Source organism: Lissotriton helveticus, chromosome 9, assembly GCF_964261635.1.
Source record: "Lissotriton helveticus chromosome 9, aLisHel1.1, whole genome shotgun sequence".
NCBI lineage: Eukaryota > Metazoa > Chordata > Amphibia > Caudata > Salamandridae > Lissotriton > Lissotriton helveticus.
The window spans coordinates 697,103,261-697,247,439 of NC_136070.1; the positions used below are offsets into that span (position 1 = coordinate 697,103,261).

Below are 144,179 nucleotides of genomic sequence, written 5' to 3' on the forward strand. Positions count from 1 at the left end.
GCTTGTAGGCCCACTCCTTTTTTGCGACAAAGTTCAAGTTATGTGTGGCATTTCGCAATCCCAGTGTGCAATATTTTTGCTACTGTCAAGCCCACAGGAAAACAGGGTTGAGGACAGTGTTTTCCTCTCCGTCCCTGCCTCCAACTTGTCTGCAGGAACAAAAGTCATCCTGCTCGGGTGTGTTGTCACCCTTTAAAGGGGGCATTTCCTTTGAGCCTGCCTTTTGGGCTAACACCTCAGTTGGCCTTTCTGGGAGAGGAGGTGACACCTCACTCTGCGGCAACTGCCTTTGTGCTTAAGCCTTGGAGTTGTTCACATGTCTCCCCAGGTGGGCAGAAAGCTGTCTGTTGGCCCGGGCCTGCACAAAGCCACTGGACTAGCTAGGGCACAGAGTGTCAACTTTTTAAAAGCTGCCTAACTTTAACAGTGACATTAATTTCGATTTGGCGCATCAAGTTGAATTTGATGTAAGGTAGTCCCATTCAGAAGTTAGCCGGACTAACTTTCCTCATCAAAACAACAACTTTAAGGGTTTTGCTGCTAAGGCTATATAAACTTATATGTCTTGCTTAACAATATACAGCTCCCTGCCATAGGGGTCTATATGGCTTCCTTGGGGGTGAATTACATATATCATTAAGGGAACGGGCGGCTTTGCCATTAATGGCAATGCCATAGTCAAACTAGCATTGTGAACACTACCCTTCTAGTCTGCAGTGGGAGGCTGGTAGCCTTCTTGTCTTTTGTCACACTCTGCACCATATACTAGGGATTCACAAGTAAGTTAGTGCTTGCAAATTGGGGTCATCCAATTCAAGAAATCTTTTATAATGGGTCAGTACACTGGCACTGGGGTCAGGTTAACAGGCCTAAGTGCACTGAGTCGAAAAAACAGCAACTAGTACTCAAATAGGGTCAAGAACTGGGATGGGAACATGCAAAAAGCCCGTTTCCTGACAGTGTAGGGTTGTAGTGTGATGTTTTTGGGCCCTAGGGTACTGCAAAGGACTATGTGGTGTGAAGTAGAGTTGTATAAGGTTAGGTTGTCTTGGCTTGTAGTCCAATGCTTTGCTATAGTGTACAGAATAAGTAAGTTAGTGTGGTGTTGCAGTGTTATATCATATTTGTGTGCAGTGTACTATAGTCTTGTGTAGTTTGTCAGTGTCATGCTGTGCTGTAGTGCAGCTATGTGTGTTTTGTGGTGTTATGTTGTAGTATGATGCAGAGATGTATTGTAATGAATTACATCGCTGTGTTGTGTTGCAAGTGCCTGGAATGACAGATTTTCATCTAAAGCATCCATTAAGTATACATATTGATATTGTACTTCATGGATGAGTCATTAGAGAAAACAGTATTGTAACCTTTGTTTGAACATTTCAACTCTGTTCGGTCAGAGACTGTGGGAGAAAATGGCAGACACTAACCTCTCACCGAAACATGTCATGGCAAATTCTTTCTTGGAGTGAAGAAAGAACAGTTACACTGCTAGTTTGCTGTAAAAATACTTCAGATCTTGGGGTCTACAACCTAGAACCAGAAAGACTGGATCATGCCAGGTATTCAAGATATCCCTGTAAAACAAATGTACATAACCTCATCGAAATGAAGATCATTTAAACACTCTGGTTAATCCAGAAATGTAACCAGAATCCTGCTTTGAGGGACTTATTGTGAAATATCCTGATCCTGATTACAGCAAATCTGTGAATGGAAAGCTCTCATGTCAGCTACATTTGTCCTTAACAATATTATGTTGAGTGTCATCTAAAGGAGCCGTTTGTGAGACGTAAGAATGCATGGCTAGTTTCTACTCTGGAGAGGGATAATTGAGAAAAATGTGGCACAAGGAAAAGGTCAATAATTACAGGTCAAAAAAGACTATCATCCCTATTCACAAAAGTTGAAATACCTGTAAACGTGCACATTTACTCTTAGACTTTGTAGTAACTTTACTGATTTTGGCTATTCACCATTTTCATATGTAATGTTACAACACAGTGGAAATGTGCATATCCTCGATCCCTGAAACTAGAGGGTGGAGGCAAATTTATAAGTGACTAGTTGCCACTGGTAACGTTTCACACTTATTTCACCAGGGCAGAGTTCTCCCTATGGTGTAGTATTGGGGATTTTTAATCTTTAAAATAAGTTAATGAAAATATTTTAATGTATTTTATATTTTTTTAAACCTAAAAGAAATTGAAAATAAATTCCTCGGCAATACTATCTTGAAAGTATGTTAAAATATTTCCTGTAAATATAATAAGCTAATACAACATTATTTATTTAAATATTTATTTAAAAAATCAACCAGAAAGTAAAATATATATTTTTATTTAATCTGAATTAAAAATTACTAATTGTTTGTTGTTAAATGTATTTAAATTATAATAACTGTAATTCGTTTATATATATATATATATATATATATATATATATATATATATATATATATATATATATATATATATATATATATATATCCATACACGTTTCCCACCAGTTCCTCCGAACTCACAACTGGTGTCTCCAATTAGCGGGGGGGTGACCCATTTCATTCAACAACCAAAAAAGGCAACTGGAACACTCCCCGGGCTTTCACCATAACGTTATTGGCCACATACGCGTTTCAGCAATCAGCCTTCATCAGTGTGGCAAAAGTAAATGTTCGACATGGGCAGAACCATGAGAATGTAAGCAATTTAATGTCACAATTGACTATTTTCTATCCAATCGGGAGACAGTAGTTGAGCCAGTAGGCAGATGGTGAACAGACATCTCCGTTTGTTATTTTAAGGACTGTGTGACTTGTATGCCCAATGGAAAATTTGAGATGTCATCAGTGATGTCACTGAGCATGTCATGAGTGATGTAATATGTGACGTCATCAGCAGTGCATTGCATGGGCACGAGTTAAAGTTAGGTCTACTGACTATTTCTAAGGTTTTGTACGAGTGAAATCTCCAACTAACTATAACGTCCCTGAAGCCTATGGTATTTTCAGTGTGGGGTCCAACTAGCCCACTCGGTACATCCAGTAAGTGCCACAGTGGAGCTTGCCTCTGATTGGCTGCCAACACTTGTGTTGACAGCCATCTTGTCACTTGGTATGAGGAGGAAGAAAAAACTATTAAAAAAGAAGAAAAGGTGGCAGGGTAAAAGCACCCTGACCGCATAGGCCTGATCAGAGGGTCCCACAGGGCCAAAAGAGCATTTTTTTGGGGGGCTGGATTTTCACACCCAGCGTGACTCTGGCCGAAAATATTTTAAAAAATGAAGCGCGGGAGCCTCATGTATGTGGTGCTCCAGAAGTTGGCAGACCAAAGGGTCCATTAAGGGAATGTAGAGGAGAGGAGATAAAGGGCAGCCTTGCCTAGTCCCCCACAATATAGGGAACAAATCCATGAGGGAGCCATTGACTCCCATGCGTGCCACAGGATTAGGATATAAGAGCATGACCAAGGAGATGAGCGCAGTGGGGATTCCCAGTTTGATCAGAGCTTCTTTCAAGAAGGGCCACTCCAAGGGGTCAAATGTCTTTTCGGCATCCAATAGGGTAACTACAGCAGGTGTTTGGCAGGAGATCCTGTTGACCACTGCAAAGAGATGTGGGTGACTTGTTGTTTGAAAGCTTTATAGAAAGCTCTCATAAGGCCATCAAGGCCAGGGCCATTGGACCTGTCTAAAGAGTCGATCACCTGGGTGACCTCCTCGCAAAAAATCAACTTGCTAAAAAATTGTCATTGGCCATCAGTGGGCCAGACCTATGGCGATCTCCACCAAGTATGATGGGATCTCTGGTGCATTGTCAGGCATGCAGGATGTATAAAGGAGTTCATAATAGCATTGGGACTCTGCCAGAACATCTTCGCCAACAAAAACAGAGGACTCAGAGACGGTGCGCAATTCATCGACATAACTACCTAGGCGATTAGGGTGGATTATCCGCACAAGAGTGCTGTCGGGCGCGCCCTCTCACCATAGCACAGAGCCCTAATGTGTTTCCCTAGATATGCGATTTCCCTATCAGCCAGATCGCGAAATTCAGTCAACAATACTAAACGAAGAGGAGGACTTGAAAGCAAAGTGTTTGCAAAAGTCGTTTGCCTCTGCTGGGTTGTCAAAGGAGTGAGGCTTCCCATTGACCTCAACTCATAGCCAGGCAGAGTAGAGCATATCATATTTAAAGCCCAACTTGCGGAGAGAGTTCTTAACCTCGTTGAATTTCCACCACTTTCAAAACCTTCAAGGTGGGGAGTCATGCCCTGGGTAAGGTCCCAGCTTTCTCTTACCTGCTGGTGCTATTTGATGCTAATATGAGTTTTAAACCCCTAGTTGAGGGTAAGACTTGTGATTTGGTCAAGACCACGGGGACTGTAGTTAGCATTGCACAGAGGTTGGGCTCATGGTGACTGGACCCTTTAGTTACGTTTTTTAGTCCAAGTGCATCTCCAAGGAGCTATATGACAGTGATGTATGGGGTTACATGATGGTCGATAAAATTGAACTCACAGAAAATACATTTTAAGGTGTATTCTGCGGATCCACAAAGTACCCCAGCTTTTTTTGTTCGTCAGGAACTTTGTTTTAGATACATTGGTGAAATTGTTGCTCTCAGACCCTTGCTGTGCTGGATCAAGATATAGACTGGGGAGGGATGCCAACTAAATAGACTGATTTTGTCTGATTGTCTGACCCTTGACAACATGCATCAAATCCCTTGGATTGCTTATGCGAAGGCAGCTTTTAACAGCATGGGTTGGGTGAACATATACTGCAATTATTACTCCCCGTACCCCCTGGAACTCAAAAGAGTGAGAGACTTGTTTCACAAAGGTCCCTTATTACAGCATGAACAGATAGAGCTTGTGAAACCCATTGTATAGAGGCATTTATTTTTAAAAACTGTTCAGGGCATGGAGCTTTCCTTTTTCTCCTATCTAATGAAAGGGTAGATTTCTGTTGGTACGATTCAAGGTTAACGTGCTACATCATCTTTTGGCCACATCTAGTGGTCAGTCTCTTTCAGGCACTTAGGGCCCTGTGGATGCAACAATATGTCTCCACAGGCTACCCTACATTTAGTTTTGCAAATATTTGAGCTTGCCTAGGAAGCAGTTCCTTTTCCCGTTACTGAAAGTTCTGAACTTCTCACAAGGATACCTGGCACTTATGTATCTGCAGCTCCTGATGATCAAGCATTATCTTTTTGCTGTTTCATGCTTTCTACATGCTGCTTTGAGATCAAGATAATTTAGACCTGATTAACCTTGATGTGATGCATGAGATTATATAATGTATTGTTACTGTTGACACATTCGTATTTCTTTAAAAAATGTTAAGCCTACTAGTTTTTACTATTTTATAAACATATGATTTTATGTTCTTGTATGGTTGTGATTATAGCCCAATAAATATTTGTATGCTGACAAAATGTATATATGGATGTATGCCATGTTACCTACTGACGGACGCCAGTAGGTAGTTATAGTTTGGACAATTGGACCATGTTTCCATAGGAAAAGGGTTTTGTAACTTGTTTATATCTTTGGCGTAGTTTAACGAATCTTCGCTATGTGGGTGTGTGAGTGGCTTTATTGATGAGTAAGTGGTTGTGTGAGTACTTGTATGGGTCTGTGAGTTAATGTGTGAGTGTGTGAGTGGGTGCATGAGAGGTTATATAGGAGTGTGAGAGGGTGTGTGAGTAGTTCTGTGGATAATGTCATTAGTGATGACCTCAGTGATGTCACTGACCATGTCATGAGTGATGTAATATGTGAGGTAATAAACAGTGCATTGCGGGCCCGTAAGTTATAGTTAGATCAGATTTTGTATAAGTGGAATCTGAGCCTAACTATAACGTCCCTTTACCCTTTGTTTTTATGGTGAATAATAGATCTATCTATAGATCTATCCACTCTCCATATTCAGTTGAGCAACAAAAAATGGCCAGAGACACTGCACGGCTTGAAATCTGAAGAGACAACCATTGCAAGAAGGAGTGAGAGTATAGGGATCCTTTGTTTGTTTATTTACATATATTTTTAAATCACCTACTGGCAGTTGCCATTAGGTAGGAGGACCCAAAACAACTTTTCCTCATGTAATTTCCCATAGGAATTTTGAACGTGACTATAACCCGAACTGCTGAATGGAATTACACCAAATTTGGCAGAAAGCATGCTCTCGTAATTTGGTTTAAATCTGTTCAGCAGTTTTTAAGTAAAACAAATATATATGTATATATAGAGACGCAGAGGGTCTGCAGATCCGACAGTTCTCATAGTGAGATCTAATTGGCTGCCAACACTTCTACTAGAAAGTAGTGGTAGACATCTTGGGACTCAGGACTTGGCCCGACTCACAAAAAAAACGGGAAAATGCAATGGGGCAGGGTAGGAATACTCTGACCCCCTAGGACTGGTTGCAAGGGGGCCCCAGGTAACCGAGTCTGGGCAAAAATGTTTAGATTTACATTTTTCTCTGATTTTCCAGAGGATCTGTGGCCAACTCAAAAAAATAAACAAGTACAGTCTCATGTGCTTGTTTTCTTTAATTCCCTGGGCGGGTAAGGTCCCGTGTTTTTTTTTTTACAGAGTTTTATATAGCGCGAACTTGACCTGTATTACTTGAGGGCATATTCATTTTTGTATATGCATATAGGTCAGGGGCATACGTGGCCCACTTCCCAAGGATGAGCCAACCCTGATGTCCCCATTTCCCGGGGCCCAGCTTTATAAAATATTGAGAGGGCAGCACGTAGGCCCCTTACCGTTTTCAGCCTCGGACCCCATCTTCTCGGGTACAGATATATGTAAGAAGGGTGAGGGGGGCACGCAGACCCCCTCCCCGGGCTGATTTAAGCCCTGGGGACCCCATTTCCCATGGTACGGCCCTGTTACTAATGGGGAGTAACTATACCTTGTGCCCTAAGGCAACTATAACTTGCAAGGTCACCATGCACCTCACATTTTACTTCACTCGTGACATCTTCTGTGACATTATTGATAATAGCAGTGCAACTTTTTCTGTCAAATTGTTGATGAGATAACAGTTCATGGCGGGGTTGAGTTATAGTTACTTGAGATAACTCTAGCTATAACTGCTGAATTTCTATGGTTTTGAGTGTGGAAAATCTGAACCTAACTGCAACCTCCCTATAACCTTTGGTTTTTAATGAATATATATACCCAATCAACCTTTCCCTAAAGCTCTCCCATTTAGTAATAACTATTCCCTGTTTTCAAGCCACTCACTCCCATCCCTCCCACGGGTAGTACAAAATTATATAGTTGTATGTGTGGGGCAAAGATCTCGTAGTAAAGATAAGAGAGGTGGGGGCAGAGGTCTTCAGACAAAGGTTTTGGGATAAGCATTTTGCAGTATGTTGCAGTTTGTGAATACGTTCCTGATTGACTCTGTTAATCACATGTATGAAATGTACTTTTTCTTCCAGTTAACACTCATGCAGGAACTAGCCATTGTACATTGTATGTATACCACCATCACTCAAAGGGAGGTGACAATGAGCAACATGTTGGTGACTGCTGACACTCTGGATAGCATCTTGACGGACTCGGTAAGTAACAGGTTCTCACCGACAGATGGTGATCGTTCACTCAGTCTTGGAAAACCTCAGAACCTTCAGGGCAAAGCAGAATTACTTCTGATCATTCAGTCAGAACTTTGGTATTCCAGATAGTTCCATCATGGTCTGCAGCCGGTATGGAAACTAGCAGTGTTGCGATTGAATGGTTAACAGGGTTATACAGATGGCTCCCTCAGAGAATCTGAAAAAAGTTGCACAGGATGATTAACTTGTCGCCACAATGGATGTGAGTAGAGAGCCTGGCAGAAGTAGTTCATGGGAGACGCAACGGGGCACAAAAAAAACCAAGATATTACTGACATGAAAAAGTCCAATCAGTTACCCAAATGAAATCGAAGGGATTTTGTTGAATTGGGGATATAACTGGAGCTACAAGAAATATAGCAGCTCTTATAACGAGAACACTCTCTTAGTTTTACAGTGGGTGGGAATGTAGAAATCAACAGAACTATATATCAGAATATTACATATAGAATATCATTTGACAGAGTCAAGATGGCGGCCGCCAGCTCAGTCGTGTGAGCTGGTAGCTCCTGCCCTCCTACACCCATGAGGAAGATGTGCTGTGGATAGTGAGAGGACGAGAGGGTGAAAGTGGGTCTGAGCACTTACCGAGGTGTGCGAAGCTTAATCCTGGTACTATTGGCATGTTCAGGTTTGCTGCGACAGCTATTTTTCATTATCTCAGCAAAATCCGATTTGGATACATTGTAGCCACAAGGGGCCGAGCTTAGACGCCGAGCCGAGAAGCAGCAACTGTTGCAGGCAAAACTACTGGAGAGTTGAGAACAGGATATCGCAGAACACCGATAATGCCGCCTAAAGGAGCTAGAGGGAAAGCCCAGGCCTTGGCTGATGGTGATACCACTGCTGCTACAGTGGCAGCCGTTGGAACTGTCTCCGGAACGGTAGGAAAAATCGCGGAGCCGCTGAGCGGTAAGAAAGCCTCTAATGTCAATGGTAAAACAAATAAGGGCGAGAGCTGTGCCCGTGGTAACTCCACGGGCATGGTCAGTCCTGCGAAATGCACTATCCCGCAAATGTTCTCACAAGGCAAAGGTGGGAAGAGTGGGAAAATGGGGATCCAGGGTATTCCGTATCCCCAAACAGACAAGCTCCTAGAAACACTGGGTGTTGAAGCTGTTGTAGGCCCCCCCGGTCATCATGAAGGAGAGTTCAGGTGCTCAGCAGATTTCTCTGTATGACGCTGTTGCCGTGGACAATTTAATATCTGGCAGCAATATGGATCTGGCTAACAGCGCTGGTAAAAAGGATGGGCGCAATCCTGCAGGAGTGAACAACAGTGAGGTGAACCCCTGGAACTGGGTTGCCAAGATACTGAACCAGTTGTACCACAGAAGCTTTGTAATGATAATAACATTGTGGTTAGAAGCGAAAATGTCTCGGTTGGTTTGGCTGGGGCTCTTAATGGGACAGAGTCACTCAGTCTAGATTCACTAATGAAGGAGGCGGAGTTGGTGGATCTTGTGTCATTATCAGATCATTCGGATATATCCAGTGAGGAGATGATGAGAAATGGTAAAACGCCTATGGCTCTACATTGGGATGAGCTGAGTGAGCATAGTACTACACCCCCTGAGGATACGGGAAGGGATTCATCGGAGGGAAGCCCCCAGACAATGCGGAAGAAAAGGGCCTTGACAGAGGAGTCTTGCTACTTTGCCAATTCCTCTTTACCGGTGCAAAAGTCAATGGTTAGAACCCCGGATAAATCTGACCCCTCTGTGGTGCGAAGAACACTAGAGCCATCAGAAGAGGTATCCTTGAGTCTTATATATCAAACGGTAATGACTCACAGGGAGGAAACGCGATTAGAAAGCCAAAGGACACAGAATGTCTGTCGTAAATTACAAAATTCAGTACGGCGCATCGCCAAGACTTGCTCAGAGTTTACTGCAAGAATTACCGAGGCAGAAGCCTGTATTTCGTATTTGGAGGATAAACTAGCTTCACAAAAGACGATGAATGAGACTTTACGTGCAGTGAAGGATGATATGCTATGGAAACTTATTGATTTGGAGAACAGAGCTCGGCGGAACAATCTGCGAGTCTTTCAAATTCCTGAGGGGGTTGAAGGACAGGACCCTCGTAAATGTATTATTGAATTGTTTACTGAGGCGTTTCCAGAATGAACTCAATGGGACTGGCAGACAGAAGATTCAGAGGGCTCACCGTTTTCCCTTTTCTGTCCGGGCCCGGCCAGGTCAGTCGGCAGAAGTGGCTAAACCAAGGCCCATGCTGATTTCATTTAACAACTTTTTGGCATGAGAAGCAGTTTCTGATCAGTCCCGCCCCAACAGGAAAAGAGTTGGCAAGGGGGTTACATTTTTTGTTAGGCCAGATTACGGCCATCAGACGGTAGAGAAACACTGGTAATTACCTCAGCTTATTCTACCATTTCAAACTAAGGGGGCCCAAGCTTTCTTACTACAACCAGCCAAACCTAAAATCATCCATAAAGGGAATACTAGGTTTTTCACCTCTGAAATTTTGGCGAAAGAGTTTCTGCAAACCCTCAAAGAAGGATAAGCAGGGATTAGGTTTATAGAATTATTATCAAATTTGCAGCTTCCTTTTCTGCTCTTATGCTTACTTATTTGCATAACTCTTGTTTATGAAGTTGTATACCCCCCAGCTGTTGCAACAGGTTATGTCATGGGGGAAGAGAATGAGTATGCGTACTGTCTGTGGCCTATTGATCTGTAGGTTAATGTTTTTTTTGTTAGGTTCAATTGTTGGGGGACTTCACAGGTGTGGGAGGCACTTTTGGGTGTAGGGAGCATGTCACCGCTAGGACTAACAGTCCTAAAGCCTCGAGGTAGTGGGCCTGTGGGGTGTGCTGTTGGGGTGGTGTTGGGGGGGAGGGTGGTGGAGAGGGGAAGGAGGAGGGTGGGGGTAAAAGTAAAATAAAAAGGAAGATTCATAGCAGCAAAGAAAAGTACAGAGGGTTAAAAAGATTCGCGTATAGGCCTGTAGGTATGGCAGCCTTGAATTCATGGAAAATTTAGGCCTTCGAATATGCACACTGAATGTGTGCGGGTTAAATAATCATAATAAAAGGCAGAGGGTCTCCAGAGAGCTTCGGGTGATTCAGCCCGATGTGGTGTATCTGCAAGAGACGCATATTCCATGGGCAAGACATAAGGTTTTAGCAGAAATAGGCTACACAGTATTAGTAACCTCAAGGCAGTCAAGCATGATAAGAGGGGTGGTGATTTTAGCAAGACCTTTTATTCAAGCTATTGGGCATATTTTGGCAGATATGTTTGGACGTTGGGCCATTGTGGAATGTAGGACAGGGGGGGTTATATTTACCCTCTGTACAATATACGGCTCTAACCTTGATGAAGCCCCAATATTGGAATATTTGAATGGGGAGCTTACTACATGGCCCATTCTGTTATTCTTGTGTGGGGATCTTAATATAAAGTTGACCTCTGAAGATTTTCAAAATTGGGGGCGAAACTATAAAGATAGGAAACCCCGGATCAAGAAGGCTCTATTTCAATTACTAACTGATCATGGGCTATTGGATGTGTGGAACAGCTTGCATAGGCAAGACCAAGGATATACATTTTATTCACAGCCCTACAACAGGCTTGTACGTCTTGATTATTGTTTTGTACCTACATCAGTGTTTACTGGGATGAAAATCTGTGTATACCCATGGGTGACCTTGGACCATGCACTTGTGGTAGTTGAAATCCCGGCACTTGCTCGGTGGTTAGCACCGAGGACGTTTACATTTGACAGGAAGCATTTGATGGATGAAAAATTTATTGAGCACATGAAGGTGTGGATAAAGGAATGTTTGCAAATTAATAGACACTCCGCGTCCTGAGGGACTGTATGGAATACATCCAAAGCTGGATTTGGAGGGGAAACACAGAGCCTTGGGTATTTAAAATGTAAATTAGCGAAACACGCATTGCAGGTTTTATATGATGAGCTTAAGATTGTCGAAGAGGAATTAGTTAGGGGTTAGCTGCAGGATATAACACCTCACCACTTCAGAATAATCTAGCGAGTTGTAAGGCCAAAATTAATCTTGAATGGAGCAAGGAGAGCGCCATAAAATATCAAACATATAGAAAAGAGTGTCATGAGTATGGCGAGGCCAGGGGCCGATATTTAGCCTAGAAATTGCAAATATAAGAGGAAGAACAAAGAATGGCTGAGGTTATTGTGTCTGATCCCTAGGAAATTCTTAAAGTGTTTCATGATTTTTATACAGAATTATATACAGAGAACGATACAGGGGGCCTTTCTATGCGGATATGGGACTTCCAGCCACTTTATGGGGCCAATTGGCTCAAACGGACGTTGAACCTATTAGGTTGGGGGAATTAGAGCAGGCCTTAAATTCTCTTGCAGTAGGGAAAGCTGCAGGACCAGACAGACCCCCCTTGGAAGTATTTAAGATCTTTTTTCAGGATATAAAAAATGATATGCTTAAAGTTTATCAAACTTCACAAAAAGGGGAGATTCCACGAACCTGGTCCGAGGCTAATATTTGTTTTTTGAAGAAAAAGGGAAAACCATCTGAATTACCGGGGTCTTATCGTCCAATCTCTCTTCTTAATGCCGACGGTAAAATCTATGCAAAAGTCTTGGCCACACGGTAGGCAAAAATTATGCCATCAATAGTATTGTTAAAACAACACAACTTTATACCTGGGAGAGGGACCGTAGACCATGTGCGTAGAGTAATTACTCTCCTCGATATCGCACAGGTAGAATCTCGAGAACTTGGCCTGATCTTACTCAATGCCGAAAAGGCGTTCAACCGGGTTTCGTGGCATTTCCTCTGATGGGGACTGCAACAAATGGGTTTCGGGCAGGGCTATATACGTGTTTTAAACGCCCTTTATCATCTCCCCTCAGTGAAAATGTGCTCAATGGTATATCACTCTGAGACCATCGCGATTTCTAGAGGCACACGACGAGGCTGTCCTTGTTCACCACTTTTATTTGCGCTGTATATTATCCCTTTTATTCTTATGCTAGATTTAAGTAGAAAGATTTTGCCTTGTATAGTACAACAAGAACAGTATCCCTGGCGCAGACTTTTGGGGCAGTTTCTGGGTATAAACTTCATACTGCTAAAACCCAAATTTTATGTACAAGTCAAGCAATGGATGGGGATGCTAGGTGTGTTAAGGAAGCTACCTATCTGTGTATTAAGATCCGTACCTCTGTTAAAGAGATCGTTGAGGTTAATTGGGGCAATATTATTTGGGGAGTAAAACGCTCACTTAAATGGTAGGAGAATCTCCATCTGTCATTAGTGGCAGAGCTAACGTTCTGAAAATGAATGTCTTACCGCGAGTTATGTATTTTTTTAGTGCTGTGCCCCTAGAGGTATCCCATAAACAAATTCAAAATTCACATATTTACAATCTCTCTGTACTAAGTTTATGTGGGTCCCTTGGAAACCTCGTAGGGCTGCTCGATATATGACTCCTTCTCGAGAAAGAGGAGGATGGTCTATCCCTGACTTTGCTTTGTATTACTATTCCTGTATTTTGGTTAATGCATGTATTTTACGTACTGGAGAAGAGATTAGTAATCTGGCCAAAGCCCCCTCAATTTATCAGATGATTCTAGGGTCAAAGGTCAAGCATTGCCTAATCAAAAGAGTGGACAGCAGTTATTTTAAAAGAACGCACTTCAAGGTATTAAATGCTGTGTTTAAAGTCTGGAAGACTGTACGGAAAAGCTTCGAGATTCCAGTACTTTCCATGCATACCCCCACTAATGCCACAGGAGTGCTGCCCCCGATCTTCTGGGACCAGGTGGCCTTAGGCTTGAGAAGGAAGGGGATTACCTGACTTGGCGACTTATATCATGATGATGGGTGATTACACTTATTTGCGGAGTTGGCGTATAAATTCCATCTACCCACAACTCAATTTTTAAATACTTACAAGTAAGGGACTTTAGACAGCAGGGAAACATCGAGCTAATTTATAAAACACTGTTAGAGGGCAGAACGGATGATCTAGAAAATATAATATGAAATGGAGAACTTGGTTGGGGAACCCCGAAATCTCATTGGAAAAATCCATTGATTTGACAGGGAGGATCTTTCCTGCAGCCAGCCTTAAAAGTCAACATTATAAAATGTTATTCAATTTGTATCAGACCCCTCTTAAAATGATGAAGTGGGTGGGTCAGCATGGTGGGAAGTGTTGCCGCTGTGGAAAGGATAGTGCAGACATTGTGCACGTGTTTTTTGCATGTGCGGTATTGGGCTCTCTGATAGAATCTATAGAGAGGTTTTTGTCAGAAATAACTGGGGACTGTGTTAACATTTCTCAGTCTATGATGTTGCTTGGTATTGGGGAAGATTTCCACCAGGGGCAGCTACTATATGAACACCGTTATCCTATTTTTATGGCCACGGTGGTTGCTCAGTTGGCAATGGCCTCACTTTGGCTACGGCAAGAGGCTCCGCCCTTTGAGATGTGGCGGGCCAAGTTTCTCAATGAGTACCACATGGAATACAGTTTATATGCTGTTAAAGGATATAGAAAAGGGAGATTAGGGTTAATGATTTGGGGGGTGGTGAGGGAGTATATGGCGGGGTAATTAAGTCTATTATGTATCATATAGTTTGTACCTCATGTTAACTTTATGTCGAGGGCATTGGTTAGGATTGGGGCTTAAAATGGGCAATGATGGATGTCTTGATGTATGTGTTCAATTATGTATTATTTATTTTGCTGCTATGGAATTCCAATAAAATTAAAAAATAGTCGATCATTTCACATAAATATCATGTCCTAAATGTGGCAATAATGTTTATGAACAATGTCTAGTACAGAGTATTATTTCAGTCAATATTCTGACCATGCTATTCAGGTACAACACCTTCAATAGAATTTGACAAAGGATGACAGATTTAATAAAATAAGGGCTGTTAGCAAGAAATTCAGTAGCGCTCAGACAGGCTGATGTACCGTATGAAAATCCAGTATGTATGGCTACATGTTGACCTTGCACTTGGGGCCGTTCATTGAAGGCAGAGCAGAAAAACTCTATGTACAGTACTGCATTGACACCAGCTGCAACTGTGTCATAACATTATGTCACATGGACCTATATGATAGATTAGGTGCTAGTTCAGCTGTGTCTGCAGCAAGAAGTTATATTTGATTTCACAGAGTTTGAAATTCAGCCATAGTATTTCTATTTCAATTAAACTGCAAACACTTAACGTAACACTGTATCCATACAAATTATTTTTACAATGGCCGTATTAACTAAGTAAGTTTAAGTATGTCAGTTTTATTTGTAAAGTGCATAGTTAATTAAAACCATTGCACAGATAAAAAAGTAATTAACTATAAAATATGGCATGTTCCAAACAGTTTTGTTATGTACACACCGGTTTCTCATGTATTTCCATTAAGAATTCTTTAGGAAGGAGTAAAATGCAATGTGCTGATCATTTTAACTACCATCTCTGATACTATTGTGGGTGCAATATTCAATTATTCCTTTTTAAAAGTTTTAGTAAGGAGTTTCTCTGCTGTTAGCACTCAAAAGACAACAGTTAATTTTTTGTTATCTAGTGTTTGAATGTTATGTTTTTTATCATTCCAGGTCCTTTAGTTTGGTGTAGTGGTACTTTAGAGTTGATAGTGATGAATTATTATATTGATATTAAGGAGTGCCCTGAGGAAGAAAGAAATAGTGTGCCTTAAATGGTCTGCCTGTAGAAAATGAGTGTACTGAACATCATTATGCAATGCACATTAGGGTAAGTTCCAGAAGAAGACCCTGCTGGGCGTCAGGGGTGAACGGATGAGAAACGTCTGTTCCACCTATGGGCGTCTTTCTTCCTGTTTCACCAATCATCCTCGGATGATGGACAATAAGTATGTTTCGATTTGTTGGTTTTCTTATGGTTTTCTTTCTCTTATTTTCAGGGGCTCTGTTGGGGAGGGGGGAGGGTGTGGGGGGGTTGGCAGGTTCCAGGTCCGGGGGACGCTTTTGATGCTGCATTGGGTGACCCCCATTCCTAAAGGTAGGGAACGTGAGTTACGACACTTCCTGCTCAGCAGACAACGTCAAGCAGGGAGGCTTTGGCTAACTAGTGACACAGCAATTAGGGGGGCTCCAGTTCCCCGTAGAATGACCCATGCCCCTGACTGAATTGAGGATCCTCATGCTGAATGTGCGAGGACTTAACAACCCGGTGAAACGGAAGGTGATACTCTCCCTTCTGGAAGCATCCAAAGCAGGCATTTGTCTGCTGCAGGAAACCCACCTTTTACAGAAAGATTGCTCCAGTATGCGGTCTCGCTGCTTTCCGCACCAATTCTACTCCTCATCTCCCACTAAGACGGCCGGTGTGGCGATACTAGTGGCCCAACGATTCAGGGGGAAGGTGCTGCAGAAGGGGGTGGAAATGAAGGGGTGGCTGTTGTCCTATAGATTCTCCCTAGGGGGGACCACTTTTTCGGTATGCTCTATCTATGCCCCGAATGAAGGCCAAGAGAGGTTCTTACATACAGCCCTTGCGGAGGTTGCCGGATTGCCTGACTGCCACGTCCCGGTGGGTGGGGATTTGAATCAGGTAATGGACACTTTGCAGGACAGGTCAGGGCAGCGCTCTTCGCAGGCCGGTACACTCTCTGTAGAGGGGTTCACTAGACTAAGGGACATGGGTATGGTGGATTTGTGGCGCAGCTTTCACCCGGGTGAGAGGGGATATACATACTACTCCAATGGTCACAAGACCTCTGCACACCTCGATCACTTTTTAGTTTCCTCCCCTCTACATGCGCTAGCCACGGAGGTTGAAATCGCGGCTGCGTCCCTGTCTGACCATTCCCCAGTGATGGCGGTGTACGCCCTCCCCCCGATTGCCCGAACAACACGTTCCTGGAAACTGCGCGACACACTACTGCACCGGGCTGAAGTGGTTGATACGCTTAAGGGGACTATTAGAGATTACTTAACACACAACAACACCACAGACACCTCTTTGGACACTCGCTGGGCGGCGCTTAAGACAGTCCTCCGTGGGGAATTGATTGCGGTTTCGGTAGTTGAAAATGCGGAACGAGCATGCAAGCGAGAGGAATTGACACAGAAAATGCGCGAACTTGAGCTCATGCACCAGCGCACGGGGGCGCCAAGAATATGGAGACAGCTACGGCAGACACGGCAGCAACTGGCGGCGCTCGACCAAGATCGGGCTGAGTACGCGGCGGTGAGGGTGCGACATCTATATTACACGGGGGGTGACCGGTGTGGAAGATTGCTGGGGCGTGCACTGAGGGAGGTGCAGCAACGGCATACGGTTCAGGAGATTTCCACACAAGACAGGAAGGTAGTCACCGAAGATGCTGACATAGCTGCGGCCTTTAGCACCTTCTATACATCTCTGTACGCGGGATCCTCCCTGGACCCAGCGGAAGGCGAGAGATTCTTGGAGTCCATTTCCCTCCCATCCCTGACCCCTGAGCAAGCAGAGTCATTAGACCGGCCTATCCGCCCGGAAGAGGTCATTGCGGCTATTTCTCGCCTTAAACTGGCCAAGGCCCCTGGCCCGGACAGTTTTTCCGCCATTTTTTACAAAACGTTTTGTGCGCAGGTCGTGCCGCTGCTGACCGCTCTTTTTAATTCCTTTGCTGACCCGGGATCGATCCCGGGGGATCTTCTAGACGCGACCATCTCCGTCATTCCCAAGCCTGGAAAGGACCGTTAACGTTGTGAGGCCTACCAACCTATTTCCCTACTCAATGTGGACCTTAAGATCTACACTAGTATTCTAGCGATGCGGCTCGCGCCTCTCATGCCAAGCCTGATTGATCCTGACCAGGCAGGTTTCATCCCGGAGCGCCAAACGGTGGACAACACAAAACGGGGGCGCTGTATCTCATAGAAAAGGCCACGAGGACGGCGGGAGAGTATATGTTTCTAGCAATAGACGCCGAGAAGGCATTTGATCGAGTTCATTGGCCTTACCTAGAGCAGGTGCTGGTGAAGGCAGGGCTGGGCGACAAATTTCGTACGTGGGCCCTTCATTGCTACTCTCTTCCCACGGCAACAGTCAGGGTTAATGGACACTCATCGCCTCGCTTTCCCATCGAGCGTGGCACGAGGCAGGGGTGCCCACTGTTGCCCCTGCTCTTCGCCTTGTACATGAACCGCTGGCACAGTCGATTTGGATTAAACCGGAGGTGCATGGCATTAAGATCGGGGCCCTACACACACACCATCAGTCTATATGCCGACAACATCCTTTTGTACCTCTCCTCCCCGGCTACCTCCCTACCTGCATGCGTGGACGGTCTTGACGCCTTCTCTAGGGTATCGGGATTTAAGGTTAATATGGCTAAGTCGGAGGCCCTGGATCTTTCTCTAGAGGCACACACCCGATCCCACCTGCAGAATAGTTTTCCATTTCACTGGACGCAGTCTACTGTCCCTTGCCTGGGAATCCACCTCGGCCCCACACTACAGGACACAGTTCAGGTCAACTATGCGCGGCTGAGCCTTCTTATCCACAGGAAGCTAAATCGGTGGAAGCATTTGCCACTATCCTGGTTAGTTAAGGTGGCCGCCGTCAAAATGACGGTCCTGCCGCAGATTCTTTATTTATTCCAAACTGTCCCTCTCCGCCCACCAGATGGTTGGCTCCGCCAGATGCAAACCGAACTGGCACAATTCATTTGGAACGGCAGGAAGCCTAGGATGAAACTTAGAGTGGCAACGCTACCTCCCGAGAAGGGAGGTGTGGGTCTACCGGACCTCCTCTTGTACTATCAGGCAACCCAACTGAGAACCTTAGTCGAATGGAGCAGATGGGAGTCAGAGAAACACTGGCTTTTCCAAGATCAGGTCATAGCGGCCTGTCCACTCCAAGAAGTGACCTAATCTTTACACTTCCCACATCACGAGGGTACCTCTGGAGGTGTGGGATAGCACCAATTTGAAACATGACCTAACCATCTTCCCATCCCCGCTTACACCTATGTTGGAGAATCCTGATTTCACTCCCGGACGGGACGTTGTTGCTTACGAGAGGTGGCGCCCGGCGGGATGCAGGTCTCTGTTCCACATGTACACGGGTGACGGGATTATTCCCTTCGAATCGCTCAAGCAAGACTATGGGCTGCCGGAGTCGGAACGCCTTAGGTATTTACAAGTGTGGCACTGGGCTCTTACCGGTCAGGTACGGGAGGCAGCGGACAGGCAGTTGCGGCCTTATGAATATTGGTTGATCACGAGGAAAACAGAAAAGCATCTCATCTCTGACCTCTACCGCATGTTGTTGGATCGCTACTCCCACGTCTATAAGTCGGGGAGGGTCCGATGGGAAAAGGAGTTAGGACGCACACTCAGCTCTAAAGAATGGGATGATATATATTATGGCGCGCGACACTCCGCCTACCACATTGGCTTAACAGACACACTCACCAAGATAGCAACATATTGGTACTACACCCCAGAGAGGTTAAATGAGATGGATCGCAGTAGGGACGCAACATGCTGGCGCGGCCGCGGGGAAACGGATTCCTTGGTACATCTTCTCTGGGACTGTGTGCACCTCCGGGGTTATTGGAAGTGAGTCTTGGATGAGGTCGATGCCCACTTCGACACTGAAATCCCGGGATTCCCCTCCTATGTTCTACTAGGCCTCCCAAACCCTGTTACCTACCCGTTACGGTCACGCAGGGGCAGATTGATCACCATCGCTATTGGATCGGCATTGCAAAACATCTTATCCCTCTGGCGCACCACACACACACTCCTTCCCTTCAGGGCTGGCTGTTTCGATTATGGGCAGTGCTGGGCATGGAAAAACTGTCCTTGATCAAAGCGGGGGAGGGTGCGAAATACGTGGACCTGTGGCAACCATTCCTGTCCCTTTTAGCCACGGAATTCAGAGAAGTCACATGCCCTAGGTACTTGCGTATTTTGCGTCTGTCCCAAACTGAGGGATGTTGAGTGGGGAGGAGGCTTACCCTGTACGGGGGACGACTCGGACCTGGACCTGGGGGGGGAGGGAGGGAAAGAGGGGAAGATGTTTGAGTTGGAGTTCGGGCGGGGTGGGGTGTGGGGGGTTCTATTTTTCTTCACTTTTCTGATTTATTAGCTTTCTGTCTCTAAAGACAAGGCCACTTGGACACATTGCTTATTCTGTCATGGCGGTCTGATTTAACAACGCGGCTGGCCCCTCGAGGTTGTAGGCGGCTTGCTGTGTTTAACACTTGTTGTACCACAATAGGCTTTGAATTGCATATACGGAATTACTATGCTGAGCCAGCCCGCTGGGTTGTAGGCGTTTGCTATTTTGTCTATTGTGCTCAAAAGACACCAATAAACAGATTTAATACTAAATCAGGAGTCTCAAACCTTTCCTGAGCTACTGTCCAATATCGGAATTTGATAAATGCACACAGAGGCCAAATAACTTAAACACTGCCCCTAGAGTACCCTTAAGTTCTTCATTCCAGATACAGGGAGCATAAAGTATTAATAGAACAGGAGCTGTAACACAAAGGTTTACAATTGGGGTTACTGAGGATCAGTGTTGTCCCTTTGCGATTGAAACACCTAAAGAGAGAGAAAGAGAGACAAGCAAAAGAGAGGAAGATAAATAAAACTAAAAGAAAGAATGACAGAATAAAGAAAGAAATCAGGAAAGAAAAACAGAAAGAAAGGAAGAAAGGAAGAAAGAAAGAAAGAAAGAAAGAAAGAAAGAAAGAAAGAAAGAAAGGAAGAAAGAAAGAAAGAAAGAGGTAGAGAAATATAGGAAAATAAATAACAAAATAAAGGAAAAAAACAACGAGGACAAAATACCCAGAGAAAAGAGTCAAATGCAAGAAATGAAGGAAGAAAGCAATTAAGAAGACATGAAAGACGAAGAAACAAACTACGAAAGGAATGAATGAAAAGACAGGAAGAAAGAAGGCATAGTAAAAAAGAAGTAGGCGAAAGAATGAAGAGCACAACAGAGAAAGAATAAAGGAAGAAGGTGAGAGAAAGAAAAAGACAGCGAGAAAACAATGAAAGGAAAGAAAGAAAAAAAATTAAGAGAAAGAAAGTAGAAGAAAAAAGAAGGGAGAAGATCAGGTCAGAGGTGGAATTAAGAAAAGATCCTTGTGGATGAAGAAAGGAGAAAAAGAAAGAAAATGAACAATAAGTAATAACACCAAAAGGAGAAATACAGAAAAAGAATAACAGAGGAGGGAAGATGAAGGCAGAGAAAACAGATAAGACTGAACAAAAGAAGGGAGAGAAGGAAACAATCAGAGAAAGAAAGACATTGAGAAAGATCGAGATAGGACAAAAGAAAAGAAGGAGAGAAGGAGGGAAATTAAGTAAGAGTAGAAGAAAGAATAATAAACGAAGAAAAGAGAAAAGCAGAAATTGGAGGAAAAAGAAAAATTGAAACAACAAAGGAAAGAATTACTGAGAGACACAAGATTGAAAAAGAGAAGACAGAAATAGTAAGAAAGAAACAAAGAACGGGAAAATGGTGGAAAAATTGAAAAAAGAGGTTGAAATGAGAAAAAAGAAAGAAAAATATCAAGAAGAATATCAAGCCAATAAGAAAAAAAGAAAGAGAACTGAAAAAGAATGCACAACAAAGGAGGGAAGGAAAGAGATAGTGTAAACAAATAGGGGGAAGCGAGAAAGAGGGAAAAATAAAGAAAGAGGACAGCAAGAAAGAGAGAATAAAATACATTGAGAAATGAAAGAGAGACATAAAAGCAAGGAAAACAGAAAGACATGTAAAAAGAGGCTAGAAAGAAGTAGAAAAAGAAGAAATTATTTTCAGAAAAGGGTAGTCTGCATCATCAAGCACTGTCAGCGTTTGAGTAAATCATAGGAACGGGAGCTGTGTTTTAAATAGCTGTGTTATCAGGTGGGCACCTGTATATTCTCAAGCTTGTTGACAGGCAATTATCATATGCGAGCTACTCAATGGCAGTCTGCGAGCTACTAGTAACATGTGATTGATTAGTTGGAGACCATTGCTTTTAATCCACCAATAGGAAACACGCCACTGCCTTCTCTTTAAGTCTCTCTTACTTCTTAACCTACATTCCTCCTCCTTCGGTGCCCTACATTAACACCTGCACCAGACATCCTATAATTTATACCTACATACTGACTGTAGAGATGTGGGTTGGGCGGGCCGGAATAACAGGCTGGGAGGCCGGAGGTAGTGAGCTATGGTTTAGGATTTTATTCACAGGTAAAGCACACACAGTAGTGTTCCACAGAGATATAGGGGAGGTAGTCCGGAGAGAACGTCGTGGCGGGTGGGTTCTGTTGTAGGGTTGATGTCTTGTTCAGGGTCCTCGGTGGTTTGCTGTCATCAGATGTCGGTCGAGTGATGGGTCTCCTCGGAGATATGTAAGAGAGAGAACAAAGTGGGGTTAGTCCAGTCCGACAAGGACTACCGAGTACTGTCACCTTCACCAGGAGTGAGTGGCCAGGAAAGGAAACGTGTGGGAGGGGGAAGGGCAGAGGGGGGTAAGGTCGACTGAGCAAGCGGGAGGGGTACGGTGCCTGGGGTGTCGGGGTCAGTGCGAGGATGGTGAGATATATATACAAGGTGCTCGTGACACTTCCTTTATCTATGGGGACAGTGCAGGGTGCTCGTGACGCTTTATATACAGGTCTTACAGGTATGTACAGTATAGTTACAAAGGGACACGGAGAAAGGATAGAGGGTACTCACGTGCCCCGCCGCAACTCTCATCCGAGTTGCGGCCGCTCTCCAGCCACCTCCGGAGGTCGCCACCAGTCCTCCGACCACAGGTCCTCTTCGTCCTCCTCCTCTCCGCTTTCCGTCTTCTCTACGATCTCCTCTCGTCTTCCGCTCTCCGTCGGGGGTTCCGCGCCGTTCGCTTTCTCCTGCCACGAGTCCGCTGGGCTGAACCCTGTCTTGACTGCTCTCCCGACATTTCTATGTTCCGGGTGGAGCGTAGTTGACGCACTTCCGCTTCCGGATGGTTCGGGTTCCGGGTCACTAGCAGGGACTTCACTTCCGGTTTCCGGTTTGTCAGTTTCCGGGTCGTCGTCGGTTAGCGGATCCTGTGGGTGAAGAGAGGAAGTCCGATGACCTAGGGATGCTGTTCGTGCCGGCGTGGGGGCGGGAGACCCCTGTCTGCTCCGCCCTTCAGATGAGGTAGGGACCCCTGATTCTCCACACTGACCAACAACTCCTGCACCACCACTGTCACTATCAATACCCGCCAAATCATAAGTCTCACAAACTTTACTCTATACAGCTTATCTCAAACATAAACACAACATCCCACACCGATACCCATACAAAATGCAACAATAAAACTGTTCTGCTTTATCTCTGATTCTATTGCAAAATAATGTAATGGTATACTTGGTTGTTATTTTTGTAACTATTAAATACATTTTTTGCATATTGTGTTCAGAGGTTTTGAATTATGAATACATCTAACACACCTTATACATTAGAAAAACATTAATCTGGTCAAACGGAAAAAAAGTCTAAAATCTCAAATGTTATCCACTCTATTTTTTCTGCACATTCACAGTAAAAGAAAGAGAGGTTTATTTCACAACTAACGGCAAAAGAAAACTGTAAATACATAGATCAATTAAAAAGTAAATGAGCATTCATCAAAGTAAATATTTCTTTGTAACAATATGATGCTCAATATATATCTAGGAGAGAAACCGTTGGATTTCAACGCAGGTCTATCATTGTTTCACCTCTTTATATATTTTGCAGAGCCTTTAATAAGACTATAAAAACATTAAGCCCCTGATTTAGAGGTTGGCGTACAGGTTATACCGTTGCAAATATGACGGAGTACCCTGCCCTCCAAGCTTTTGTCCACCTGTCTTATTTACAGGTGGGCAGACTACAACTTTTCAATCTGTGGATTTCTTGATGGCTAAGTCGACGAAAGCCTAGAATGATTTTCTTTTGTCCATCACTGCAAAAAAACTTGCCTGTGAGGGTCAGGAAAAAACAATAATGACCTCCACACCTTGGGAGAAAACTCCCAGAGTGTGGAGGTCATGAATCTTTTGTTTTTCAGAAACTGCCGCTTCAGGGGTTTCTGAAAAAAAAAGTTAAATAGTTGGTGAACGGCTGTCAAACCGAGGATGGCCATCCACCAAACCTTTTGTACCTTGATGGAAACCGCTGTGACAGTGGTTCCTTTTAAAGTCCCGCGATGATCGCTGGGCAAGAGGTCAGCTTGAAACATAACAACTCAAATACCATTGGGGTGGCGGACGCAATGTCCTCTGACACCCTGGAGGACACTGCTTTGTCTGTCAAATACAAAATCAGGTCCCAAATTCCATATTTCCTCTGAAATATCTTAACAAAGGTAGAAATATTGAAACACAGAGAATCGGATTCTTCTTCACATTCCACATGTAGGTAAGGGCAAGGGCTGAGAACACAAAATAGAGTCAATCTGTATATAACAAACTAATTGATTCAAAGGTAAAGCTCTCTCATAGATCTTGATTTGTATTTTGTAGAATTAGTTGCCTATTTTAGTACCTGATTTGCACACAGAAATGTGTGTGCATGTCTGTACTGGTTTGTGTGTATAGTTGTTTATGTGTGTGAGAAACTGAGAGAAGAGAGAGTAAGAAAGGGGCTGAGAGTTCGGGGCTGACTCATTTAAAATCATGGACTAGATTGGCAAAGACCACAGGAGGTAGGGGGTGTTTGTTTTGCAGCAGATTCTGCCAAGGCATGTGCTGGGCCTTTTGTAACAAGCATTGTACTTGCACCCATTTCACCCCCAAATTGTGTCAAGATGCATTACACCATTTGCTAGGAGGCTAGGGCCCATACAAATGAGAGAACACTTTTGTCCAGGTGTTTCTGTCAGATTACTCAGCACTGGCAAAGGCAAACTGGATCGCAGAAGATGTCTAAGGGAAGCGGTGCAAAGGTAGCACACCTACCGAGGCACACTTTGCGAGGTGCTACGGAGAGTCTCAGAAACCCAGTCATCCACATGAAGATGAAGTTAAGTAATATACCCACCTCCAAATGTGTTCTGATATGCTGGCAGTACAAAACAGAACAGCAGCTTGGAAGTGCCACACATCTTTCACTGTTGCACCCTCTCTGGCCTCTGAGACTTCAGGACTTTACTAGCAAGGTCATGTTTTTATCAAGATATACAAAGAGATGAAACAACTGTAGACCTATTTCGTAATACACCACATTGTTATTAGCATATAGTTCATGTATTATACCATTACAGTACTGTTGATTTATTGACATTGTGTTTTATCATGTATTTCCATGTATTTTTTTATCTAAGACAGTCCATCCTAATTACAGTGTTTAAAATACATTTGTGTTAGTCTTAAAATAGGTAAAATATTTGTAAAAATAATCATTCAGTGTTTTTAAAGCCAGTTTACCTTTTGTTCAGCTCAAAAAGATATTGCAGTCTCTAAGGCCAGTATTGTGTTGAAACGAGGTTAAATATTTCACAAACTCATACCCCTAGTACAGATATTTTATAAGTATAAAACACTAAGGTAATCCAGGTCTAGAGAATAGCCAAATAGAATGAATTATTTCTGATGATATATGCCCCATGCCAATACAGAAAGCGACTAGGTCGAATAGCTCGCACCTCTCAGCCTGTACCAAGCAATACATTTGGTGCACATCCTGAATGGTATCAGTCACTTTTGGATACCTCTACAGTGCAGAAAGACATTCATTTATAAAAAAAGAAGAGCCTTTTTGATGTGAAATTAAGAAAAGACAAGAATTTCTGATATTTTGATGGACTTATTTATTCATTCATTGGGGGTACCAATATATTTATAATTTTATTATGACCCATTTTTATCCTGTAAACTTTCTTGCTGCTAGGGGTCAAGAAATCTCAGACTACAGCCTTATTTTCAATCTGTTTTGGCAACTGCTGGTTCTACTTGGTCTATTTCAAGGAGTGATTACATTGTTGTTATTTGCTCCGCTTCTATCTTATTGATAATTGAGTCTTAGGGCCTGATTAGAAGTTTGGAGGACAGGTTTACTCCATAACAAACGTGAGGGATATCCCGAACTCCGTATTACAATTCCATTATATCCTATAGTTGGAACATATAATATGGCGGACGGGATATCCGTCACGTTTGTGACGGCGTATCCCATCCGCTAAACTCATAATCAAGCCGTTATTGATTTGTTCAAGCATCTCCTGTTTCACAATATTCCCTCTATACCTGATCCATGGTACTTAATACTTGTTTTGGATTTGTTTTTCTCCTCTTGTTCGTCACAAATGTTTCAAATTACCAATATTTCCTATTTCTGCATATTTAGGAGAATTCGCCTGAAGTTGAAAGGATGGCTTTAATGTGTCAAATTTCTCTTACCAAGTGGATACCACAGTCAATATCTTCTAAGATTGTAAATCTGTTTACGGTGCCTTCTATTCCAGAGGAGATTGTTTTTTGGGCCATTCATCAAATGACAATTCAATACGGTAATTTGAAAAAAAGCTATGTTGTTGTCAAACACTGTGCTCTGTGGCAGTCTACGGGATTTTACATTCATTTTAGGTCTGTCTGCAAATAGTTTTATCTGTCTATGGCTCATGTCATCACAACACTCAAATACACAGAGTAGGCTCTGAAGCATGTGGCAACATGTTCTTTCAGTTCCCTTACTCCATTGTTCTTTCAGTTCCCTTACTCCATTGCTTGTTTAAAGTATTTCTACATTTTGTACAAAACCCATAACAGTATGGTGAATTTATCAATTTTACAGTGGTGATTGAGAATGGATCAATCACTAGCATTGCATATACAATGCAAATTGAAAGTGGAAAGAAGCCACTGGGTATATTTAAGTTATTTTCTACATATATTTCAAACTGATTGTGGCATTCAGAATAGAGTCCCATGCCCATGCCTTTGCCATTTCAGCCCGCATAGTTAAAACAATTAATTTTTTAAGGAAGTGACAATTAATTGGAAGGAAATACAACAGCAACACTATGTGTTGCAACCCCATGTCATAATGGTAATTCAAATAAGCTCTAAAACGATTACTTTCTGTACAGTGCTAATTAAAGAAACAAGCATCTCCGTGCTTATGCCATCAGAAGGCTTCAAAATATGGAACTCCAGCAAGAGGCCTTAGAAGTGAATGGTTGCATCTTAAATACAGGTCCACTGACAGCCACTTTTGAAAGATGCAAATGTATTGCTGCTATTTTGGTTATTATGTTCAAATGATACATATTGTTTTAGATTTGTTGAAATTTAGTAATTTCACATTTTAGATTCACATTTTAGCATCACATACCAGTACCAGATGTCCCTTACAGGTTTTGTTTCATTATGTCTCTTGAGGAAAAACTGTTAAAAACTGAAACAGCTCTACACCAACCAGCTACTTAACTATTAAGCCTTTATTTGTACAAGGATTTAGAATTTCTGTAAATGCAGCAACTCTGCTATAATGCCGAACTCCTTCATCACCGTCATAAAAAGGTGCGAGTGAATCCTGGGAAAAGACAATGTGAAACGTTCTTTTCCGCTTATTGCATTACGTTTTATGTTCTGCCGGGTGGAAAATATACAAAGCCATGCATCAAGATTTTTTTACAATATGTTTCATGACCAACACCACCTTTGCAGCACACTCATCATCTTAAGTTGGTATTAGTGTTTAGTTTAATTAATATTGTTTATCCTATTTTCTCTTACAGGACCGGAAATGGAACCATATCTAGATCTGATTCTCAGAACGCTCTTTCCTGTAATGAAGACTGCTTCTACAATCAACCAGAAATATTGGTTTAGCCTTGGTGTGCACCTGCGCTGGTGGAGCGGTCGGGTTCGGTTTGATGGTTGGGAGAGTGTTGGGAGAGGACACCTTTATTAAGTTCACTTTTGTAACATTTCCTGAGAGCACCCTTCATGCAAAGAGATGCAATTTCTTATGTCTGATTGGTGCAGAGAATAACAGTCCCTGTTCATCCCATTGTTTTCAACAACTGATTACTTTTCTGCATTAAACTTTAATTTGTGGCACAAATCAGAACTCAACTGCAACAATGGTCTGCGTAATGTGTAACTCCACTACTTTCTAGTACATTTGCCAATTGGACTGGCATGCTGAGCTGCTGTGTCAAGTTTGCCATGCAATGACTGGACCACATCTCTAGTCTGTATAGTGCAACTCCGGGAAAAACCCTATTCTTTTCAGTAATAAAAAACGAAGGGCTTGATTTAGAGTTCGGTGGACAATCCTATTGTATGTGTAATAAGAGGGACGGGCTATCCCATCACGTTTGTGATGGGATACCCATCTGCCACAGCCTGAATCAGGCCTTATGTTGTGAACTTACCTCCCTAGGAAGTGGAGCATTAAAACCTGTAGAAATTGTACATCATTTCCCAGAGGTAATTGTTCACTTCAATGGCACAGACATCTTGTTGCAACCTAGAGCTCACACAATTGCAAACTAGTCACCGTGTTAAGTAAAGATTTAGACTGGTGCAAATCATGGAGTAAATATATTTTTACCATTTTTGCCTCTTGAAAAATAAAGAATGCAGGAAGCAAGATTTGCTCCCAACTAAACATTTTCAATATTAGGACAGAAAAAGGGGCAATGTGATTTCACACGTGTTGCTATGCTTAATATAGGAAATTGAATGAATCAGTGTTTATTTAGCTGTGAGATTAAAACAGGTGTAGTGTCTTCCTGCCTGATTAGCAGAAGAGTGCAAAATCATTACACCACTTTTTACTCTGGTGATATCTGAACCAGCACTTCTTTGTTAACCACATAAAATGATTCACAAAATTACTGATAAGGAATTCTCGGATGCATCATCTTTTATATTTTTACATACTTTTTTTTATTTTGCCAAGAGGGCAAATATCCTCATACAGTAATAACTTGTGCAAAATCTGATTTCTCCACTCGTATTTCATAAACAACAAAACTGTACAAACTAAATTGCTTTGTTGCTAATTGAATGCAAAAAGTACTCTGGTGAAACATATTCTGCCTTTCCTTCATTTTAGTTCAATACAATGAGTTGCAGTAATGTGGAATTATTACCAAATATTGTCTAGAATGCTTCAAAAGTGCAATAGGCTGCATGATCGAAATGGATACCATTACAGTATCTATGAGAGTCAGAGAATACCTATGTGAATTGAGTCTAATACCTGCTAAAAATCATTTCCTATCAGCAGACGTATTGCACTGTTTTTGCTCAGTATGTCCTATGCACTACCAGACGAGGTGGTACATGTGTAGATTAATGCAACACTTAAGCCTTTGAACTTAACTGTAATTTTTTTATTTTTGTGCAGTCATTGAGATGTTATCAGGCCAGTTTGCTTCCAGTGTAGACACTCCTCTAGTCACACTTTTCTTTGAAGCCTACTCAACCTGTAAGGTATTTCTTCTTGAAACCATCCCCAGTCGCCAGGAGGTGAGTTGGTAAAGTGGGGAAAGAACAGAGTGCAGTGGATGAAGGTTTAGAGCTGTTACGTTTTGTGAGATAACTGATGCATACACATTGACTGCCCCTTCCTCTGCCTTTGCATATATACTTCATTTGATGAAATACAAAAAAATATGAAATTCATTCTCTTGACCCAGACTTGTGATCTCTATTTATGTAGCTGAATAAAATGTGTAAAAACCTTTATTGTACCCGACCAAGTATCAAATTCCTATCAGGTCAGATATATAAAACAAAATCAAAGCTAAACCATGCTATAATACTTAAGTATTAGGGAACAGTAAGTGAAATAAGTATTTTTGAAAAAGAAAGTGACAGAATTAGATTCTAGGGCAATTTAATAAAATCGCAGCTGCAGTAGTGTATTTTCTATGTCTACCACAACCTGTCCATGAATAGGAGGCAGGGGAAATATTTTTTTTTTAAAGAGCTGGGGAGAGGGAGAAAATAGAGAGTGGGTGGGGAACCCTCATCCAAATAAGACAAGAGCGAAACAAATTCATGGATAACATTTCTATTTTAGAGAATCAGTTTTGTCTATTGGAATATTCTGCCAGTGACAGAAACCACTACCTTTGCATGACAGAATCACTTCCTAGTGAACAGATGTCAAGTGCAGCTGCCTCTCCAGGGAACCCTCTACTTCCACATGTGGCTCATCTTTTCTTAGTAGTTAATGTCTAGTGTGTGGAACTGAAAACCTGGTGTAATTTATCTTAACAGGTCTGGGGGCAGGTCATCACCACTCTGGGACATTTGGCCTCCATTCTGCCAGAGGAGCAACTAGATAAGGAGCTTCCTTGGTTGGTCAATGAAGTTGAAAGGCTCCAGCCCCAGCTGCCTGCTGATATGGCATTTCGTTTGCTCACGGTGAGTGTGACCTTTATTTGCTGTCCATGCTTGCCACTTCAACCAATCCCAAATGATTCACTCATAATGAACACTGTATCCCATAATGAGAGATTAGGTGCAATGAAACACTACATTATTGAGAAATGAGGGTTTAATACAGAACTACAGGATTCCATTGGTGAGTTAGTTACACCACAGGTGGAGTTGTGAGATGGTTCAGGCCTCCATCATGTGTACATTGGGCCAACATATTGGCATTCCGCTCCCAACAGTACCAATGTTGTGGGTATCAGAAATTTTGGGATGTAGGAAAAATGTATGATTCCAAGTTTGCCCCTTAGGGAACCCTGAGAAAAAGAACCACCACACCTATTCGGACAGTAATTCCCCACTATTTGACACATTCACGCCTGGTAATTATTTCATTTTTGAGCTGGTGTATTGTTTTGGGAGATGAAGGGATTACAGGGAATATAGTTTTCCAACATTAATTCCAAATACTGAACCAGCTCAATTGTGATTAGTACACAATCCATGAAGGCAGCCAGAGAAGCAAAATGCACATTTGTATTTGTTACATATGAATGAAATCGGGATTAATAAAGGAGAAATGTGGACCGAAGCAATTGTCCTAGATTTTAAATAAACATCAACAGTGCTGAAATTTGCTTCACCTGTTGTTGTGATACTGGGTAAGTAAAATTGGTTATGGAAGGGAAATTGAGCATACTGACGCTCCATCTTGATGCGTTAATCATAACAAAACAGCAGATCTTCAGTCACTAGAGCCCTGACATAGGTCCTAAGCAGTAATTGGGCTTACTAAAGCCCTAGTGACCTCTTATAACAAACAGTGTGCCATTGCATTTTCTCTAGTCTGAGAGGCTGCTTACACCCTGTGAAATACAAGTACATTTACAAATGACCTTCACTAAGGAGCCCCATGACTTTGTATTGCACTCCTGGTGACCGAACATACAGGTAAAACAGTGAAGTCTTAAGAGGAGCACTGGAAATGTATCATGTTGATAATCAATAATGTGTTGGAATTATAGAATACTACTTTTAGTTGCTATAAAAACAAATATTAGCAAAGGAAAGAGTCCGTAGTTAGAGACGTGCAAGCTGTATTAGCTGAAAAAGCAAGAGTGACGTAGACCTTGGTGGACACAATATTAGAATCATTACTTTTCCAATCTGCCAATTTTCATTTCCACAGAACTATTGTTTTTAAGGCTTGCGAATTGTAGATTAATGTTGAGGCTCTAAGTGGAACAGTTTCTGCTAGGTCTGAGCACTTACAGTTAAAAGGACAGGATGTTCAAATTTCCTGACAAGTCCTTCTTTTGACAGTCTCCACTTGTAATAAAAATTTGAATACCAGCTACAAACATAAAAACATGACAGAATTTTGTTGTATGGCATATTGACCATATACATAATTTGAGGTTGTTCCCCCAATGAGTCTTACAAACCTTCATTGCAGGTGATCATTCTCCTCATTAGCATCTGTGTAGCTAAATGTGTTCCTAAAACTGCTTTTAGTCGTCACCCATCTTCTGTGTTGCAGCTCCTGCCTCCACGTTGCCTTTGATTTTCATAAGCAAACACTATCCTTTTAGGCTCCTCTGTACTCCCATGGTTCACAGTGTGCAGGGGTGCAAGAGGGACATTGAGCAATCCTGGTCCACAACTGTTAATAGTGAAACAGATGTAGCGGTGCATACATGGATCCAGGTTTTAGAGGAGCACCCCAATTATGTCTGTATTTTACTATCTAACAGCAAAAAAGGGGAAAATGTATTTCCAATAGTGTTCATCCACCCATGCTACATCTAAGTATGCCCTTTGGCTTGAGGGTGTATTTTGCTGACTTTGGATGAGACTACATGAGTGGGGTGTGGATCACTTGGAGAAGCAGGCAGATAACTAGAGGGCCTGTAGGATGAACAGGGAGAAACAGGAGGGTGAAAGGGAGGTCAAACAGAGGAGGCGGACAAGGGAACAAGACTCTCCAAAAAGTTCACTACAACTGAATGGAGGAGGAGGAGAAGGTGGACCAAGATCACTAGCAGGATTAGGAACACACGGAACTGGATTTCCAAGATAATGAAGAGAAAGCAATAGCAGGAGGACCATGGCAAAAACCTGGAGGATCAGACAGCCAAAAACCACAGTCGACCAGGATGACTGAGACCCCAAGGACATAAGGCCCAGCATGCCCAAGACAAAGAGAAGGATCAGTAAAACCAGGAGAATAAGTAGAATGAAGTAGACCAGAAGGACCAGAACCAGGAGGCCAAAGAGGAGAAGAAGTACAAGTAGCCACTTTATTAAGCGCCATAGAAGCCAGAAACTAGCTGACTCCAAACCCTTTCGGTGGTATAACAATGAAAATAGGCAAGCAAGAATTGCCCTTGGCAATGCTATCAGGGTTGGGGAAATGGGTACTGTCCGTACTGCAAGATATGAATACAAAAAAGCTATCCATAAAGCCAAGTGCCTATGGGATGAGCTTAGATGGCAGGACCTAAAAGAAGCTAGTTTGCAGAATAATACCAAATTAGTCTGGAATATCAATAAGTGAGGCAGAGGGGGTCAACCTGATCAGACCCTAATTCATGACGCTCATGAAGGATGGGTTAATTACTTTAGGCCCCAATATGGGCGTAACCCATTAGATGATCAAATGGAAGAAGTTAGTTATGTTTTTTATACTGATGAGGCTTTTAATGACAAAGAAGTTTTAGCAGCTCTTAGTGCAGTTGCTGGAGGTAGAGCGTCAGGACCCGATGGTGTCCCTGCAGATGTGCTCCTCTACGACAAAATACGGTGGGGTAGATACATCTTGTTGATGGCAAATGCAACGGCCCAGGGTGCCCCGATCCCGGTTTCCTGGAAAGGGGCCATGATAATTCCAGTATATAAAAAAGGAGATAAAACTCAACCGGGGAACTACAGACCTATCAGCTTGATGGATACAATTCAGAAGTTAGTTGGGAGGTTGATCCTGAACAAAATCTTAGATTGGATTGAAGAGAATAGTATATTGCCCCCTTTCCAAGAGGGTTTCCTTAAATACACTAGCACCATTGATCAAGTCATTTATTTTATTCTTTTATAGTGGAAGACTGTTACATTGGGCAAGGGCAGCCTTTATGCTGCCTTTGTCGATCTACGTTCAGCTTTTGACCTTGTCCCCCGTTCCCGGTTATGGGTGACGTTGAGGGAATTAGGCCTTTTGGACAAGATCCTAACCTTCGTAATGAGGCTGCACGAGGGCAATCATGCTAGAATCCGCTGGGGAGGGCAGGGTAGGGTCACCACCCAGTTTCCGGTTGAAAGAGGGCTACGGCAAGGCTGTGCCATGGCACCAACGTTATTCTCTTTGTATATTAATGGAATAGTGGACCGTTTGTTGCCAGTGAATACAGATGCCCCTTCTCTAGCAGGTGTAAAAATTCCGATTTTACTGTTTGCAGATGACACATTAATTATTTCCAAGACTCCTAATGGCCTCCAGTGAGCTCTATCAATTTTTGAAGATTTTTGTGCTGCTCGAGGCCTAGAAGTTAATGTGTCAAAAGCGAAATTCATGGCTTTTAATCCGCATCGAAGTTTTAAGGGGAGGGTTTTTATGAATAAACAACCACTTGAACTGGTCAGGGCCTTTACCTATTTGGGTATACAGTTAGAGAAGAAACTTAAGTGGGACTGCCATATAGATTTAGCAGCCCTGAAACATCAACAAGTTACAGGAGCTTTAAGTCTGGAGCATAAAAGGTCTCTAAAAAACAATTAGACCAGTCCTCCAAGTTTATTAATTTAAAGCTGTTAGCTCCGCTCTTTATGGTGCCGAATTATGGGGGTTTGAGAAAGCAGCACCTTTAACTCTTTCTGAAAATAAGTTCCTCCGTAGCATTACCAATCTCTCAAAAAGCACCGCTCTTAAGCCACTTAGATATGATTTGGGTAGAAAAGCTATTATTGATGTCGCCAAGTTGCGTCCGATTTTATATTGGCGCAGGTTGTGAACAACACATGAAGTCTCATCATATGCCTCAGGTTTTCTGGATGTAATAAAATCTGATGCCTTCCATAAAATCGGTTGGTTAAGAGGTGTTAGGAATAGCCTGATTGGCCTGGGAATGAGAATGCTAAGGGAGAAACCCATTAGAGGCTTCTTTTCCCTCTAAACTTCCTAAAAGAGAAGTATTGGGAGTGGGCTGCTTTTAATGCTTGGAGTAACTCTGACTCATCTTCTATGGTGGGAATCTTCTTAGAAACAAAACTCACACCCAGATTAGAATCCTATTGGGATAATATCACCAAGCCAAGAGATAGGAAGCTTTACTTCCAACTCAGGGCAGGCTCCTTACCTTTAAAGTCCCTTATGTCCAGGTGGACTCCCACAAGTGATAACATCTGTCCTGCCTGTGGGAGTCATAGCGTAACAGTTGCTCACCTGCTTTTTGCCTGTCCCGCCTATGCACTCCCTAGGCGAGTTTGGCTGGCTCCAGTGTGCAAACTACTTTGCACATTTAGGAGTGCCGAAGCGGAAAGGCTTATGCGCACCAGCACTTTACCATTTATCACAATAGCGGTAGCCAAATACCTAGGATGGGCGTGGGCTATAAGGCTGAAACCTAAATCTGGGTAATTCTTTGGTGAGCATTAATTTTAACTTCCCTTGCCTGACCACTGAATGTGATTGATTATTTTAAATTGTTTTTGTCTGCTGTAATGTATTTCATAATGCAAAGAAAATTGTATTAATGTAACTTTTATCTCGTCCATTTGCTCTGAGATCTACGTTTTATCAAACATTTTTAACTATCCAGCCAAGGCATTTTTAACTGTATCTAAATTTTATTTTGATTTGTGCTTTTATGAGTATACTTCGAATAAAGCTACTTTGGAATGGAATGGAATGGAGAAGAAGGATGTGCAAGTGGAAAGGGAGGGTCATCAGGAGGACCAGGATCACCAGAACAAGAAGGAAGAAGATGGGCAGGTCAACACGGAGAACCTACACCACTGTGAAGACCCTACACAGAATGAGGTGGAGGAAGATGGCCACGAGGAAGCGTAGAAGGGGAGGTGGGGCTGCAGGACAGACAAGAAGCTTAGAAACTCCAGGACCACCAGAAGGATTTGGAAAACTTGAACCAACAGGGGACCAATACCATGTCCAAGAACTAGGAAAACGAAGAGGATCAAGACCAGGAAGAACAGGAAAAGGATTTCTAAGAGGACTGGGAGAATAAGGAGGAAAACCAGGAGGAGGGAGACCAGTAAGAGGAAGAAGACCATGAAGAGAAAGCACAGGCTAGGAGGTCCAGAACAGCAGTCACCACCATGACCACCATGAAAAACCTGAGGGCCAACACCAGGATTGCTAGGAGTAACAGCACCAGAGAATCCAGAGGACCAGGAAGAGGATGACCAAGATTAGCTGGACCATGAATATAAGGACAATGAAGATCATGAGGACCAGCAGGACTGGGACCCGAAGAATGAAAAGATTGAAGAACACCAGGGCAAGAGCACCAGAAGAACAACTAGGAAGGACGCAGCAATAAGCACCATGGTAAAGATAATCCTTTTAACCGGAGTAGGATCTCAGGAGGATAAGGGCTACTTATGGCCAATGGCCAATACCTAGAAGACCAGGACCAAAAATATGTAGATGAAGACTAGGAGGATGATTTTGAGGAAAATATGAGTTGACAGAGAGGAAAGAAGAATAAGAGGATGATCAGGAGGAAGAGACCTAGAAAAAGGAGAACATGAAAATCAATACGAAGATTAAGAGAACTATTAAAAGGAAGACCTGGTAAACCAGGAGCATGAAGAGGAAAACCTATAGGTGGAAGACCAGGAAGAGGAGAATGACCAAGAGGAGTAGAGGGACTAGGGCAACCAGGAAGTCCAGGAGCACTAGGATTACCAGGTCCACCAAGAGGACACAACCATCAAGGGAATCACAACGGGACACGGATCAGGAGAACTAGGGACAGGAAAAGCAAAGGCTGTATGATGATATGAAAAAGAAAGAGAGATCACAAAACTGATGGGTACCATTAAGACCAAGACCAGCAGGAAGACCAGGAGCAGGAAGACCAAGGCCAGGAAGGAAAGGACTAAGATGGCCAAGAAGATCTAGACAGTGCCATAAGAAGAAGGAGTATCAGACAGCCAAGAGAACTAGAACCACCAAGAGAACTAGGACAACCAAGGCAAGGGCCATCATCAACAGTGGCTAAGAATACAGGGCCTACGATGACAAGTGAGTCTAGGCTACATGTGTTAGGGCATGCCCCTGTTAAATGCTGAACATGTTCTCTTATGGTTCCTTGATGGACTAAAATCCAACATCTGACTCCAACAGATAACCTCTACAGAAATCACTACGTGGATCTGAGAGATCTTAAGGCACTGTGAGTCAAGAAAACAGAGCAACCAGGAAAGAAAAAATTAGACATAAGCACGGTCATCTGTCAAAATCTACTTGTGGTCATATGTATTTAGAATTAGTACACAAGAGAGCTCATTCGCACACCAACCCACTCTTGCATTCAGACAGAATTTACACTTTGAAGTTTGTAATTCACCACTGACCATCATCATTTGCACAAACTGCCCTTTGGCCTCATCTCAATTTTCTTATCTCCTTGCAGACCCTTGAGTTATGCATCAAGGCAGCTGTTACTAAGAGTTGCAGAGCGCTGAATGGAACTGTGCCAACCGTGCTTGCCGTCCTGCATCACCTGGTAAGTATATACATGAGGACAAACAAAGTATTTCAGTGGGAGGCGACAGACATTTCCTGTGTAACATATTGTAACAAATAAAGTTTCTCCTTAATCCAATTTATAGTAGGAGTGTTTTTAAAGGGCAACATTTGGGAACTCTCTTGCATAAAATATTAAAATATAATCCATAAAAATCCTATATGAACCAATTTGCTTCTAGGATGCTAAGAAAGAAGACAATGGATATAAATCTGCCAGTGTTGAGAGCTCCTCTGCAAGAACCACCCATAAGTCTGCCTCCCGGCAGCTCTGGCTCTGATAATAGGTAACAGAGGAACAGAGTGACAGGGAAAGGGAAGGGACCCAGGTGTGGTAAATAAATAATTAATTACCGGTACTATTTTTCATATAATCAATAAAACAGGTAGCTCAATAAATAAGAGTCAGGATTCGAGGTATCTTGAGTCGACAGGCTTTAATCAGGCATAAGGACAGGAACAGGACAGCCTGCAATAGTACGGGATGGCAGCTGCCGGGGAAATGGGAATCGGGGATTGGCATCGGCTATTCGCAACTTTCATTAACAGTACACAGTATATATATTAAAACAATTGCATTACATTCAATACAGTAGGCGTAGCAGTAGGCGTGACTCGTAGCAGTCGCGAAAGATAAGGGCAAAATGATGTAACAAGAAGGCGTGTACAGGGCGTGTACATAGACATGTGATGTAAACGTAACAGAAGTGTCATAAACGGGGCGGAAACATGGAGGGGGCTACCTGAGCAGCTGGGACCTCTAACCTAGTGGTGCGCGCAAACGGGCAATGACGTGTTACCAGAGAGAACTGGGGGCTATGACTTCTGTGCTAGAAGAGGAGAATAAAGTCTGGAGTGTCAGAGCGACATGTACCCAAGGCATATCTGGTATCTGGTGTTTAGAGTACATGTTGATAGAATCCAAAAGTTATCAGGGCAAAAGCTAATAGACTCTAAGACTGGTGCATGCATAATTCTACATGTATTGCGTGTGCGAGGAATATTCTATGAATATTAATACAGTATTTCTCTTACATGGAGACAGTAAGGCTAGACCATGACGGAAACTATTGATGCGATTCAGTAGCTTAGGAATGCAGAGAAGGAGGGCCGGACTGATAACTAGAATCATAACATACTCTTGGCAGACTGGGAGGCAGAGCCAGGCCGGGCCGGGCACTGCGAGGCATGAAAGTAAGCTAGGGGTCAGGGATGCAGGTGGGGGCTGTATCGCTCCTCGGAGAGGGTTCAGGAGACAGGAGCTGAATCTGAGTCTAGGCCCTTTTGAGGCCTAGAAACGGGGACAATTCAATGAATTAACGTGCACACTGTAAAATGTGGCAACGTAGGTTTACATAGGCTTAATATTCGTTGCTTTCACAAGGACTGGAAACTGGCATACTAGAGATGGACACAACTTGTAATTGCGTCTTTAATCGATCAGAGGGGAATACATGCATATCGATCATGCACATATAGCATAAGATGGGGAACACGTAGGCACATACAACATGGCAAAATTTACTTTTCCACACAGGGGTAACACCAAGGATGGAGACCTGAAAGAAAAAAACTGTACCCAATAACAATGGTTTACAACAGATACATAATACTAACAAAGCTTATCTCGGAGGTTCAATTGTCCAGTTAGACTTTACTATATAACATATACTGGACTCTTCATGACATTCCCAACAACAGTACACCCAATCTTAAATCTATATATTTAATAATAATAAGGCTATATCATATACATTTGATTAATGCCATCAATCAAGGAAATTCAGTATTTATCCCACTAAGGTTCCTAAAGTCAATATGTGCAGAAACTACCCCACAATTTAGTTCATATAATCCAAATACACAACATTTCTGGAATATCCTTACAATCCAAACTTGAAGCATTCAAGACCCCAGTCCACATGTAAGAAGGCCCTCTGAAAACAGGTGCACAACTTGACGGCCATAAGCATGAAATTCCAAATAGCAATTCTGATAGATACATCTGCCGTGTGGGTTCCTCACCTTGTGAATATCCCCCTTGCGTCAGCAACATTCGGAAATTCTTTTCGTAGCCTCGCGCCGACGTGGACTTGGACATCATAGAGACACGGAATCGCACGCGACTCCGCTGATGTCACAGACGCCTATAATAGGCCCACGCCGGCGTGATGACATCAGTTCCCTTTTTTCTGCGTCGTCGACGCTAACGGTTATCGGGAATCTCTGTAGCCAACTGGTACTTTGTTGCCTTTTTGTTGCCATTTTCTGCTTCTCTGTATCCTGTATTTTCGACGATGTCATCTAAGAAGACCGGCTTCAAACCCTGCAGGGAGTGCGGTAAAATGATGTCTATTACCGACCCGCATAATGACTGCATCTGGTGCTTAAGTTCCGACCATGATGTGGATGGTTGTTTCTCATGTCGGAAGATGAACCCGAAGGCCCTGAGGGAAAGAGAGACCAAGCTCCTGGTAGCAAAGCTGAAGGCTGGGAAGGAGAAATCGTCGAGGTCTCGTTCTCGAAGGGCGAGGTCGAGGTCGAGGTCGAGGACGAAGTCGAGGTCTGGATCTCGAGAGGGGTCGTCTTCGAGGTCGGCTTCGGATCATGCTTCGAAGTCGAAGAAGAAGCATAAGAAGAGGAGACATGAGTCCCGACGTCGTTCCGGTAAGGAGTCGGGCTCGAGGTCGAGGTCACCGAAGAAGGTACGTTCTAAGGTGGTTACTCTGGATGTCTCTGAGCTTGAAGGGGGGGCCTCACCTTTGGAGTCGCGTGTGTGGTCTCCGGCTCCGGCTCCAAATCCGTCTCCGGCGTCGTCCCCGGCCCAAGAAGAGGTAGAGGTCCAGGAGGATGTGGATTCCGCACCTGTCGAAGAGCCGAATCTGAACCCTCCTCAAGGCCAGCCTGAGGGTTTTCAGCCGCCCTTTCCAACCCCAGGCCAGGACCCTTCAGCGTTTCTGAACGCTATGTATGACGTTTTCTCAAGGGCGTGGTACCCCTCTGGTGCACCTTTGGGTCCCATGGGTCCTCTGGCTTTCAGTTTAGGAGTTCCTCACTCCTATCCTCCTGGTCCGTTTATGCCTTATAAGCCGGCTCCGACGCCGCCTTGGCAGTTTCCGTCTCCGCCGAGGCCGTCAACGCCGATTCCGGTGTCGCCCACTCCAGATCGTCCTCGAGGGCATCCCACTGAGCCATCGGATTCGATACCGGCGTCGATCCCGAATCCGTCGGAGCCGCTGGTGGATCCGGCTGCGAGGCGTGTGAAGGAGAGGTCCAGAAGGGAGGCTCAACGCCTTTTAGAAGAGCGGAGGTACTTGGATTCACATTCTGATATGGAGGAAGGTGAATTGGAGGAGAGCTGTTTTGAGGAGTTGGCTGATGCAGGAAGCCTGGATTTCTCTCCAGAGTGGGAGTTGCCCTCAGGTTCTGGTACTCCTTCTAAAGATGTCCGACCTTACCATTTGGTTATGAGGAAGGCTGCTGATCTTCTTCAATTAACTTTGTCAACTGTGGAATTTAAATCCAATATCCTCACTGAGGTTTTGCATTCTCCGAATTCCGTGGTAGAGCCTTTGCTTCCATTTAATGATGCCTTGACGGAGCCCATTTTGGAGGTGTGGAAGAAACCATTGTCAGCTCCTGCGGTTTCTAAGAGTGTGGCGATAAGGTACAGGGTTGCACCTGAAGACCCTGCTTTTTTGACTTCTCATCCTTCACCTGAGAGCCTAGTCATTCAAGCAGCCTGTTCTAAAAAGAATGTAAGTGCCTTTCCCCAGGTTCCTTGTGAAAAGGAAGCAAAGAAACAAGATCAGGTTGCTAAAAAGACCTTCTCCTCTGCAAGCATGGCATTGAAGTCGACTAATGCCACTTGTCTGATGGGGAGGTATGTGCATGCCCCTATGGATTCTTTGCGTGTTCTGTTTCCTAAGGTTCCTGATGCTAGCAGGAAGGATTTTGAGGAGGTGATCTCAGATACACAGGCAGCAGCTCGCCAAGTTATACAAAATGGTCGGGACACTGCGGACTCTGTGGCGCGTATCATGGGCACTGCTGTCGCCACTAGAAGGTCAGCTTGGCTGAAATCCACGGACTTTTCGGCGGATGTTCAGGCGACTTTACTGGATCTTCCTTTTGATGGATCTGGTCTCTCTGGGAAGAAAGCTAATACGGCCCTGGAGAGATTTAAGGACAGCAGGGCGACTGCTAAGTCTTTAGGTCTCCAGATCAGGGGCTCTTCGACCAACAAGAGATTCAGAGGCTTTGGTCGCTCTTCCTTTCGGAATTACCGACAAGGTCAGCAGCAGCAGCAACAACAGCAGCAGCAGCAAAATTCCATGTACAGGTCGTACAGGGGAAAGCAAAGAGCGCGTCCTCGTGGACGTCAGGCCTCTTCCTCCTCCACTTCTTCCAACCCCCCTGCCTCAGAAAAGCAGCCCTAGATCCGCCATTCAGGATCATGTGGGTCCGGTGGGGGGTCGACTTACCCATTTTCTACAGGATTGGGAATCGGTTACATCAGATCTTTGGGTTCACAATCTTGTAGAAAATGGGTATGCCCTTCCCTTTCGGGAATTCCCTCCCAATTACCCTCCTTGCCAAGGCTTTTGAACCGAGGAACATCTGTCACTTCTGCAGGAGGAAGTGCTAACTCTGTTACGAAAGGGTGCGATAGAGGTGGTCCCAGAGCAGGAAAGGGGTCAGGGATGCTACTCCCGGTATTTCCTGATTCCCAAGAAGGATGGCAGACTTCGTCGAATCCTGGATCTCAGGATCTTGAATCTCTATCTGAAACAGGAGAAATTCAAGATGCTCACCCTTGCTCAGGTTCTTCAAGCGCTGCTAGAACAAGACTGGATGGTGTCGCTCGACTTGCAGGATGCGTATTTCCACATCCCAATCCTGAAGTCACACAGGAGGTATCTCCGTTTTTCCGTGGGATCGCAGCACTATCAGTTTGCGGTCCTTCCGTTTGGACTTACTACTGCGCCTCGAGTCTTCACCAAGGTGATGGCGGTGGTGGCAGCACATCTCAGAAGGTCGGGGATCCCGGTATTTCCATATTTGGACGACTGGCTGATCAAGGCAGAGTCGTCAGAGAAAGTGCTGCAACATCTGCAAGAGACAACCCAGTTGTTGTTCAGGTTGGGTTTTTCGATAAATGTGCCTAAGTCTCACCTGGTGCCCTCCCAGCGCAACCTGTTCAAAGGTGCTGTACTGGACACAACTGTATGTCGCGCATTCCCTCCACCTCAAAGGATTCGCGACATACAGGAAATGATTCCTTTATTTTGCAATGAAGTGGTCGTTCCAGTCCTAAAGGTCCTTCGCCTGCTCGGTCTGATGGCTTCATGCATTCTGTTGGTCAACCATGCACGCTGGCACATGAGGGCACTCCAGTGGTGCCTCCGCAGGCAGTGGTATCAGCACAACGGAGATCTCAGGGAGTCGGTGAGGATCTCCAGAGAAGCTGCGGCGGATCTGTCTTGGTGGGGCGTGGAAGGCAACCTGTCTCAAGGGAAGCCTTTTCAGCTGCCTCCTCCGGTGGCCACAGTAATAACGGATGCATCCACTCTAGGGTGGGGTGCTCATCTGGGGGATCTGGAGGTCAAGGGTCTTTGGTCTCCAGAGGAAAGGTTGCTTCACATCAACCTTCTAGAATTGCGGGCGATACGTTTGGCGCTCAAGGCCTTCCTCTCTTCCCTTCGCAGTCGGTCGATCCAGGTCCTGACGGACAACATGACCGCGATGTGGTACATTAACAAGCAGGGAGGAGTGGGATCGCAGTGTCTCTGCAGGGAGGCTCTGCGTCTCTGGTCCTGGGTTCGGAACCTTCAGATTTGTCTGATGGCGAATCATCTGGCCCGAGTTCTGAACGTGCGTGTAGACAGTCTCAGTCGGCAGTTCTCAGTCGACCACGAGTGGAGGCTTCACCCGGAGGTGGTTCGTCACGTCTTTTCGGACGTGGGGAACTCCTCAGGTGGACCTGTTCGCCACTCGCGAGAATGCTCACTGCCTGTCATTCTGCAGTCTCCAGTATCCGTTGCAAGGAGCCTTGGGGGACGCGTTTCAGTTGAGTTGGGGAAGACAACTCCTTTACGCGTTTCCTCCCATACCTTTGAGTCCTCGGGTTCTGAGGAAGATTCGCCAAGACCGGGCCCAAGTCATATTGGTCGCCCCGGACTGGCTAAGAAGGTTGTGGTATACAGATCTTCTCCACCTCTCCTCTCGCCCGCCGCTCCGTCTCCCTCTCAGGGCAGACCTCCTCTCTCAGATGGAGGGGCAGGTTCTACACCCCCACCTCCAGACATTGCACCTTCATGCCTGGAGATTGAACGGGGCAACCTGAATTCCTTTTCTCTCCCGCCTGACGTGGTGGATGTCATCTTGTCAGCCAGGCGTGACTCCACTAAGTCCATCTATTCATATGGATGGTCAAAATTTGTCACTTGGTGTGGGGAGAAATCTATTGACCCTTTGAGAGCCCATTTGTCTGATGTTTTCCAGTTTGCCCTTTCTCTGGCGCAGCAAGGTCTTGCTGTTGCCACAGTTAAGGGCTATCTTTCTGCGCTGTCGGCTTTTCTCTGTTTGCCTGACCAGCCATCTCTTTTTAAGTCTCCTGTAGTTTTAAGATTTTTGAAGGGCCTCACAAATAAGTTCCCTCCTACTCCTTTTATTGTGCCTCAGTGGGACTTAAATCTTGTCTTGACCTTTCTGATGGGTGCTCCCTTTGAGCCTCTTCACAAATGTCCTATGAGGCTTTTGACTCTTAAGGCAGTCTTCCTCGTTGCAATAACCTCTGCAAGGAGGGTAAGTGAGCTTCAGGCTCTTAGTTCCATGCCCCCTTTCTTGACCATTCATGCTGATCGAATGGTTCTTAGGACCAGGGCTGCTTTTCTTCCTAAGGTGGTTACTCCTTTCCACCTTGGTCAATCCATTATCCTCCCTACCTTTCATCCTCCCCCACATCCTTCCAAGGAGGAGGAGAGGTTACACCGTCTGGACCCTAAGAGGGAGGTTTCTTTTTACCTGGACAGAACTAAAGACTGTCGTTTGGATGACCAGCTCTTTGTTGGGTTTGCTGGCTGCAAAAGAGGAAGAGCGGTCCATAAGAGAACCTTGTCAAGATGGATCGTACTATGTATAAAGATCTGCTACTCTTTGGCCGGTAAGGAACCTCCAGAGGGTATAAGGGCTCATTCTACAAGAGCTAAATCGTCAACCTCAGCATTGGCTAGAGGTGTTCCTGTAGAGGACATTTGTAGGGCGGCAACTTGGTCTTCCCTCCACACGTTCGCGAAGCATTATTGCTTGGATTCCGAGGTGAGGAGGGACGGACATTTTGCGCGCTCTGTCCTTCAGGATTTCCTGGTTTAGAAGAGTGGACACCCTCCTCCGGGAGTGGGGACTGCTGTGGGACTCTATTCACAAGGTGAGGAATCCACACGGCAGATGTATCTATCAGAAGAACAAGTTACTTACCTTCGGTAACGCTTTTTCTGGTAGATACAATATCTGCCTGTGGATTCCTCACTGACCCACCCGCCTCCCCGTTGTCCACTCTTCTATGCCAGAGTGCTGTAATGTAATGTATATTTATTTTGTTGTCAAAGAAATGTTTCAATTGCTTTCTTGCATTTGCTTTACACTGTGTGTTTTGCCTTGACTATTGTGTACTGTGTATACTTTGTATATATCTACTGTCATTGGTCCGTCCGTGTGCCTCGATGGCACGGAAAAAAGGGCGGAACTGATGTCATCACGCCGGCATGGGCCTATTATAGGCGTCGGTGACGTCAGCGGAGTCGCGTGCGATGCCGTGTCTCTATGATGTCCAAGTCCACGTCGGCGCGAGGCTACGAAAAGAATTTCCGAATGTTGCTGACGCAAGGGGAATATTCACAAGGTGAGGAATCCACAGGCAGATATTGTATCTACCAGAAAAAGCGTTACCGAAGGTAAGTAACTTGTTTTGCTGGCACGTGGAATCTGGAATGAATGGGAAACAAAAGACAAGCATCTCTGATGAGGACCAAAGTGCGAGAACTGAATGCCGGTAAAGAAAAAAAAATGAAGTGGTACAGCAGAAACAGCAAGTGGCGGGGAGAACAGAAAAAGGCCCTAATGAAGCCACTGACAGAAACACTCGCTCCCCCCTCTGCTGACTAGAGACCTGGGACGCAAAATGGGCAAAAAGTGAAGCAAAAAAGGCCTGCTCTGCAAAGCATGCAACCCACTATGCTGGCCAGACACCGTAGGACGCAAAAGGGGAACAGCTTTACCGTCCCCAGAGATAAACCAAGATGAAGTGTAACAACAGCCGTCGTCTTGATTACGTTGAATAGCCGCCACTAGTGCCAGCTTTGTTAAAAGCATTAAGTACCACTACCTTCTGCAATCTCGCCAGACTTCTGAGTCTACAAACTATCCTAAAACCATAGGAAACTAAGGCATCCATCTTAGAGTGGTATCTGAGAATTTGCACTTCCACCAATATCGGGCACGCTGAATATGCTGTATTCCACACAATTAATTTTATGGTAGCGTGGTATGGATCATGGCCCCACAAGTCCTGACAAACTCCTATGCTATAATTCCCCCACTGGAAGTTATTTGCTGTCTGGATGTATGGGATTGGCTTTCAGATAGCCTAGCTTCCATTATTATTTATTATGGCTTTGTTATTGGCAGATCTGCACACCCTCAAGTGGGGTTTCCGATGAAACAGAAGAGCCACTCAAGTTGTCCACGGCTATTATCCTGTCACTGGGTGAGTTGGTCATAAATGTATGTATGTATATATTTGTGATTCTGCAAGTATATATTGGCCTTTACTGGGGATCAGGTCCTCTGTAACATTAATTTCTGTACACTGCGCTGCACGTAACTTGATCGTCTTAAAAGCTACTATTGCTTCAGTATTTATCTCCCCACCCAGTACATTGGTTGGCTTGCTACTAGAATATGGTGCCCAGTTTACTATATACAGCTATAGTAGTCACATGAGTACCATGTGCTCGTAAGATCATAATTAAATGTTGCAGACCATTAATAACATACCTCCTGGACATGCGTTGAAGAATGGCCTTGATGGGCTGCTCCCCGGCGTTGAGTTCCTTCTTGCATAATTTTATGTTGTGTTATTTTTCAATTATGTCTATTTTTTCTTTTCACTTTACTCTTGCAGCCCATTCTCACTCTAGTGAGGTCCATAAATATTTCGAAAGTAGCTTGATGCAGATAGGTGCAGAGTCCCGTGCCACAACATTACAGCTGCTCTGCAAGCTCCTTTCGGAAACTGGTAAGACTGTCAGTGGGTGGGTGGCAGTGTGTGATTTAGGCAGGGAAAATAGTTAAAGGGATAAAATGCTTGTCATAGAATCCGGAGCCCTACGTTGTATTCCCAACTTACTCCCTTACTTGTCCAACATGGTGCAGCTATAAGCAAAATACTTCAATTTTATATTCTTCAGCTACATTAACTGCCAACTTTTCCTGGTAGAGCACTGCAATTTACGAATAAAGTCTTGCTTACATCAACTTCAATTATGTGAATCATGGTGAAGAAATAAAGGAGTGCCACTGTTTTCTTTTCGGTAAATTGTTCCCATTGTGAGCCATTAATGGGACAGGGACACTGTGAAAACCGATCCTGACATAGACACTGGACAGGAACAAAAAGGGAAATAAAATATGGAGCAGGTCGACACAGACACGCTCAGTGGTACATGATGACACAGACATGCACGGCGAAACAGGAAGGCATTGATAGCCCTATGGGGCTCACAGTCACAGACTCACAAACCAAAACTGAAAGACAGGACCCTCAGGCTGGTAATCACAGTTGATATTGGAAACTTCACTACTTATGTATTAATCTTGATCTTAATAGACAAAGTCAATATCTATGTGTTATGAACATTTGGTGTATGGTTTTATTTAATAGATTCAGAAGGTGCCTTTTATCTGGATGCTGTCCGTCACGTGCTTGAGGATGACAATCGCAAGGTACCATCAAGCTATTATACGTGTGTTAAAGCACTTTCATAATTAGCAACTCAATCTAATTAAGTTATGCAGTTTTTGCATAGTGCAGTAGTCCTACTTACATGGACTCAGAGCTGTGGTTTGCACACCACAATCTGTTGACTTTCTCCAAGGCAAGTCTTCAGTGGAGGTGTTGGGTCATGCAACCTCCAGCCATTTCTGTCAGTTCAGTGTGTCTTGTGTTCCATTGTCTCCCTGTCCAAGTGGACATATCCCAGTTTTCCTGCCCTAGTTTGTGTCAATGCATTATTTTCAGACCCAATCCCAGAGGTTGCTGATCCCTAATTGTTTAATAAATGTGTGTTAAAAGAAAGTTTGTGTATGCTGTTAAGATATTTGGTCTGTATTTCACATTGAGTTGATCTGTAATACCCCTCACTGAGGAGGAGAATGTTGATGATCAAATAAGGGGTTTTGAAGTTCAGAATATTAATATCTCCTCAAATCTTAACAACCGTGGTGTAAGGTATTTCAAATGTCTCTACCAAGAATAATATTTGGGTATGTCTCAGCGAAATCTCACCAAACGTGGATCGATAATACAGGATAATATTCAATGTGCACATTTGAAAAGTCTGATTGTGATATAAAAGATTAATTTTATGTAGAAATTGGAATATATGTGACTTTCTAGAAGCCATGTATGTCCACAATGTGCCTGAATTCAGTGCCATGGAGAAAGCAAGTAACTCAGTATCAGAATCACCATGTTCAGCATGTTAGCAAGCACAGGACATAGGCACAAAGGAAAATCAACAAAGCTGTTTTCATTTGATAACGAACAAAAGGCTGTATTGCCATAACTTTGTCTCTATTGGATTCTCTTTGAGAGGTGTATTGGGTTTGTCATTTTTAACCTCAGGGCACGATATAAACCAAGTTATCCTTAGATATTTTTCAGATTAAACCAGGAACATGAGAGACAGGACTCTGCTAGGAATGTTAGAATCACAGAAATCAAGCATGGATGTATTCTTTGGCAGTTGAAGCCATTGTGGCCAGATTGTGCAAATATATAGCGTACAGAACCATGTTAGGGATGTGAATTTTAACTCAATATGGATACAGGAGACTGTGACTATTTACGGTCTTGAGCCAAAACTAATTCTTGAAAGTGATATGGATCAAACAAGCAACAAGGTGTGGGACAATGAACTCTAAGTACTGCAACCCATTTGTTATCTGCTGTCCGTGTTGGGATGTCTGCTCAATCTTACAGGTGGAGTTAGACAGCGGCCATCATTCTTCCCACAGACGACTCTAGTTTTCTTTTAATTCCCTCAACAGTGGAATCCACAGCCTATTGAATTCTCATTTGCATTTTTGTAATCAATATCAGGTCCTGAGAGCTCTTTTGTTGGTTTTAACCTACCTAAGGCATATTTTGCAATGTTTTTTTTAAATCTTTTATCAAATCTCAGGCACCTATAGAAGGTGTAGCCCACCTGAAATATTTGAATATTCCCTCTTTCACACTTCAGTCAGACACTCTATAAGAACAGTTTAATTAAATTGACTCTAGTATCATTCTCAGAGTGTCATAATAGCCCTTTTGCAACATACTTTAAAAGGTTGTATCCAGGTACTGGCTTTCCACACATAAAAATGTATACTGTCTACTCTGTGGACAACAGGAAGGAGAGAATGCATGGTTTTCTCACACTCCCTTGCTACTTTCTCACTGGAATGTGTGATTTTCTCCTATTAATACACCAAAAGGGTTTCTCACTAACCATGCTTACCTTTTTTCTCAATTACAGGTAATTTTTGCCACTTTAAGTTTAATGTCCAGTTTAACAGCCAAAGGTTTTTATGATATGAACGGAAGAGCTGTGATGGATTATGTGCTTAAAAAAAACAGCCTCCTTATCAAAGAGCAGGTAAGTGGCAGATGTACATATTTGGGTAGGGGAATGTGTTAGGGAACAACAACAGTAGTCAGAACACAAGAAATAAGTGGAACTTTTAGCCCCCTTGTGCCCCAATGTAGTTACTTTGCCATATAATATACATAGGCAGTGTCACATATTTGCCCCTGGTGGTGGAATATAGACCTCATGTCCCTCTCGTTAGTTCCCATAGTCTCACCTTGACATTCTATGTTCTTCATTTGAGCTTGATGTTCCCTACTTCCACTCCAGTGCGTCTTTCTCCCTCCGTTACTTTTATGGGTGTCCCTTATCCATTTGTCTGCTTACATTTGCACCTGAAATTCAGCAGCTGCCCATCAGTGCCAACACTGTACATGCCTTTTCTTCATGTCTTGTTATTCCAGGGTGCCCATGATGTGAACCAAACCACTCAAGTGAATTTACTTATAGCTTTCACTTCAGGAGTCATTCTTCCAGTACACCCAAACTATGGTTTTTCCATTATTGTGAAAAGTTTAACCTAGTGTACCCTTACTATTGTGGAGTCTGAGTTAGTGTTGTCAAATGCAAGTGGAGTCGTTGTCCCGAAGTTCAACTATTGCAGCTGGTTTGATTCGTACTGTGGCACTTCTGGCAATTTTATAACTTTTATCCTGCTCTTATGTTGTGCAAAATCGTCCACTGTTGTGAAGAACGAGTTTCAGAAAGAGGTCTGATAATATCCTTTAGTTATTCTCTTTCTCCTTCATCGCCCTCCTCTTCCACAGGCCTCATGTATGATTTTGTATTGGGCACTTCTTCTGTTTCTTCTCTTTTCTTGGACCATCTCAAGTCCTTTGGGCACTTACACTTTGATCCTATCTCTAGTACCTGGAGGAAACACCTGTCATCTGACTAGGGGCCTGGAATGGGTGTTGGATCAGTTATCTTCACTGGTGCTTGTGGGGCTGCAGGTGATATGTGGCAGCATGGGTAATGGCAGGTGGCATGGTGTCTGAAAACTGCAGTATTCTTGGCTTTGTCAGTGTCTCTGGGAGAGTAGGCCACAGTGGTTTATGGTCTCACCAATTCCTCCATAACAGCAGGGGTGCCAAGACCTTCTTGATCACTGTGAACCAGGTAGGACTTCCTCAAGCTTGGCCAATGCATCCATGTTACAGAGTAGTTGTACCAAGATGCACAACTCAAGTCCATGCTCAGTAATATGTGTGGGGATTGGGCACCACTGATGACGTCTGGTATCCATCTCCTTGGGGCCTGACCATAATCCAGAGTGTCTGCAGTCCATGCTTAGTCTTACTCTTGGATTCCCATTAAGCTCAACTAATAGATGAGCCAGACACTGTCCATAGTTTTTTTACCACAGGCCAGAGGCATCATGCCAGGAACAATTCAGATGCCTGTCCTTATGTTGCATCGCATTGTTACAATGGTGCTTGAATACCTAGATCCCAACTTAGTAACCCGAGGCACATGTTTACTGGCATGAGTGCAAAGAAATAAGATGCTCAGACACTGTGAGAATGGGACTCGCTCCATACACGTCTCAACAGCAGTGCTCCCAAGCAGTACATAGGCCTACCACACAATCCAGCCTATGTGAGGCAACTGGCCCTTAGACTTTGCCGGGGCTAACTAGGAAATTTCTTGGGTGATTGGGCAAGGCACATGGGCATTCAGCGAATGCACTGATAAGCTGTGTTTTTCACTGATAATACATTATCTAGTGGGCTCCTTTCTGTTACATACCCCGCTTTATCGTTGAAATGCCTACCAGGGCAAACTACCAAATCCTACACAAAGTAGCACAAACATACTTCAAATCATTATTTCATATCAACACTGCCTCCCAAAAATGCAGTTCCCGGTTTTGTCTTATTGAGTGTAAGAAGTACCATAATGTAGCACATCCTTCCCCATCAAGCAGCAAGGGAAGGGCTCATGGGGCATCACAATCTTTGTAGTGAGCAAGAGAGACTACCTTTTGGTGCCAGAGGTGCAATGTCTCAGATGTAGTGCCCAGTGCATCAGAACCTTCAATATTATAAGTGAGTCCACTGGTATTTTGACTGTGTTGGAACTGGGGTCACCAGCTCCCCGAGGGTAGCATGGCACGAGCGGGTAGGCATCCGAAAGCTTATGTGTAAAGCGACCATTCAGCACACGCAACCACTGAGACAGTAAAAATGGGCACGCAATGAGTGACGCCACTCCAGTTAGTTTGTATAAAAATTAGATAACTTTTATAAAGAACAGATTCAGGGAAATCAAGAATTGCAGTATCAATATCTCATTAGTTCTCCTTCAGAATACATAGGTTTCAACATCTTGTAATAAGTAATCAGATAAATAAATATTAAATATCAGATAAATATTAAATATTAGATAATATTGCGTAAAAGATAACCACATGCCTGACCTCGAGCTGGCTTCTTATCAGCACCTGTAAGGAATACATCACAGAAGCAACCAAATAACATTGCATCATATTAGTTCTGTAGGCATATTACCCACTTCTCACCAAGCAAGAGTGAGTGTTTCACAGCAGTAAACATGAAAATAAATAACTGTAGGCTAGAAAGAACATTCCCCTTAAGCAGTTGTAGAACTTCCTATGTAGCCAACGTAAAACATTTCATTAGGCCAGAATTACCTATCTCATCAAGTAAGAGTAAACATTTCCTTTAATCAGGAAGAACATTTCATTAGGCCTTAGATAACAGGGCAAATCATTCCTCAGGCAAAATCAAACCTTTTCATCTGGCCAGGGTGAACCATGCGTAAGGTTAGGGCAAGCAATTCCTTATAGAACTATAGGCTTTCCTGAAACATGGCATTGGGTAGGAATAACCATTTCCCTCTACAGGAATAAAAGTTTCAAGGAAACTCAGGCAACCTGTGAAAATGTGCATTTCGCTAAGCATATAATTTGGCTATGCATATCAAATATTTCCTCAAAGGTTGGGTAACAGCTCATTATGCAAAGCTAACATCTTATCAGGCAAGCCAACCCTTCTCTAGGTAAAAATAACCATATTAGTAGGCGTAACCCAACATCCCACCTCCTAAGCATAGGTAAGAAAAACATCTTTGTAAACTGGAATAAGCATTCCCATTTCAGCAGTTAAGCAACCATTCTGTCAGTTAATACCCCTTCGAAAGGCAAAACATTTCATTAGGCATGGATAAATCATTGAACCCGCAGGGGATTTCTCCTTGCGAAACTCAGTCCCTGCTAAGAGGCCATCTGGCTAAAACAATTCCCCAGCAAGGGTCTACCTCCTCCTCAGACCAGTCACCAAATGAAGGATGTGGGGGGTTCTGTCTAAGTCAATAAGGGCTACTGCCCAGTTCTGAGGGGACCTTCAGTGAATAATTACGGCCAACGGGGCCCTTCAGCAGAGTTCCCCGGGGGAGGGGTGGCTCCAGGGACTCCTCCTTGCTCCTCGGAGGTCCCGCTTCTGTGCCGGCTCTCCGCCCTCCCCACCGGGCTTTACCTTACTCTTCGGCCCTCTTAGGCCTCACGCGGCTTGAGGATCACTCTTGACCCCTCCCGGAGTTTGCGCCGGCTGGTGAGGGCTCTCGCTCTCCTCAGAGAGCCCTCCGGTGCTGGCAGGCTGTCCCCGGGCCTTCCCTGGCTTTCCGGCCCGGGAACCACTAGGAAGAAGGCTGGTGGAGGGGCCCACCCTCAGCGGCGAATCATGGAGCAGCTCCCGGGGGCGGGACAACAGCAGCCAATGGCTGCGCGGCGTCAGGAGGGGGGTGCGGCCAATGACGCGGCCGGGCAACCCCTGGCATGTGAGGCTGGGAAGCGGCTTCACCGGGCCTAGTGCGGCCCCCACCGAAGTAGCAGCGGCCCCCTCCTGGCACCGGGGGCCGCCGAGGGGGGGGCAACAACAGCGGCACTGGCACCACAAAGCAAACGCCGGGCCTCAACTGCAGGTACGAGGCCTTGTGAGTCCACCGGGCCACGGCGGTGATCTTCTCCCTCAGCGAAGCGGCGGCGGCCCTCTCCTGGCACCGAGGGCCGCCGAGGGGGCACAAAAAGGCACCGAGGCTACCGCGCCAGAGTGGTAAGTGAGGCAGCCACTTTCAGAGCGGAACGGCACGGGACAATAATAGCGCCTCGGGGCAATTTCTCAGCAGAGTTAGCGCTTGGGCGGGGGGCAATTTCACAGCGCTTAGAGGCACAACAATTCTGGCAGACCACAGCACTTCTCAGGGGCACCATAGGAGAGCGCTGATTAGGCAGGACAGTCAGTAATTCAGGCCCAGCGCGGCCCGGCACACAGCAAGGGGACACTTTACAGACAAATTCTGTCAGCTGAGGCAACTTAAGCAGTTCAGGAGAACCAACAGGACAGGCCACACGACAGTGGCAAACCAGGTGGCGTCAGGGAGCGCAGAGAGCGATACAACGCCAATACCTGGTTGTCTTCTCAAAAGTCCTGTGGTGATTTGGTTTCTTCTTGGTGCTTTATATTTCTGCGCCCTTGTAAATAGCAGTCTCTGGGTTCCTTGAAGGGGGAATGTTGGAGTTGATGGCTGAAATCAAGTCTCCTCAGCCAGTTCCCTTCAAGTGGTCCCAGGGTTCCCCTTCCCCCGGGCCAAGTCAGGGGGCAAGTTCAGGGTCCCTCAACACTTGGTAGGCAGCACCTAGGCCCTGTCTCTACCAGTGTCATAGGTCCCTGTCTAGGCCCCATTGCCTAAAACTCCTGCGTAGGTTCTCCCCCAGGTCTGTGCTCCCTCAGTCTGACAGGAAAGTTTCCCTCCCTTTCCTTTTATAGTGCCAGTAGACAGTTGGCAGTGGCAGTTGGTGCCGCCTCACCTGTTCCAGAAGGTTCTAGGAGGTTCCACCATTATGGCTATGGACAGGCTGGCAGGCTAGTATTGATACATTGTTTGGAGGGTTCCAGCCAGCTCCTGTCTACTAGAATGCGCCCACAAAGACCGCACTGCAGTAGCAGGGATCAGTGGCAGCCATGTTAGGGGAAGTGGGCACCTGCACCTTAACATTACTTTAACATTACGCAGGGCATCTCCACTACACAAGGCCTATACCCTTTTATTACAATGGGGGACATCCTAAATTAGGGAAGCAAAAAGCAAAAAATTTCTGGGAAAAGGGCCAAGTCCCACAGACTGTATATGAATGCTATACACTTCTCCGCCAAATGACCATATACTTTTATTCTCTGTAGAGCGGAGCATGGGTGCATAACCTCATTTATACATTTTTATTTACATGTTTGCGGCTAGTGGTTTTAATTTCACATTTGAATTTAAGCCAAGAGGTTCTCTCTGTGCTTACAACCTTGATTTGAAAATTGTGATGCTTTCACTCTCAAATCTCTTGAACCTCCATGAGGAGAGAAAACACAGTGAAAATGATGTGAAAATATATGTTACTTTACTTCTCTTGCTTTTCCACATTTTCACAGGGCACTAGTCACATGGATCCTGAATCTGGTGTTGAAGAAGAGACCATCCACATCCTAATCTCTCAGCTCCTCAATAAAATTGCATTACGCCATAAAAATACTGACGAGGTAAGTGAGAAGGATGTGAAATAGGGTGGGTCAATAAACTAGAAGTGTACAAAATATAAATTGCAGAATGTCCAAAGACTCCTCAATTCCCAGGTTATCTTCATTATCCTCTATCCTCTAACTCACATAATAGCATGTTTTAGTAAAGCTCTCTCTGCTGCAGGTTTGTATGTGGGAAATATGCACATAGTAATCTGAACCATGAATGCATGTTTAAAATGCATTCCTTTTCCACCCAAGTCGTTACCATGATTTGCCTTCGGGAAAGCACTGGAATTTGGAATAGTATTTACTATTCCAACTCCAGTCTGAGCAACTGTAGGGAAAGAGTTGGACTTGAAGTACAACATTAGTCCAACAACGCTTTCCTTCAGGGAAGTGGTTGTATTGGCTTGCTTGATAAAGGAATGCATTGAAAAGACACATTAGGGCACGTACAGCAATTACGAGTCTTGCAGGGCAATGTGTTGGGATCTTAAATACCTTAAAAACATCTTGTCTTCCTGCCAGAAGCTGCCAGAAAGACAGTGGTCAAGTCTTTAATCATGTTGAGACTGTATTACTGCATTGTTCTGTATCTCAGAGTGTCACAGACATGATGAAGAAGACGACAGTGGGTGCAGAATATGGCAGCTTGGCTGCTATTTCATCTGCCTAGACACTCACCATCAGCCCCAGCTCTACCAATGCTGCTCTGACTTCCGTTAAGGCATTGGGTATATTTCAAAGCCATGTGCTATTGTCACAAGATTCTCAATCATAAAGGCCCTAAATATCTTCACCTCTGATCACACCTTATCTTCCTAAAAGAAATCTGAGATCAGCTGATGCCTCTCTTGCATCTATCCCCAGAATCAAAAGTGCTCACATTGGAGGCCATTTCTTCAACTACTTGGCAGGCAAGATGTGGAACTCCCTACCGCTTTGGCTTAGGCAAGAAAAATCTGAAATACGATATCGCAAGAATTTAAAAACATGTTTTTTCACGCTAACTTAGATTACGGGAATACATATTCTTACTCTGTATAATAGGACTGATACCCCAGTGCTGGGACACGTAGCTGACGCAGCTATGTGCTTTATAAAGCTCATTATTATTGTTATTATTATTAGTGGTTTGGACCAAGTTGTTAAGGCACAGCGTGATTTGAGACGTGATGTAAAGTCTGTTTCCTCTGCTGCAGGGATAGAGGTCTGCTGTCCCATGCAGTCCTCATTCCCAGCATTTCCGGCATTCATAGAAGATTGCCGAATCCTACCTCATTTTTTTTAATGAGGCAGGAGGTTTTCCAAATTATTCTAAATAGCCACTTTGAAACGAGATTGAATGGCACATCAGTCACATTGCAAAACATAGCTACTTAATCTGCATCTCCTATTTGCTACTTGCCCAATGGTACATCAAGCACCAATATTTCATATCAACAGGGTCGTTCATTCCCTGCCATAGCTTTGCACACTCTGGCACATTTATAAAGATAGTTCTGTTTTGTGATTGTTATGAGGATAACAGCAGATAATGAGATAATCTACAAAGCAGCTCACTCACAGGGTTTTTGGAGAATAAATGTTGCACTCATTCTCTGCAAATAATTGCTCGGATATAGAATCACGGAGTGTAGCATTGAACAGGGTTGGTGCTACATCAGTGTAATACCAGCAATCTGTCTTGGACCCCATCAGCAAGGAATGGTATCAGGAAGGGGATAATTCAAATGTAGCCCCATCTCCAGAAGACCCACCAGAATCCCTCCCACCGGCTATGACTGTTTATCTGTGGGAATGCAGCCTTATTAAATGCTAATGATACTAATAACACATTCGCTGCTCTTTCTTGCAGGGATTTTGGAAAGAGATTTTGAGCTACATGCTGGAAGATGACTATACTTCATCTGTGCCAGCACTGTGCCAGATGCTACTTGTTGTAGATAAGAAAGCAAGCATCAACTTTCATGAATGTGGTGAGTCTTAAGCATCCTACTCATTGACACAGTGGGATCTACCATTGAAGGTGGTTAATGCTTCCTCCTCCACTCTCCAGATCCCCTCTTACTTTGTCATGATCAGGCATGAGTTGAAGAACCAGTCCATTAGCTCAGGATGTTATGGTTGAGTTACTATAGAATGTGGGTGTCAATATTTCAAATAACATTTGTTGCTCTCCTTTTAGAGATATATGTGTCTGTGCTGATGTTGCTGCTCGCTGTGAGCCTTATTCACAAAGCATTAACTAATTGCTGTGCCTCAAGCCACTTGGCTGTGCCACGCTGCGTTAATTCCGAAGCACCGGGATGCTTCATATCTACAATGATATAATAGATCCCTTTGCTCTCCCAGTGCTGATGCATAATTAGCTGCCATGCAACTATGAAGGCACCCTTGTACCATGGTGCAAGGGTGGCTGCGTCACAGGGATGATTGTTTTTGTGCAGTAAGGCATATCTTTGTTTTTATGCAGTTAGGCATACCTTTGTGCACAAAAACAATCACAATAGGTAATTTCCTCTTCCTAAATGTGCTGCAGTAGGCAGTACGCGTATAAAGAGGTAAACAACAAGGAGAAATAAAAATATTTGTTCTTGTTGCACCTCCCTATACCTCCCCCTGGGGAGGTGTAGCATTCTGACACATTTCCAGGTGTACTATTTCTTGTAAATCTGGAAATGCGGCAGAAGCCTTGGGTGTTGCGCAGGAAATCTCACAGCAAAACCCATGGCACAACTGTTCCACACAAAGTGTTGCGTGTAAAGGGGCCATATTTACAAGGGCATTAAAAGCCACGCAGGGTGGCTTTACCTGCCCTTGTAAATATGGAGCAGCAGGTTGCACTGCTGGTGTGTCTCAAAAAGTGATGCACAGGTGGCACAAGGGGCTTATAAATAATCCCTACATACTTTTTGTAGTTTGCCAGACATAAAGTGACTTTCCTGTTTGTTTCAGCTCTTAGTCTGGTTAATGCACTAACCCCCTAAATGCAATGTACTAACTGTCCCAGGTTTCCACACACCATGAGGCTACTCAGGGCTCTAATGCTCCTCTTCAAACCTTGGAGTATTCTTGCTCTCCATGATGTTACTTCTGTCTAGTATGTTGATCATGCCCTGGTGGGTATGGTACCTATTTATGTGTTGTTACTTTTGCCGACCGCAACAGGGATGTATTTTATTTCTCCATGGAGTTACTTTTAGTTATGATATTTGTCTCTGCAATAGTTCTGGTTCAACATTTTTGACTTCAGCTCCATACTAAAATGCTAGTTATTGGCCCTCACTTGTAAGCAGGGATGCATGCTCAATGATGGTAAGTGAAAATAAATATTTTGACTGACTCCAAGGTTACGAAGGAGATTCGCATCTGGTGGTGAATATCTGTAATTGCTATAATTCCAGGGATCCAATTAGCTCTCCCCGCTCAACTTTCCAGTGGATGTGTTGATAAAGTGCAAGTGACCTGGGCAGATGGTATCATAGTCTATTTATTTGTCACTCATGTTAGGAGTCTTGAGCAGAATCGAACAGGCAACATATGTGCTCGTTGTTGCTTGCCCCAGGTCGTTAACCTTATTAGAAAATAGATATGCAAGAACATGCTCTGGAGTCCTCTTTTCTTCTGGGGTATCCGGTCAGAAAATGGCTCCCATTTTTCCATGGTCCTTCAGGATGTAAAGCACGTCCACGGCTCATGACGCATCCTCTCTTATCCCACTGGAGTCTTCTATCCCTCAATGAAAGCTGTAGCAGGAACCTATGCATGGCAGCTTAGGTAGCTCCTCCTCCAGCTTTCATTCCTTGACAGCAACCACTAAGGGAGGGAGGAAGAGAATTGCAGCATAGGCTGTCAAGGTACTGTACACCCCTGGGCACTCCTTAGTGGTAAGGGTGCCTTTGCCAGTATTTGCAGGAATTTCAAAGCATCCTCATGACCGCTAGAGGCTCATTGAAATGCCACCCATCACCCATCATCTTCTTTACAGGTACTACTGGGTGTCTTAAGTGTGTGTGTCAGCCATGTGTCTTCCTTTGGCAAGTATTGCTCAGTAATTTATGGATTGAGTATGACATATCTTCGTTCTTTTGTACCTAAACAGCTAAAGACATTCCAATACACAGACTCTTCATAAGATTGCTGGTGAGTGAGTATCACATTCCACCCCCATCATATTCCACCAGATCCCTCTTCCCAAGTTGTTTGCTGCCATTTCTATGCAACCTGCTAATAGAGATCTTAAATTCAACTCAGCTTTTTTCCTTTTGAATTTGATGGTTTTATTTCCAGTAAATTGGTTATCAGTACGACATGCTACTTAAATTGTACAGAAACAGCCAAAATGTGGTTGGTACTAAGTACTGCGTAGAGAACAAGGTATCATTTCCAGAAGTTTTAGGCTAGAGAATAGGAACTCATGACAGAATCACTTTCTGAATTCTTTGTTGTGGGTTTTCAGGTAATTTCTTCATATCCTCGCTGGGATGTCGAAAGGGGAACTTCAGTCTTGGCTCTTCTCGCGCGGCTGATTCCTGAAAATTACCCATTTCTAGCAAAATTCCTCAGAAAGAAGATCCCCCCGCTGATAACATATTTAGAAGGTGAGACCCCAAAGCATGAACCAGTGAGCACACAATTTAAACAAGTATTAATGGCATTTCAAACAACCATTGACCAATGACAAAGCCATTAAGTCTGGTGTTGGCTGCTAGCTTTTAGACCTTGTCCACTCATGTTTTTTTCACGGTTTTTATAAACTTGTATTGTAGTGGGAGGTGATGCCAGGTTCATACCAAGATAAAAAATACTGTTTTGGTCTCAAAAGGTCACATTCTTATTAAATGAAAATAATTTGTGTGTGGATGTGCTCCTTGTGAAAAAGCAGAACGCCATTGTTCACAGTGAAGTTAGCCAAAGTCAGAATTGGCCCATGATGTATGCTGTGGAGGACAGAAGAGAATGTGAATGATAGGACACGTTAGACCAGCAGATGAGGAGGTCTGGCTGAGGGCTTGTATAAGTAAGCAAAAAAAGAAATAGTCACAGTCTTTCTTTGTAGCTGGCCGATGCCATACTCCAAACCGTATGAGGCAATAACAGAAACGGAGTCAGGTATCTTCTTGCAAGTTCTGGGTTACTTCCGCTTATAACAGAAAGGCAGTTGACACATTGGTTTGCCGAAAAAATCAGTTTAATACAAAGCTTCTGCCATGAAGCGCTTCATCTGTCAGACGCAGCCTTGATCACATAAGAATGCGGCATCTTGATTCAGTGTTTTAAAGTACATATGTGCCAAAAAATTCCATAAACATAGAAAAAAATATTTCTTCAGTATATCCAAGGTCAACATTATTTTAGAGCACTACCTGTTTTGGCACCTTTTCTTTTATTTCAATTGTGACTTATTGTAACAACTCAGTAGCACCAACTCTTCTAATGACTAAACTTGAAACAAAAACTCCTGGTGGCCTCAATACAGAGGAGATTTTGCACACACATTTATAAACACCAAACGCTCTCTCTGCGTTTGTATTAGAAGTAGGTATTAGTCAGGGTACATGGTAGGTTAGATTAGTCTACTCGGGCATAACATTGTTTGTGTGATGACTAAGGATGAACAGGGTATTTCACAGCAATTAATATGAAAGAAAATGTTAGAACTCTGGTACAACCATATGTTGCAGTTAAAAGTAATGTTTTAAATGTTGCATAATTGAATCCTGCTATGTGAGAAGTTCACATGGAGGAACATTTAGAAAAGTTGGTGATATTATGTTGTTAATAAATTGATTGATACATATTTCTGTAAGGTTAGTCACCCTTGTTTTCTTCAAAAACAAGATTTATATTTCAGCCTGTGTAGCAGATATCATGCAGAAGTGTTTTATTGTGTTTTTAAGGTAGAATTAATTGCAAATTATAATGTCACTTATGTGAATTAGTCGGGTAGTTCCTACAAATCTATAAAGGATCTTCACGTTTTAGACAACATAAACTCATGGATTGGTGTCCAGACTGATTCCAGACACCCCCAAAGGATATGTTAGTATGTAGACCAGCTAGCTCACAGTGCCACTATAAGCCCCACAACCTTACCAAGGAGAGAATAGTTTCTGGCAACTATCGAACATGAGAACCCTGACCCCTCAGGGATCATGGAAACAGTACAATACTTTTTGCTTGGTCACTTGTACTCACTTTTTCTCAGAGAGATACACAGACTAAATGGTGGGGGTGTTTTCAATAAGTATTTATTGAACCAGAGTCATTCTAGCATAAAATACATGTGCTGCAACAACCACGAGACAGAAACAGATGTAGACGATTACAAGCACCAATAGAGTAAATAAAAAGTAGAATTCTACCATGGTGCTAAAATAGTGAATATATGCAGACATATAAATACATGAAGTTAATAGTGCGTACTCCTACGATGCAAACCCTAACTAGATGTACCTAAGTGTACCTAGCATGTATGTTTGAGTATAGCCAAGAACCTCCTAGGAAAGAGCAAACCCCAATACCTGATGTGAGAAAGCAAAGGACCCCATCTTGGTCTCGAGTGGACAACCCACAAGTAATGTCAGACGACTGCTAACTGGAGTGTCTGCATGCAGGGACTTCAGCGTCTCGTGTCAGCATGTCAGCATAGAATCTTTTTCTCCTCCGGCTTGCCCAGCAAAGATGTGGTACTTATATACATGAAAGGTACCATCAGGGGTTCTACCTAGATGTGCCATGGTACTGTGGGCATGTAAGCCAAGGATGACGATAGTGGTGACCCTTATACAGAGTTATTATGCACAAGATTGTAATCCTGCTGTGATACTAAGAATCTTCATGCATAATAAATTAGGCTAGTTTTTTGAGAAAACTACACAACATTTATGCAGCACCTAACTAGGTAAAAGGTCAGGGCCAGAACTGTTATGTAGAGCAAGATAGGACAAATGTCGGTAAAAGCTTGTGCGACTACCTAGGACTATATTGGAGTACGTTGGGTATTATGGCAAATTAAGAAGTGTTACAAAATATTTTGGTCTTTGATATAATAAAGGAGTATTTTTCTATGTGTATGTAATTTTAGAGCACATATGCACTTTTTTACTCTGAACCACAACGGCGATCCCCTATGTGATCAAGGCTTAATTTGACAGCTGAAATGCTTATTGGCAGTAGCTCTGTAATAAACTGATTTTCTGCAAACAAGTGGTATGGTGACTTTTCTGTTATATAAGAAAGGAAACCAGAATATATAAACCTAAAATTACAACCAGATATAAGGAGCTAAGAGTGACATCAAGGGCACATGAACAACTAATGACCTTGAACTCAATTCCCAGGACAGGCTGAGCCAACAATCACGTTTTGCACACTTTGAATTGTGTGAATCTACTTCTGCTAGTGCTTGGTATGTAAGCACATTGCCTTTGAAATGTTGCTTGCTATTCACTTTTACTTACATATATTTCTTTTTTACCAACTACTATTTCAGCTTCCACGGAAAGAACCTTTGACTTGGCAAAGTGGAAATGCACGCTTGTTTCAGTAAGGATGAATTGCTAATGAATGTCACACATGACGCTTGTCTCTTTGTTTTCCAAAGCCACTCATTCAGCGTGAATATATACAGATATTAAATTCACCCCATCATAGTGCTGTTCTGCTATGAGGTTGCAATATTCTCACCATATCCCTATTATTTCTATGGATTATGATCGTTACTATGATGGTGATTATGATTGGGCACAGAGGGGGAGCAGCTGTACCTGGTACATAACATTTCCCTAATATGTAATGTTTACCAGAGGCATTAAAAACCTTATTGGCCCAAGTTGACATTCATAAACTGGAAACTGCATGCTTACGACACCTAGTCCTACATGTATCAGAGTTTATCTGCATGTTTTACCCAGGTAAATTACAGGCTCCACAGGCTCCACAGTGATCATTGCATTACTCATAAATCTGACTGTTGTTGCACAGGGCTACAAATGTAGCCCCTTACTGGTAATTGTTTCCTCCGACTCTTTTTTTATACCCCAGGATAGTCACCCTAGCACAACATTCTTCTTTCCCTGGATTGTCACACTATCACTCTTCCCACTGCATTCCACATTATCAGTAAATTCATATTCTGCAATCGGATAGGCACATGATCCATGCTCCCTATCTTCATTTGAATTGTCACTCTGTCACTGTATGTTTTGCCAGGCCATCACACTCCACTGAACTTCTATTGTGCTCCTGAGATGCAATTTTATGTTCCTTGTGTTCAGTCTTCACCCTTGTTAACACTAAATTTACATTCTGCTCCCTTGCTGGATACCCAAAATGTTTTTGCATTCTGCTTCTAAGTATGTGATATTGTTGCATAGTCCCAATGTGTTTTCTGTTTGCATGGCTGCACTATTGCTCTTTTCACAATAATTTGTGGGCAGCATGGTTTTGTTGCATGTGTTTCTGTGTAAATCACGGCCACTGTCAAGGCCTCCTGTTTCTTCTGAGCACTGATATCACACCACACTATTTAATCATTGCTGTATGTGTTCTCTGGTTCTTATGTCCAAATATAATTTCATTACAGAGGTTGTTAGCTGAAGTTTGTTTACCCTTATCTTCTCAAAATCCCTGCAGACGTCAGCCGTGGATACTGCATTTACGTTTCTATTACTGCATTAAAGTCTCTCACTGTTTTTCTTGCAGTTCCTGGGGACTATCCTAAAACAAGCCCCATACAGAGAATGGCATGTCTCTTTTATGGAAGAACTCACCGAACAGATTGACAGTTTTGCCCATCATGTGAATGAGGAGGTTAGTGCTCTCAAGGGTCAGTATTGAACCATTGGAGAAGTCAATTTAACACAAAGTCGGAGAAGGGTAGAACTGTGTATTCCATTAGTAAAGGTAATTTTTATAATATGGGTACACAGCATTGGGCTTAGCCTGTTGGGAAAATCAGGTATGGTTCTCCCACTCCCTGGAAGGACTGACCTACTAAGAAGCAGATGGAGATGAACTCCCTGAGGTAATCCTCTCCACTTGAATCAATAAAAGCCACAACATTTCAGGGCTATACTCATTTCCCTAATGGATCTCCTTTAGCCAATAGGTAGTCTTCATGTTAGAGCCAATCCCCATTCAGGGGATGTGAGGCCATATTCATGCAAAAAGCAGTAGAGGTATTGTTCCTATCAAAAAGCAAAGAAGAAAGGAAGGCGGGCTAAGAAGGGGGAATCTTAAGGATTATTTCTTGGTGCCCTCACACATCACTGAGGATGTAATGCTTCATAGTGGGCTTGCTTCTCATAGGTCCAGCGCTATAATGCCCTACGGGCCCCAAGAAGGGTCACTTTAGGGGAGATCTTTTTATTTTTGATGTCTGATGAGAAGTGGTTGTATAAGGGCATTTTGTATGTGAGGGGTGATGTAAATGTGGGGACACAGTCAAAATATCGAGTTGAAAATTTCGACCTACCAAAATATCGTGTTTAAAATTTCGAAGGTACAGAATATCGATGTCAAGAATATCGTAGGACAGAATATCGACCCTGAGGTAAGTAATATCGAATTCATTTATATCGATGTAAGTAATATCGAAGTTAGTAATATCGATAGCATATATATCGATGTAACTAATTTCGATGTTATTAATATCGATATTTGTATTATTTTTTTGATTTTTATTATGTATGTGTTATGTTTTTAAGTATTTAAATTAATTTTTATTATATGTGTATTATTTTTATATATTAATAAATTTATTTTTAAGTAAATTATATGTTTTAGTACCAGAGCGGGTTGTGGGTTTATAGGGGAATAGGGTGGGAAGTAATTTAATTGTAATTATTAATTGGCAATTAATTATTTTAATTGATAAATTAATTATTTAATTGGTAATTAATGTTAATTTTTATTAAATGTTATGTTTTAGTACCAGAGCGGGTTGTGGGTTTTTAGGGGAATAGGGTGGGAAGTAATTTAATTGTAATTAATTAATTTTTTATTTAATTATTAATTGGCAATTAATTATATTAATTGATAAATTAATTATTTAATTGGTAATTAATGTTAATTATTATTAAATGTTATGTTTTAGTACCAGAGTGGGTTGTGGGTTTATAGGGGAATAGGGTGGGAAGTAATTTAATTGTAATTAATTAAATTTTTTATGTGTAATATATTTTGTAAATATTTATTAATTGGTATTCCCTACTGTTGCACCCTTTGGAGTTGGAATAGTAATTTTTCTCCCTACGCTATCCAACACTTTCCCTACTGTTGCACTCTCTGGAGTGGGAATAGTAAGTTTTTCCCCCAACGCTATCCAAAGTTGTCCGTACTGTTGCAACCTCTGGAGTTGGAATAGTAATTTTCCCACCTACGCTATCCAACACTTTCAATACTGTTGCACCCTTTGGAGTTGGAATATTAATTTTTACCCATACGCTATCCAACGCTTTCCCTACTGTTCCACTCACTGGAGTTGGAATAGTAATTTTTACCTTTACGCTATCCAACACTTTCCCTAATGTTGCACTCATTGGAGTGGGAATAGTAATTTTTCTCCCTACGCTATCCAACACTTTCCCTACTGTTGCACTCTCTGGAGTGGGAATAGTAATTTTTCCCCCTACGCTATCCAACGTTTTCCCTACTGTTGCACCCTCTGGAGTTGGAATAGTAATTAGCCAATCTACGCTATCCAACGCTTTCCTTACTGTTGCACCCTTTGGAGTTGGAATATTAAATAATATTTTTACGCTATGCAACGCTTTTCTTACTGTTGCACCCTTTGGAGTTGGCATAGTAATTTTTACCCATACGCTATCCAACGGTTTCCCTACTGTTCCACTCACTGGAGTGGGAATAGTAATGTTTACCCACCCGTTATCCAACGTTTTCCCTACTGTTGCACTCTCTGGAGTTGGAATAGTAATTTTTACCCACCCGCTATCCAACGTTTTCCCTACTGTTGCACTCTCTGGAGTGGGAATAGTAATTTTTACTCTTACGCTATCCAAGGCTTTCCCTAATGTTGCACTCATTGGAGTGGGAATAGTAATTTTTACGTACCCGGTATCCAATGCTTTCCCTACTGTTCCACTCACTGGAGTTGGAATAATAATTTTTACCCACCCGCTATCCAATGCTTTCCCTACTGTTGCACTCTCTGGAGTGGGAATAGTAATTTTTACTCTTACGCTATCCAACGCTTTCCCTACTGTTCCACTCACTGGAGTGGGAATAGTAATTTTTAACCACCCGTTATCCAACGTTTTCCCTACTGTTGCACTCTCTGGAGTGGGAATAGTAATTTTTACCCACCCGCTATCCAACGTTTTCCCTACTGTTGCACTCTCTGGAGTGGGAATAGTAATTTTTACTTTTACGCCATCCAACGCTTTCCCTAATGTTGCACTCTCTGGAGTGGGAATAGTAATTTTTCCCCCTACGCTATCCAACGTTTTCCCTACTGTTACACCCTCTGGAGTTGGAATAGTAATTTGCCAATCTACGCTATCCAACGCTTTCCATACTGTTGCACTCTTTGTAGTTGGAATATTAAATATTATTTTTACGCTATCCAACGCTTTTCTTACTGGTGCACCCTTTGGAGTTGGCATAGTAATTTTTACCCATACGCTATCCAACGCTTTCCCTACTGTTCCACTCACTGGAGTGGGAATAGTAATTTTTACCCTCCCGTTATCCAACGTTTTCCCTACTGTTGCACTCTCTGGAGTGGGAATAGTAATTTTTACTCTTACGCTATCCAACGCTTTCCCTAATGTTGCACTCATTGGAGTGGGATTAGTCATTTTTACATACCCGCTATCCAACACTTTCCCTATTGTTCCACTCACTGGAGTTGGAATAGTAATTTTTACCCACCCGCTATCCAACGTTTTCCCTACTGTTGCACTCTCTGGAGTGGGAATAGTAATTTTTACTCTTACGCTATCCAACTCTTTCCCTAATGTTGCACTCATTGGAGTGGGAATAGTCATTTTTACATATCCGCTATCCAATGCTTTCCCTACTGTTCCACTCACTGGAGTTGGAATAGTAATTTTTACCCACTTGCTATCCAATGCTTTCCCTACTGTTGCACTCTCTGGAGTGGGAATAGTAATTTTTACTCTTACGCTATCCAACGCTTTCCCTAATGTTGTACTCATTGGAGCGGGAATAGTTATTTTTACATACCCGCGATCCAACGCTTTCCCTACTGTTGCACTCACTGGAGTTGGAATAGTAATTTTTACCCTTACGCTATCCAACGCTTTATCTACTGTTGCACCCTCTGGAGTTTGAATAGTAATTTTTACCCTTATGCTATTCAATATTATTTATATTTATTTATGTATTTAAGATGTTACATAATGTTGTATTTAATTAATTTTAAAAATATTGAAAGTATATTTAATTGTTGTTATTTAATAAATATAATTATTTATTATTATTTATGTTATTATTTTATGAGTGTTGATGTATTTTTAAATTGTAGTATTTGTTAATATTTTATAATTATTTAAAAAATTATGTATATATTTTAATTAAGTATATATTATATATTTTATTATTAATTTTAATTAAATGTTTAATAGTAAATATGTATTATTTATTCATTTTAAACATTATAACACATTTTAACATAAGTTTAAAATATATATAAGTACTATTTACTTAATTTTATCTTTTTTTTAAAAAACGATATTTTTAATTACGATATTTTTAACATCGATATTTTTGTTTCGATATTTTTGTACTTACCATGTTGTAGATAGGGTGTCGATATACTTGCCTTCGATATTCCTGCGTCGATATTTTCAGCCTCGATATTCTGTCAGAGATTCGTAAATGTGTACAGTGAAGAAAAGGGAGACTAAAACTATCTAAGAGATACCGAACTGAACTGTAATGTGATGGTTCCCTTGGTAGGATTAAAAAAATATAATTTAGTTGGGGCTAAGACAGGGGTGTGAAGTACCCAAGTAGACTAAATCTGTGAGTGTGGTCATGTTTCGATGGCCTAAAAAGGTTCCACAATGATTCGTCAGGACCAAAAATATGGGGGATAGTCCGACCCCACACCTAAGACATGATATGCTGCTATGGTATTACTTTAGAAGAAAATACCTGGTTCAAAATGTTTAGAATTGATCATCTAACCTAGAAAATAAATGAAAAAATAAAGAAAACACTCAGTAAACAAATGTTTTTGTATGTTTGGTTCAATGTGTCACCAGAATCGATTTTCCAACTCACTGTATCATAGTGTCTCTAAAGGTAGACATGCGCATGCTATTTTTGGCGCTGACCAGTCACCACAACGTGAAAGAAGTGAAAAACACACAAGTACATATAATATAACAGAATAAGCAAGTGAACATACATGGAACAGACAAAATAAACCAATCTGTGTTCATGTTACTCAGCGTATCATAAGTGATTGGTTGTCCTCCATTGTGAGTGACGGGTCTTACCCTTTGGATCAATTAATTATGCCCTATAGGTCAAAAGCAGAGGGTAGTGCTCAGCTGCTGACAGTGGAAAGAGCTATGATGGTCAGTAAAAAGAAACAGTAAATCAAGTGGACCCAAATGACTTAGTGTTAAAAGAAAAAGAAAACGTTTTCAAGAGAAGCAACCATACTCACATGGTTTCTGCACGGAGAGCATAAGAGACCTACCCTCCTCTGCTCGCCTGGCTCGTGACTGAGCAGAGGAGAAGACCTGCCATTGAAGGTACGGGCAATTGGAGCGATTGTCCTCAGGTGTGGTGTGGGCAGCAGCTGGAAGGAGTGATGACCTAGTGGACAATGAGGAGAGGAGAGGAGGGGAGGGGCGAGTTTAAGCCAAAAGGAGTGAGCTTCTCACGTGCTGATGTAACAGCGGTATCATGCCTCAGTGGCGCCTATCTCGGAGTGTGCAGTGGTTAAAAGCTGGGCATCCCAAAGTCATCCATGGTTTTTGTAAGGTGGCCTCTAAGTAGTAAACTAAGACAGTTGAATGTTTTGTTAATCAAGGGTAATGGTCAGAGAAATGTATAGTAAACCTAAGTACTCTTGCATATACAGTGATGGAGAGCAAATCAGGTGCACATAACTCCTAGCGATCCCTCATGGTGGAATCTAGGCATATTGGCATCTGTGTTCATGTTGGAAATCTAGGCCACCTCATGTAATAAGTAACACGAGGCGGCCAAGTGGTCTATTCCCAATGGATTAGGATGCTTGGTGAGCACTATTGGGAATTGTCAAATGAGGAGAAGAGGAAAGAGAAGAGGTAGGCTGGAGCCAATAGGAGCAAGCCCCTCATGTGCTTGTGTAGCAAAAGTATCATCCCTCTGTGGTGGACATCTTGGAGTGTGTAGCGGTCAAATGCAGGCCGACCAAAGTTGTCAATGGTATTAGTAAGGCGGCTTCTGATGGATACAACTGCCAGTGGATTCCTCACCTTGTGAATATCCCCCTGCGTCAGCAACGTTCGGAAAATTCTTTGTAGCTCGCCGGCGTGGACGACGTTACAGGAACGCACGACATCGCGCGCGGCTCCGCGGACGTCACCGACTCCATAATATGCCTACGCCGGCGTGATGACATCAGTTCCCTTTTTTCCACGTCGTCGACGCTAACGGTTTCAGAGAACCTCTGTAGCTGTTAGTAACTTTGTTACTGTTTTTCTCTGTTTGGTGTCTTCTTGCTTCTTTGTTTCTCGCTGAAGATGTCGTCTAAGAAGACCGGGTTCAAGCCATGTGGGGAGTGCGGCAAGATGATGTCGATTATGGACCCGCGCGAGGATTGTATCTGGTGCCTGAGTTCGGACCACGATGTCAAAGGCTGTTCTTCGTGTAAGAAGTTGAACCCGAAGGCTCTTTGAGAGAGGGAAGCAAAACTTCTGGTGGTGAAGTTGAAAGGTAGAAAGGAGAAGAAGACTTCGAGATCGCGTTCGAGTAGGGCGAGGTCGAAGTTGAGGTCGAGGTCCCGCACGGCGTCGCCTTCGAGGTCGTCATCTGGTCATGCTTCGAGGTCAACGAAGAAGACGCATAAGAAGCGAAGGCATGGTTCTGATAGATACATCTGCCGTGTGGATTCCTCACCTTGTGAATATCCCCTTGCGTCAGCAACATTCAGAAATTCTTTTGTAGCCTCGCGCCGACGTGGACTCGGACGTCATAGAGACACGACATCGCTCGCGACTCCGCTGACGTCACCGACGCCTATAACAGGCCCACGCCGGCGTGATGACATCAGTTCCCTTTTTTCCGCGTCGTCGACGCTAACGGTTTAGGGATACTCTGTAGCTTCTGGTACTTTGTTACTATATTTCTTAGATTCTCCATTCTCTGACCTTTTTACTCGATTGTCATGTCGACAAAGAAAACAGGTTTTAAGCCTTGTAGAGAATGTGGGAAGATGATGTCCGTTACGGACCCACACCAAGATTGCATTTGGTGTCTGAGCTCTGACCACGACGTGGATGGGTGTTCGTTGTGTCAGAAGATTAATCCAAAGGCTCTACGAGAAAGAGAGTCAAAACTTCTTGTGGCTAAGCTGAAGGCGAGTAAAGTTAGAAGATCTTCAAAACACTCGAAGAGATCGAAGTCGAGATCCAGGTCGAGATCTCGTTAGGCGTCGGTCTCGAAGTCTTCATCTGATCACGCTTCCAGCTCTCGTAAAAAACATAAGAGGAGACATGAGTCCCGATATCATTCGGATGATAAGTCTGGCTCAAGATCGAAATCTCCCAAGAGGATGAAGTCGGCGGTAATTCCTCCACAAGTATCGGATCAGGAAGGTGAGGCCTCACCTTCGGAGTCGCTAGTCCATTCTCCGACTCCGGTTCCGGATCCGACTCCGGCTCCGTCTCCGGCTCCATCTTAGACTCCGGAGGACGCCGATGGAGTTCCGGTTGAGGAGGAGACTTCGAATCCTGTTATGGAAACAGATTCAAATCTGCCTCGAGGTCAACCTGAGCATCCACCATTTCTAGCTCCAGGTCAGGACCCTTCTGCGTTTCTAAACGCTATGTATGGTGTTTTCTCAAGATCATGGTACCCCTCTGGAGCACCTTCGGGTCCCATGGGTCCAATGGCTTTTAATTTGGGTGTACCTCACTCATATGCTCCGGCACCTTTCATGCCGTATATGCCAGCCCCGACCCCGCTGTGGCAGTACCAGGCTCCACCGAGGTCGACGCCGATATCGACGCCGGCTCGACCGAAGTCGACGGCTCCGGCTCCGGCGTCGCCGGCTCCAAGCAAGTCTATGGAACATCCTTCCAAGCCTTCAGATTCGATTCCGACGTCGGCTCCGGCGCCGTCGGATTCGACATTGGATCCGGCTGCACTTCGAGTTAAGATGAGGTCTAGGAGAGAGGCTCAACGTCTCCTAGATAATCAGAGAATTTGTGAGTCTCATTCAGACTTGGAAGAAGGTGAGCTGGATGGGAGTTATTTCGAGGACCTGGCAGAGGCGAGTGGTCTTGAATTTTCTCCAGAATGGGCTTTACCTTCGGGACCTGATACACCCTCTAGAGATGTTCAGCCATATCATGTTGTTATGAAAATATTTCAAAAAGGGGGTGGTGATGAACAGAGTATCTGAGTTAATCAGAACACTCATACCCAGTCAACAGATCAGGGCTTGATCCATCACCGTTTTTTAGCTCAATGCACCATCCCAGTTAAGAACCTGGCTATATGCAAATGAGTCTGTCCCTGGCCCAGTGCATCATGGGAACAGGGCAGACCAAACTACCAAGCCAATTCTTCACTGGAAAGAAAACAAGCTTCCAGGGACCGGTTTCTGGCATTGCAGCTGTCTTCGGCCCGGCTTGCTTGAATCCTGATGGTGCAGTGAGCAAGGGACTCATGTCTGAGCATACCCTTCCACACTCATGGTGGCCAAAAATATTTCAAAAAGGGGGTGGTGATGGACAGAGTATCTGAGTTAATCAGAACACTCATTCCCAGTCAGCAGATCAGGGCTTGATCCATCACCGTTTTTTAGCTCACTGCACCATCCCAGTTCAGAACCTGGCTATATGCAAATGAGTCTGTCCCTGGCCCAGTGCATCATGGGAACAGGGCAGACCAAACTACCAAGCCAATTCTTCACTGGAAAGGAAACAAGCTTCCGGGGACCGGTTTCTGGCATTACAGCCGTCTTCGGCCCGGCTTGCTTGAATCCTGATGGTGCAGTGAGCAAGGGACTCATGTCTGAGCATACCCTTCCACACTCATGGCCATGGTGGCCAAAAATATTTCAAAAAGGGGGTGGTGATGGACAGAGTATCTGAGTTAATCAGAACACTCATACCCAGTCAACAGACCAGGGCTTGATCCATCACCGTTTTTTAGCTCACTGCACCATCCCACTTCAGAACCTGGCTATATGCAAATGAGTCTGTCCCTGGCCCAGTGCATCATGGGAATAGGGCAGACCAAACTACCAAGCCAATTCTTCACTGGAAAGGAAACAAGCTTCCGGGGACCGGTTTCTGGCATTACAGCCGTCTTCGGCCCGGCTTGCTTGAATCCTGATGGTGCAGTGAGCAAGGGGCTCATGTCTGAGCATACCCTTCCACACTCATGGTGGCCAAAAATATTTCAAAAAGGGGGTGGTGATGGACAGAGTATCTGAGTTAATCAGAACACTCATACCCAGTCAACAGATCAGGGCTTGATCCATCACCGTTTTTTAGCTCACTGCACCATCCCAGTTCAGAACCTGGCTATATGCAAATGAGTCTGTCCCTGGCCCAGTGCATCATGGGAACAGGGCAGACCAAACTACCAAGCCAATTCTTCACTGGAAAGGAAACAAGCTTCCAGGGACCGGTTTCTGGCATTACAGCCGTCTTCGGCCCGGCTTGCTTGAATCCTGATGGTGCAGTGAGCAAGGGACTCAGGTCTGAGCATACCCTTCCACACTCATGGTGGCCAAAAATATTTCAAAAAGGGGGTGGTGATGGACAGAGTATCTGAGTTAATCAGAACACTCATACCCAGTCAACAGATCAGGGCTTGATCCATCACCATTTTTTAGCTCACTGCACCATCCCAGTTCAGAACCTGGCTATATGCAAATGAGTCTGTCCCTGGCCCAGTGCATCATGGGAACAGGGCAGACCAAACTACCAAGCCAATTCTTCACTTGAAAGGAAACAAGCTTCCGGGGACCGGTTTCTGGCATTACAGCCGTCTTCGGCCCGGCTTGCTTGAATCCTGATGGTGCAGTGAGCAAGGGACTCATGTCTGAGCATACCCTTCCACACTCATGGTGGCCAAAAATATTTCAAAAAGGGGGTGGTGATGGACAGAGTATCTGAGTTACTCAGAACACTCATACCCAGTCAACAGATCAGGGCTTGATCCATCACCGTTTTTTAGCTCACTGCACCATCCCAGTTCAGAACCTGGCTATATGCAAATGAGTCTGTCCCTGGCCCAGTGCATCATTGGAACAGGGCAGACCAAACTACCAAGCCAATTCTTCACTGGAAAGGAAACAAGCTTCCGGGGACCGGTTTCTGGCATTACAACCGTCTTCGGCCCGGCTTGCTTGAATCCTGATGGTGCAGTGAGCAAGCGACTCATGTCTGAGCATACCCTTCCACACTCATGGTGGCCAAAAATATTTCAAAAAGGGGGTGGTGATGGACAGAGTATCTGAGTTAATCAGAACACTCTTACCCAGTCAAGAGATCAGGGCTTGATCCATCACCGTTTTTTAGCTCACTGCACCATCCCAGTTCAGAACCTGGCTATATGCAAATGAGTCTGTCCCTGGCCCAGTGCATCATGGGAACAGGGCAGACCAAACTACCAAGCCAATTCTTCACTTGAAAGGAAACAAGCTTCCGGGGACCGGTTTCTGGCATTACAGCCGTCTTCGGCCCGGCTTGCTTGAATCCTGATGGTGCAGTGAGCAAGGGACTCATGTCTGAGCATACCCTTCCACACTCATGGTGGCCAAAAATATTTCAAAAAGGGGGTGGTGATGGACAGAGTATCTGAGTTACTCAGAACACTCATACCCAGTCAACAGATCAGGGCTTGATCCATCACCGTTTTTTAGCTCACTGCACCATCCCAGTTCAGAACCTGGCTATATGCAAATGAGTCTGTCCCTGGCCCAGTGCATCATTGGAACAGGGCAGACCAAACTACCAAGCCAATTCTTCACTGGAAAGGAAACAAGCTTCCGGGGACCGGTTTCTGGCATTACAACCGTCTTCGGCCCGGCTTGCTTGAATCCTGATGGTGCAGTGAGCAAGCGACTCATGTCTGAGCATACCCTTCCACACTCATGGTGGCCAAAAATATTTCAAAAAGGGGGTGGTGATGGACAGAGTATCTGAGTTAATCAGAACACTCTTACCCAGTCAAGAGATCAGGGCTTGATCCATCACCGTTTTTTAGCTCACTGCACCATCCCAGTTCAGAACCTGGCTATATGCAAATGAGTCTGTCCCTGGCCCAGTGCATCATGGGAACAGGGCAGACCAAACTACCAAGCCAATTCTTCACTGGAAAGGAAACAAGCTTCCGGGGACCGGTTTCTGGCATTACAGCCGTCTTCGGCCCGGCTTGCTTGAATCCTGATGGTGCAGTGAGCAAGGGACTCATGTCTGAGCATACCCTTCCACACTCATGGTGGCCAAAAATATTTCAAAAAGGGGGTGGTGATGGACAGAGTATCTGAGTTAATCAGAACACTCTTACCCAGTCAAGAGATCAGGGTTTGATCCATCACCGTTTTTTAGCTCACTGCACCATCCCAGTTCAGAGCCTGGCTATATGCAAATGAGTCTGTCCCTGGCCCAGTGCATCATGGGAACAGGGCAGACCAAACTACCAAGCCAATTCTTCACTTGAAAGGAAACAAGCTTCCGGGGACCGGTTTCTGGCATTACAGCCGTCTTCGGCCCGGCTTGCTTGAATCCTGATGGTGCAGTGAGCAAGGGACTCATGTCTGAGCATACCCTTCCACACTCATGGTGGCCAAAAATATTTCAAAAAGGGGGTGGTGATGGACAGAGTATCTGAGTTAATCAGAACACTCATACCCAGTCAACAGATCAGGGCTTGATCCATCACCGTTTTTTAGCTCACTGCACCATCCCAGTTCAGAACCTGGCTATATGCAAATGAGTCTGTCCCTGGCCCAGTGTATCATGGGAACAGGGCAGACCAAACTACCAAGCCAATTCTTCACTGGAAAGGAAACAAGCTTCCGAGGACCGGTTTCTGGCATTACAGCCGTCTTCGGCCCGGCTTGCTTGAATCCTGATGGTGCAGCGAGCAAGGGACTCATGTCTGAGCATACCCTTCCATACTCATGGTGGCCAAAAATATTTCAAAAAGGGGGTGGTGATGGACAGAGTATCTGAGTTAATCAGAACACTCATACCCAGTCAAGAGATCAGGGCTTGATCCATCACCGTTTTTTAGCTCACTGCACCATCCCAGTTCAGAACCTGGCTATATGCAAATGAGTCTGTCCCTGGCCCAGTGCATCATTGGAACAGGGCAGACCAAACTACCAAGCCAATTCTTCACTGGAAAGGAAACAAGCTTCCGGGGACCGGTTTCTGGCATTACAACCGTCTTCGGCCCGGCTTGCTTGAATCCTGATGGTGCAGTGAGCAAGCGACTCATGTCTGAGCATACCCTTCCACACTCATGGTGGCCAAAAATATTTCAAAAAGGGGGTGGTGATGGACAGAGTATCTGAGTTAATCAGAACACTCTTACCCAGTCAAGAGATCAGGGCTTGATCCATCACCGTTTTTTAGCTCACTGCACCATCCCAGTTCAGAACCTGGCTATATGCAAATGAGTCTGTCCCTGGCCCAGTGCATCATGGGAACAGGGCAGACCAAACTACCAAGCCAATTCTTCACTTGAAAGGAAACAAGCTTCCGGGGACCGGTTTCTGGCATTACAGCCGTCTTCGGCCCGGCTTGCTTGAATCCTGATGGTGCAGTGAGCAAGGGACTCATGTCTGAGCATACCCTTCCACACTCATGGTGGCCAAAAATATTTCAAAAAGGGGGTGGTGATGGACAGAGTATCTGAGTTACTCAGAACACTCATACCCAGTCAACAGATCAGGGCTTGATCCATCACCGTTTTTTAGCTCACTGCACCATCCCAGTTCAGAACCTGGCTATATGCAAATGAGTCTGTCCCTGGCCCAGTGCATCATTGGAACAGGGCAGACCAAACTACCAAGCCAATTCTTCACTGGAAAGGAAACAAGCTTCCGGGGACCGGTTTCTGGCATTACAACCGTCTTCGGCCCGGCTTGCTTGAATCCTGATGGTGCAGTGAGCAAGCGACTCATGTCTGAGCATACCCTTCCACACTCATGGTGGCCAAAAATATTTCAAAAAGGGGGTGGTGATGGACAGAGTATCTGAGTTAATCAGAACACTCTTACCCAGTCAAGAGATCAGGGCTTGATCCATCACCGTTTTTTAGCTCACTGCACCATCCCAGTTCAGAACCTGGCTATATGCAAATGAGTCTGTCCCTGGCCCAGTGCATCATGGGAACAGGGCAGACCAAACTACCAAGCCAATTCTTCACTGGAAAGGAAACAAGCTTCCGGGGACCGGTTTCTGGCATTACAGCCGTCTTCGGCCCGGCTTGCTTGAATCCTGATGGTGCAGTGAGCAAGGGACTCATGTCTGAGCATACCCTTCCACACTCATGGTGGCCAAAAATATTTCAAAAAGGGGGTGGTGATGGACAGAGTATCTGAGTTAATCAGAACACTCTTACCCAGTCAAGAGATCAGGGTTTGATCCATCACCGTTTTTTAGCTCACTGCACCATCCCAGTTCAGAGCCTGGCTATATGCAAATGAGTCTGTCCCTGGCCCAGTGCATCATGGGAACAGGGCAGACCAAACTACCAAGCCAATTCTTCACTTGAAAGGAAACAAGCTTCCGGGGACCGGTTTCTGGCATTACAGCCGTCTTCGGCCCGGCTTGCTTGAATCCTGATGGTGCAGTGAGCAAGGGACTCATGTCTGAGCATACCCTTCCACACTCATGGTGGCCAAAAATATTTCAAAAAGGGGGTGGTGATGGACAGAGTATCTGAGTTAATCAGAACACTCATACCCAGTCAACAGATCAGGGCTTGATCCATCACCGTTTTTTAGCTCACTGCACCATCCCAGTTCAGAACCTGGCTATATGCAAATGAGTCTGTCCCTGGCCCAGTGTATCATGGGAACAGGGCAGACCAAACTACCAAGCCAATTCTTCACTGGAAAGGAAACAAGCTTCCGAGGACCGGTTTCTGGCATTACAGCCGTCTTCGGCCCGGCTTGCTTGAATCCTGATGGTGCAGCGAGCAAGGGACTCATGTCTGAGCATACCCTTCCATACTCATGGTGGCCAAAAATATTTCAAAAAGGGGGTGGTGATGGACAGAGTATCTGAGTTAATCAGAACACTCATACCCAGTCAAGAGATCAGGGCTTGATCCATCACCGTTTTTTAGCTCACTGCACCATCCCAGTTCAGAACCTGGCTATATGCAAATGAGTCTGTCCCTGGCCCAGTGCATCATGGGAACAGGACAGACCAAACTACCAAGCCAATTCTACACTGGAAAGGAAACAAGCTTCCGGGGACCGGTTTCTGGCATTACAGCCGTCTTCGGCCAGGCTTGCTTGAATCATGATTGTAGTTTCTATCTCGCCGTAGCGAACACCGGTTGTCCGTGTCGCCTGAGTCTTGTAACTGCAGAAAGTACGTGGAATTTAAGCCACGCCTGTCCTACGCTTGCCTTATCCAAGTGGACTCTCTGCGTGTATATAAAGGAAGATTGCTTGTCCTGGGGCCAGATAGTGATTTCTGCCCCTTCCCCACACCCCCGTGTGGGTGGGTGTGTTTGTGGGCTGCCAACACCTGTCCGAGAATTAACGAGGACTGACAAGTATAGAGTACCCATTGTCCTGATGAAGCCTACATCATCTGGCTGAAACGCGACCGCGACTGCGTCGACACCTTTTGCTTCAATTGGAGTCCCCTGTTATTACGAAATAAGTTGTTTGATTTTTTTCTGATTGGCACCTATACAAATATAGATTGGGTTGATTCTGTAACCCCTAGGTGCCTTACTCTTGGGACTACCATTGTGTTGTGCTCTCATTATGAATTAAGTGGAGGCACTGATCCGAATTAGGATATATATATATTTTTTGTATATATATTTTTTGTTTTGTTTGGGGTACATAGAAACGTGATATTGTAAATGTGATGTATATTTGTATATATGTATATGTGATATTTTGTAGATAGACTGTTGGTTGTTGTGCTCCCCTTGATGTCCGCTCATATGTGTGTTGATGAATTTATATATGTTATTCTTTCATGTTTAATTTCTGTTTCACAAGATAATTAATTGTTTCTTGTTTGAAAATTAAATTTGGATCAATCCCTTCGGTACCCTTTGTTGCTACTTTTTCATCTTAGGATGTCTCCTGCTCAGGTATGGGAGGGTTAAATGGGCAGAACCCCTGACCATTTTTTTGCTAGCCCATGATGCACTGGGCCAGGGTCAGACTAATTTGCATGTAGCCAGGTTCTGAACTGGGATGGTGCAGTGAGCTAAAAAACGGTGATGGATCAAGCCCTGATCTTTTGACTGGGTAGGAGTGTTCTGCTTAATTCAGATACTCTGTCCATCACCACCCCCTTTTGAATCGTTTTGGACACCACAAGTGTGGAAGGGTATGCTCAGATGTGAGTCCCTTGCTCACTGCACCATCAGGATTCAAGCAAGCCGGGCCGAAGACGGCTGTAATGCCAGAAACAGGTCCCCGGAAGCTTGTTTCCTTTCCAGTAAAGAATTGGCTTGGTAGTTTGGTCTGCCCTGTTCCCATGATGCACTGGGCCAGGGTCAGACTAATTTGCATGTAGCCAGGTTCTGAACTGGGATGGTGCAGTGAGCTAAAAAATGGTGATGGATCAAGCCCTGATCTTTTGACTGGGTAGGAGTGTTCTGCTTAATTCAGATACTCTGTCCATCACCACCCCCTTTTGAATCGTTTTTGACACCACAAGTGTGGAAGGGTATGCTCAGATGTGAGTCCCTTGCCCACTGCACCATCAGGATTCAAGCAAGCCGGGCCGAAGACGGCTGTAATGCCAGAAACCGGTCCCCGGAAGCTTGTTTCCTTTCCAGTAAAGAATTGGCTTGGTAGTTTGGTCTGCCCTGTTCCCATGATGCACTGGGCCAGGGTCAGACTAATTTGCATGTAGCCAGGTTCTGAACTGGGATAGTGCAGTGAGCTAAAAAACGGTGATGGATCAAGCCCTGATCTTTTGACTGGGTAGGAGTGTTCTGCTTAATTCAGATACTCTGTCCATCACCACCCCCTTTTGAATCGTTTTGGACACCACAAGTGTGGAAGGGTATGCTCAGATGTGAGTCCCTTGCTCACTGCACCATCAGGATTCAAGCAAGCCGGGCCGAAGACGGCTGTAATGCCAGAAACCGGTCCCCGGAAGCTAGTTTCCTTTCCAGTAAAGAATTGGCTTGGTAGTTTGGTCTGCCCTGTTCCCATGATGCACTGGGCCAGGGTCAGACTAATTTGCATGTAGCCAGGTTCTGAACTGGGATGGTGCAGTGAGCTAAAAAACGGTGATGGATCAAGCCCTGATCTTTTGACTGGGTAGGAGTGTTCTGCTTAATTCAGATACTCTGTCCATCACCACCCCCTTTTGAATCGTTTTGGACACCACAAGTGTGGAAGGGTATGCTCAGATGTGAGTCCCTTGCTCACTGCACCATCAGGATTCAAGCAAGCCGGGCCGAAGATGGCTGTAATGCCAGAAACCGGTCCCCGGAAGCTTGTTTCCTTTCCAGTAAAGAATTGGCTTGGTAGTTTGGTCTGCCCTGTTCCCATGATGCACTGGGCCAGGGTCAGACTAATTTGCATGTAGCCAGGTTCTGAACTGGGATGGTGCAGTGAGCTAAAAAACGGTGATGGATCAAGCCCTGATCTTTTGACTGGGTAGGACTGTTTTGCTTAATTCAGATACTCTGTCCATCACCATCCCCTTTTGAATCGTTTTGGACACCACAAGTGTGGAAGGGTATGCTCAGATGTGAGTCCCTTGCTCACTGCACCATCAGGATTCAAGCAAGCCGGGCCGAAGACGGCTGTAATGCCAGAAACAGGTCCCCGGAAGCTTGTTTCCTTTCCAGTAAAGAATTGGCTTGGTAGTTTGGTCTGCCCTGTTCCCATGATGCACTGGGCCAGGGTCAGACTAATTTGCATGTAGCCAGGTTCTGAACTGGGATGGTGCAGTGAGCTAAAAAATGGTGATGGATCAAGCCCTGATCTTTTGACTGGGTAGGAGTGTTTTGCTTATTTCAGATACTCTGTCCATCACCACCCCCTTTTGAATCGTTTTTGACACCACAAGTGTGGAAGGGTATGCTCAGATGTGAGTCCCTTGCTCACTGCACCATCAGGATTCAAGCAAGCCGGGCCGAAGACGGCTGTAATGCCAGAAACCGGTCCCCGGAAGCTTGTTTCCTTTCCAGTAAAGAATTGGCTTGGTAGTTTGGTCTGCCCTGTTCCCATGATGCACTGGGCCAGGGTCAGACTAATTTGCATGTAGCCAGGTTCTGAACTGGGATAGTGCAGTGAGCTAAAAAACGGTGATGGATCAAGCCCTGATCTTTTGACTGGGTAGGAGTGTTCTGCTTAATTCAGATACTCTGTCCATCACCACCCCCTTTTGAATCGTTTTGGACACCACAAGTGTGGAAGGGTATGCTCAGATGTGAGTCCCTTGCTCACTGCACCATCAGGATTCAAGCAAGCCGGGCCGAAGACGGCTGTAATGCCAGAAACCGGTCCCCGGAAGCTAGTTTCCTTTCCAGTAAAGAATTGGCTTGGTAGTTTGGTCTGCCCTGTTCCCATGATGCACTGGGCCAGGGTCAGACTAATTTGCATGTAGCCAGGTTCTGAACTGGGATGGTGCAGTGAGCTAAAAAACGGTGATGGATCAAGCCCTGATCTTTTGACTGGGTAGGAGTGTTCTGCTTAATTCAGATACTCTGTCCATCACCACCCCCTTTTGAATCGTTTTGGACACCACAAGTGTGGAAGGGTATGCTCAGATGTGAGTCCCTTGCTCACTGCACCATCAGGATTCAAGCAAGCCGGGCCGAAGATGGCTGTAATGCCAGAAACCGGTCCCCGGAAGCTTGTTTCCTTTCCAGTAAAGAATTGGCTTGGTAGTTTGGTCTGCCCTGTTCCCATGATGCACTGGGCCAGGGTCAGACTAATTTGCATGTAGCCAGGTTCTGAACTGGGATGGTGCAGTGAGCTAAAAAACGGTGATGGATCAAGCCCTGATCTTTTGACTGGGTAGGACTGTTTTGCTTAATTCAGATACTCTGTCCATCACCATCCCCTTTTGAATCGTTTTGGACACCACAAGTGTGGAAGGGTATGCTCAGATGTGAGTCCCTTGCTCACTGCACCATCAGGATTCAAGCATGCCGGGCCGAAGACGGCTGTAATGCCAGAAACTGGTCCCCGGAAGCTTGTTTCCTTTCCAGTAAAGAATTGGCTTGGTAGTTTGGTCTGCCCTGTTCCCATGATGCACTGGGCCAGGGTCAGACTAATTTGCATGTAGCCAGGTTCTGAACTGGGATGGTGCAGTGAGCTAAAAAACGGTGATGGATCAAGCCCTGATCTTTTGACTGGGTAGGAGTGTTCTGCTTAATTCAGATACTCTGTCCATCACCACCCCCTTTTGAATCGATTTGGACACCACAAGTGTGGAAGGGTATGCTCAGATGTGAGTCCCTTGCTCACTGCACCATCAGGATTCAAGCAAGCCGGGCCGAAGACGGCTGTAATGCCAGAAACCGGTCCCCGGAAGCTTGTTTCCTTTCCAGTAAAGAATTGGCTTGGTAGTTTGGTCTGCCCTGTTCCCATGATGCACTGGGTCAGGGTCAGACTAATTTGCATGTAGCCAGGTTCTGAACTGGGATGGTGCAGTGAGCTAAAAAACGGTGATGGATCAAGCCCTGATCTTTTGACTGGGTAGGAGTGTTCTGCTTAATTCAGATACTCTGTCCATCACCACCCCCTTTTGAATCGTTATGAAAAAGGCAGCAGGACTTTTGGGTTTAACTTTACCTACTGTCGAATTTAGGTCAAATTTACTGACTGAGGTTCTTCATTCTCCGAACTCAGCGGTGGAACCTTTGCTACCATTTAATGATGCTTTAACGGAGCCCATTATGGAAGTATGGAAGAAACCTTTTTCTGCTCCTGCAGTTTCGAAAAGTGTGGCTAGGAGGTATAGAGTGGCTCCTGAAGGTCCTGCCTTCTTGTCATCTCACCCTTCTCCTGAGAGTTTGGTGATTTAGGCCGCATGTTCTAAGAAGTCGGTTGGTGCTTTTCCGCAGGTGCCTGGCGACAAAGAGGCCAAGAAACAGGATCAAGTCGCCAAAAAGACTTTTTCTTCTGCTAGTATGGCATTAAAATCATCTAATGCCACTTGCCTTATGGGTAGATATGTACACGCACTTATGGACTCTATGCGTTCATTGATCCCTAAGGTTCCAGAGGATAGCAGAAAAGACTTTGAGGAAGTTTTATCTGACTCTCAAGCGGCAGCCCGTCAGGTCATCCAAAGCGGCCTCGATACTGCTGATTCTGTGGCAAGAATCATGGGCACGGCGGTTGCCACAAGGCGTTCGGCTTGGTTGAAATCATCTGATTTTTCGGCTGATGTGCAGTCTGCTTTATTGGATTTGCCTTTCGATGGTGAAGGACTCTTTGGAAAAAAAGCAGACGCGGCCTTGGAGAGATTCAAGGATAGCAGAGCAACTTCTAGATCTCTTGGCCTTCAGGTCAGAGGTTCTACAACCAGGAAATTCAGAGGGTTTGGTCGCTCTTCCTTTCGTTCATATAGACAAGGTCAGCAGCAGCAACAACAGCAGCAGCAGCAAAATACCTTGTATAGGTCATACAGGGGAAAGCAGAGAGCACGTCCTCGAGGGCGTCAAGCCTCTTCCTCCTCCACCTCCTCCAACCCCCCAGCCACGGAAAAGCAGTCCTAGATCCGCCATTCAGGATCATGTAGGTCCGGTGGGGGGTCGGCTTACCCACTTTCTACGAGATTGGGAATCGGTTACATCAGATCTTTGGGTTCTCAATCTCGTAGAGAATGGGTATGCCCTTCCCTTTCGGGAATTCCCTCCCAATTACCCTCCTTGCCAGGGATATTGCTCAGAGGAACATCTGTTACTCCTTCTGGAGGAAGTTCAAACTCTATTAAGAAAGGGTGCGATAGAGGTGGTCCCGGAGCAGGAAAGGGGTCAGGGATGCTACTCCCGGTATTTCCTGATACCCAAGAAGGATGGCAGGCTTCGTCCAATCCTGGATCTCAGGATCTTGAATTTTTATCTGAAGCAGGAGAAATTCAAGATGCTCACCCTTGCTCAGGTTCTTCAGGCTCTGCTGGAAGAAGACTGGATGGTGTCGCTCGACTTACAGGATGCGTATTTTCATATCCCAATCCTGAAGTCGCACAAGAAGTATCTCCGTTTTACGGTGGGATCGCAGCACTATCAGTTTGCGGTCCTTCCGTTTGGGCTTACTACTGCGCCTCGAGTCTTCACCAAGGTGATGGCAGTGGTGGCGGTGCATCTCAGAAGATCAGGGATACCTGTATTCCCGTATCTGGGCGATTGGTTGATCAAAGCAGAGTCGTCAGAGAGAGTGCTCCATCATCTGCAGGAGACAACCCAGTTGTTGTACAGGTTGGGTTTTTCGATAAACGTACCCAAGTCTCACCTGGTGCCCTCCCAGCGCAACCTGTTCATAGGTGCTGTACTGGACACAACTGTATGTCGTGCATTCCCTCCCCCTCAAAGGATTTGCGACATACAGGAGATGATTCCTTTATTTTTCAATGAAGCCTTTTCAGTTGCCTCCCCCGGTGGCCACAGTGATAACGGATGCATCCACTCTAGGGTGGGGTGCTCATCTGGGGGATCTGGAGGTCAAGGGTCTTTGGTCTCCAGAGGAAAGGTTGCTTCACATCAACCTTCTAGAATTGTGGGCGATACGTTTGGCGCTCAAGGCCTTCCTCCCTTCCCTTCGCGGTCGTTCGATCCAAGTCCTGACGGACAACACCACCGCGATGTGGTACATCAACAAACAGGGAGGAGTGGGGTCGCAGTGTCTCTGCAGAGAGGCTCTGCGTCTCTGGTCCTGGGTTCAGGACCATCAGATTTGTCTGATGGCAAATCATCTGGCCGGAGTTCTGAACGTGCGTGCAGACAGTCTCAGTCGGCAGTTCTCTGCCGACCACGAGTGGAGGCTTCATCCAGAGGTAGTTTGTCATGTCTTTCGGACGTGGGGAACTCCTCAGGTGGACCTGTTCGCCACACACGAGAATTCTCACTGCCCGTCATTCTGCAGTCTTCAGTATCCGATTCTGGGACCTTTGGGGGACGCGTTTCAGTTGAGTTGGGGCTCACAACTCCTTTACGCATTTCCTCCCATACCATTGATTCCTCGGGTCCTGAGAAAGATTCGCCAAGACCGGGCCCAAGTCATATTGATCGCCCCGGATTGGCCAAGAAGGGTGTGGTACACAGATCTTCTCCACCTCTCCTCGTGCCCGCCGCTCTGTCTCCCTCTCAGGGCAGATCTCCTCTCTCAGATGGAGGGGCAGGTTCTACACCCCCACCTCCAGACCTTACACCTTCATGCCTGGAGATTGAAAGGGGCAACCTGAATTCCTTTTCTCTCCCACATGATGTGGTAGATGTCATTCTATCGGCCAGACGTGACTCCACCAAGTCTATCTATTCTTATAGGTGGTCTCGGTTTGTTTCCTGGTGTGGGGAGAAATCCATCGATCCTTTGAGGGCTCGTTTATCAACTATACTTCAATTTGCTCTTTCTTTAGCGCAGCAAGGGCTTGCTGTTCCTACAGTCAAAGGTTATCTTTCGGCTTTGTTGGCATTTCTCTTCCTGCCGGATCAGCCGTCCTTATTTAAGTCTCCTGTTGTTTTAAGATTTCTAAAGGGCCTTAGAATACATTTCCTCCTACTCCCTTTATTGTACCTCAATGGGACTTGAATCTGGTGCTTACTGGGTTCTCCTTTCGAACCTTTGCACAAGTGTCCCTTGAAACTCTTGTCTTTTAAGACGGTCTTCCTGGTTGCTATTACCTCGGCAAGGAGGGTAAGTGAGCTTCAAGCTCTTAGTTCGAAGCCCCCATTCTGATAGATACATCTGCCGTGTGGATTCCTCACCTTGTGAATATCCCCTTGCGTCAGCAACATTCGGAAGTTCTTATGTAGCTTTGCGCCGACGTGGATCCGGACGTCACAGAGGCACGGCATCGCACGCGACTCCGCTGACGTCACCGACGCCTATAATAGGCCCACGCCGGCGTGATGACATCAGTTCCCTTTTTTCCGCGTCGTCGACGCTAACGGTTTTCAGGGATCGTACTGTAGCTTACAGTAACTTTGTTACTATTTTCATTGTATTGTGTCTATCTTCATACTTTTCGAGATGTCGTCGAAGAAGACTGGGTTTAAAGCTTGTGGCGAGTGTGGCAAGACTATGTCTATCACCGATCCTCACGAATGCTGTGTCTGGTGTTTAAGCTCCGACCATGATGTCGAGGACTGTCTTTGCTGCAAGAAGATGACGCCGAAAGCTTTGAGAGAGAGAGAGGCGAAACTCCTCATGGCAAAGCTTAAAAGTAAGAAGGTTAAGAAATCTTCGAAGTCTCGATCTCGTCGGTCGAGGTCGAGATCGAGGTCTCGTTCGAGGTCGCACTCGGAGTCGTCTTCGGCTCACGCTTCGAAGTCTTCGAGGAAGAAACACAAGAAGAAGAGCCATGAGTCACGTCATCATTCTGGGAAGGACTCTAGTTCAAGACCGAAATCCCAGGTCAAGCTTCTGAGTAAAGAAGTGGAGATTTCAGAATCGGAACATGATGAGGCTTCGCATCCGGGTTCACCCGAATCTCAGAAACAGGTCCATTCTCCGTGTCCATTCAATCCTTCTGGTCAGGAGGATGAAGGTGAGGAGCAAGGGGCTGGTGGAGCCGAAGTTCCAGTACCTGAGGGTTCGTCGACTCCGGTTCCGGCACCCGATGAAGAGGTCGACGTCGTATCGACTCCACCTCCTCAGGAACAGCCACGAGGTCCATATCCTGAGTTTCCGACTCCAGGTCAGGATCCTTCTCAGTTCCTGAACGCCATGTTTGGTGTCTATTCCAGGGCAATGTTCCCGTCTGGTGCACCTGTTGGTCCCACGGGTCCTATGGCCTTTAACTTAGGTGTTCCTCAGGCTTACGCCCCTACACCCTTCATGCCTTTTATGCCGGCTCTACCACCGCATTGGCATTTTCCGACACCGCCGGTGTCGTCGACGCCGAAGCGCACGACACCGGTGCCATCGACGCCGATCCCATCGATGCCGATACCTGCGACTCCGAGGCAGGATTCTGCCCGACCTCGTATGGATAGACCCCATCCGACTTCGGGTTTGACGCCGGCACCGACCCCGTCGGAGTCGATTCCGGATCCATTGGCTTCGGTGGTGAAAGAAAGATCTCGGAGAAAGGCCCAAAGACTTCTGGAAGAAGAAAAATATGGGTATTCAGATACTGAAGAAGGAGAGTTGCAGGATTCTGAGGATCCGTTTGAGGATTTGTGTGAAGCCAGTGGGCTTGAACTATCACCTGAATGGGAATTGGCTTCTGTGTCAAATGTTCCATCAAAGGATGTGATACCTTATCACACTGTCATTAAGAAAGCAGCGAGTCTATTGAATATTACTCTGCCCACTGCTGATTATAAGCCTAATATTTTGACTGAGGTGCTTCATTCACCCTCATCTATCATTGAACCTATGTTGCCCTTCAACGAGGCCTTGTCTGAGCCTATTTATGAGGTCTGGAAGAAACCCTTATCTGCTCCTGCAGTTTCTAGAACAGTGGCCAGGAGATATAGAGCTGCACCAGAGGACCCTGCATTTTTATCTTCACATCCTCTTCCTGAGAGTTTGGTGATACAGGCTGCTTGCTCAAAGAAATCTGCTGGTGCTTTTTCACAAGTTCCTGGAGATAAGGAATCCAAGAAGCAAGACCAAAGTGCCAAGAAGGTTTTCTCATCAGCCAGTATGGCATTAAAGTCTACCAATGCTACGTGTCTGATGGGAAGGTATATCCATGCTTTGATGGATTCTGTCAAGCAGTTGATTCCGAAAGTCCCTGAGGATGACAGGAAGGATTTTCAGGAAGTGGTATTGGACACTCAAGCAGCTGCGAGACAGGTCATTCAGAGTGGTCTGGACACTGCTGATTCAGTGGCAAGGGTCATGGGTTCCTCCGTGGCCACTAGGAGGGCTGCCTGGCTCAAATCTTCAGAATTCTCTGCAGACGTCCAATCTGCCTTGATGGACTTGCCTTTTGATGGATCAGGGTTGTTTGGTAAGATGGCTGATACTGCCTTGGAGCGTTTTAAGGACAGTAGGGCCACTGCAAAATCTTTGGGTCTTCAGTCCAGGGGTACTACCGGAAGACGTTTCAGGGGATTTGGTCGATCTTCCTTTCGGTCTTACAGATCATCCCAGCAGCAGCCTCAGCAGCAGCAGAATACACTGTACAAGTCGTACAGGGGCAGACAAAGATCCCGCCCTAGAGGTCGTCAAGCTTCCTCCTCCTCCTCCTCCTCTCCTTCCCAACCCCCTGCCAACGCAGCAAAGCAGCCCTAGATCCGCCATTCCGGATCATGTGGGCCCAGTGGGGGGTCAGCTTACACATTTTCTACAAGATTGGGAATTAATAACATCGGATCTTTGGGTTCTCAATCTTGTAGAGAATGGGTATGCACTTCCTTTCCAGGAATTCCCTCCCAATTACCCTCCTTGCCAGGGTTATTGTTCGGAAGACCACCTGCTTCTCCTGCAGGAAGAAGTCCTGGCACTGTTCCGAAAAGGTGCGATAGAGGTGGTTCCAGAGCAGGAAAGGGGTCAGGGGTGCTACACCCGGTATTTCCTGATCCCCAAGAAAGATGGCAGGCTTCGGCCAATCCTGGACCTCAGGATTTTGAACCTTTACCTGAGGCAGGAAAAGTTCAAAATGCTCACTCTTGCACAGGTTCTTCAAGCGCTGCTGGAAGAAGACTGGATGGTGTCGATCGACTTGCAGGATGCGTATTTTCATATTCCCATCTTGGAGTCGCACAGAAAGTATGTCCGTTTCACGGTTGGGTCACAGCACTACCAGTTTGTGGTCCTTCCGTTTGGTCTTACTACTGCACCTCGAGTCTTCACCAAGGTGATGGCAGTGGTGGCAGCTCATCTCAGGAGATCGGGGATTCATGTGTTTCCGTATCTAGACGACTGGCTGATCAAAGCGGAGTCGCCGGAGAAGGTGCTCCATCATCTGCAAGAGACAACTCTGTTGTTGCACAGGTTGGGTTTTTCGATAAATGTACCCAAGTCTCACCTGGTGCCCTCACAGCGCAACCTGTTCATAGGTGCGGTACTGGACACTACTGTGTGTCGCGCATTCCCTCCTCCTCAAAGGATTCGCGACATACAGGAGATGATTCCTTTATTTTTCAATGGAGCGGTCGTTCCAGTCCTGAAGGTTCTTCGCCTGCTCGGTCTGATGGCTTCTTGCATTCTGTTGGTCAACCATGCACGCTGGCACATGAGGGCACTCCAGTGGTGCCTCCGCAGGCAGTGGTATCAACACAACGGAGATCTCAGGGAGTCAGTGAAGATCTCCAGAGAAACTGCGGCGGATCTATCTTGGTGGAGCGTGGAAGGCAATCTGTCTCAAGGGAAGCCTTTCCAACTGCCTCCATCGGTGGCCACAGTGATATCGGATGCATCCACCCTAGGGTGGGGTGCTCATCTGGGGGATCTGGAGGTCAAAGGTCTTTGGTCTCCAGAGGAAAGGTTGCTTCACATCAACCTTCTAGAATTGCGGGCGATACGTTTGGCGCTCAAGGCCTTCCTCCCTTCCCTTCGCGGTCAGTCAGTCCAGGTCCTGACGGACAACACGACCGCGATGTGGTACGTCAACAAGCAGGGAGGAGTGGGGTCGCAGTGTCTCTGCAGGGATGCTCTGCACATCTGGTCCTGGGTTCAGGACCATCGGATTTGTCTGATGGCAAGTCATTTGGCCGGAGTTCTGAACGTTCGTGCAGACAGTCTCAGTCGGCAGTTCTCTGCCGATCACGAGTGGAGGCTTCACCCAGAGGTAGTTCACGACATCTTTCGGATGTGGGGGGCTCCTCGGGTGGACCTGTTCGCCACTCGCGAGAATGCTCACTGCCTGTCATTCTGCAGTCTCCAGTATCCGTTGCAAGGAGCCTTGGGGGACGCGTTTCAGTTGAGTTGGGGAAATCAACTCCTTTACGCGTTTCCTCCCATACCCTTGATTCCTCGGGTTCTGAGGAAGATTCGCCAAGACCGGGCCCAAGTCATATTGATCGCCCCGGATTGGCCAAGAAGGGTGTGGTATTCAGACCTTCTCCACCTCTCCTCTCACCCGCCGCTCCGTCTCCCTCACAGGGCAGATCTCCTCTCTCAGATGGAGGGGCAGGTTCTACACCCTCACCTCCAGACATTACACCTTCATGCCTGGAGATTGAGCGGGGCAACCTGATTTCTTTTTCTCTCCCTCACGATGTGGTGGATGTCATTTTGTCAGCCAGGCGTGACTCCACTAAGTCCATCTATTCTTATAGGTGGTCTAAATTTGTTGCTTGGTGCAGGGAGAAATCTATAGACCCTTTGAGGTCCCATTTATCTGATGTGCTCCAGTTTGCCCTTTCTCTTGCTCAGCAGGGGCTTGCTGTTGCCATGGTGAAGGGTTATCTTTCTGCGCTGTCGGCTTTTATCTGTTTGCCTGACCAGCCTTCTCTTTTTAAGTCTCCCATTGTTTTAAGGTTTTTGAAGGGCCTCACTATTAGGTTCCCTCCTACACCTTTTATTGTGCCTCAGTGGGATTTGAATCTAGTTTTGACATTTTTAATGGGTGCTCTTTTTGAGCCTCTCCACAAATGTCACATGAGGCTTCTGACTGTCAAAACGGTTTTTCTCGTTGCAATCACCTCGGCAAGGAGGGTAAGTGAGCTTCAAGCTCTTAGTTCCAAGCCCCCATTCCTTACCATTCATGCTGAACGAATGGTTCTTAGGACCAGGGCTGCTTTTCTGCCTAAGGTGGTGACTCCTTTCCACCTTGGTCAATCCATTACCCTTCCTACTTTTTATCCTCCCCCTCACCCTTCCAAGGAGGAGGAGAGATTACACCGTCTTGACCCCAAGAGGGCGGTGTCTTTTTACTTGGACAGGACTAAAGACTGTCGAGTGGACGACCAGCTCTTCGTTGGCTTTGCTGGCTGCAAGAAAGGAAGAGCGGTCCATAAGAGGACTTTGTCGAGATGGATCGTCCTCTGCATTAAGATCTGCTACTCTTTGGCCGGTAAGGACCCACCAGAGGGTATAAGGGCTCATTCAACTAGAGCTAAGTCTTCGACCTCAGCATTGGCTAGGGGTGTGCCTGTTGAGGATATTTGTAGAGCGGCAACTTGGTCTTCCCTCCACACTTTCGCGAAGCATTACTGCTTGGATTCCGAAGTGAGGAGGGAGGGTCCCTTTGCGCGCTCTGTCCTTCAGGATTTCCTGGTTTAGAAGAGTGGACACCCTCCTCCGGGAGTGGGGACTGCTGTGGGACTCTATTCACAAGGTGAGGAATCCACACGGCAGATGTATCTATCAGAAGAACAAGTTACTTACCTTCGGTAACGCTTTTTCTGGTAGATACTATATCTGCCTGTGGATTCCTCACTGACCCACCCGCCTCCCCGTTGTCCACTCTTCTATGCCAGTGGTTTATATGATGTATTATTTTATGGTCAAGGATTTGTCTATTTCAAATGTTTTATTGCATTTGCTTCACACTGTGTGTGTTACCTTGATTTCTATACTGCGTATACTGTGTATAGGTCTACTGTCATCGGTCCGTCCGTGTGCTTCGAAGGCACGGAAAAAAGGGCGGAACTGATGTCATCACACCGGCGTGGGCCTATTATAGGCGTCGGTGACGTCAGCGGAGTCGCGTGCGATGCCGTGCCTCTGTGACGTCCGGATCCACGTCGGCGCGAAGCTACAAAAGAATTTCCGAATGTTGCTGACGCAAGGGGATATTCACAAGGTGAGGAATCCACAGGCAGATATAGTATCTACCAGAAAAAGCGTTACCGAAGGTAAGTAACTTGTTCTTCTTGACCATTCATGCTGAACTAATGGGTCTTAGGACCAGGGCTGCTTTTCTGCCTAAGGTGGTAACTCCCTTCCATCTAGGACAGTCTATTACCCTTCCTACCTTCTATCCTCCCCCTCACCCTTCCAAGGAGAAGGAACGGCTTCACCGTCTTGACCCTAAGAGTGCGGTGAGCTTTTATCTTGATAAGACAAAGGACTATCGAGTGGATGACCAGTTGTTTGTTGGATTTGCTGGCAGTAGAAAAGGAAGAGCTGTGCACAAGCGCACACTTTCAAGATGGATTATTCTATGCATCAAGATCTGCTACGCCCTGGCTGGTAAGGAACCTCCAGAGGGTATAAGAGCTCATTCTACTAGAGCTAAGTCATCAACATTTGCTTTGTCTAGGGGTGTTCCTATAGAGGACATTTGTAGAGAGGCAACTTGGGCCTCCCTCCACACTTTCGCGAAGCATTACTGCTTGGATACCGAAGTGAGGAGGGACGGCCACTTTGCGCGTTCTGTCCTTCAGGACTTTCTGGTATAGAGGAGTAGACACCCTCCTCCAGGAGTGGGGACTGCTGTGGGACTCTATTCACAAGGTGAGGAATCCACACGGCAGATGTATCTATCAGAAGAACAAGTTACTTACCTTCGGTAACGCTTTTTCTGGTAGATACTATATCTGCCTGTGGATTCCTCACTGACCCACCCGCCTCCCCGTTGTCCACTCTTCTATGCCAGTGGTTTATATGATGTATTATTTTATGGTCAAGGATTTGTCTATTTCAAATGTTTTATTGCATTTGCTTCACACTGTGTGTGTTACCTTGATTTCTATACTGCGTATACTGTGTATAGGTCTACTGTCATCGGTCCGTCCGTGTGCTTCGAAGGCACGGAAAAAAGGGCGGAACTGATGTCATCACACCGGCGTGGGCCTATTATAGGCGTCGGTGACGTCAGCGGAGTCGCGTGCGATGCCGTGCCTCTGTGACGTCCGGATCCACGTCGGCGCGAAGCTACAAAAGAATTTCCGAATGTTGCTGACGCAAGGGGAATATTCACAAGGTGAGGAATCCACAGGCAGATATTGTATCTACCAGAAAAAGCGTTACCGAAGGTAAGTAACTTGTTTTGCTGGCACGTGGAATCTGGAATGAATGGGAAACAAAAGACAAGCATCTCTGATGAGGACCAGAAAAAGCGTTACCGAAGGTAAGTAACTTGTTCTTCTTGACCATTCATGCTGAACTAATGGGTCTTAGGACCAGGGCTGCTTTTCTGCCTAAGGTGGTAACTCCCTTCCATCTAGGACAGTCTATTACCCTTCCTACCTTCTATCCTCCCCCTCACCCTTCCAAGGAGAAGGAACGGCTTCACCGTCTTGACCCTAAGAGTGCGGTGAGCTTTTATCTTGATAAGACAAAGGACTATCGAGTGGATGACCAGTTGTTTGTTGGATTTGCTGGCAGTAGAAAAGGAAGAGCTGTGCACAAGCGCACACTTTCGAGATGGATTATTCTATGCATCAAGATCTGCTACGCCCTGGCTGGTAAGGAACCTCCAGAGGGTATAAGAGCTCATTCTACTAGAGCTAAGTCATCAACATTTGCTTTGTCTAGGGGTGTTCCTATAGAGGACATTTGTAGAGAGGCAACTTGGGCCTCCCTCCACACTTTCGCGAAGCATTACTGCTTGGATACCGAAGTGAGGAGGGACGGCCACTTTGCGCGTTCTGTCCTTCAGGACTTTCTGGTATAGAGGAGTAGACACCCTCCTCCAGGAGTGGGGACTGCTGTGGGAATCTACTCACAAGGTGAGGAATCCACTGGCAGATGTATCCATCAGAAGAACAAATTACTTACCTTCGGTAACGCTTTTTCTGGTGGATACAGTATCTGCCTGTGGATTCCTCACATGCCCACCCGCCTCCCCGTTGTCCACTCTTCTGTACCTAAATTTCTGGTAATGTTTTTTTAATGTATACATGTTATCCTCAAAGGAAGTGTGTTCTTGTACATGATTTACTATGTTATATTCACACTATGTGTGTTAACTTGACTAGTTTGTACTGTGTATACTGTGTATATATCTATTGTTGTTGGTCCGTCCGTGTGCCTCGAAGGCACGGAAAAAAAGGCGGAACTGATGTCATCACGCCAGCGTAGGCCTATTATGGAGTCGGTGACGTCAGCGCAGCCGCGCGCGATGTCGTGCGTTCCTGTGACGTCGTCCACGCCGGCGAGCTACAAAGAATTTTCCGAACGTTGCTGACTCAGGGGGATATTCACAAGGTGAGGAATCCACAGGCAGATACTGTATCCACCAGAAAAAGCGTTACCGAAGGAAAGTAACTTGTTCATCTCAAACAGTAGACTAAGACAGTTACATGGTTTCTTATTGGAGGGTACCACCTCATTGGTATCAACAGAATCATTTGTGTTACTGAAGAAGAGACCAATGCCAAGTCGCAAAATGCTTATCATAAGCACTGCTTAGTGTGGTGTCTGGGACTCCATAGCCGGGCATTCCATATGTGACATGGTGTCAATGGTGATATGGTATATCAGGTCCCATGTATGAAGAAAATGTCAATCCAGCCATAGTAAAGTAAAGTAAAGTAAAGTAAAGTCCACATTTGTAAAGCGCACAATCACCCGTAAGGGTCTCTAGGCGCTGGGGGGCCGTCGGGAAGATTAAGCGAGCTATTGCCCAGAGTCACATGGTGCTGGGCTGACCTGCCGCCGGAGCCGGGGATCGAACCGTGGTCCCCAGATTCCAGCGTCAGTCGCCCTGGCCGCGGCGCCACACCTCTTCCAAAGTAAGAGAGTATCTGATTTCACATGGGACTGAATTACACCTCGCACTAGAGGATTTTATCTTTCAAACCTTTGCTGTTGGTGGAGAGGCATAAAATCCACCCTTGCTCCATTCTGAAAAGGTTTAAAGGGCTCCATGAATTAATAGCTTCCCAAATGATCTGCCGGAGGTCATCTGGAGAGAGGTTGGAGTTGGAAAAGTGATGGCACATTTTTGTAGTGCTGTGTCTGCAGCATATGTTGCTCCAGTGCTCCATTATTCTTGGTTCGATAGTGCCCGTGGTCATTCCCGCGTAATGAAGGCCACAAAGGCAGGTGATCAGGTAAACACAGTTTTTTGTACTGCAGTTACTGTGACTTTTCTGTTTCCAGGCAAATTGGGGACCCAACCTGACCTCTTAGGAATGTTTAGTCAGTGGGCATACCCCGTAGGACCCACAGGGATAGTGCCCTGTGACAGGTGGTAAGGCCCACAAGGTGTTCTGCATGTGGGACTGTTGAATATGAGGTCTGGTGTTTACCAGGAGGTCCTTCAGTTTCTGGGTACACTTAAAAGCGAATCATGGCTCTGGAATCTCAAGGGGCCCAGTGCGTCAACACTCCTTCCCACGGTCGCATGCACCCCACCCAAGGACAATCACTACAATTACCTGCACCTTAAAAGATGGGTCTTCTCCCCTGATCAGTCTCAATCCAGATGAACAGAGGATGGTAGGTCTCCTGTGCTCTCTGCACAGAAACCACATGAGTATGGTTGCATCTCTTGAAAACTCAGTTTTTCTTTTTTTCTCACCCCAAGGCAATTTGGGTCCCCTTGACTTGCTGTTTCTTTATGCTGACTATCATTGTTCTTTCCACAGTTAGCAGCTGAGTGCTACACTCTGCATTTGACCTATGGGTCACTGATCCAAAGGGTAAGACCCTTCACTCACTCCTGAGGACAACTTGTGATACACTGTGTAACAGCAACACAGATTGGTTTTATGTTGTCTGTTGCCTGTATGTCCACTTGCCTGTTCTGTTATATTGCATGTACTAGTGTGTTTTTTACTTCCTTCACATTGTGGCGACTGATCAGCCATAACAATAGCATGCACATACAGTATCCCGGAAAAGCGATCCTGGAGACACATTGGCCCATACATGCGAAACATTTGTTTACTGTGTGTTTTCTTCAATTTCTCATTTTTTTTCTAAGTTGGACGATCAATTTTTAACTTTTTGAACAAAGGTATTTTTTTTTAGGGGATTACCTGCACTTTATATCACATCTTAGATGTGGGGTAGGGTTAGCTCTCCCTTTTTTAGGTCCTGAAGAAGTGGTACAGATACTTTTTGGGCCAACAGGCAAGAAACACGTTGACCTGACCACATTCACAGATTTAGGCTACTTGGATACATTACTCCCTGTAGTCGCCCGTACCAAATTATGTTTTTTTTAAACCTGCCAAGGAAACCATCAGTTTAAAGTCCAGTTGAATACCTCTTTTTAGCCTCTCTTCATTTCACTATACACATTCACTCAACCTCACACATTCAAAACGCCCTCACACTGGCACTTTCATCAGATGGCAAAAATAAAAAGATCTCTGCTAAAGCGACCCTTCGTAGGGCCCATAGGGCATTGCATTGCCAGCCCTATGAAGAACACCCTTGATGATGAGACTTTACATGCTCATGGATTTGTGAAGGCACCAAGAAAAAATCCTTAGGATTCCCCTTTCTTTGTCCGCCTTTCTTTCTACTTTGTTTTCTGAAAGGAGCAGTATTTCCACTGGTTTCTGCATTAGCACTTTCAGAGCCTTGGTACTGGACCTTCATTGGCTCACATTACCCCTCACTTCCTTGTTTTGAGTCATATTAAGGCCATATACAAATCTCTACAATATCCAGAAAATATAACTATACTATACATAAGATAACAAACATTTCACTCAACTTATTAAGTGTTATTTGAAAGTGAGAGACAAATATGTGTGTAGAGTGAATCAAAGATGAATACTCCAATATAAGTAAGACTTTCATATAGTGAGCAGGAGATGCTGTTTATTCTTCACTCAGACTGTCTTTAATTCACTCCCATATTAGGGTTTTATTTTCCAGTGCCTTGGTAAGTGCATGGCCAGCTGTGATGATACTGCACTGATTTTACCCTTCCTTCGAAGCATGTTCGAATCTACTAGGTTCATCACTACGCCTTACCATGCAGTAAGTATCAAGTGCATTTCTTACAATTATCATAGATTTATTTCCCTAGGGTATTTCACCCTGTACGACCACTGCAAAAACAAGTTGAGAAGGTAGTCATATGGGCTGTGGAGCATCTGGATGTACATTGTGTAGGTTTGTAACTTCATTCATAGAGCTTGATGGTAAATTATTGATGACCGGTGAAACATTCCTCACTCAGTACTTCCTCTCACCCAAAAGTGTGATTTTGTACTCCGTGCATAGCCAAATTATAGTAGAGTGAAACCCCTCTACAGAGTAGATGAGGACTAAGTTAGCAGAAACTAAATGTAGAGCTCCTTTTTTCAGGTGACTAATAATGCATTTCATCAGGGATAGTTAGGAGCCTCTTTAGGTGATCTCTCTTGATAGAAGCCAGTGTTTGAACATGATAAATCAAGTTTAATCAATGTTGCAGATAAAGTGGTGAAAGACATAAAGCTATGTGAAGGCTTTGAAATGACTCTCTCAGAAAGGCCTTCAAAATAGACAACAGTAGACATGAGGAAAAAAGGATAAGCACCGCTTCTAAAGAAATCGCACTCCTTTGTTGTAAAGAAGGCTTGTGTATTGAACTGTCCTTGCAGTTCCTTTATGTGAAACACCAGAGAGAACAAAGTGACAGAAAACAAATAGTGACGAAACTCTCATCTTATTGTCCAAAGATGCTTTTTAAGTAGCATGGTAAAGGCCCTCCAGCATAGCTGTATAAAGGTATCCTTAAATCATGCTTTCAGGCCACTGAATATATTTGCTTTACTAGTTGACAATCATTCACCAATACCAGCTGTAAACACTGAATGTGAAATCAAGAACCAGCTTTATCCTTTCTTTCTAATATGAAATCTCTTGTACTAAATGTCTGTGTTTGGTTAATGTCTATTGTCCCCCTGAGGCTGTGAGTTGTCTTTCCCTATTTGCAGGGCATAGTAATTGGTTTCCAAACATGTGCCAAGGTTCATCCTTTCGCATGCCGGCAGGTACTTGAAGCGTACAAGGGTTGTCTTTCTGATATTGAGCTGGTAAGAACCATGCATCTCTTTCTGTCTCATATTTTAAACGTTCCTCAGCAGCGACGGTTCACATTTAATAAATGTATTTTACAATTAGATAAAAGGTTACGAGAAAGAAAAGCTAAAATATGTCTAAAGATGTAATTCCGAAAACAAAACTGTATCAAATAAATGGCCAGTGCAGCTTCCATTCCTCATGTGTATATAACATTTGTTGAAGAAATTTAGAAATTTGTTTAGAAAATTTATTTTGAAGGGGCTTATGATACCAAATGCAACAATCTCTTAAATTTACCATAAAAACAAGTCATTCAACCTTTACTTTCTCCTTTGAGTTACTCATGACTTCAGAAGTAATAGAGCACCAACGGAAATGCCACCCTCCAAGACAACTTACATTTATGGATGTGGGTGTTCAATACAAGACCGGGTCTAAGACCAGGCCCTGGACTCAAGGGGGGAGTGGTACTCGATATCAAACAACAGGCCTGGGTAAAGGCTGGGCTCTGTATCTTCAGAATACAGTTACATTGAGGAATGGTATGAGGCTGAGTCCATATTCTATAGCACACAACTTCCTGTGTTCTAAACTCCTACTGAAATGGTGACTGGCCAGGGCCAGGAGGCAACCGGCACCAGCACTGGTGTGTTGTGTTACAGGACTACCTCTCCTGTCTGAGGATGGGCCTTCATGAGGCCAACGTGAACAACCCACCCTGACACATGGGTAAGGCAGTGTGATTGCGTTGTAGGGGCAGAGAACCACACATATCCCCTATGCCTAGGACAAGGCGAGGGAGGATCATTGTATTTGGGGGCTGGGTGACACTGAGGCCAGGGTTGATTAAGGCAGCCGGGTAAGGCAATATTCACTGGATCATTGGTTTTGCAGGGCATTTTCTTTGTGGCGTTCCTGCCGCCTTTGAGGTTGTGTGTGTGTGAATAAGAGTTAGCGTAAGGGTAATGGTACACATTAAAGTTAGGTGTAGAGTTAATGTAAGCATAAAGGATAGAGATTGACTTCAGGTTGCGTATATTGTGCCAGTTACGGAACAGTTCTTGTTTAATGTTAGTCTTAGAGATAACTTTATGGCTAGAGATGAAGTATGGGCATGATACAGGGTTAGGGTAAAGAATTTTGTTCAGCATACTTTGCTGGAATGAACTAGGTTCAGGTCTATGAAAAGTGGTGGGTATATTATCCTCCTAGTGTTAGGGGGTTTGGGTTTCGGTTATAGTACATATTAGTAATAGGCAAGTGATAGTGATAGCATTATGGTTAGGCATAGGATTTTGGATTTGTGTACCTTACAACAAGAATAAAATCCTATAAAATCATTTTCAGATACTTATACAGCATTAACATTTGAAATATCAGTTTCTGACTTTTCTTTTTGTATTTTTTTCCTCAATATTTAATTTCTAAATTTTAACCTAAATACCACTGGCAGGGGACAAGTGTCTTTTGAGCAGACAGGTGCATGAGGTAGTGCTGCCCAAAAGTTCTTTGACACCATAATTCAACTTTGAGTGAATAATTTATGTTGCCTGCGCCACCACAATTGTCTAGCACAGAAAAAGAATTGTGTTTAAACGTTATCATAACCAACAGCCATTACACATCCCTCACTTATTTCACAGTACATTGCGTACCAGGGCAAGTGGAAGCTGAACTCCAATAAATGCGGCAATAGCTATGACAAAAAATGTGTTTATTAAGGCATGAAACCTATGAGCTGCACCCTTTAACACCTTCAATGCTACAGGAGATTTTCCTCCTGTGCTGAATGATCTGTAAATCCATTGTTCATGACGAGCTCAGCTCGTCATAAGCACACGACCAGTGTACTGCATGACGAGCTGAGCTCGTCATGAGCATGGAAGGGGTTAAATGAAATAAAAATAAGCTGTATAAGTTTATAAATGATATTAAGTGTGATGGATCAATATCTGAAATTTAGGTTTTCGTTTGAAGTTTAGCAGTGCCCAGAAGCTGCATGAAGTCGTCACTAGATGGATGAAATTACTTTTTCCGACAGGTTAAAGATCTGCTTTCTGGCAAAGCTCTTAACTTACAAAAGTGGTTACTTCATAGGTCTTTCCTCTAGACAGCGCGTGTGCGCTGCTCTAACCAGCCTGCCCATAGGCTTCCCTTTAGCTGCCCCAATCGTCACTCCATTTGTCCGTGGCATGAAGACATCATGCCTCTTCCTGTATTGAACCCCCCCTGAAAGCACCAGCCAATTACTTATGTGTTGACACAGTGGCCATTTTAGGTACTCATTTTGGGAATACTTTTTCCATAGTTTAGAACTACTGTGCACGGTGGTTACAGGCGCACTCTCTCGTTGATCTTGGAAATGCTTGTTTTTTTATTGTTATCTTGTGCTTTTATCTCAACACATTATTGGCTCAGGTTTGTTTTCCGTTTGTGGAGTTTCCGTTGTTCAGCAGGTGCCCCTTTATGGCCGCTGCTTCATTGATCTAAGGCACAGCTTTCCAAACTTTTTATGTTGGTGACACACCTTTTTATGAAAAAATTTTGAGTGACACGGTAACGGGCGTGTGCGCAACGAGCAAGCCCGAACCACCCATGGGGTTCCCCAGAGAAATTTTTGAAAAAGTATTGGGCAAATGGTGCATTTCCAAGCACATTTGAGAAAGCAGGAAGGTTAATAAAGCAATTGTTAATCTGGTCTAACAAAGCCACTGACTGGCAAAACTGAGTGTAAGCAAGGTTAGGTTTGTGCAAGCAACCTGCACCACAGTTTGGAAAGATGTGCCTTAACCCCATGATATATTTTAAAACCCAGACTATGCCACCAATTAAGCAGAACAGATTACTGCCTGATTTCTCCTTATTGTCAATTTCTTTGTGGTAGGGTTTTAAAAAATAAAGCGCTCATGCACAAGCACCTTGCACCATCGGTATTTCACTTTTTCGCATGGTTAAATTGATGCACTGGCGGCACAAGGGACATGTAAATAGGCCCTTAACTGCTTAATTGAGGCCCAGATTTTGTGTCTGGCTTGTGTCAAACTTTTTGGCACAACCCCAATGCAAAAATCAATTTGTTAAATATTGTAATGCGCTCAAATGTACTCATGATAGACCTGCTTAACATATGTGAGGTCTTAATCTCTGATCTCACTTCCTGTAAGCTCATGAGTTGTGATGCCACTTCCTGCAATGCCACCTGTGATGTCACAAGCTGTGATGTAACTTCATGCGATGCCATGCACCGTGATGTCACTTGCATACTGCCACACACACACCCCCACCCACACACACACCCATCCACAGCCCCCCCCACACACACACACAACTCACACAGCCCCACACACACACACCCACACAGCCCCTCACACACACAACCCACACAAACACACACACAACCCCACACCGCCCACACAACCCCACACACAACCCCACACACCCCCAAACACACACAACCCCACACACACACCCACACAACCTCACACAACCCCACACCCCCACACAACCCCACACCCCCACACAACTCCACACACACAACCCCACACGTCGCGATCACTAAGTGGGGGATGGCTACCACCCTAGGCATGCTGAAATAATTATGCTTATCACCTGTTTTTTCTGATATGAGCCATTGCTTTTTCTGAGAGTGACTATACCAGCTACCTTGACATTGGCCTCTTCTCTGACCTCGTGAATAAACAGCTGGTTCAGAATACAGGAGCTACATCCATCATCTTCCACCTCTAAGTCATCGATCACGTCCAGCCAGCAACATTTAGTGTCTGGCATTTGCTCTTAGAGTTGAAATCTGTGCACTGTGCGTTACCCCAAGACCTCTCTTGGACCCAAGATAAAATCCAGTCTTAAACATAGAATCAGCTGACCCCTTTCCCTCACAACCCTTGGATAACAACATTACTATCTGCCACACAAGTCTGCTAATCTGCTGTTTAAATCCCTCCACTAATAATTCTCTGACACAATCTTATTTTTATGTGACAAACCTGATGACATTTTTTCTTCTGCACAATTTCTGATACCTTATCAAACACGTCTGATAGATAGAAAGGCACTTACATTTAAATAAAAAACAAATACTTCAGCCACAGGCATGCCCTTTTAGATTGCTTAGCCACCCCAGCTCCAATCTGGTACTAACAGATTTATTTTCATTAATTGTACCCGTGCTCTAGAATTCACTTCTGGATAACATCAAGGAGGTGGATTTTCAACTGCATGCAGAAAGAAATGAGTAGTTGCAGGGTTAGGAGGAACCGTACTTTTGGGTGTCAGTGCGGAAACTCAACATTGAGGCACAGATGAGTAAAGCCAGTGCTGTTCAATGAATTTGTTTTTAATAGGAGAGAGCTTTTTCCGTTCAGTTTATCGCAGTAGGTTCCCCATGAGCCTTTTAAATAATGAACATGAAGTTTAAATATTGTTTGACGTATTGGCTACTGTCTTAGGTTATTATAAGGTTTTGCTACTTGCTTCTTGTTTTCGCCACTTTTAACTCATAGCTGCGAGTTGAAGTTTCAGTGAGCGTGGGGGAAATTAAAGTACACCAATAATAAATATAACCGAGAAGCCCTGGGTTCTGCCTTCTGCGTGCACGTCCTTGTATTCATGCTGTCTGGCTCCCCGTCGGAGAGGAGCCAGCAAACAGAAGATTTAGCAATTTAAAAGTGCCCCAAAATGTCCCAGCAAGGTCACACGCTCAGGGCCGTGAGCAGCACTCCCGGAGGTGGGGTGGGGGGGGGGGTCAATACTTACTAGAGCTCCTGTCCACGAGGCTCCTCTCTGCAGCTCGCGACACACCTACGTGTGGGTTGCGACACACTAACGTGTCGCGCCACACAGATTGGAAAGCTGTGATCTAAGGGGTAACGCAAAGAAATTGGAATTTCAACAGCACAATGCCTGTCGTGTAAAAAGCTGTTTTTCTGTAGTGAGAGCATAATTCTGACAATGCCCAATGCTGTGTTGGCTAAAACACCGCATCTAAGTTGTGAAAATCAAATAGGAGCGCTCAGTCAGATCACATTGGAAGCAAGCCTGCCTATAGGACCTGGCAGTAAGATCTTAGATGGGACCAAGCAAGATGTGAAAACATGGGGTACACGCTGCATAGGGCTCCAGTCTTCTCTGCAGGTTTCGTTCTCACCCAGCAGAAACATTCAGTTTACTCATATACTTTCTTTCTGCTCTCCTCCTTCTGACTCACATGTTCATGTTTAACAGCCTGAACACCATAATAATAATAATAATAATGTATGTTTTCATTTATAGCTCATGTAACTGCATTTTTGTAGTTTCATAGCATTGCCGCACGTCTTGCAGATAATGTTTTTAACAACCCAGGCACAAATAGATATCACATAGGCCGAGGGCTTTAAGTGGGCTGGGTCTTGCTGGTGCACCAGCAGTTCTAAAAAGCAAATGCTGGGACGGGTCTTTAACGGGGTCTCCATTTTTGCCCGCACCCTCCAGGCAGAAACCTCCATTTTGTCTGAATGTCTGCTCTGATCCCGCTGCTTAAGGGAAGTTCCTTGCTACAGGGAAGCATGGGTCTTTTACCATTGCAACATACTCTGCAGAACAGCAATATAATGCAGAGTACATTATTACAGTGTTCACTACAAATGACATTAACTGTCATTGTCCTCTACTAGGGAAGGTTTCTGCCCTTCATGTGCTTGCATACTTCTGCAATTAAGGCAACGATTATGCTTACATGCTGTTGTTGCACAAAAGGACATATGACTAGCCAGGCCACACCAAGGTCACATAATGCTTTTTTCTTTCTTTTTTTTCTGGCAGTTTATATAGTGTAAACTTGGCCCTAGCGCACTAAAGGGCTTTACATGTAAACCATATATTTTTACATGACAACTGTTCTGCAGGAAGAAAAACTTTGAGTGTGTAATCGAGGTATTGAAGCATATATTTTGTTAAACACCAGGGTTGTTAAAAATAAGTTGTGCAGGAAAAAAAGTTTTGAGAGAAAGGCAAGGGCTTTACTTGGATATCCTGCGTTAAACTCAGGAAAAACAGAAGATGGCCTATTTAAACTAACCTTTTCAAATCCTCCCTTTGATAACCAGCCCCCATTGAGAGAGAAAAGACTTAAAAGGAAACAAATTATTTAAAAAGGGCATGGAAATGTTCACCCTCAGATATAGCCAATGGAAATACACACCATTGACAAAGCTGACAACCTGGGCTTGTTGTATCAGCCATGTAACTTGCTGTATTATATATCTGGGTGCAATGACAGCAGCTCCAAAATACTAGTGGGGAGGCACACTATACAGAAGCACATATTATTAGCTTACATGTTTTAAGCCACATCCGTAATCTTCTTGCCACGCCCCTTTCAGGAACCCACCAGTTTTTTCCTACCACTTGAAGCCCTGCATAGGCCTTTCGTCGTAGGCCAGGGTTTATTTAATGAAGCATGCTACAAACAGTAACTTGGTACATTAAATTTTTTTTCTTTCTGAGCATGATGAGCTGCCAACTGTGGTAGACTTTTATGTTTATGGTAATTCAGCATTAGTCGTATCATATTGGAAATTTGTATAACACGCCCTGGCAGCCGGGGCTGCCGCAAGTTGCTGGAATCTTTGTTTCAATTCTTTTGAGGCTAGTCTTGTTCATTATTCTATGATTCTACCTCCTGTGGCCTTGCACCCCTCACACTGCAGTGGAATAGAAAGTGTGAGCATTTAATTGTCCCTTTCCACCACCCACCTGGGCTCTGCAGGTAGGGCCTTTTCCTGCAAAGTGTGGCCCGCACTGAAGTGGCCTCCCACTCTGTGCACTGCCTGGTCAATAAAACATGAACATTGCCTATTTTTCTCAGAAAGTAAATGTAGGTCAAACGGTTAGTATGTGTATGGAAATGAGTGGCAAACTGTAAGGTACTACACAATAAACATTTTGGTAACTGTCAAAGTCATTTTACACTCATTATCTGATCCAATGAAACCTGTTACATATGTTTCTGTTATTATATTGATTATACCGTAATTGCATGTACATGTGATTTTTCTAGGATTACCTTCGTCGGCATTCTTCCAAGGGCAGGATGACATATTGAACATTTAGTGACACCCATATTTTCTGCATCTACAAATCTGTCAACTGCCCCCACACCGTGGTCAAAACACACACAGCCATTTTGTTTGTCGGGAATGCTGCTACCACCAATTCATAAACTACAATGTCTGCTTGCTCATTCAATCTTGCTCTCTGTCTCACTCTGAGAACACGGAAGAGAACACATATGCGCTTGTACAGGCAAAGCATTGCAGCGCTATTTGGTATCTCTCTGATGGCAAACCACGCAGCTGGATGAAGTCATGTTTTTTAGGCCTCAGCTCTAGACGGAGCATATGGGCTGTCTCAAACCGAGACATGCTGCATCTACTGGATGGGCTTTAGCCTGCCCATGGGCTTCCCATTTGCTGCCACCATCATCACTCTTCAGTTATATCCACATATTCCAGAGCACACCATGCCACATATTTCCTCTACACAGCTTCACACCATGCCATACAATTCCACAACAAACAATTCCAATCTAACACATCACTCACTCCCTTGCACTATCATCAACCCTGTCATCACTTCCCTACACACCCACTGCCTCTCTCATCTCTCCCTCAGACTCCCAGTACCCCCTCTCATCTTACAATACCGCTGATCTCTCCCATCCCTCCCTCACGCTCCCTGTCTTCTCTCTATACTGCCTGCTCACATCCGCTACCTTCCTGTACCTCCTCAGGCTCTTCACTGGTCCACCTCTCGCCTCCCCCCCTATTATTGGTGCCCCTTCTACTTGTACCTCTATCTCTCTCTTTCTTACTTTCTCTCACTGCTCTCTCTCTCTCTCTCTCATGCACTCTTCCCGTCTCTCTCATACGGTTCACTTGAGTTCTTAAGCACTGTTTCCATACCATGCCTTTTCACAAATTTCTGTCCCTAATATCCACACTCTCCTCTTATTCTTTAAGTGTTTTACTTTCCTGCATACATATGTGCCCCCACTTTATGCATCTATGACCTCCTCTCCCCTTCTTTCTCACATACACTTTCTGCTCCTCTATCTCAAATTTCTGTCCCTCAAACCCACACTCTCCTCTTATTCTTCAGGTGTTTTCCGCATACACATGTGCTCCCTTTTATGCATCTGTGGCCTGCTCTCCCCATCTTTCTCACATACTCTTTCTGCTCTTCTATCTCAAATTCAATCACAATTTCCTGCACAAACTACCTATCCCTCTCTATCATCCATTTCTATCTATTTTGTGCAGCTCTCACCCCTATCTATTCACAATGCACCACAATTCCACTACGCAAATACACCACACACTTCCACCCCACACAATTTCAAAACTAACAACTTGAATACAACCAACATAATTCCACTGGACACCACATACATCCACTACACTCCAAACCAAAAAACATATGTAAAAGACATTGTCATTTACGTCTATAGTTTTAACCCGTGCAAATTCGAGACCTATTGTAAAATCATGCAAGCTAATATATGTGAAGGTCTCTGCTCATTGGCTGGGGGTATGACAATGGTGATTAAGATGATCAGTGGCTAACAAAAGCGAGACAATGAAAGGCTCAGATTAGATGAATAGTTTAGAGAAATGCAACAGCACCAAAAAAGGGGGAAGAAAGGTGTCTTAGAATATGTCAGTCACAACAGCAGTCCCAGCTCTAGCTAGTTACTCTAACACTTTACACTGGTATTGCATGTATGTTTGCATAGATATTTGTATAATCTGAACTTCAGAAATATTGGAGTGTTGATAGATGGGCCAGCCCATCAAATAATGAACTCCATTTGGGCTGGGCAGTGGAAGCATGTACTCCACTGACCTTGTAGCCATACAGCTCACCGTATTGAGGGATTTCTGACAGCCTGAAAATCCCATGATAGGTTGTAGGACTTCAGTCAATAATATTAAAAGTTGGGGAAAAGTCCAGCTGGCGCAACTGCAGGGTCAGCTTTGACAGCGAAGTGAACAGATTGGTTGAGTTTCATTGCTGCAATTTCACCCTGGTTCAAGAGCAGTTATTGCGCAAGAGGAAATTCTTGTTGAGTTTTCCTGTAGCTGGATAGTAATTTCTTTATTTTTTGAAAATTCTTTTTATTGAGTTTTCAACACATTTAAGATCACACTACTGTATCACTGAATAGCACTCCATCCCATGCCCCCCTTGCACAACATCCCATTTAGTTCTGGAATACCATGAAGTAGACGTCAGTTAAGTCTACTGCTACCAATCCGGTTCACTATAGATGGATATGTGCCATGGACAACTGTGCACTTTCCACCAAGAACTTCCTATGGGTGGCCAGCTCTGGGTGTTTTGTGCTGTACTTTCCACTGTCCCCAGATTCTATCATACTTTTCTGGTTACCCTCTGGATCTGTACACTGCTTCCGCAGCTACAGAGCAGTTATACCATCCCTCTTGGCTACTTTGAGATTGTGGGGGGCCTGCATCTCCATTGGCCTGCTTTGTGACATTTAGCAAAAACACAACCGGTCCCAATCATCAGTTTTTGTCCCCTTACCCATCCCATCCCAGAAATACTTCCATGATAGCCAACGTGGGATTGTGTTCTATCAGAAATCACCATACCCTTTGTAGGTTAGGGTATAGCAGGATCCAATACACCTGAATCACCTGGCATTTCCATACCACATGCATGAAGGAGCTTCTGGCCTGTCCATAACGAAAATATTCAGGGCAGCTATCCCTCCCCATCCTTCATAGCCTCTCAGGGGTTTAATATATTCTTTAACCTGGTCTAATCTCAGGTGAGGCAATATTACCCATTTTCGGCTGCCATTGTTTGCCTTAATCCATATGTCATCATCCAAGGGCTGACTCATATCTTTCCTGCAATTTGTTTAGCCAGTCTGGGACATTTAGCACCAGAATTCTGTATAAGCAAGATCTGCCTTTCCTACCAATAGCCAACATCATGAGTCAGATTTCTAATGGACTGTACTCTTGTGAGCGCTGTTATGTGGCCCGTGTGCCTAACCAGTGCATGTCCGCACAGTAGGTAAATAAACAACTGGGATCTCTGTAAATCCTCTTTAGCTTCAAGTTGGTCGTAGAACATCATATGGTATGTCTGCCAGAGGTCTCCCTATTTACAGATCCCAAACTTATCTCAGTGCCCTGCAGCCCTACCGTTTCCGTTGGGCATGTACCCATGCACAACAGCTTCTTCCTAGTAGGCAACCTCCAGTTAATCAATGGAATGGCTGGAACGGCTAAAATGGCTGGAATAGTGGGCAGGAGAAACTCCCCATGCAGCCAAAACCCTGGTGCTTACCCGGTAAAGGGAGTCTGCTTAAGTTTCGTGGCTGGGTCCCCCCGGTCCCCAAAGATCCAGTCATTAACCGCCAGCAGCTGAGCTGAGCTACCCAGTATTATAGTCTGATGTCTACTGCCCCTAGTCCGCCATCACAAAGGATTGAATGCACTCCTTATGAGAGATTCATGGCACCGGTCCTCCCTACTTGTAGCTATTGATGTTGAACTGTAGGGTTGTAAACCAATGGGTAAGGATTTTCTGGATGTAGTGTGGCAAAACATACAACAGCTGTGGCAATGCCACCATTTTGAAGAGGGCTATACAACCTCATCATGGAAGTAAGCAACAGTTGTCTCAATCTTTAAAGAAAGGTGCACAACGTGACCTGGCATGCCAAAGGCCCATTTAGTTGATAGATGCCACAGATAAGGTTTTGGGCAGAGTCCTCCTTGCACGCTTGAAAGATTGGGCATCAGAAAATTGGATTCTGTCCAATACTCAATATGGTTTTAGGGGAGGGCGGGGTACAACTGAACAATATCTTAATTCATCTTTAATCATTAATAAGCACAGAAGGTCCTTGAAGAGTTCTATCCATCTGGCCTTCATGGATCTATCAGGTGTTTTTGACGGGGTCAACCGAGATACATTATCGGCTATGTTGGAAGTTATGGGTGTGGAAAAAGCGTTAGTAACCCTACTCCCCAGTCGTCACTCCGGTACCACAGTCATAGTAAGATATGGCAGTAAAGGGAAAAAACACATACTTAGATGCCTGTCAGGTTTTAGCACATTACACAGAAAAGGTCAGTAACTTCTCATACTTGGGCAATCTTTTTAGCAAACTGTTGAGATGGGAACCTCTTTTAACCATAAGAGCACAGCAGACAAGTAGGGTGACGGATGCACTATTCCGTTTTGCTTCTAAATTGGGGACAATTTTTTGTCTTGATTGCATTGTCCCTAGGGAGCTGGGGGTCTAGTCCTTTTTCCTGTTTGAAAATTAATGAAAGATTTAAACCATACATTGGGGCATAAGCCTGTGAAGGAACTAATTACCCTTTATAGCCAAATCTCTCTCTATTGCCAGGTATGGAGCTGGGGTTTGGGGCTACGCTAAAAACCAACAGTTTGTAGGAATCGAAAATAAATTCATGAAAAGATTACTGATGCTCCCAAAAAGTGTTCCTACCTCTTTTGCCATACAAAACTTAACTAGAATTTATGGAAGACCGTATAGGCAGTGCCCCTTTTCTTCTATAGGCCAAGATAGGGACCTCTGAGGATTTAATATGTTCATGTGATGTTATTAAAGATTCCCAAAAATCAGACAATGTTTTCAAGGTTCCATGGTTTTAATATTTGGAGAAGATTTACCATGAGATTGGTCTGGAATACTTTATTGAAAACCCTGAAGGAATTCCCCTAAATGCCAAAGGAGTTTTCAAGGAGGCATACTGTTCCAGGGGCAATAGGCTTATTAGTTACCAACATGACAATATTGGAGTCCCCTGTTTGCTTCCTGCCCCTGCACAATGTTATCCATTTATTTCTACTAAGTTCCAGTTCTGATTTTATCTAACAAGGTTCTGTTTATGCACTGTGCACTTTGTTGCCGGCATTTCCTCGCCAAGGAGGGTGATCAAACAAGGTTATGCTCTGCCCATGTGATAATGTCTCAGTTTAAAGAACTATGGACTTTGTTTATTTTGCACATTGTATAAATCAGAGAGAACTAGATTTCTGCTCCCATTACTAAGAAATACTCACTCTTGCTCGTATTGATGGTTTTAACTTCTTACTGTCTTTGGCTACGGCTGAAATCTGTATTGCAGTAGCTAACTACATAAGAGACTCCATTGCGATCAGATAGCTTTAGGAGTAAAATCTGTACAGAGATTTTACCTTTTTATGATGAATTGTGTATGTATTGTATTCTAATCATATTAATTTGTAAATCTTTTCATGGTTCTCTGAGCTGAAATAAAGTTATTCTTGACTTGACTGGCTCTATACTCCATCATGATTGGGGGGAGATCTATCTCACCATATTTCCCTTAATTTTGCGTGTCAACGGGGTCATATTCCTGTCCCAGCTTTCCTATGGGTCTCATGTGTTAGAAATTGGGTTTCTGGTTGGCAAAAGATTGCAGCCTGTCCAAGCAGAAGCGGTAATCCTAGTCAGGGTAAGCTAGATACACACTAAAAGATAACCTGTGTTCACCCTCTGGTAGCTTGGCACAGAGCAGTGAGGCTTATATAAAGAGGCAACGTGTAAAGTGTTTGTGCAACACACAAACACACAGCAACAGAAAGAATACCCCACAAAAAGACTCCATACAGGTTTAGAAATACTAACACTATTATAAACAAAACAAGACCAAAATGACAAAAATCCAATGTATAGAAGTTGAGATATTTAATGTTAAAGGAATACATGCAGTGAAGCGCTTAGAAGCAAGTAGCATTAAAAACGTTACTTTACATCATGTTGGACCGGGTCAAAGTCAACGTTCAGGCTGACCGCGTGGAAGGGCAGGCCAGCTACAGGACCCATGCAGGACCAAGTGATCAAAGTACCTTTCCTGGTCACATACAGTGAGATGAGTCGATCTGTTCCACGTAGTGATGGCGATGTGTCAGTTCAGAAGATGGGTGCTTGAGTCGAGAGGTGTTGAGTGATGTGCCTCACCAGATTCTGCCACACAGTCGAGGGGATGCCTCGATCTCACCAAGCTGCAGTGGCGGAGATGCGCTGTCCGATGCATTAATCTCTAGAGGCAAAGTGCTGGTTCAAATGTGATGTGGCAATTAAACTCCAGCAACAGTGTTGATCGCCGGTTCTATTATACACAGACAGGAGATGCACCAAATTCCATGTTGCAAGTATCTGGGCCACTTCCAGTAAGCTTCAAACAACGAAAGAGTGTAAATCAATAAATGTATAGAAGCACAAAAGGAGAGAAGATGAGTATGCAAGTCTTATTAGATTTGTATAGGAAGCCCTCACTCACCACCCTGGTTGGTGACATGCTTCATCATCCGGCCCACCGGGAGAAGCCAAATGCCTCCCCGGTGTGCTACAACGCCAGGATTACTGCGGAGATGGTTAGTTGTGAAGATTATGTAAATGTGAAAAGGGTTTAAAAATGTCCAGATTGTGTCTCACATAAAAACTTTATTCTGTGGCCAATCTGACATATTAAAAGCAATGTGTTTAGGAAACTACCAAGTTAATTGTTTGGCTATTTCTACTTAAAGTGGGGAAAACATGTTTCTGCCCTTGATGTGTGATTTACTGGGCATTCGTCAGGACCATGGGGAGTGTACCTCGGCGGTATGGGCACGCTAAGGCCCACCCTGACCAGAGGACGTGAAAGTTAAATCAGTGTAAAAAAGATGCAAAATGAACAAACCAACAAGTTGTGGGAAAATTACTTCATAATCAGAGGAACCTGTATAGTTTGAAAAATAAAAGATCCACTCCCCATAGGTCTCGGGAGGGGGGTGGAGGCGAAAGCGGCACACCGCCCGCAACGCCTGGCACCCGTTCGATACCTGCGTGTAGCCTCTAACCGAACCACTTCCAGTAAGTTCAGGCACAGGAGCAGGGGTAAGCCAAAAGCACCTGGAGATCACTTGGCGGTAAGGCAGAGCCAAGCTCTCCTTCAGCAGAGTCCGAGAGCAGCAGATAGCAGGGCAACGCAAGATAGAAGCAGGCCTTTCAAGCTTGCAGTCTAAAAATGAGTCATTTGAGCACCACAACAGTCCTTCTGATAGATTCAGTTCAAGATCTATAAGTGTCTGATTTTCGGGGTGGGGGTCAAAGACCCAGTACTTATACCCAAAAGTGCCTTTGATGTGAGGGTGTGACTTCAAAGCAGCCCTCTGAAGTGCATAGGTTCTCCTTTCAACTCAGTCCTGTCCATCAGGGATAATCTGTCCTTTTTGTGAGGACAGGACACTGCCTATTCAAGTGACGTGTTAGACCCTCCCTTCCACCCCGCCCAAGCAAGGCCATCAGAATGCAGATATATTTAGATGGGTACTCAGATCCATCTATCCTTTATGTGTTGTGGCGGTCTTGCTTGAATGCACAAAGTGTAGCTGTCACCCACCCCAGACGTATATTAGAGACGGGCTGTCACGCACAAAAAGCAGTAAGTGCAATGTCTACTTTCTAATAGTGCTGTAAATAAATAGAGCCTAAAAAGAGCCCGTTTGACTAGGGCCTGTGCAATGTGTCTTGCATGAGACGTAGTATTGTGACCTAACTCAACCCTAAAGTACCCAACTTTTCCCCCAACAACCCTCTAATCAACACTTCTAAAGAGGAAGCATCTGCCGCCCCAAAAACAAGCAACCTGAATAGGAACAACATACAATACAACATAGTACTCTATCAAAATTAAGTAATCACCATAGTCTTGTGTAGCAGGGAGTGATTTGCCCCAAGACAGCCCCTCTTTACAGATGCAATGCGTCTCTTCTTTGTCAGCGAATGAGAATAAACTTGTAGCTCTACATGGAAGAAAGGAAGGGAAGGGACCAAACTCTATACCACTGAATAACATCTCATCATCCACTAGTAGCGGCCCCTCCCCCATGATCACCAGAGCTCTCTGAGGAGGATGTCCTATGTCTGTCCTCCAGTTGTGACCACAGTTGGCCTCCTATCAGTCTGCTGAGTTTCCTCCTAGAGTGGGATGGTTGACCCCCTTCGGCCTCCCAAATTGTCATTGGTTCCTTAGTTGATATGGGCAGTTATTTCCTCTCCGCCGCTCAGTCCCAGAGCTCTTCCGGACTCTTAAACAAAATGGTTCTCCACTGATACATTACTTTCAGTTTGGCAGGGTACATCAGCATATATTGAATGTCCTTAACCCTAACTTTTCACTTAACCTCTAAGAAAGATGTAAGAAGGGGCTGCACTTTACCTGCGTAATCAGGGGAGAGCATAACCATAGAGTTGGTGCAATGGAGGTTGTTGTGCCTGCCGCAGGATATAGTCTGTCCATAAGGTACAGTATACTGATGGTAATGACTCTAGGCGGTCTCCCTGGCTGTGGCCTTATGGCCAGTGACCTGTGCGCCCTTTCCAGAATGAAGTAGGAGGATAGCTCACAATCCATGATGCAGGTTCTGAAGTATTCTGTGGGGAATTTCTCTCATGTTGCCCACCCCCTCTTTTCTACTCTGGGCCACCAAATCAGCTGGGCTGTCACAAGCCCATGGCGGTGCTTAAAATGAAAGGTGGTCCCTACCACTCCCCTCCCATGTGGCTGTATCCTCTCCCTTGCGAGTCAAGAGTCAATGCAGAGGTAGAGGTAAGTCGCTGCAGTGAGATTGCAGCTCCAGGTTGTGTCTGTTGGCGGCATGTCCATCTCCCGGCAGGTCGTTGTTTGCCTCATAAGTTTCTCTCATCCCGACTCCCTACATGGGCTTAGGTTGGCCAAAGGGGACAAGTGTAGCGGGCACCACATGGATGTTTGCATCCAAGAAAAGGTTGCCCCATAGTTGGCTCAACCAGGCTGCAGTTTCAGTCCTATCCACGTGTGGTGACCAGTCCATCTCCTCCACTCTAAGGTGCCCGTTACATTGTTACGGGCCACCACCTGGAAGTGAAAGCAGCAATGTGCCACACCTCAGCCACGCGCCTGTCTTCTCCCCCTCTCACGCTCCAGGAGTCGGTTTGAAACTGTGGGTTCACAGCTCCAGGTGGTGTTTGCCTCTGGCAGGCCCATCTACAGGTAGGCTGCATGCACACCCAGGCCGTCGATTGCAGAAATTGGCTCTCTCATCCAGGGCTCCCTGGGTAGGTTCGGGTGGGCCAAAGGGGGTGATTATAGGACCACTGCACTGGTGCCTGCAACTGAAAATAGGTCACCTAAGGTTCGGATTCAGCAAGGTTCTAGGAGCTGGCATGTAGCTCGCTCAAAATGCGGCTACCATCTGAGGCTGCTTGGCCACGCCCCCAGTAATTTCTTTCTTGATTTCTTTACAATGTAGTGGAGGTGAGTGATCTGTCAATGGTAGGCGAGCCCTTTGGGAGCCAGGATGGTATTTATCAGATAAGGTAGAAACTGTATTGTTTAGAAAGAGCCATACAAGATTTCTTAGGTAAAGAGCAGAGTGAGCACTTATGGTAGCAGCACACGTATACACTGCCAAATCACTATTATTCACTGTTACTACATCTTTGATCCATTACTCACAAAAGCAATATTTCACTCACACATATGTTCTGCTTTTAGGTGATGAGTACAAGGTGCTAAGGATGTGAAATGCCAAAATGAGAGTGAACATAGTATGCTGTTTCTTGTACATATGTTTTTTATTTGCTTGAGGTGTGGAGCCTTTCATGACTTTCATCTCCAAGACTCATGACAGTCTACATTTGTTTACAACGGTCTTGGTAATGCTGATCTTTTTTATGAAATTTTCAGGATCCAGACAATCTGCTTGAAGAAGTACCGCCAACAGAATACAGGGATGACTTCCACATCCCCAACTTTTCACCTGAGAAACAAGTGAGTTTTCTTTAAAATACAATACCATCATGTTCATGTGCCTTCTCTCTCAAATTCTGTTTCTTCCATACCATCTTCACAAACAAAGTACATCCACATGATATCACACAAATAACTTCCCATGGAAACTATACTCCATTCTCAGAAACACAAGGAATTCTTTACGTTATTAACAAGGAGTGAATGGTGTAGCAACTCAATCCGTCTCTCATCCACTGGTACCCTTAGAGAGCTAGAGCTGATTTCTTAACTTCAAAGCTGGTTTTAGAGCACAGTTTAAATGTACAGAGGTGGAATTTATCTCCTGAAGGAAAAAGAGATTAGTTAAAACAATTACCCTTCTGACTACTAGACTAACCTCTTCTGCGAAACAAAATTCACTGGGGTTGATCCAATTTGTGGGCGAGCAAGGATCTATAGGCTAAAAATTCCCTTTCACAATAGGAGCAAATTTAGCTTTTTCTATCCTCACTTCTAGACTAGACAAAGAATTTGGCTGGCCTTGGCTTTAATCAATGGAGAACAAAGCTCCTATTCCTTGGGGTCAACCATTTACTGGCAATGCCCACAATTTGCGTTTTTTGAAAAAAATAAGTCAACTGTTATACATGTTGTCATGTCTAAATAGCCTTCTTGTTTCCATTCTCTCTATCTACCAGCTTGACGACATGATCAAAATGATGAAAAGCACTCTCCGGTTGTGCGAGTTCATACTTTCTAAGTAGGGTGAGGTAAGATTTTGATGCTGTTTTCCTGTCAATGTGAGTGAGAGTGTGAGTACTATCAGACTAAAAGGATCACACAACAAACCATCACTTATCGATGGGGGTCACTGGAATGTAATGTAAATGTAGGGTGGATTTGTAGAGAGCTGCTTGTCACCCGTGAGGGTCTCCAGGCACTTCTTCCATACAATAATGGGTTTACTATACTTGCCAAACAATCCACCCTATGCTACATAGTTTACAGTTCTTTTACAAATAAATGTTTTGCTAGTTTAGAAGAATCAAAAATTACACATGGTGTTGCTCTGTGGCAAACGTTAACTACTCACCTGAATTTATCACCCATGTGTTATACTGGTACTAGAGAGGCAAAACATTTTGCGAGAACAGCATTAATATTTTATAAAACAGCAAAATAGTATTGTCACAGAATGTACTACATTATGCAGCATAATTTGCACTGTGTTCCATAATTTGGCGTTCCTATGTATCTCATGAATAACAATATTGTGGGACACTAATATCATTGATAAAAAAATCAAGAGACAAAATATCAAAAGGTAAGTATGTAAAGATTTTCTGTACCTAATTCAACATATGTGTACCAAAATACATATACATATATCTTTATTTATTTGGAGTTAAGAATGGCAAATGTATATGTCCCTTTGTGCATTTACCCTTTTTTTTTTTTTTTTTAATCTCTTTATTCGCATCAGGTCGGTACACATAAGCATACAGTCACATAGTGCATTTACCCTTTAATATTTTGTCCCTCGATATTTTGTCCACAGTATTACTGTGTCACGATATTCTTGTACTAGACGTTCAAGAGTACAATCAGCCCTTCTTAGTCTCATAATTCCAGAGCCACTTATAATATAAGGCCTTTGGTTACTGTTTTAAATTACATTACAGTTATGAGGGTTGAAAAGGAACGAAATACATAGGTTTTCAAGAGCCTAGGGAAATATGTAACCAACAATGGAACTAGCGAGACTGAGCGATCACATCCCATTGTTGCTGGAGGAGGAGAGATTTCGGGTAGGGGTGTCCAAAGCACTCATCATCATAAAAGAAACACCTCTATTTTGGGGAAGATTGGGTGTAAAACCTTTTAGAAGAGAACTACTTTACCAATTCAGAGATTCATCATGTGAGAATAGAGCCACCAAGAGCTTGGCTGTAATTCCTCTATGGATGCTTTGTGATTGCACAGAAGACCAAAATAATTCTGCAAATTTGGTACAGATGCAAAGGGGGGGGCCCATGAGTAAGCATCTTTATCTGCCCCCTTGAGTCCGCCCAACACTGTCATGGAAACATGGACCGACTGACCTCTAGTTGGCAGCCCGACCGCCTAATTATGATGCAACCACACATGGTGCGGTCACATACTTACATTTCCCTATGGGAGCATGTGTTGTGGCTATAAATAAGCTGTAGCACAAGCTCCCATAGAGAAATGGGAGGCCGTGTTCCTCCCTGCACCACGTGGCAGGCACCTCAAGGTGCCTGCCACACAGTGCTGGGATCAACGTGCCCCATTGGACCCCAACCAGAGGCCGCAACAGAAGGGGCCCTGCTTGAGGCCCCCAAACACGCTTTCCAACAGGCTTTCCATGTCGGAAGCCGGCATGGAAAGTCTGCCCCGGAAACCGTGCATCATAATTAGGTCTCACGGTTTTATGGTATTTATTATTTGAACATTTCCGTCTGTATTTGTCCATATTTATTTTTTGGCCAGCTTATTGGTATTTATCCATATTTAATTTGTGTTGTTTAAATAGATGAGGTGATAACTCGTGTATTTCTGCATTTATTTAACAGATAAATGTGGACTCATACTTAAATGCCTGTCAGGTTTGAGCACATTACACAGTAAAAAATATAAACATAATAAACCCACATTAAAGAAATAGTGTAATAACACATATACATGTTAAGATATGCAGTAATTTAAGGACATATCATTGAGTTTTGTAGCTCCCCTTGCTGTCATTATGTACAGCTACTGGCCTGAAAGTGATTAATCTCAGTATGATGAATCACTCAAAAGAAGCTAAATTATCTGTATTTTTCCACTTTCAAAAATAAATACAGACAGGGGAGACAGTGTTTTCTGTCTGTGTTTATCTGTAAAAATCAGACAAAGCGGAAATCATGGAACCCTAATCATAATATGGACAGTATAAAAATGCGTCCATATGAATTACGGGCCACACTCCGACAGGCCGACGGGCTCCTTGAGCCTGTTGGAAGCCAGCTGGAATGACTGGCCAGTTTCATTTCCGACAAGCGAAATTGTATTTAGGGGGTCAATAGTGAAACCAACCATCTCGGTCGGAAAGCTTCCGTTTCGACCGAGATCGTAATAGACCCCTAGGATTGACATTTATCAGGCCTGTTTCACATTGTTAAAAATAATCTGTATGATTCCAAAACAACAGGGTGTGACACTGGAGAAGACAAGAGGCACCTGCTGGAGTACAATATTGTATGGCAGCACATTTTCATAAACTGCCTTACCTCTTGTCGTATTTGAAGAGTCACAATCTCTTCAGTGCTGACTCCCCCGTCACCTTGGTTAACGTTATTCAAATTCTTTGCAAGCCAAAGTTGAACACAGAGCAAAATATATTTTATGAGCTCCTGGTGCCTCCATTGCTTGCTGGACTGTGAGGATGGGCAATTGCTTACTTGACCTATCTGACCTTGTACTTTTCAACTTTCAGGTTTCAACCTACTTACCATTTCTTTGGCCTTTGATTCGACCACTGCGACTGATACCACTGACAAAATGTATTGAGGATCCCTAACCATCTCCCTTTCTCATAAACATTCATTGCTGAAACACAATATTCCACCAGAGGACATCCAGAGAACCATTAGAAATCCTTGAACAGTAAAGCTACACCAGCCATAGAGAAACATGAAGATTTGACTTTTGTGATTTGGCGAAGGACGACAACCGCATCTCAGGAGTATGGCTGAGGATCACTTCGAATGATAACGAAGGACTACTTCCCTGTGGTCCGATGCTCCTACATCAAATCATTCACCAATATCATCCATGACATGTTAGTTCATAATAACTTGAGCAATATTAAGCAGTTGTTCAATAGACACTGTACAGCCATGGTGAACTTTAAATTGCTTACTATTTGTAATGTAAATCTTACTGTTTAACATGTTTGTATTGCAAATGCTCCTGTGCAAACTCTCGGAATGTGAACATTGTACATTATTTTATGTAATTTAATTTAATTTAAGGGCCCTTGGCAGTAAACAAAAATGTTTAAAAAATTAAATCACTCTTGTCTTTAATGAGGACTCTCATATATTCTTGGCTACATGACTGGCATAATCCTTCAAGACAGAGTTTCAAAACTAAGAAGGTGTGGGGCATGTTGCATCACAATGCGTCACTCTTGAAAAATCACTCTCAGCAATGTTTTTCTATGCAGAATTTAGGATTTGGATGGAGCATGCTTCTTCAATCACATTCAAAAGTTTGAAACACAGAAACCCACTGGTCTTTGTCTATTAGTTCACTTGGCTCAGATCTGTGCAAGGGAAACAATATGAAAAAAACAATTCTGTTCATTAGACTAATTTGTAGGCCTGGGCGGTAAACTCTGCTACCCTTGAGGAGTTTGTGGACTTTTTCTAACTCTGCACTCCGCATGGACCGCAGAGCTTCTAAAAACTCAGCATATTGGTGTGCAGCAGATTCTTTCCTCTCTCATGGCTTGCCAATATTGAGTTAGCAAGAGCGAGCTAGGAAAATCCAATGCTAGACTATCTCCTGGCGAGATTTCTCATTACGAGGGGTCGCGGTAGGTCATTACTGCTCATGTTGAGAAACATGCCACTTGCATTGAGGAAGCTGCCACTCGAGTAGAACATCTCCAGTGGCAGAAGGATGCACCCTTTTGAGCTAAAAATCAGCAGTGCACCTTACCTCACTCCATCGCTTGCGGAACTCCATGGAGAGTTTTTGGGTCACTCCGCAAACTCTGGCCAGGCCTCCTACTTTGTTCCTTGTTTACGAAAACGCTTATGCCAGCCATTAAGAATCTAGGAAACCGCATTTACACAAACCACTATAAAAATACATTCCTTGTTGATCACATTTAGGAATCTTCTTTGGCTATTCTCAACGATCATCGTAATTTGGGGTGTTCAACGGACAAAAAGAATCTTACTGTTTAAACATACATCTTTCTTAAAAAAAGAAATAAAGGACAAAACTAAAAAAAGTGAAACTGTGCACAAGCCCCTAACTTGAATGAGAACTTTACCCCAAATTATTTTTTCTACTCCTTACTCATTCTAAGAAGGAAGATATATACTTCAGGGTCACATGACTTCTCTGTCACAGGTCAGAGACGAGATAATTGGAAAACAAACCCCTGCCACTGTGTGTCTCAAAATGTCCTTTGTGAGAGAGAATTTGCTTGTTGTTTAGCAAAAGTGGGAGGGATGGGATCAGATAAGCAGGATGAGGGTTTGGTGCTTTTTATTGCAGGCTTAATACTGCAATCTCTGGAGGGATTTCTTTCCTCATGATGCCCCTTATTACTTTGTCTTTACTTGATACGCGAAAACTCATGTCCTATGGTATAGTGCCTCACTAAAGGCCTTTACTAACTGACTCTTGGGGTACAAGTCTTGAAGGCCGAAGAAGATTTGATTGTGTGAAAATTGTCATAACAATATGATAGTGCTACTTTGATTCACTTAATCTCCCTGTGCCTTAAAAAATGAATGTGTCCCTCTGTAATGCAACTGGTGTTCATGTGAGGAGCTCTGATACCTTTGGGTCAAGTGTGCCCTAAATAAAACTGAAAAGAAAGTGCTTCACCCAACAACAGGTTGCCAGGCTCACTCACCAAACAATGGGTTTTAATGCCGTTCAAATAGGAAACAGCCATAACCAGGCGAAAGTACAATATAACCCTTTCTCTCCTAAGGAGAGGGAGAAAGGCTTTCTAGAGAACTGGGAGCAGTACTTGTTCAAAGGACATCCCATCTGATGAGGTAGAGGCCATTCTTAGGTCGTAAAAAGGAGTGTAGGTGGTTTTACATAGCTTTGCTGATCTGACAACAATGGTAGGCTTGAATTCACTAACAAAATATAATATTTAGTATTTTTATTCTTTTATCCCAAATTTATTGTTACATTGTTAGTACTGATCTTGTTGAGGTGACTGTTGTAATAATTAGATAATACTAGAGGATAGGATTTAATAAAAACCCATTATATTAATTATCTATTGCCTGTATAATGAATTGAGTAGACACAATTGGGGTAGGCACATCATGGTTCCTCCAACTACTCTGTTAGGTGTGCTCACAAATGGGCTTTCTTCTAATGTGTATGGTCCTCGGGGACGGGTATGAGATGATTGTGTGTTTTCCCTTACCTGCAGTAACGCACACATATTCCTACAGCTCTGGGAACTAGCAAAACCTAGCCAGGTGTGCCTTTAGAAAGGAGTGATGTAAACCAGTGGTACCCAATATTGGCCAGTTCACTGGTTGTTCCAAATTTCAAATTTGGGTGACATACTAATGTGTTTGGAAGACCCATGTGTACTTATAAATCTTCCATAGAATCAAGTCCCCTTATCCCTTAGGACTTTTTCAGTGTAACAGATACAAAAGAAACCTGAGATAAGAACCAGTACCTGAATGTTACTAAATTGTGGCTGATGAAGTAAATATTCCACAGAAAATGCATCCTGTGGTTACTAACTACTTGACAGGGAATAGAGATCCTGCTGACAGAAGAAAAGGGCTCATTCATTATAGGGACATCTTCACTCATTAAATCTATCATTAATGAGTAGCTGTAGCTGCAGCTGACCGTAACACCTGATGAAAAAAATCACTTGCTATTACACCTGCCCAAAATAATCCTTACTAATGCAAAGAGCTTCTCTTAGCATATTCAGAGCTCACAAAGTAATACCAGGGAGGATTACCACATATCATGGAGCCAGGGTTGGTGAATCTATTAATGCTAGCAGTCAGCAATGACCAGCTTTAGTGGAATACACCTCTCACCTAGCAAGAGACCAACAGTAATTTGTGGTCAGCAAGAACATTCTACAAGAGGTTATAAATGTTTACTGACAGCTGACACCATATGTATTCATGAACTAAGACTGCAGCAGGCCTACTTCACTTGTTACTCCTACCCCGATTAATTCATTGACTATAACGGTTACAGGGTACAATAAGATTTTCAGGAGTCACAAATTCAATTACAAAGAGTACCTGGGGCATCGGCATGCACCAGTTTAAAGCTGCACTGCATACAGACAATCAATCGTCTCAGTAAAAAATCCAGTAATCTTATGAGTAATCCTTTTCATCTATTGTTATCTGTATTCAATTTAAAGTTCAGACAGAGAGAATGTGATTTAAAACCTTTTAATGCTCCAAGAATGCCCGTCTGGGCTTTGTCCAACAGCTCCGTGTATCACATTTCAATTTGAGTAACCAGATTTAAAGTCCACCCAATGCCTTTTGGGCTACAGGCCGTTCGTCAGGGGTAACTGGAAATTTAGAACAACCCATCAGGAACCATGTATAAATTGTTAAACTCTTCAAAATTAATGTAAAATGTTATGCATATTGTACTCAAACATATATTTTATCAAAATATGTGTGCCTATTATCAATTACTTAAAATTGAAAATTAGTGAAAAATTACCCATGCTGTTCATATATGCATATGTGCCTTTACACCGCAAAATGAATAAAGCACCAAAAAGTGAATGAAACAAAAAGTGAATAAACCCTGTGTTAAAATCAAACACTATTTATAAAAAACCTAACCCAAACACCCAGCTCAAGAATTCTATGAACGTTGTTTTTAGTCATCTCTGACTCAGCCTTACAACCTTCAGTGGAGCCGCTTGTTAAATAGTACATGCCTGTAACGTATTGAAAGAATAACCTTTGGGCCACAAGCGCAGAACGGACCACAGTCAACTCTCAAGCTGTGTGAAAAAGGCTGCTTTATTGAAAACAGGTGCATCCTACAAAAAACATAACCTTGGCCTTAGCCTCCCAAAACTAAACCTCTCTATACATGCTTCATCTACGTATCTCCCTCGACCACCCCTAAGGTTTCCACTCCCTTCTCCTGTCTTTGCAACTATTTAGCAACCCCAACTCAGTCAATAACGATTGTCCCTTTAAACCCTGTAACCTCTTCTCCACCTGTCAAAAGATCTACCTAACTAAGTATCTCCTATCCTACTCTTATTACCTGCTCCTGGAGTAACTTGTTCCCAACTGTAAAGTGAACTGTAAAATTGCACAGAACTAGCTCCCAGGCGCCATGAACCTGCTTCAAGTGACAACCAATTACAATGCATTTTCACTCCCCCAATGCACCTGTACTCAACAAATTCGGCCATCGATCCCATAATAACCAAAATAACCCCCCCATCTTACCTTCTAAAGGGTCAGTAGGAGGGGATCGGAAACTGTCCCTAACTGCCGGCTGCCATGTCACCTTACAAAATGGTAACACAGCCTCTAAAATTTCCAGCTAAAACACCCAAGCACATAGCCCAAGTGCAGCCCATAGAGAGCCCAATTTGTCGCAGGCTGCACCAACGGCCCAAAAACACGCCCAGAATGGACCACAATCAAATCTCAAGATGTGTGAAAAAGGACACAGGTGCATCTTACAAAAAACATAACCTTGTCCTATGCCTCACAAGACTAAACCCCGCTAGAAATCTTTCATCTACATATCCTCCACCCCCACCCCTAAAGTTTCCCCACCCTTCTCCTTTCTTTGCAACTATTTAACAACCCCAACTCAGTCAATAACTGGTGACCCTTTAAATCCTGTAACATCTTCTCTACCTGTCTAAATATCTACCTAACTAAGTATCTCCTATCCTACCCTTATTATCTGCTGGAGTAACCTGTTCCCACCATAAAGTGAACAGAAAAACTGTACAGACCCAGCTACCAGACGCCACTCAGAAACAGTCCCTATATCTTTTCTGACCACCCCCCCCCCCCCCCCCCCTATCACCTAGGCTATTCTTGGGTATCTTCGTTTGTATAGTGCTTTGTCTAAAACTTCCTTTATTTGTATATCAGGTAAATCACCATCCCGTAGTGAGTCAAATGAACGCCATCAACCCTGATAAAGTACACTGCATTATATCTTAGTTCTGGTTGCTCCACTCTACCGAAACCTGACTCACCACAAAAGACCCTCATGTCCCTGTTTATCTTCCTCCGGGCTTTATCAATGGCGGCACCCTCCATTGTCTTCCAGGGATGAATTCAGTCCAAACGACAAAGCATCCCGACCACTGCTGCCTAATCTCCCTCAAGTCCCTTTTCATTTGCTTTAGTAGGGCCAAACCCTTGTAAACCACTAAATCATTCTCCCCGAAATTAATTATTAGAACATTCGGGCATCAATTTATTCAAACTGGGATTGAGCTTGTGCCAGCGCAAACCCCCTTTCCCATACCAACTTATTTTAAACAAGGCAGGTTCCAATCCTAAGTTAACACCTTTCCCTTTTTGAAGCTAGTGCCTCTCTGCCAACTTGACGAATGAATGCCCGACTATGCAAATGGCTAGCGCCTCCGACTCTGGCCCTGCTACTGCACCTGAAAAGACACATGTCCTTGTTTGTAATACGTACCCCCATCGAACGGGACATATCAAAGCCTCTTCATTGGCCCCTAGTAATACTGTCTTCTACACACCCCTTTGGTCCGTCCTCGAGTGCGTGAGGAGGATCATGACCGCTTCACTCCGTGTACTTCCCTCAATGAAGGCCTGAAATCCATTTCCTCCCCAACAACTCTGATACTCTGAATGCTCTGAAATACAGCCATTACATTAAGGCAGCAAATAAATCTGCTTCCTGTAAGCTAATGCATATCCTGGGTAGCTCCTCTATCATCCTGCCTAATAATGCTTTTGATACCGGCATCCTGGCCCGCTGTCCTTTCCCTGCTTGCCTGGCCCAACCTTCCAGCATACACTTTCCTAATTCACCTGCCGAAGGGGCATATCCCCACCACAACTTGTCCATGAGTGATATCCCCGCTAGCTTGGCAGCAACATTGAACTTCACCAAACCACTATCAGAGACATAATGAACTGTATGACATCCTCCTCTCCAGCCCAAGTCCCTGTCCTCCTCCTTGACCCTCCTGTTATAAAGGCCTGCCAGATCCTGGCCATATGCCCATCTCGTAGAAACTCCTAATGACCAGTCCATGGAACCTCCCCCACTGCGAACGAGACAAAGCATCTTCAATGTCATTGTCCACTCCCGGGATGTGCTTCGGCCGCAACTGTATATCACACTTCAGACAACTTAGAATGAATACTCTCATCAACTTCAGGACCTGCTCATCTCTTGTTGACTGCTTGTTGACCACCTGCACCACTGCCATGTTAACCACCCCGAAAATGACCTTTCTATGCGCTAGGCTCTGCATCCACACTGTGACCACTATGACTAAAGGAAACATCTCCAAGAAAGCAATACTCCTGCCCCCATTCTTCCATTATGGCGGGCGTACCTCTGGGCACCACCTTTGGGCATTGATTTAAGTCCCTTTGACTGTGACTGGAGCCATGGATGAGTGCCCCTGATGATCCCCCTTTCGTCGGGGGTACTCTCTTAGGGTCCAGCCCGTGAGGAAAAGCTGTAGAATGAAGTAGGGTATGTATATGTAACTTATAATTCTCGTATGTTATATAGACATTGTTCCTATCATGTATATTGTTAATTCAGATTTTTCGCTTTTCTTGTGAGAGCACGTTTTCACTTGCACCATGTATGATTTCTTTTTATGTATCATGGTCTCAGTGCATATGTGGAGATTGTGAACCCAGTTGTGTTGATGCAAAACCCCGTGTCTTAATTCATGCACATTTTGAGGTGATGGTATTTAAATCCATTTTTACTTTCCTTTCATCTTTGGTTCGGCCTATCTCTGAGTGGCTGTGTGTGTAATCATGGTGTTGAAATGAGACACAAATAGCTACGACGTTTTCCCTCTGCCCTCCTTCCTCCGCTCTTTCCTACGTGACGGTCTCCAGTCCTGTTTTTGTGTCGGTGAAATGAGACACAAATAGTCATGACACCTTCCCGCTTCCCTCCTTCCCCCGCTCTTCCCTACGTGACGGTATCCAGTCCTGTTTTTGTGCCGGTGACTCCCGCACTTAGATTGGATCGTTCACCTACACGCCCATTTAATGACGCAGCGCGTCAGTTCCGTGAGATTGTTTCTTGACTCTCGGACGGCGGATCGGCAAGACGAACGCCGAGTGCTTCCCTAACCTGCTGGTGATCTATGGAGCGATAGCCTCAGAGGTAGGCATATTGGGTAGTCGCCTTATGCGTGGGGGATTAGTTGATAGTCCCGAGTGGTGGATGTGTGGACACTTGGGGAGTAACATGGACTTCGTCTTGTTTGTTTTCTTCCACCCCGACTACAGGTGTTCCCTGTTGAATTGACGGATATTGTGAGACACGCCTAGGTGTTTGATAAACTCCACACTTACGAATTAATCTGCGCTATAAATCCAGAGTTTGTAATCTTTGAAGGTAGGCAAGACCTACACTTGTGGCGCGATTTTATTATTTGTGTTGAAGTAGGAGATTTCTCAAATGGTTTTTTTCACACACGTGTTGAGTGTTGTAATTTATATGTGTGATAGACTCCATTCTCCCTCTCTCTCCATATATTCTCTAGGAGAGTTGCGAACTGTTTGGTTTGTAGGAGGAGGTTGCTTGTAGCCCTCAGGGGGGTGTCCGCTCTCCTGTGTGGGGGGCCGCCCTCACATCGTTTCCCAGGTATTCAGATTGTGTGGTGACTGCGTGTGTTTAATCTGATCAGGTTGATACACTCTGGATCGCACGCTCCCACAGATACCCGATTGAAGACACAGGGTGGATATAATAATGTGTTTTTGGTGATTGGGTCTTTATAATTTATAATTTGTGTATTCTTTTATCATCTTTTGGATAATTTGGGTTTGTCGTTTTTTGGTTTCCCTATATAAGTGATAGAACGACTTTTTGGGCTCTTGGAGTGATTTTTTAGTTCCACGGTTTTTGAACTCGGGTGTACATTGCATCGGCACAAATGGGTGAGATTTTTTGTGCGGCTTAGTGTGGTTTGAGGAATTGTTGTAAATGTATTATGTGTATATATTTTTCCAGTACCCTTGTCCTGATGAAGCCACAAGATACTACTGGCTGAAACGCGACCGCGACTGCGTCGACAGATAATTGATTGTGTTTATTTTATTCCTTTGTTTTCTTTTTTGTTTAGGGTACATATTGTATATTCTGTATATATTGTAATTATCACGTTTGATTACTGTAATAGTTAGGTCATCTCCCCTTCTGTGATTCATTACCTTGTCCTTCTTAAAAATCATATCATTTATTGCAGACAAAAAATATTGAAGAAAACAGGTTAATAAATTGTTTCCTGTTTTGAAATAGCTTTTGCTTTATTTGTCCCTCTGTACCGTTCTTTCTACTTTTTCATCCTCGTGATGCTCCTTGCCCAGGTTTGGGAGGGTTATTTGGGCAGAACCCCTGTTTATTACGTAGTACATCCCAAACCGGCATGCTCTTACAGCGTCTGAAAATATCTGCACGTCCCATTCGCACTCCTCTGGTGCGGACTTGGGAATCGTATTGAATTCTTCTAAGAACTTGCCTCACATGTGTAAATCCTCTTTCGTCCCTGCGGACAGTCACATGTTATGGTGTTGCAACATGAGTCCCGCTAATGACCTGCTCAATCTCCTGCAAAATGCCCTTCCTGACCAAACTACCCTGCATGCAAAGTTCAGATGCCCTAGCAGCACCTGTACCATCCTCACCATCCCTTTTGTCTTGGCCAACATGTCATCAATAAACAATCTTACATGCATTTTCTTATCCGCCGGCAACCTCGCTTCCATGGCCACCGAATCCAACTCAATACCTAGAAATGACAACACAGTACTTGGACCCTGCGTCTTCTCTGGTGCCAGGAGCACACCTAGTGCCCCATTGAGCTCTTGGAAATATGCCAACTGTTGCCGAGAGTCCAACGAACCAGGCCATCCCACCAGGAAGAAGTCATCAAGGTAGTGTGTCACCGTCTTTTTGCCCGGTTTCCAAGGGAAGACCCATTGCAAGAAGGAACTAAACTTCTCGAACAAGGCACATGATATTAAACAGCACATGAGAAACTCCTTATCCACAAAGATGTTCCCATCCACTTGGATGCCCAACAGCTGAAAATCCTCTGTGTATACTAGCATCAGATGGAAGGCAGCCTTAATGTCACATTTTGCCTTCTAGGCACCCCTGCCACCGTGTTCCACTAGGTCCCTCGATTTGTCCCCTGATGAATAGGAAACTAATGTCAGGTCCTCGATATGAAATCATTCACTAACCCTCCCTGTGGCCATGACAATTTCTGAATCAACCAATACTAGCCTGGTTCTTTCTTTGGCACCACTACCACCGGAGAAATAATCAAATCCGTTATCGGGCTAACAGCGAATGAGCCCTCCATGCACCCTGCTTCAACTTCCTTCCTAACTCAATTTTCCCCAAACCACTGATGTATGAGCCACCACTGACTTCAGATTTTCTGCCCATCTTGGTGTCCGAGGGGCCTCATACCCCAATTTAAAACCTTCCCTGAAACCCTTACTCAGTAACTATGCATCCTGCTCCCGTGGGTAGAATGTCAGCCAGGCATCCACGCAGTCATTCTTAATGGATGTATGAGCATTTGCCCATGTAACCCTGCGCCCCTCTTCCTTCCCTGCCTCTCAGCCCCCTGTTGTTCCTGCTGTCCACTATAAGCATTCTGTTGTTGGAAACCTTGCCCCCCTTGCTGTCCCCTTCCTGCATATCCTGCCCCGAAGCATTGCACCAATGGGTGCCTTCCTGCGCATTTTGAGCATTCATGACGTAATCTATAATATACCCTCGTACAGGTTCCTTTATTGTAATCCCAACATACCCCCGGACCCCCCCACCTCCTTCGGTGTGTATCCTACCCCTCCCCTGGTGGGGTGATTTTGAAAAGGGCGGTAAACTAAGTGCAGCCCACTGGCCGTATACGTTGTCTTCCCAAAGTTGACTGCCCCCATTATCTGGTGATACAATACCTTCCCAATTTGCCTCGGGATCCCAAACTAGTCTGGCTCGGAACTCTTTGTAGTAGTGCGACCATGCATAACCCCGTATGTCAACTGTGCCCTCCTAACCACGTCCATGTATTTAAACAAGGACACACACCTGTCTGGGTATTTCTCGCAATATACACTAGCGAAAATCAGAAAAGCTGCTGTCCAGTTTTCTATAATCCTGTTTCGATCTCTCTTTGGGCCGCAATTTCCTATGCAGGAGCTTCAACATATCCACATATTCTCCATTCCAAATCGTTTGTCGCTAACATGATGTATGCTCCCAAACGTTTAGTTGGTTTCATTGGTTTAGTTGATTTTAAGCAATCAGACCTCTTTGCTCTCTTTGGCCCCCATCGCTTGGCTTTTTCCTCCATCTGTTATGCCATCTCCTGTGTCATCCATCTCTGTCACTGCTGTCTGAGCTTTCCCGCCTACCTTCCTTGTGTTTCCACTAGACCCTTTCTCCCCCTCTGTCTTCCGCCCTTCTGTACCTACCCCTGTGTCCTGTACACATTGTCCTTTGCGCAGATTGATCTCCCCGTCCTCCCCTCATGCATCAGTTCCCGTGGACACCTTCCACCTTGGACTAACTGCCCAGCCTTTTCCCCACTTTCTTAACAGGCTTCAAGGTTGTCATCCTCACTGGATCCCGCTGCCTAACCAGTCCTGCAGAGGGTTGAGTTGCATGAGGCTTGGCCGGGACAACCGCTTCCTGCTCTGTGTCCTGCAACATACTAGGCACAAAATTACTTGTCCCCTCCTTTCTTCATCTACTATCTCCCCCTCCTCTATGCTATCTTTTTCATAATCCAATGGTATTTCTTCCCATAGCCCCCATCTTGCTCTATTTGCTCCCCCAAATGTGCCTCTGCACACTGTCGCATACGCTGAATAAATTCCTCCAAATTGTGCCCCACATGTGGCGGGAGCTTTCGCTGCCGTTCTGCCTCCTCTTGCTGTCCCTGCATTGACCATGTCACCGCGGAGCTAGAGGCCGCATCGGCCCAACAGGGCTGTCACCCCGACGTGACCATATCAAACCTCCACTTATCACTGAGTCCGTAGTCCCTGGCCGTGGTCCGGCTGGCCTTCCAAGACCCTGCCATCGCTTCCACTTGGTACTGCGGAGCAGCATCTGGCTCACCCGAGGTGTGTGCCTCTCGCACCCGTTGATCCTACAATGAAATGGCAAGGTCCGGCGGGCAGGGTTTAGTATCCCTATCCGACCCTGTCCCCCATTGGGCTGGGCACAACTGCTAATACCCCCTGGACCTGTACAGCTCTTAAGGTAACTGTCAGTGCCCCCTCACACCCCTGCCCCCCAAACCGTCTGCCTAAAACCTCCTCTACTCGTTGCCGCAGAGTACCCCCTCCTGTTTGCCTGGGGCCCCTACCTTTGACCCAAACGCTCATATAACCTTACCAGAAATTCTTGATTTCACTCTGCCTCACTACCATAAAACTAAACAGTAGATCTCAACATTTGGAAACTGTGATCGAAAACTGTCCCTAACTGCTGGCTGCAGTGTCAGCTTACAAAATGGTAACACAGCCCCTAATATGTCTGGCCTAAAACCCAAACCAGAAGCCTAAATGCAGCCCAAAGAGAGCAAAATTGGGCCCGGGCTGCACCCATGGCAAAAAAAAACAAGGGTGTGAGCCTCCCTACTGGGCAGCCACCCCCCCAAAGCCCCATTGTGAACACCGCACGTGCAACCTTTTCAAACCTGCCGTGCAACTATCTTAACGTGTGAGAACCATGTGACTTAAGTAATCATTCTTAAACTAACTTAGAAAAAATAGATCTGCTAAAGAAAACAAAATGAAAATAAATCATGCTGTTTACACCAACAAAGAAGTAATGCAAATCAAGCAATAAACCAAAACAAATTTGTGAGAAGCACATCAGGGAATAAACCGAAACAATTTGGTGAAAAACACATTTTTGTTTTTCAATAAAACACAATGTTTGTTATCTTAATATGGCTGCTTGATTATCTCAAATAGCCTCTGAGAGGGTGCTTTTTCCTTTAAAACATATGGGGTGCCAACATTGTTCATAGGTGAAAGGTGAGAGGTGGATCCTCTGGGTTATTTTTATTAAGAAGGAGATGATCCATCTGAGCGCGTCCCCTTAGATGCCGATATGTTAGATCCTTTCGATCAGAGTGTGGTGGGATACAGTGTTACGGTGTAGAAGGCTGCTGAGAGGTCGAGGAGGATCAAAGCAGCTGTTTCTCCATAGTTGAGGAGGGTTCGTATGTCATCAGTGCTTGCGATTGTGCTGTGATTGCTGCGGAAGCCAGATTGGGAGGAGTCGAGTAGCAGGTGTGTCAAGAGTTGATTGTTGATAATCCTTTCCAGTACCTTCACTGGGAATGGGATGGGAGAGATTGTCCAGAGGTTTTTGAGTTTGCTGGGGTCAGCGGAGGGTTTTTTGAGTAGTGGTCTGACATCTGCGTGTTTCCAGGTGTCGGGAAATGTTGCGGAAGTGATAGAGGTATTGAGTAAGATGGTGAGTTCCTGGCTAAACCTTTGGTTTATGAGGTTGAAGGTTTGGTGAAGGCATGGGTCTGTAGGAGCTCCTGAGTAGATGGATTCCATGGTGGAGGTGGTGTCATGGGTTGAGAGGATATTCCAGATGGTCAGTGTGTGGTTTGTGTCAGTTACGGTGGTGTTGTATCTGTCAAGGAAGTCCATAGGTGTGGGTTGAGGTTTGAAGTTCCTGTATAAGCTTGCGAACTTGTCAATGAAGAAGTGGTCGAGGTTGTTGCACAGCTCCTGTGATGGTGTGATGGTGTTTTTGCTGGCAGACAGGTAAGAGAATTCCTTAATAATGTTGAAAGATTCCTTGGTGTTGTTGATGCTGGTTTCCATGTGTGCGGCAAGAGCTGTCTCCTTTGTTGCCCCCAGCAGGTGGTGGTAGAGGTTGAGGGAGGGCTTGAAGGCTGCCCTGTCCGAGGTGTCCTTGAACCATCTTCTCTCCAACTGTTTGCTGTCTCATTTCACTGTCCTGACTTCTCGGATGTACCATCTGGCCTTTTTGGAGGATTTTCTCTGGATGTTGCTCTTGAGAGGGGTGATTCTGTCTGTGGAATTTGTGATCCATGCATTAAAGTTTTTCACTCACTGTGCGAGGTTGGTGTCGGTAGTAAGCTTGGAGGTGTTGAGGGCATTTGCACAGCGGGTCTCGGAGATTTTGTTCTACCTCCAGTGGGTGGTGTTGGTCATCTTGGGGGTGATGGTGCGGGGGCTGGAGATGCTGAAGTGGATGATGGAGTGAGCGGTCCATGTGAATTCTATGACATGGCTGTATTTGATACGGTTGCTGAAGGTGAAAATTGGGTCCAGTGTGTGTCCATCAGTGTGTGTAGGGTGGTGGACAATCTGGGTCAATCTGAGGCTGCTCATATTTCGGGGTTGCAGTGTTTTTGTCATTGGAGTCGTGGAAATTTAGGTCGCCGAAGAAGAGGGGTTCATTGTAGTCGGCGATGGTGCTGCAGAAACTGGAGGCAGGGCCATGGGTCAGAATGTGAGGGTACCTCTGATAGTTGTCTTGTCATCCATGTGGAGCATGAAATTGAGATGTTCCATGGGAGTGGTGGTGTTGTCGGTGGTGCTAGTACACTGTATGGTTTTGATGTGGATAATGGATGCCCAGTGTGAGGGTGGCGATGAGGTCCCATAATTCAAAAGAATGCTTGCATAGTAAGCGTGGGTTGAGAAGGGCACATGCGAGTTGGTGTTTTGTACAGGTGGTGTCTGTGATGTGTTCGGGGTAGGACTGGGTGGTGCGCTGGTCTTTGTGCCGTGGCTGGTAAAGTAGCAGTGGGTGCACATGAAAAGTCCTAGTTCTAACATAGAAATCTAAACAGTTCATACAATTGAGAGCAAACAAATAATACAAAGTTGTGAAAGCAATAATCGCTGTGTGCTGAGACTCATAGAACTAATCTATGCCGCTCCTCTGAGAAAGGTATAACATAGTTCTAAAATGAAAATTAGGGCATTAGCCCTCATTGAATAAGTGGTGGGTATAATTCTTATTTGTACTCTTTTAAGTCCATCTGTTCGTCCTCAAGTAACTGTGGTAAGGTGGATCGTGGATAGTACCCAATTAAATTTTCCCTGGGTGACATTAAATGTCTATCTTTGTTGTTCCTCAGGCAGACCAAGGCTGTGCGTGCCAGTAGAACATGAGACCTTATTGAATGTTGTGTTTCCTACCAACCCAACAAGTGAGATCACAGTGGCTCTGCCTCAGCCCAGTTGATGTTGCCTCAGACCAAGCCTTCTGCATGTGGTGCACCTGCCCCTTCCTGACGAAGACAGGCAGCACCACCATCAACGATGAGGAGTTTGCACTCTGCTCTCTGGTTGTGTTCCATTGAATTTTCACTGGGGCAATCTTTCTCGGACCAAAACACAACCCAGTCACCCAGTGGTCTGACCTAGTGCTAAGCTGCCTAGGGCCCTTTCAGATAAAGCTGTCAAATGTGATCACGATTTTCTCAGTCCAATTAATCACAGGCTCTATATCTTCATGGGAGGGACACCACAAAATACATTTGTGGTATCCCTGTGCATGTCTCAGCTACAGGAGATACTTTCCTGGACACAAAGCAGTAATGCTGAGGTCTCGAAACCTCTCCACACAGCCTGAGGTGCAGATACTTCTGATAGATACATCTGCCGTGTGGATTCCTCACCTTGTGAATATCCCCTTGCCCCAGCAACATTCGGAAATTCTTTTCGTAGCCTCGCGCCGACGTGGACTTGGACGTCATATAGACAAGGCATCGCACGCGACTCCGCTGACGTCAATGCCTATAATAGGCCCACGCCGGCGTGATGACATCAGTTCCATTTATTCCGCGTCGTCGACGCTAACGGTTATCGGGAATCTCAGTAGCCAACTGGTACTTTGTTGCCTTTTTGTTGCCATTTTCTGCTTCTCTGTATCCTGTCTCTTCGACGATGTCATCAAAGAAGACCGGCTTCAAGCCCTGCAGGGAGTGCGGTAAAATGATGTCTAATACCGACCCGCACAATGACTGCATCTGGTGCTTAAGTTCTGACCATGATGTGGATGGTTGTTCTTCATGTCGGAAGATTAACCCGAAGGCCCTGAGGGAAAGAGAGACCAAGCTCCTGGTGGCAAAGCTGAAGGCTCGGAAAGAGAAATCGTCGAGGTCTCGTGCTCGAAGGGTGAGGTCGAGGTCGAGGACGAAGTCGAGGTCTGGATCTCGAGAGGGGTCGTCTTCGAGGTCAGCTTCGGACCATGCTTCGAAGTCGAAGAAGAAGCATAAGAAGAGGAGACATGAGTCCCGACGTCGTTCCGGTAAGGAGTCGGGCTCGAGGTCGAGGTCACCGAAGAAGGTACGTTCGAAGGTGGTTACTCTGGATGTCTCTGAACCTGAAGGTGGGGCCTCACCTTCGGAGTCGCGTGTGCAGTCTCCGACTCCGGCTCCGAATCCGTCTCCAGCACCGTCCCCGGCCCGAGAAGAGGAAGAGGTTCAGGAGGATGTGGATTCCGCACCTGTCGAAGAGCCGAATCCGAACCCTCCTCAAGATCAGCCTGAGGGTTTTCAGCCGCCCTTTCCAACCCCAGGCCAGGACCCATCAGTGTTTCTGAACGCTATGTATGGCGTCTTCTCAAGGGCGTGGTACCCCTCTGGTGCACCTTTGGGTCCCATGGGTCCTCTGGCTTTCAGTTTAGGAGTTCCTCACTCCTATCCTCCTGCTCCGTTTATGCCTTATATGCCGGCTCCGACGCCGCCTTGGCAGTTTCTGGCTCTGCCGAGGCCGTCGACGCCGGTTCCGGCGTCGCCCGCTCCAGGTCGTCCTCGAGGGCATCCCACTGAGCCATCGGATTCAATACCGGCGTCGATCCCGAATCCGTCGGAGCCGCTGGTGGATCCGGCTGCGAGGCGTGTGAAGGAGAGGTCCAGAAGGGAGGCTCAACGCCTTTTGGAAGAGCGAAGGTACTTGGATTCACATTCTGATATGGAGGAAGGTGAATTGGAGGAGAACTGTTTTGAGGAGTTGGCTGACGCAGGAAGCCTGGATTTCTCTCCAGAGTGGGAGTTGCCCTCAGGCTCTGGTACACCTTCTAAAGATGTCCAACCTTACCATTTGGTTATGAGGAAGGCTGCTGATCTTCTTCAATTAACTTTGCCAACTTTGGAATTTAAATCCAATATTCTCACTGAGGTTTTACATTCCCCAAATTCTGTGGTAGAGCCTTTGCTTCCATTTAATGATGCCTTGACGGAGCCCATTTTGGAGGTGTGGAAGAAACCACTGTAAGCTCCTGCGGTTTCTAAGAGTGTGGCGAGAAGGTACAGGGTTGCACCTGAAGACCCTGCTTTTTTGACTTCTCATCCTTCACCAGAGAGCCTGGTCATTCAAGCAGCCTGTTCTAAAAAGAATGTAAGTGCCTTTCCTCAGGTTCCATGTGAAAAGGAGGCAAAAAAACAGGATCAGGTTGCTAAAAAGACCTTCTCCTCTGCAAGTATGGCGTTGAAGTCGAAAAATGCCACTTGTCTGATGGGGAGATATGTGCATGCCCTTAAGGATTCTTTGCGTGTTCTGACTCCTAAGGTTCCTGTTCCCAACAGGAAGGATTTTGAGGAGGTGATCTCGGATGCACAGGCAGCAGCTCGCCAAGTTATACAAAGTGGTCTGGACACTGTGGACTCTGTGGAGCGTATCATGGGCACTGCTGTCGCCACTAGAAGGTCAGCTTGGCTGAAATCCTCGGACTTTTCAGCGGATGTTCAAGCGACTTTACTGGATCTCATGTTAGATGGATCTGGTCTCTTTGGGAAGAAAGCTGATACCGCCCTGGATAGATTTAAGGACAGCAGGGCGACTGCTAAGTCTTTTGGTCTCCAGTTCAGGGGCTCTTCGACCAATAGGAGATTCAGAGGTTTTGGTCGCTCTTCCTTTCGGAATTTCCGACAAGGTCAGCAGCAGCAGCAACAACAGCAGCAGCAGCAAAATTCCATGTACAGGTCGTACAGGGGAAAGCAAAGAGCGCGTCCTCGTGGACGTCAGGCCTCTTCCTCCTCCACTTCTTCCAACCCCCCTGCCTCAGAAAAGCAGCCCTAGATCCGCGATTCAGGATCATGTGGGTCCGGTGGGGGATCGGCTTACCCATTTTCTACAGGATTGGGAATCGGTTACATCAGATCTTTGGGTTCTCAATCTTGTAGAAAATGGGTATGCCCTTCCCTTTCGGGAATTTCCTCCGAATTACCCACCTTGCCAAGGCTTTTGCACCGAGGAACATCTGTCACTTCTGCAGGAGGAAGTGTTGACTCTGTTACGAAAGGGTGCGATAGAGGTGGTCCCAGAGCAGGAAAGTGGTCAGGGATGCTACTCCCGTTATTTCCTGATCCCCAAGAAGGATGGCAGACTTCGTCCAATCCTAGATCTCAGGATCTTGAATCTCTATCTGAAACAGGAGAAATTCAAGATGCTCACCCTTGCTCAGGTTCTTCAAGCGCTGCTAGAAGAAGACTGGATGGTGTTGCTCGACTTGCAGGATGCGTATTTCCACATCCCAATCCTGAAGTCGCACAGGAAGTATCTCCGTTTTACGGTGGGTTCTCAACACTACCAGTTTGCGGTCCTTCCGTTTGGACTTACTACTGCGCCTCGAGTCTTCACCAAGGTGATGGCGGTGGTGGCAGCACATCTCAGAAGGTCGGGGATCCCGGTATTCCCATATTTGGATGACTGGCTGATCAAAGCAGAGTCGTCAGAGAAAGTGCTCCATCATCTGCAAGAGACAACCCAGTTGTTGTACAGGTTGGGTTTTTCAATAAATGTACCCAAGTCTCACCTGGTGCCCTCCCAGCCCAACCTGTTTATAGGTGCTGTGCTGGATACAACTGTATGTCGCGCATTCCCTCCTCCTCAAAGGATTCGCAACATACAGGAAATGATTCCTTTATTTTACAATGGAGCGGTCGTTCCAGTCCTGAAGGTCCTTCGTCTGCTCGGTCCGATGGCTTCATGCATTCTGTTGGTCAACCATGCACGCTGGCACATGAGGGCGCTCCAGTGGTGCCTCCGCAGGCAGTGGTATCAACACAACGGAGATCTCAGGGAGTCTGTGAGGATCTCCAGAGAAGCTGCGGCGGATCTGTCTTGGTGGGGCGTGGAAGGCAATCTGTCTCAAGGAAAGCCTTTTCAGCTGCCTCCATCGGTGGCCACAGTAATAACGGATGCATCCACTCTAGGGTGGGGAGCTCATCTGGGGGATCTGGAGGTCAAGGGTCTTTGGTTCCAGAGGAAAGGTTGCTTCACATCAACCTTCTAGAGTTGCGGGCGATACGTTTGGCACTCAAGGCCTTCCTCCCTTCCCTTCGCGGTCGTTCGGTCCAGGTCCTAACGGATAACATGACCGCGATGTGGTACATCAACAAGCAGGGAGGAGTGGGGTCGCAGTGTCTCTGCAGAGAGGCTCTGCGTCTCTGGTCCTGGGTTCAGGACCATCAGATTTGTCTGATGGCGAATCATCTGGCCGGAGTTCTGAACGTGCGTGCAGACAATCTCAGTCGGCAGTTCTCGGCCGACCACGAGTGGAGGCTTCACCCAGAGGTGGTTCGTCACGTCTTTCGGACGTGGGGGACTCCTCAGGTGGACCTGTTCGCCACTCGCGAGAATGCTCACTGCCTGTCATTCTGCAGTCTCCAGTATCCGTGTCAAGGAGCCTTGGGGGACGCGTTTCAGTTGAGTTGGGGAAGACAACTCCTTTACGCGTTTCCTCCCATACCTTTGATTCCTCTGGTTCTGAAGAAGATTCGCCAAGACCGGGCCCAAGTTATATTGGTCGCCCCGGACTGGCCAAGAAGGGTGTGGTATACAGATCTTCTCCACCTCTCCTCTCACCCGCCGCTCCGTCTCCCTCTCAGGGCAGACCTCCTCTCTCAGATAGAGGGGCAGGTTCTACACCCCCATCTCCAGACATTGCACCTTCATGCCTGGAGATTGAACGGGGCAACCTGAATTCCTTTTCTCTCCCGCCTGACGTGGTGGATGTCATCTTGTCAGCCAGGCGTGACTCCACTAAGTCCATCTATTCTTATAGATGGTCGAAATTTGTCACTTGGTGTGGAGGGAATTCTATTGACCCTTTGAGAGCCCATTTGTCTGATGTTCTCCAGTTTGCCCTTTCTTTGGCGCAGCAAGGGCTTGCTGTTGCCACAGTTAAGGGTTATCTTTCCGCGCTGTCGGCATTTCTCTGTTTGCCTGACCAGCCATCTCTTTTTAAGTCTCCTGTAGTTTTAAGGTTTTTGAAGGGCCTCACAAATAAGTTCCCTCCTACTCCTTTTATTGTGCCTCAGTGGGACTTAAATCTTGTCTTGTCCTTTCTGATGGGTGCTCCCTTTGAGCCTCTTCACAAATGTCCTATGAGGCTTTTGACTCTTAAGACAGTCTTCCTTGTTGCAATAACCTCTGCAAGGAGGGTAAGTGAGCTTCAGGCTCTTAGTTCCAAACCCCCTTTCTTGACCATTCATGCTGATCGAATGGTTCTTAGGACCAGGGCTGCTTTTCTTCCTAAGGTGGTTACTCCTTTCCACCTTGGCCAATCCATTACCCTCCCTACCTTTTATCCTCCCCCACACCCTTCCAAGGAGGAGGAGAGGTTACACCATCTGGACCCTAAGAGGGCGGTGTCTTTTTTCCTGGACAGAACTAAAGACTGTCGTTTGGATGACCAACTCTTCGTTGGGTTTGCTGGCTGCAAAAGAGGAAGAGCGGTCCATAAAATAACCTTATCAAGATGGATCGTACTGTGTATAAAGATCTGCTACTCTTTGGCCGGTAAGGAACCACCAGAGGGCATAAGGGCTCATTCTACAAGAGCTAAGTCGTCAACCTCAGCTTTGGCTAGAGGTGTTCCTGTAAAGGACATTTGTAGGGCGGCAACTTGGTCTTCCCTCCACACGTTCGCGAAGCATTACTGCTTGGATTCCGAGGTGAGGAGGGACGGCCACTTTGCGCGCTCTGTCCTTCAGGATTTCCTGATTAGGAAGAGTGGACACCCTCCTCCGGGAGTGGGGACTGCTGTGGGACTCTATTCACAAGGTGAGGATTCCACACGGCAGATGTATCTATCATAAGAACAAGTTACTTACCTTCGGTAACGCTTTTTCTGGTAGATACAATATCTGCCTGTGGATTCCTCACTGACCCACCCGCCTCCCCGTTGTCCATTCTTCTATGCCAGAGTTACTGTAATGTAATGTATATATATTTTGTTGTCAAGGAAATGTTTCAATTGCTTTCCTACATTTGCTTTACACTATGTGTTTTATCTTGACTATTGTGTACTGTGTATACTACGTATATATCTACTGTCATTGGTCCGTCCGTGTGCCTCGATGGCACGGAAAAAAGGGCGGAACTGATGTCATCACGCCGGCGTGGGCCTATTATAGGCGTCGGTGACGTCAGCGGAGTCGCCTGCGATGCCGTGTCTCTATGACGTCCAAGTCCACGTCGGCGCGAGGCTACGAAAAGAATTTCCGAATGTTGCTGGCGCAAGGGGATATTCACAAGGTGAGGAATCCACAGGCAGATATTGTATCTACCAGAAAAAGCGTTACCCAAGTTATATTGGTCGCCCCGGACTGGCCAAGAAGGGTGTGGTATACAGATCTTCTCCACCTCTCCTCTCACCCGCCGCTCCGTCTCCCTCTCAGGGCAGACCTCCTCTCTCAGATGGAAGGGCAGGTTCTACACCCCCACCTCCAGACATTGCACCTTCATGCCTGGAGATTGAACGGGGCAACCTGAATTCCTTTTCTCTCCCGCCTGACGTGGTGGATGTCATCTTGTCAGCCAGGCGTGACTCCACTAAGTCCATCTATTCTTATAGATGGTCGAAATTTGTCACTTGGTGTGGAGGGAATTCTATTGACCCTTTGAGAGCCCATTTGTCTGATGTTCTCCAGTTTGCCCTTTCTTTGGCGCAGCAAGGGCTTGCTGTTGCCACAGTTAAGGGTTATCTTTCCGCTCTGTCGGCATTTCTCTGTTTGCCTGACCAGCCATCTCTTTTTAAGTCTCCTGTAGTTTTAAGGTTTTTGAAGGGCCTCACAAATAAGTTCCCTCCTACTCCTTTTATTGTGCCTCAGTGGGACTTAAATCTTGTCTTGTCCTTTCTGATGGGTGCTCCCTTTGCGCCTCTTCACAAATGTCCTATGAAGCTTTTGACTCTTAAGACACTCTTCCGCGTTGCAATAACCTCTGCAAGGAGGGTAAGTGAGCTTCAGGCTCTTGGTTCCAAACCCCCTTTCTTGACCATTCATGCTGATCGAATGGTTCTTAGGACCAGGGCTGCTTTTCTTCCTAAGGTGGTTACTCCTTTCCACCTTGGTCAATCCATTACCCTCCCTACCTTTTATCCTCCCCCACACCCTTACAATATCTGCCTGTGGATTCCTCACTGACCCACCCGCCTCCCTGTTGTCCATTCTTCTATGCCAGAGTTATATAGGCGTCGGTGACGTCAGCGGAGTCGCGTGCGATGCGGTATCTCTATGACGTCCAAGTCCACGTCGGCGCGAGGCTACGAAAAGAATTTCCGAATGTTGCTGGCGCAAGGGGATATTCACAAGGTGAGGAATCCACAGGCAGATATTGTATCTACCAGAAAAAGCGTTACCGAAGGTAAGTAACTTGTTCTTCTCTGTTTAGCAGCACACATCTCCAAGTTGTTCCACTCCCAGTTCCTCACAGTTCACTCCTTATAGGCAAGAGTACCTCTAGCACTCTTCCTCAGCAGTCAGCCAGCTGCATTCTTCAAGGCAGACTCCAGCATCTCTTTTCCTGACAGATCACAGAGCACCAATTTCCATATTTCCACACATGACAAAGGGTAGCTGGTTTTCAGTAGCCCCAACCTTTAACTAAAAAAATTTTTTTGGGGTGCAGAAAAGATGTGCATACCCATGCGGCCTGGGTTTCAAGAAAGTGGTCCAATCAGGCGTAAGACTTATGAGCTATCGAGTAATGTGTATAGTCTCTATCACTGGGGTGGTGGCTCCGCCACACGTCCCTGATCCCACAGTCCTCCTACCACTCCCTACCACTCCCTGACATAGATCCTGCCCCCCAGTCCTCGGGTCCATCCTTGCATCCATGACCAAATTTAAATTGCCACCCACCACAACCAAGGAGTCGGGTGTGTGGAGAACCTCGGCCAGGGCCTCAGTCAGGAACTTCTCCTGATGTTCGTTTGGGGAATAGATTGAGGCTATTGTGAGGTTGTAGGTGCTGATTTGTATCCTCATCGCAAAGAGGTGCCCCTTAATCTCTGCCACTGAGCCCTCCATGGAACCTCTAAAGCGTTTGAAAAACAGGATGGACACCCCACCCTTCTTACTCTTCCCTGAATACCAGAACTGCAAGGATAACCCCCTGGATTGCATACGGTGTCTATCTTTGTGAAGCAGGTGGGTTTCTTGAAGTAAAAATATATCCTCCTCCGAATGCTCGAGTAAGGAGAGCACTGCCCTCCGCTTGGTAGGATTGATAAGGCCTCCGACTTTATAGCTGACTACCTTAACTTCCATCAGGTTGTAAAGAACCATGGGGATATATGTCTTATGCTATGGAGCAGAGAAAGGGGGACAGACCATGGAAGGGACCACACAGACAGATGTGACTGGATGGACCCTCCCAAAAGGGCCACAAGTAAAAAGCTCACCGGAGAGAGGACCCCCCATCCAATAAAAATATAAACAAACCAGAAAACAATAAACCACCAGCAAAGGCAAACACACAAAGTCCATCTCAACTTTGCTGCCACTTGATGATCGGCAGGCTTTGGCAAACAGTTTTTCCTTGTGCTGGCAGGTCACATCCTATATTCAGGGTTGCTTTATTTACTGCAGAATATATTAGGTTACTTGATAGGCATCTTGAGTAACACATCACTTTCTTTGCTCACTGATTAACCAGTTCTATTTTGATGGGGCAGTGGCTAGAGAGGCTACCATGTAAGCAGCACCCACCTCTGATAATTCATGAGAATGCTCTAGAGTGAGCATAGCCAGTAGTGTCATTTTCACTTGGTGTAGAATTCTCTCCTTAGTTTTTGCGATTAGCAGACCTGGATTATTTCAGCTCGAATTTCTTCATCTGTGTGGTCTAGCTCAGGTGTGCTGGCAGGATTGCACAGGCGAGCATAGAATGAGATTATAGTTTTGTCCAGACCTTGTTTAGTTTGACAATGAACCTCTCGCAGTCAGATTTTGACTGTATGCTGTGCTGCTCATTTATGGCTGCTATTGTGGCATTATAATTATTACCCCAGCGTTTGTTTGGAAGAGTGAAGAACATTTGTGCATTTCACCCCCACCAGGTGAAGTGGAATAGGCCTTTTGGTGGTAGAATAGACCTATTGGATAGATCTTTCTCTTTATTAGCTGACAGGTAATTTTTAAAATGAGCTATCGAGATGTTCCAGCAAGAGAGTATGTCAAAAGGCTGGATCATTTTATCTGCACTGTTCAACATGATTTCAATTCTGGAGTGCCAATTGTTATGTTATGTTATATATTATCTTTTATAGCGCACGGCTACTCAAAAAGAGTGTCCCGGCGCTTTATTGAAAACCTGTATCAAGGTAACACAACACAGCCAGAAAAAAACACAAATCACAGAATACAAAACTGAATAAAATAGCCTAAAGGGCGAAAAGCCAAGTTTTGAGGCCCTTCCTAAAAGAAAACAAATTAGTGACACCGCGAAGAGCCAGAGGCAAAGTGTTCCAAAGCTGTGGTGCTAGCAACCCAAAGGAGCGGCCTCCAATACGAGCCCTTTTTACTTGCGGGACCACCGCAAGAAGAAGAGATTCAGATCTTAGGGATCGGCCCGGGTGGTAAAAAGCGAGTCTCCTTTGGAGATACTGTGCTCCCACAGCATGAAGAGCCTTATGGGCCAAGGTCAAGGCCTTAAAAGCTATCCGCTTCCGGATAGGCAGCCAATGGAGCAACTGCAAAAGACTAACAGCACTGACTCGCCTGTTTAGGCCATAGATCGCCCTCGCAGCCGAGTTCTGGACGACTTGCAGCCGCTGCAAAAGATATTCCAGCAGGCCCAGATAGAGGACGTTGGCATAGTCCAATCTTGAACCGATCAGGGCCTGCACTGTCGTCTTCCTGTGCTCCTCTGAGAGTAGAGGCAGAAACGTCCGGAGCATCTTGAGGAGACCGAAGCATGTTCCCGTCAGACCAAGGATCTGAGATCTTAACGTCAGACCCTTATCTATCTTGACCCCCAAGTTCTTAGCCAGCTGGGAAAAGCAAGATGGAGGGAACATGTTTTCAGGCCACCATGCCTGCCAATCCGGGTCAGAAGGACAGCCGAAGAAGAGTAACTCAGATTTATCTGAGTTGCACTTGAGGCTGTTCAGCTGGAACCATTTAAAAACAGCCCCAAGGCACTCACGGATACTCTCTCTATCAAAATCTTCTCCTTTCCTACACGAAAAGAGGAGCTGGGTATCATCGGCATAGGATACGATCTGGGCCCCAAAGGAGTCAGCCAAGGCCGCCAGAGGGGTCATAAAGATGTTAAAAAGGGTCGGGCTCAGCACAGAACCCTGCGGAACTCCGACTCCCAATGGCGGCATCACGGCCGAGCTGGATGAGGCCCAGACCGTTTGCCGGCGGCCAGACAGAAATGATCTAAACCAGTTGTACACCGTCCCCCTCAGACCGATGTCATGAAGTCTGGCGAGGAGACCCTCATGGGGGACGGTGTCAAAGGCCGCCGACAAATCCAACATGACAAGCATGACTTTACCTCCTGAGTCCAGTGCCTCTTTAATGGCTTCCGCCACCTCCAACAGCGCCGTCTCGGTGCTTAGGTTGGGGCGGAAGCCAGATTGAGTAGAATGCAGTACATTATGAGACTCCAAAAAATTGGAGAGCACCATATGCACATGCTTCTCCAAAATCTTCGTGAGCGCAGGGAGAAGAGAGATAGGCCTATAATTGGCCAGGACTTCCGAGTCTAGACTAGGCTTCTTAAGCAAAGGGATGACCATTGCCTGCTTCCAGGCCTACGGAACCACCCCCAGCCTCAAAGAGAGGTTCGGGAGCGGGTTCGCCAGCGGATTTATGACTTCCGCCATTTTTGCCAGAAATTTGGCAGGGCATTGGTCAAGAGGTGACCCAGATTTAAGATTGCCCATAAATGCCAGTGAGGCAGGAACTGAAATAGGTGGAAAGGCTGCCAAGACTGGACCCATAGGGGCCTGAAAAACTGATCCATCTTCAGGACTGGCTGAGACAACCGCCGCCAACCGAGGAAAGGAATCTTGGATCAGCTTTATCTTGTTGGTAAAAAAACTTGCAAGATCGGAAGCCCAGGACTCAGAAGGAGCAACCTGCGTAGCATTAGATCGAGGAGCCGTAAATTCCCTGATGATTGTGAAGATCTCTTTACAGGAATTAGAAGCGGCCTCAATCCTCCTAGCAAAATAGCCTTTTTTTTCCCCGGAGGATATCCCGATGATAGGTTTTGACCGCGGTCCTATAGGCAGACCTTGCCTCAGGGTCGTACTGTGTGCGCCAGGCTCTTTCAGCTACCTTGCACTGCCGTCGAGAAACCGACAGCGCAGCAGTGAACCAAGGAGCCGAGACCCGCTTAGATGTTACTCGAGGAGCCATCACTGGGGCTAGATCGTTTAGCCTGTCCAATAGCCATGCTTGCAGGGAGTCTACATCCCTCTCTAGATCTCCCGAGAGGGGACAAGGATGGTCTAAAGCAGCCTGCGCTAGCATGTCTGGCGTCACCCAAGGATACGCCCTGAGAGCACGTCCCTGCTGTTTAGGAGCGGAGCTAGATGGTTTCAAAGTGCCTCGGATCTGAAATTTGACCAATCTCTGGTCTGACCAGAGCACTGGTAAAAGAGCCGTCGCCTCCAAGAGAGACGTGGAGAATTGTTGGCTGAAGTATGTGAGAAGACAATAGAAATGCTCCCTCTTTGGTCTTGGGTGTCATGACTAAGACTCGTCCCTCGAGAATGTCTCTCAGTGCTTGTTTTACTAGCTTTGAGCAAGTCACGTCAGTCGTAAAAGAAGCAAAAACTCAAACAGTAGCAAGAAACACAGCCAAAAACAACTATTAGATTCTTCATGTTTGCACCTGTTTCCAGTGTTACTTCCGGTTCTATGATCGGAGAACAATTGGCCCAGCTGCAGTCTCACCTAGGGAAAACAGATGTTCATCACATATCAGATAGTGAGATGAATAGAGGAGAAAAGCCAAGTGTAGCTGAGAATCACCGTGGCATCCAGTACCTCCTCTCCCCTTATAGGGAAAATAAGACATGACTGCAGGTTGTGCCTTGGCACTTCTGATATGTTAGTCGCATCCCCTTTGCTTTGATTGCTGCTGTTATCATTCACCAATGGCATTTACCATCTTCACAGGAAAGCCCGGTCCAACCATGTAATCTGAGTGGGACTCCCAATCCAAGTACAAAAAATTAGCAAATGGTGGTGTTCTGCGCCTAGAATGGGCGAGCACCCACAAGGTCAATTTGGTATCCTTGTCAACAGCTTTGGGTTCTAATACTTTGCCATGGTCATGGGTTTCATAGGTTGACAGCATATCACAGCACAAGATCACACAGGTTCTTAGTCTCAGCTTGCACATGGAGAATTCGACACATGCAATGACGGAGAGCATTCACTCAAAGGT

The 144,179-nt window shown here is 44.9% G+C and overlaps 1 protein-coding gene across 4 annotated transcripts; it reads left to right on the forward strand.

Moving 5' to 3' along the window:
* Positions 1-25,975: 25,975 nt before the first annotated feature.
* LOC144781800 (maestro heat-like repeat-containing protein family member 2A) lies at positions 25,976-117,536 on the forward strand. Of its 4 annotated transcripts, none has more exons than XM_078660803.1 (18): positions 25,976-26,133; positions 27,364-30,010; positions 36,673-36,765; positions 45,474-45,552; positions 45,970-46,083; positions 46,729-46,790; positions 48,590-48,709; positions 54,142-54,249; positions 56,090-56,210; positions 58,337-58,377; positions 58,694-58,835; positions 61,730-61,782; positions 62,941-63,048; positions 95,465-95,584; positions 96,529-96,627; positions 113,422-113,505; positions 114,165-114,236; positions 116,966-117,474. In XM_078660803.1, the coding sequence occupies exons 2-17, from the start codon at positions 29,990-29,992 to the stop codon at positions 114,228-114,230; spliced, it is 1,431 nt and encodes a 476-aa protein (XP_078516929.1). In that variant the 5' UTR covers positions 25,976-26,133; positions 27,364-29,989; the 3' UTR covers positions 114,231-114,236; positions 116,966-117,474. The 4 variants fall into 4 exon arrangements, with proteins under 4 accessions (XP_078516929.1, XP_078516930.1, XP_078516931.1 ...); XM_078660804.1 differs by having other exon boundaries at positions 114,165-114,231; XM_078660805.1 differs by lacking the exon at positions 113,422-113,505 and having other exon boundaries at positions 114,165-114,231; positions 116,966-117,536.
* Positions 117,537-144,179: the final 26,643 nt, after the last annotated feature.

Bases quoted from the DNA above. Each gene is read 5' to 3' on its own strand.
- LOC144781800 (XM_078660803.1), top strand. From the start codon at position 29,990: ATGGCATTTCGTTTGCTCACG. The intron at 45,553-45,969 runs GTGAGTTGGTCA...TTACTCTTGCAG, and splicing joins GGCTATTATCCTGTCACTGG to CCCATTCTCACTCTAGTGAG. The intron at 61,783-62,940 runs GTAAGGATGAAT...TTTTTCTTGCAG, and splicing joins GGAAATGCACGCTTGTTTCA to TTCCTGGGGACTATCCTAAA.